This window comes from Hemicordylus capensis, chromosome 3, assembly GCF_027244095.1.
Source record: "Hemicordylus capensis ecotype Gifberg chromosome 3, rHemCap1.1.pri, whole genome shotgun sequence".
NCBI lineage: Eukaryota > Metazoa > Chordata > Lepidosauria > Squamata > Cordylidae > Hemicordylus > Hemicordylus capensis.
Window position 1 is genome coordinate 65,260,125 of NC_069659.1, and position 112,376 is coordinate 65,372,500.

Here is a 112,376-nt window from a genome sequence, read left to right on the forward strand (position 1 = left end):
GGATATACTGCTAACATTTTTACTTTTAGCTACTGTACAATAAACTATCCTGCTTTACTGAACATTCTGTGGATTTAGTGTTTGGAAATTGCTAATTTTGCTGTCCTGAGATCTCTCATGGCAAGTATGCATTTACAGGTCGCAGTTGAAAACTAAGGTATGCTGTTCTCATAGATTACTATTTGTGTCTTGTTACCAGTTTTGCCACATCCATTATGGTGTGTCTAGCACCTGAAAAGGTTTTTGCATTCCTGAATGTGTACAAAAATTGAGTTAAAGCTACTTTGTGTCAGCCAGGGGAGTGACTAAAATTTTGAGCTACCTATCTAGTATCTGTAGAGCCCTGCTACTGAGATTTAAAGTGGAGGGTGTGGCATGTCCACTCAAGTTTCTGGTGACGCCAAGTTTGTACCTTTTGCCACTTGATCAAAAACCTGTCAGGACTGTTCTTGTGTTTTCAACAGCAACTTTATTTGTGGAAATCAGCAAGTGAAGCTTTTCACATTAGAGCACAGACACAAGAGTTGGTTAAAGGTGGCAACCCTAGAGCAAAGTCTGACCCTTAAAGTGAGCATAACAGGGGCCCTGCTGTCTTTGGCCTCTGCTGTCCCTGTGATTCTGGAATAAAGGCAGTTCTATTTAAATATGGGACAGATACTCATTCTATATGTCAAAGAGAATTTTCATATCCATTGCATTTTTCAATGTGGGGCTTCTGACACTGCTTTACTTCAGTTGTGGCTGCAGGAAAAGACTGCTTCTAAGTTCCTTCATAAAAATTAACAAATACTATGATTTACAGTGTTTACTATTAGAGTACTGATAACTGTACCTAATTGCTAACCCATATTCAGTAAGCAGCAGATTGCTGTTCTATGCCAAGCTACATGTTGAGTTAGGTCTCAGATACAGAAGCCCAATTCACATTTCATGTTCAACACTTGTTCATTTTATAGATCTGTAACCATGTACAGTTATTTACATATTACATTGAATGTAGGTACAGCAGTACCTTTTTTTGTACCATATACTGGAGCCACCTGTAACTAGGTGGTTCTTTTAAAAATGAATGTATCTATGGTCATTCACACAAACTTGTATCTAGATGTATCAGATGTATCTAGACTTGTACAACATAATGTCTGGCCATATAGGCCTCTGCAGGGAAAATAACATTATTGAAGCCCCAAGATGATAAAGGTCCACTCAAGTGACCTAGCAACCACCAGTGCTTTCTTTGGTTCCATTATTTTTTTGTATTTAAAATACCATGTCATGTTCAAACTGGTTCTTCAGTCACTTTAGCCCTTGAAGGAGGAATTTATCAGCTGTAAGTCATCAGCATAGCTGGATCAGGCTCAAGGCCTATCTAGTCCAGCATCCTGTTTCACACAGTGGCCCACCAGATGCCTCTGAGAAGCTCACAGGCAGAGGGCATGCCCTCTCACCTGCTGTTGCTCCCCTGCAACTGGTATTTTGCCTCTGAGGTGGAGGTGGCCTATAGCCTCAGACTAGTAGCCATTGCTAGACCTGCCTTCTATGACTTATCTAAACCCCTCTTAATGCCATCTAGGCTGCTGGCAGTCACCATATCCTGTGGCACTGAATTCCATAAGTTGATTGTGCATTGTGTGAAAAAGTACTTCCTTTTGTTGGTCCTTAGTTTCTTGGCAACCAGTTTCATTGGATGACCCCTGGTTCTACAGTAAGCAGATTGGGAGGAAAACCTCTCTCCACGCACACCATGCATGATTTTATAGACCTCTTATCATGTCTCCACTCAGTCATCTTTGTTCTAAACTAAAAAGCCCCAGATATTGTAGCTTTGCCTCATAAGGAAGGTGCTCCAGGCCCCTGATCGTCTTGGTTGCTAAACTAAGTCAATGGTTACTAAACTGCTAGTCATGGCCCACTATCAACCTATCATGGACAAAGACGTTGCTCTAAGAGAGACACATCTGAAGAGGTTCTGAAAGTGCCCTCTTCTTCATCACCATTTGTCATGTTAAATTACAACTCCCATCATCCCCAGCCACAATGGCAGCTATAGTCCAACAACAAGTGGGAGCCCCTGATCTTCCAAATGCCAGGCAACCACAACAGCAGCAGCAGCCGCAGCATCTCCGAGTCACTCATCTGGGATTTCAAAGTAGCTCCACTAAGGAGATCCTAACTAGAATGGAAGTCTGGCCCTATGGCTACATGGGCTGATTTATTGCCCTGGGAGCTCTGTCTGAATTCACAATTCTGTCTGCCTGACACATGCAATACCCTCCATTTAGAAGAACTCTGATATTTGTAGCATGGAGGGAGGTGTCCATTTAAGTCTCCACCTGACACAACCAGCACTCATTCAAACTTAGACGGTTTGAAATCCATGATAACTTTTTAAGCAAGGTTGCATCAGCCCAATGTTAATTTATGAACTACCATCATCCCTAGCCACAAAAAAGTAGTAGGGGATGATGGGAGTTGTAATTCAGCAGCATCTGGAGCACCACAGGTTGGGACCCCCTGCTTTAGAGTACAAGATACTCATCTAAACCCATGCTTTGGGAATCCTTTCTTTCTACTACATTTGCTTCCCTTTAGGCTGAGTTCCTTCTGTCCCAGGAACTCTTGCCCAGATTTCAGACCAAGAGCTTCCCATGAAGGTCTCAGAGGCTTTCCTCTGAGACCACAATGAAAGACATTTTCATACCTTCTTTCTATGCTGCAGAGTGTCTTTTTGCTACCACACCTTTGTGCCTCTCCTCTTCTTTCCCTTTGATTGCTTTCAGGTGGACCTTCACTTTTTCCAGACACCTGGGCAGAGCAGGGGCCTTGTTCTGCCCTTGTTCTGTTTGCTTATCTGAACACCTCTGAGCAGGCCCCACCCTAGTTCTTTCTCCCTTTCCCACCTCCTGCATTATGGGTGGTGTAATGAACCCAAGCCCAGCAACCTGAGAAGAGACTAACTGACAGCGCCCCACCCCCACCCCGAGCCTCGTGGGCTGACTGGGTTATTAATTAATTAAAAAGAATATCCAGTAGATTATATTGCTGCCTCCAAGCATTCCTTAGCTAACAAAGAGTTACCTCAGACTGGAATGGGGACACTAAAACTCCCAGCCCCAACCCTTTACTTTTCTAACAGGCCAATATAAAAATGTGGTTCCACTTATATGTGTTTAAGAGGGGAAGCAGCAGGCTTAGCAATCCTGATTGAGGGCATGCGAACTAGAGGTTTCTCTTCCCCCTCTCCCAGAGCCAGTCAATACTCTGAGAGGGCTTGTAAAAACACAGAAAATAATTTATTAGTTAACTACCAAAAAAAGAAGTCTGTTTTAGGCTTAAGGCATAACTGTTGCAAATAGGATTAGCTTAAGAACTTAAGAACAGCCCTGCTGGATCAGGCCCAAGGCCCATCTAGTCCAGCATCCTGTTTCACACAGTGGTCCACCAGATGCCACTGGAAGCCTTCAGGCTTGATGGTTACAAGAGTTTTTCAGAACACCCAGATGATGGTTTCAGGTGGTGGTTAACTTGTTTATTACTAGACTGAAGTTGAAGAAAGGTAGTTCCAAAAGGAGGTACTTGGGTATACAAAGCAACACACACAAAAGAAAATAACGTCTCACACAAGTCTTACTAAAATACTCTCTCCTATGCCTAAAACTCCAAAGCCATAAGCCTTGACTTCCTCCTTTTGAACCTCACCGGGACTTAGGTGAGACCAATCCCTGACCCCCAAGGACTTCCAGAACTCACCCTGAGAGAATCTGCTAAGTCTCCACTGCTCTCTCACCTTTTCCCATTTCCCATTCTTTCCCCCAGAAGACCCTCAGGAGCCCTTTAGTCCCGCCCAAATAGTTAACCAATTGGGTCATGACCTTGAGGCTACAGACTGTCAATCAAGGAAAACCAGTTAACCCTATAATTCAGGCGTCCCCAAACTGCGGCCCTCCAGATGTTGCTGAACTACAACTCCCAGCATACCCAGCCACAATAAATTGTGGCTAGTGATGCTGGGAGTTGTAGTTCAGCAACATCTGGAGGGCCGCAGTTTGGGGAAGCCTGCTATAATTGCTGGCTGGCTTCCCAATTCAGGTGGGAATACCAGTGACCCTGTCACTATATCAGTGACAAGTTCAAGCGCCTGCCATTTAGCCATCTCTTTAACACAATTTTGGTTTTACTTTATATGAGTACATAATTTCATTTTGTGTTGACAGAAAAGGGCCTCGATGAAATCCCACAGAGAACATCAAATTATCTAGAAAGGTACTTGCAATTATAGGTTGTAAGATAAACAAAATCAATCAATGGTTATTGTTTTGCTGTTCCAAAAATAAATAAATCCAGATGTGATCCTTGAAACCTTTCTAACTCACTAGATGTCTTCCATTGCTATCAAAGTTCAGCTCTGTGAACTGTGATTAGCTACAGCTTTCCATATAACGCAGTGTCAGTCATTGCTTCTTACAATGGAGTCTGACAGACCATTTCAAAATGAAGGCCTGCAACCATAAGTGTTATGTAGTCTTAACATGCTGATATATATAATACTCTCCTAAAAGTGCTCCTTGTTTCTCTGTAGTCTGAAAACCACTGGATTAGGAACATAATGAGCAGGTGACTACATCAAAGCCCTCTATGGGAGCTCTCTCTGTTTCCAGTACCTGTACATTGCCTCTTCTAGGGCATGTGCACACATGGGTGTGTATTTTCCTTGTGTTATTCCTGTCATGTATAAGAGGCACGCAACTACTGGAGATGGGGACATGCTTCAAATGTTAACAATTTGTTCACAGAAACAAGAAGTTAAGTAGTTTTATTTTCTGCTGTGGTTAAAAAAAAATAGAGCCAATAGATCTTTGGTTTACCACTGCAACTTTTTCTGCTCTCCGGGGACTGGTCAACATGCAGAGAGAGGGGTAAGATAATCCCCTTGGAATGCAGCAATTAATATCTATTTGCTCACAATTGCTGCATTTCAAGGAGATTAGCACAGTGGAACCCAATTATAGCAGAGTGAAACTTCACTATAAGTGGCAGACATACATTTTAGAACAGTAAAGCAATTTGAGGACTGTGATTCTGTTAAATTTTCTCAATATAAATCACTGGTTTGTGCGCTGTGGATGGGATTGTTCTCTTTTTCTACAGAACAAATACCCGTGTACCCCGCTGAGGGTTACCAACTTGTTCACCATACAGAATAACTGTGCTTTTTAGCATCCATCATCTTTGTATGAGCATCCCTAAAAGCGGCTTTAAGTATTGGCTTTGATTTCGCTCCCTGGGACTAAAATATGGTCATTTTTGACTACGCATGAGCTGAGCTCTGCAGGAGACTTTTTGAGAGTGCCGCATTTGCCCAGGTCCTACACATCTCCTCCTCCTGCTAACAGGTGATAAAGTTATTCATTTTGCCTGCCGGTCCTGTTTGAATTAAGTGACCTCAGGAGAGGTTGCGCTTAGACAACAGGCTTGTTCTTGGCAGTAGTTTGTGAGTGATTATTATGGATAAGCTGTCTGTGGTAACAATACCTGAGTTATAAATAACTCCAGCTTGGTTCTGACGTAGGTTTGTTTTTAGCTTTCACTTATTTCCTGTTAAGACTTCAAACCCGGTGGTTGGTTTAACTACAGGCAAGTGCACCATGTAAGTGTACATGCTAAATGACGGTCTCTGAGAATGAATTCGCTTTCTTTTACGGATGTGCATGAACTGATTCGTGCACTCCTGGGAGGCAGGCGGAGTCCTCTAAGGGGCAGGGAGAGTGCCCTTACCTGCCCTGCTGCTTCCCTCCAGCTGGCGCTTTCCCCAAAAGCATTGGCGTAGGGCTGCAGCATTCTTCCTCCCAGCAGCCGCTTTCAGGATGGTACTGGAAATGGCCACTTCCGCTACCATGCTGACCGGGGCTGCAGGGAGGTCTGCTGCAGCCCCGCGCCAATGCTTTTGGGGAGAGCGACGGTGGGGAGAAAGTACTTGTATTTGTACCTAATATTGGAATGTACAGGTCCTCCATACCTATTTGGACTGGCAGAATATGCTTAAATGTACAGCTTTTCTAATGAGTGCAATTCTGCAATGCAAAACTTTAATATTTGAAAGGAACAAGTGTATGGCATCTAAATATGAATATTTTTGTTTTCTGGATGATAGGAAACTATATGTTTTTTGAATCTGAAGACCTCAAAGACTATTTAGGGCGTGTAACGTACTCTGTAGAACAGGCTTACTCATTTGACATATTTTGTAGGGTTATACAGTTTTGAAATCAAGGCCAAATTCTACACATCTGTAGAGTCCAACTGAAACCAATGAAATTATATTTCTTGAAGGATGAGTTTACAAAATAAAAAAATCAGCATATTTACTTTTTCTGTGTGGATGTTTTCCCCCAGAATCATGCCATGTGATACTTCTCGCCACACTGTGGAACAATCCTTAAAAAGCAAAAACAAACCACCAACACGATCCAGCTCTTTTGCTCTTGTGTGAATGAGCTGTGGTTGATCCTACTAAGTTGCAGAGATTTATCTGGTTCTACCACAGAGAATGTTGGTTAGCTGTTTTTAAAGGTCTCTGAGTATTTTATTATTGGTGTTCCTTCTTTAAACTGTGCAACTACTATTGGTGGTTCAAACCATGCTATATAGTGACACCTAGTGATGAAAAATAAAGTCTTAAAATAAAACTCTAGTATACAATAGGCAATCCCCTTAAGTGGTGCAGCAGGGCAATGCTTGACTAACAAGCAGAAGGTTGCTGGTTAGAATCCCCGCTGGTACTATACAGCAGTGATATAGGAAGATGCTGAAAGGCATCATCTCATACTGCGGGGGGAGGGAGGCAATGGTAAACCCTTCCTGTATTCTACCAAAAGAAAACCACAGGGCTCCCTGCAACTGAGGATGTTTTTTAAATGATCTGCAACTGGGTAACCATTATTTTTAAAGTGTGGCACTCCAAATACCAGCTGGAGTGCTCTTTGAAAGTATTCTTGCAAGTACTGAGTGTTTATGTTACCTGTAACTAAAAGCTGAAGAGCCTCAAATTGAAGCAGTCTGTAGTATTTTGAATAAAGTTTTTCTCTTTTTGTTATTTGCATTTTACCTGTCTCTGAGTGGCTTTTTAACTCAGGAAAAGAGGTTTTTACTCTGGTGCAAACATGCCTCAATGCTGATTGCTTAGCAACTCACACTACCAAGTTTGCTCTTCACGTGTAGACTGTGTACTTTTCCATTGGTAAAAGAAGAGAGAGTTTCCTTGGAATTACACCCACACCATGGAGGGATTATACTCTGTTAAAAAGTGGGTGTGGTGGCAGCGATTACCAAGAAACAGTTAAGTTTTAAAACAATAGCCTTTGTTGAGCAAACATGGAGGGAATGAATCAGTATTTTTCTTTCCCTACTCAAGGCTTGCCTTGAGACAAAGGCTGGACTTAAATCCGCTATTCGCTACAAGGGGAAATATGTAGTTTGGTCCTGAGGGAGAGGAGGTATTCCATTATATTATTTGCTGTGGAACAGCAGTAGTTTAGTGCTGCAGGGACACAGTCTTGGTACTTTTTCCTCTCCAGGGTCTCAGCAGGATGCAAAGCCTTTGGCTTTCTACCTGGAAATCATGTAAATGGTAAAGAATTACCATTCTTCTTGTCTTAGGAACATAGGAAGCTGCCTTATAGAGTCAGACCCTTGGTTCATCTAGCTCAGTATTGTCTACACTGACTAGCAGTGGCTCTCCGTGATTTCAGGCAGGAATCTCTTCTACCTGGAGATGCTGCCAGGGATTGAACCTGGGACTGTCAGCATGCAAGTCCTACGGTGGACTAGTGTCAGGACATTCTAAAACGAATTACAGGGAATACCCACTGAAATGCATGGGCTCCTCCTAAATGGCCATGGAATGCTGAATTTCTGAACGTCCAACAGCCATTTGGAAATTCCATGCATTGCTATGGCCATTTGGAAAGAACCTATGCATTTCACTGGGCATTCCCTGTCATTCATTCTAGTCCATTCCCCAGAGTCTATATGATCCTTAACTTCTTGTAACAGAAACACACACACACACACCCAAAAATTATTGCATCTATCTGAGCAAGGGGTGTAGCCATTTGGATGGGTGTGACTGTCTGACTGGGTGTGGCTATGGGGGCTGTCAGGGAGAGTGCTTGCATTTCTGAATTTGGGACTACATCACTGTGGAGCAGAGTTTTACAAGTGAAGGTTAACTTAGTTAAAAGGCTGAATAGATTTTTTTTAATTCCTCTTTAAAAAACCTACACTTTGCACCCCATCTTTGGAGAACCTATTGCACCTATAACCTGGTCTGAAGTGGAGCCAGTATTCATGTTATGTTTATGGGCTTCTCTGGGATTTGTAGTGGGAATGAATATTCTTACTTTAACAGAGCTGGTTTGTATACCCTCACTCTCCTACACTGACAGAAAGAGAACAGTGTATGTGTTTTCTTTTGCACAAATAAAAGACAGCAATCCAGAGTCCTGGACAGCTAGAAGCAAACCCCTCCATCTTGGATGAAAAGATGAGTGCTACTATCTTGTGCAGAAGAGAACCAAAATTTGGACAGGATCAGTTCCTCTATTCCACCCTATCACTGTGAAATACTCTGCAGCAGATGCTTCCCAATGATAACTACTTTTGATTATAGCAAAGTAGCTGTCGCTATGAACATCCAGTGAAACTACATCATGGTGTAGCTGTCTGCGGAAGCATAGCCTATAGCAGGAAAATTACATTTCTTAGATGGTTGCTGCCAGCAACAGGTGCACCTTAATTCCTCTGAATGTAGTTAACTCCCACTGTTGGCCAGGCTAAATGCAATTCTAGAAGTTCAGAAGCTGCATGAAATCCATTTTCTTTGGACTAGATACATAATAAGACAGAGCTGTCTGCCGCTGATGATAGCTGACAAGAGAAAATTTGGTAGGTACAACTTCTCTCAGTCATGCAACACTATGACAGGCAAGTTTTCCAGATGTTCTCCATTTTAAAGGCCTCTTCTTTGGCATTTTCTGGTTATTCTTCCAATATCATAGAACATAGTTGTCACTATTGTTGCTAAAATAAGGAACATTGTTGTTTGAAATAAGGAACATTGCCTTATTTCAAACCTTGCTGCACCTGAGTTTTAGCATATTTTGGTTTGGTAGCAGATCTAATTTTGGGAGAAGGTGCTTCTAGTGAATTTATCTCCTCCTATTAAAGAGGATACCATGGACAGCCAGGAAAACAAACAAATGGATCATAGAACAAATCAATCCAGAATTTTCACTCGAGGCACAAATGACCAGACTCAAACTAGCATACTTCGGACACATTATGCGGAAACCCAGCTCCCTTGAGAAGTCCATAATGCTGGGAAAAGTTGAAGAAAAGAGAAGAAGAGGATGACCAACAGCAAGGTGGATGGACTCAATGACGACAGCAATGAATGCACCACTGAGAGACCTAAAAGGCCAAGTTGAAGACAGATCATCCTGGAGAAAATCTATCTATGTGGTTGCTAAGAGTTGACACTGACTTGACAGCACTTAATCAATCAAATTAAAGGCTCAGGAATGCTTCTTAATACAGAATTGTGTAGCCCTACTGCTCTGAACTGGAAATAGGAAATAAGGTTTTGTAAGAGCCTGATCAAGAAGACCAAAACAATAAAATAAAAAAATGCTTGCCTAGTCCTGTAGGGAGAATGACATGTTTGCTGTGTACATCTCAGGCACTAGTTGAGTGTCTGGTTACTGGTGGTAGCTATGGAGCATGCACCTCCATTACTAGTCATTCAAAAGATGGGTCTTGTGGCCTTGCACTTTTTATAGCAATGATACATCAGTGAGTCATGCCCCTATCAACATATCTAATATGAGACACAGCTATTGTGCCTCCTTAATTCTGCATAAAAGAGAATGTGGAATCTGACAATTGTCCAAGTATTTATCAAGAAAGAAAATGTGTGTGTTTCAGGGCAGCTCACACTCTTTAGTTTAAAGGCTAAATGGCTCAAACCTGTCTTTATAAATGGATTCAATAAACATTTATTTTTTAAAAAAGTTGGGGATTCTCTCTTTTTTAAAAGGAACCTTTATTTAAAAAAAGAAGCAAACCAACCCTTCACCACCACTCTTTCCATACTTTGCCGCATTTTTGTCATTTTTCCTTTTAACAACTTTGCTACGTCACCCCACTGATGTGCAACACTTTGTATGAATGATGTCAGAATTCTGTGAAGCCTGGAACATCTTTGTAGTCCTCATCCTTTACTGGGGCTACAATTTACCAAGCAAAAAACAAGAAGACCATTCAAACATAGTGCCAAACAAAATGTTTAAAACTGCATCTATTTTTGCCCTTAACCTAAATGTGAGCAGCTGAAATGAACGCACATTCTTTGCCTGTTCACCCCCATCTCTGTCATCCTCCTTGCCTCTACTGTGTCAATTTTTTAAACTGTATGCTCCTCAGGGCAGGGGTCTATCATTTGCAAATCAAAGAGAGAGTTAACAAGGTTGGAACTTTAGCATACATCCCAGCATGAGCAGCTTCAAGTGCAGACCATATCCCAAGAAATTTTAATGTAATTAAGAGCATTTACTCTATAAGTGTTCTGTGTTGCACTCTCAGAGCATAAAATGAGCTTTGCTGCTTCTCCAGCACAGCCCTGAGTATAGGTATCCACTGCAGTGGTGGTCCAAGACTTTACTTCAGTGAGGTATTAGGTTCTAAATGTTGAGAATTCCTCTGGTAAGAGCTACCCTTATAATATAGCAGAGTGCACAGAGGCACAACACAGCGGACTCTGCCCAGGCATGCGTGTATGCTAAGAGTAAAATAACTTGGAGCCAGTTCATAGTTTCAAATCAATATATGGAATATTTATTAGTGAACTCGATTCTAGATAGTAAAGTGGAGAGATAGGATCTCTAATCTATCTAGTTAGCTGGATGCACATGGATGCATCTCTGCACACATGGTGCAGGGAGAGTGGAGCTTGCATGTTGTAAGGGAGAAGAAAGGAAAGAGGAGGAAGAGGAAGTGGCCAGGCAGGCAGGCAGGAAGTCCCTAAGAATAGCAATCTACATACCAAAGAGATAGTGTCAGAGCAGTAGAGAAGGGAAGACCAATGTCTTGACCTCTCTAGCCCTCTGACTCACTAGTCTGTCCGCCTCTGTCACTGAGGCATGAGACAGAGCAAAGTCCTTCACTAAATACCTCTCCCCGCCATCGCACATGAATCCTCCTCCTCCAAAACATACCAACTCTCCCCTCAAGTCGGTGTGTACACTTGCTTCTTTTGTGATGGCAATAGTCACTGCTGCCCCACAGTACACACACTTTCCTCCCTCTCATGCTGCTGGGTCGGTTATGAAAAGGGAGAAGAAGAGAAAATGAGGAAACATCTCCCATTCTCTTCTGCCTTTTCCTCTTCTGTGCTCTCCTCCTTTTTATAACCAGCCCAGTGGTGAATGAGGGTGGAGGGAAAGGGGATGCCACTGCTGTGAAGAAGGCAGAGGAGGAGGAGAGGATTATCTTGGAGTGGCTCTTCACCAGGCGCAGGCTGTGAACGCGCCTTCGGGGGCGGTGGCGGGTGGCTTCTTTATGTGTAAACGGAGCCAGTGCTCCGTGCCACCCAGCAGCCCCCGTGGTGGGGAATCACCTCCGCCACTCACTTGGCTCCCATGGAGGCGAGCCCCCACCAGCGGCCAGGTGAGTGGTGGAGGCGATTCCCGCCGCAGGGGCTGCTGGGTGGCACGGAGCACTAGCTCCGTTTATACTTAAAGAAGCTGCCCGCCGCCCCCCCTAGAGGTGCATTCACGGCCCGCGCCGGCTCTTCACTGAAGGGTGGTACAACCCCCCACTCCGCAAAGAGCTGCTATGATAGTGGGGGGAGGTAGTGAGGCAGCAGAGTGCATTTTGCCATCCCATCGGTATCCATCCACCACTTGAGGTATCTTCCTGATATCACCTCATGGAAGGTCCACCCCGATGAAATTTGCATTGGGTCAATATACCCAAAGGGTGGTCCCAAATGGTTATTTCTAGTACCTACATCCAGTGTGCCAGTTTGTGTGGTTTCCAATGTGTACTTCCACTGCTGCATAGAGGCTCTGTGGATCCTGCCTTCAGGCTATTCTGATGTTGTCAAGGCCAAAGTCTATTTTGATATCAGTATAATTGATCTCAGTGCTTATTTGTACCTCATCAAGGAACTCAGGTTTCTCAGGGTATGTGGAGACCACACAAGTCTCACGGCAACAAGCAATTCTAGTTAACTACTAAAACAGTACACCTGGAGAGAATTAGCCTTTGCAACCAGTTGGCCATGTTTAAAATAAATTCATTAAATATTCAGAATTTACAAGTGAAGTAGGGTAGGTCTGAACGTTGAGGGTTCAGTTCTGGCTAAACATGAGTAAGACTGAATTTTGAAAGTTTAAAACAACTTTGTTTGAATAAGTTGGTTCTTAGAATTAAAGGTGTATGATTTAAAAGCCTATGCGGCTATTCTTATGAGCAGGCTAACCCAGGCGAGAGCAGCCCAGCTTGGGTTAGGATGCTCGTGTGGAACATTGAGATTGCTCCCAATCCCGGTGCTCCTGCTCTGATTAACCCTACTTCTTACCCCAGCCTTTAGTCAGGGTTAAGGACACGGGCATGCCTGTAACCCTGGCGCCAGGGTTGTGTGTATGCTCGGGCTGCACGCTCCTGGTGTGATGTATTGAGAGATGCTAGAGGATTTCCTCCTCTGGCTCCCTGCTCTGCTGCTCATTGCAGCACTGATCGTGTGACGTGACGAGTGGCAGATTTGTCCAAACACCTGCCATCCCCACCGCCACCAGTCTTGGTCGTGTGCACACCCTCTATATCTTATTAAAAACTGGCATACCACTAACTCCAACCTGCATGTTATTTCTAAGGTGCAGAAGAAGTTGGAGTTGGAAGGCCAAAGGAAATTATAGTTGCCTAGGGGTTAAGCTGTAAGCGAGCACAATGTGGGAAACTGTTGGACATGTTTCCAGCTTATATGGTGCACAACTTAAGGCAGTAGCCTTAACTTACACTTTCTATGTTTTTTGGTGGTTGCCTGTATTTGTAAGCATCTTCTTTTTTTAACAATGGTGTTTGGGGGTGTATGTGTTTAATTATAGTGAATAATGTAAGTCATTGGCAGGAGGAATACAAATCAACTTCACTGGAAGTCTATAATAGTGGATTATAGTGTGATACATCTTTCATGTGTGCAAAATGGTCAATATTTGAAGGTGTGGCCTGTTGTTGACTGAGCAAAGTCACTTTATTTAGATTACACTTATAGGAAAGTTCAAGAAATAATGCCATAGAATTTTTAACTAAGGGAAGTAAAATAACAGTTTTATATTGGTAGGATTGCAACTTCAAACATTATTTATTTAATATGAAATTTATTTAATTATTTCATTTTTACATTTATATCCAGCTCTTCCTCCAAGGGGCCCAGAGTGATATACATTGCTGTGTTTATCCTCACAAAAACCCTGTGAGGTGGGTTAGGCTGAGACATAAGTGACTGGCTCAGAGGCACCCAGTAAATTTCATGGCTGAATGAGGATTTGAATTCGGGTCTCTCCGCCAGTCCTCCTGGTCCAATACTCTAACCACTATACCAAGCATACATAATGAATTTGAATCATAGTAAACTTGAATCTGAGAAAGATAATCTGCTTCTCCTGGGCATGATGTTGTTTTTGAATTATTGATCTGATTATCAAGTGTTTAAAAAAATCTGTTGAGAACAATACCAGTTAAAATTTGATCATTCTGTTCTGCGCCTCTGCTAAAAAAAAATACAATACAGGGCTCTGTGGTCACCAGGAATTGACGACGACTCAACAACACACTTTACCTTTTACCACATGATTAAAAAGGGCATATCTAAGTGCACACCCATTGTGACATCTTTTGTGATGTCCAGATACACTGGGAGGCAGGGTTCTCTTTAATTTTTTTCATCTGTGTGTGGAATGAGTTTTGCTCTGGGTGGCAGTATCAAAGTAATGTGCGCGCATATGCATGCAGAGTGGGGCCTGAGTGGGTCCTGAGCAGGATCTAAAATTAACTGAGGGGACATTAAAAAAAAAGGTTTGTGTGCATGCACATGTGCACGCCTTGGAGGGAACACTGCTGGGAGCATGTCAGGATGTTACAAAAGACATCATAATGAGTACATGCTTGGCACTTCCACCTCTTGATTATGTAGGTTACTTGGGAAGGTATTACCTGAACCAGCCCAGGTGAGTTACAACAACCCTAAAATGCAGCCCACTTTTATTGTTTGTTATAGAATGGTTACGAAGTAAATCCATTAATAAAAGACATGCAGAGAGCACTTGAGGGAATGAATGAAACCACACACAGTATGGATGGTATAGTTAAAGAATTAAGGATACAGGGAACAATATGTACTAGCTTATCCTGTGCATAGCATCTGCACGCTAGTACTTGATTGCTCCCCTCACCCCCTGCCACAGCCCCCCTCACCTCAGAGATCTCTCCACCCTCACCTGAGCCGCACTGCTGCTTCTCCTCCTCCATCCCGTTGCTTCCATCCTCCTCACCCCTCTTGATCATCCCTTTACTCCACCCCCCACCCCTCTTGGTCGTGGTATCTATTGGCCAAGCTGCAGCCCCCTATCCCCATAGACCTCCCCACCTTCAGCCTGCTCCTGCTCTTCCACGCAGCAGCAGCAGTTGCCTGGGCCTTTACTTGCTGTTGCCACTGCCATGGCCGCTCATTCCCCTCAGGCTGCTGACAGGCCCAGGCCTGTCCCTTGCCTGCCTACTTCCTTCCGCCAATGGCCTTAGTAGCCCCAAACAGCAGCAGTGGTTGACTGGACCCTTCCTTGCTGCCACAGCCATGGCCGCTTGTTCCCCTCAGGCCTCTGACAGGCTCAGGCCCATCCCTCACCCTTCCTTCTTTTTCACTTCTCCCTTCTTTCTCTCTCTTTCTCTCTCCTCCACTCTCTCTTCCCCTGTCTTTCTTCCCCTCCCTTCATTTTTCTTTCTTTCTCTCTTTCTTTCTCTCTGCCTTACTGAGTTGACAGATCTTGCTCATCTTGTTTCCTTATCTAATTCACACAACAGCAGCCTGCTTCTCCTGAAGGGGCTCTTTCCTTCCTCATGACCCCTCTCTTCACAGACCCCTGCCCTCTATCTATCTATCTATCTATCTATCTATCTATCTATCTATCTATCTATCTATCTATCTATCTTTTCCTCTCCTCTGCAATCAAGAACATCTTCCGACCAGTAACAGTTGCATTCCAACTGACCTTAACCATCACAGGCTCCTCCTCCCTATATGCATATGGAATCCCCACTGCCCAATTGCCATGGTTCCACAGGCTCCTCCTCCTTATCTGCACATGGAATCCCCACTGCCCAATCACCATGGTGCTTCTGCTCGTGAACTTTCACGAGAGCTGCCACACACGGGATTAGCCATGGATACGCTTTAGAGAATTATATATATAGAGAGAGATTTTACAGATTGGAATATAGACAAAGATGGATGCATGCACCTCCCCCCGCCCTTGCTCTTCACTCATACACGCAGCAACAGGAGGAGCAACGGTCTTCCTTTCCTTCCCAACCCCAAGAAACCAACAAAATATAGCTTTGCCCCAGACCTTCATCTCTTTTGAAAAAGCTTGTGCTTTGAGAGAGGTGGGGCTTGTTATTGTACCCTGGAGGATGTGAGTGCCCAATCAGTGATTTGCTGGATTTTCCAGTACTGGAGCATTACCCATTTTTGGTTTATAATAATGTCCACAATATTGCAGTGCGCTGCCAGCAGAAAAATGGCAACTAAAAACTCTTAACTTCATACATAAAAGATTTTTACAGGACAATGGAGGGGCAAACCTCTGCAACTTGCTTGGATTTCTGACATAAGCTAAACTGGCAAGAAGAGAAAATGAAAGTATGTCATGCTATCAGAACTCGGAATGTAAACAAAGAAGCTACAAATTTAAAGCCAGTTTTCGAAACTACTACTACTAGTCATTTTTCAGAGGATTACTGAAAACTACTAGTCATTTTTCAGTGGATTTGTCTTAAATTTGCCAGATTATACCCAAGTGGATTCTTTATCAGATTATACCCAAGTGGGTTATTTACCAGGAGGAATCCCCAGGTGGATTCCTTATGCAAAATTATATACTAATAGACTCCCCCCCCCAAAAAAAGTATAATAGACTTAGACCGCACAGTGATAGAACATTGGGAAAGAGCTACATAAGAGCCTTGCTGAATCCAGGGCCGGTGCCAGACTATTTTGCACCCTTGGCAAGGCTAAGTACTTGCACCCCCCGCAAAAAAATTTCAACTTCGATTTTCAAAAACAGATGTTTTGTAGAAAAAATGAAAAGAACAAAACTTGAAACTGCTAAATTTATTTTAAATTGCAAAAAATAAGTAATACATCAATTTTTGATTATCTTTCTCAAATACAAAATAAAATATTTTGGCACACAAAACATTTTGATTGATTTGACACACTCTGCACCCCTCTGAGGTCTGCACCCTAGGCAACCTCACTTTGGAGAATGCCCCATTTGAATGCATGAGATTTTCTTCTGACTAAATACCTTAAGTTGTGCAGAGGGGAAATGCTTGACTAACAAGCAGAAGGTTTCCAGTTTGAATCTCCGCTGGTACTATATCAGGCAGCAGCAATATAGGAAGATGCTGAAAGGCCATCATCTCCTACGGTGCGAGAGGAGGCAATATCCCTCCTGTATTCTACCAAAGAAAACCATAGGACTCTGTAGACACCAGAAGTCAAAATCGACTTGACGGCACACTTACTTTACTTAAACACATATATGACCAGACTATAAATCATATAAAACCCTCTTCTCATTCACTGTTTTCTACTTCTGGTGGCTTTTCATGCTCAGCTATTCACCAGTGCCTGAAGCAACCATGTCTAAGAATTAGAATGATGCTCAAGCTTGAAGGCTTTTAATCAAGTAGTGTGGAGGTCAGGGGTGTCTTTGCATGGCTTCGGCTAGTGTGCCAGCTGTGTCCCTTTCTCAAGAAGGCAGATCTGGCAACAGTTACCTATGCCTTAGTCATGTCACGGCTGGATTACTGTAATGCACTATACGTGGGGCTGCCCTTGAACAATATTCGGGAACTGCAGCTAGTGCAAAATGCGGCAGCTAGGGTTTTATCTGAAGCTGACCGCTGGGATCACATCACACCCATTTTGAAAGAGCTACACTGGCTGCCAATTTGTTTCCGGGTCCAATTTAAGGTGCTGTTTTTGACCTTTAAAGCCCTTAATGGTTTGGGCCTTGGATCCCAAGGGTTGCTGCCCGTTTGACAAGGTAATCTGAGGGGGTTCTGCTCAGGGTGCCGACAATGAGGAAGGTTCGGCTGTCATGCACATGGGGCAGGGCCTTCTCTGTTGTTGCCCCCAGACTCTGGAATGCTCTCCCAGTGGCTATTTGCTCCTCTGTCTCCATCACAGTTTTTAGAAAGCGTGTGAAATCTTGACTTTTCACCCAGGCTTTTATATGATTGTCTCTGCTGCTACTCCTTTGTATTTTGCATGGTTATATTGTGCTTGTATTTTAATTATTTTTAAATCAGATATATGTTTTTATATTCTAGTTTAATATTTTAATTGTGTAATTTTTATAGTCGTGTTTTAATTTTTCTGCATGAACTGCCTTGTGATTGTTTTAATGAAACACGGTATACAAATTTAACAATAAAATAAATATACAAATTAAAAATAAAATAATAAATTTAACAATAAAATAAAATTTATAGCTATCGTTATCACTTGGTTGGCTGGCCTGCTGTAATGTTTTACCTTCTGTTTTAATTTAAAACGGCCTCAGTACTAATAAATGGCCAACGTTAAAATAGCTTGCATATAAATCAATTAAAACAAGCATATTAGCAGTGGCCTTTAAGGATGTTAATACACCTTTTGTCCCAGAGCACTAATCTGGCCATATTCCAAAACAAGAACTTTTTTCTATGCAGAAAAGCTACCTTGAGCAAGTACAGTTCTCCCACACTGCAATGGAAGAAATAGCTGGCCAAGTATTTATGTGTTCCTTGGCATTCTTAAAGGGACAAGTGCTGTTACTTTGAGGATATGATCACGTACGTATAAGAGAATGGTGCTTTTGCCCATTTACATAGAAAGATTCAAACTGGATAGGTTTATGCAACCCTGACTGCAATGAGTGATAGGTTTTGGTTTCTCCCCCACCCCACACCCCACCCCGCCTCCCCTTAGCTCAGCACTGAAGTATCACAAGAGGCAGTTTAAAATGTACATATATTTAAATAAATTGCCATGCAAATAAGCAGTGACAGCTTTTTTCCTCACCACAAGAGGTGACAACCTTATTTGCACATGTTAGTTAATTTAAATGCATGCACATTTACAAATATATATATTTGTAACCATATATATATGGTTTAGAATAGCGTTGAACTAAAAGGCAAGGCAATGGTGGGAAGGGAGTTGTTTTAAGTCTAGTTTCTGACAAAATATTGCCTTTTTAATTGTTTAAGCTCTCTCTCTAAATAGTTCGGAGTCCGTGCCTGTTTCATTTTCAAAACTGAGCAGTGTGTACAGTGTGAGGGAAGGGCTTTGGCTACAATCTAAATCAGAGTTAGGCACTCTTTGGAATCAGTAAATTTAAGTGCACCTAACTCTGTTTTTAAAATATTTTGAAACTAAAATGGCTGCTGTGTTTTGTACTCAGAAAAAAAATTGTAGCTAGCTTCAAAGTGTATTTATTTTCAGATAACCAGGCAGTTGCTAGTACCTATGTGCTCCAAAGCTAGCCATCTTTCTTTTAGCTCACCAGTAATGCTGATCAAAGGAGAATTTTTAATTTGCATATATTCAGATAAATTAGCATGACAGCCACTCAGTTGTATGTATTCCCCCCTGTATAATTAAATCAGTTTTTCAAGGTTCAGTGGCAGAGTGCCTGCTTTGCATGCATAAAGCTCAAGTTTCAGTCCTTGGCATCTCTAGGTACAGCTGAAAGACTCTTGCCTGAAGCTTCATATCCAATTATTTGGACAAGACCTGTGAAGTGGTTTGGACACTTAAGAAAAGTGCTAAATAACATCTGATACAATTCATAAGTTTGCAATAAGGCTGTGATATGGTTTCAGGGAAGACCTAAAGAGGTGGATTCAAACAGATGAATCTGTTTACAAAACAGTTTTATTCTGCTACTGCAGACACCTGAAGCATACAGGTACAATAATGTACATCCCAGACTATGGGAAACACCTATACTGTGCAGCAGTGACATAGGAAGATGCTGAAAGGCATAATCTCATACTGCACGGGAGATGGCAATGATAAACCCCTCCTGTATTCTTCCAAAGATAACCACTGGGCACTCTGGTTGCTAGGAGTCGACTTGACACCAACTCAATGGCACTACTTTACTTTACCAGTGATGTACGACATGTATTATATGCTGATCTTGGATTGGAGGTGCCCCAGGAAATTTGGTAGCAAGTAACAGACAGCATTGCCGTACATACAACCTTGGGCTAGAACTGGAAAAAAGAGATAGCTGGTGTTGGAAAGGGAGATAAGTGCAACGTGTCCTCACAGAACCCTATATATCAACCCCCCCCCGAAAAAGATTCCCCTCTGTTCAATTACCTTCAGCTGCCAACAACTGCATGAGGATTTGAAGACCAGTTTAGAGGTTAAGGGCTCCATAACTATTCCTAAAAAGCCACATGGGCTTTTTCTCATTGGGAGAATTGCAAGTTTATACTTGCAAGGAAAAGCTTCATTACCTTTAAAGTAAAGGTGTGCCATCAAGTTGGTGTCGACTACTGGCAGCCACAGAGCCATGTGGTTTTCTTTGGTAAAATATAGGAGGGGTTTACCATTGCCATCTCCCGTGCAGTATGAGATGATTCCTTTCAGCATCTTTCTATATCGCTGCTGCATGATATAGGTGTTCCCCATAGTCTGGGAAACAAACATACCTGTGGGGATTCAAACCAGCAGCCTCTTGCTCCCTAGGCAAGTTACTTCCCCACTGTACCATTATATATGCTGTTTCAAGAAAAAGCATATATCTACATGTTCTTGTACAGTGGAGTGAATGAATGTTTCAGCTAGGTATCTTTACCAGTTGAGCTGCTGTCAACTGAATTTCAAAATCCCCAGACTGAAATAAAAAGGCAAGGCCTTTCTCCCCATCAATATCAGAATATTTTTCTTTTTAAAGTCCAATGCTCTAAATCTTTCTGATTGCAGAGCAAAGGGAGGAGTATGTGTTTCAACTACATTGCCAGCAGGTGGACTCTGAAAGGTCTTGTGAGCTTTGCACTTCCTGCAGAGGTGGTAAGAAGAACAAAGCTGGTGGTGGTGCATTTTCTTTTTGCTGTCCCACTGTCTGCTAAATTGTAGCCTCCCTGGCCCTGCAACCTTGGGAGAAGTAAGATGAAGTGGAAAGGAATAGTTATCTTTGCTATCCTGCAGGCACTGCTCCCAATTACAGGTAAGGCTAGCTTTTCATATGATAGGGAACGATTTTAAAACTATTTTGAAATGGAGGAAATAAAATGCCTGTGTTGAATCTGCCACATTTCTTGTACTGGAAGGGGATCTGTGTGTGAGTTTTGCCATGTGTGTCCTCTTAGTTATAGCTAGTTATGCACTAGTTCAAACGTGGCAGTGCCCAAATGGTTTGTGGTGTTGTTGTTTTTTTTAAAAAACTAAAGCAGTTCTTTGTAGGCTGGTGAGGAACAGCGCTGGGGAGGAAGAAATCTAATGAAGTATATTCTGGGGGACCATGCTTCCGGTCCATAAGTCAAGCTTTTACGTTTGCAGACACTTGCATACAAAGGAGGGCAAAAACAGAGCATCTGTGGAATTGCTGCCCAGCTGTTATATCCTGCTCTGCCCCCCTGGGATCATTTAAAGTGGTGTCCTTCTCCTTGTACTGGCCAAACTCCAAGCGGTCCAGATTGCCATCTTGAAAGGCATAACTGCTGCTGCTCTTCAGATATGAGAAGGTGTAATCCTGTTCTCAATTGTAAGGGCTTCTAAAGAAGCCCATTTTGCTCGCAAGATGAACATTCTCTTCAATTTGCAAGATGCATAACAGAACGATTAATTTATCTCTGGGAAGATATGGAAGCAATACATTTCTGTCTTTCACTTCACAATATAGAATGAACTGGCACCTAACGTCTTATAAATTCAGGCTGCAATCCTGTGCATGTTTACTTTGGAGTAAGTTTTCCATGGGCACTTTGGGACTTACTTCTGATTATGATTATGACATTTATATCCCACTCTTCCTCCAAGGAGCCCAGAGCGGTGTACTACATACTTGAGTTTCTCTTTCACAACAACCCTGTGAAGTACGTTAGGCTGAGAGAGAGAAGTGACTGGCCCAGAGTTACCCAGCTAATTTTATGGCTGAATGGGGATTTGAACTCGGGTCTCCCCGGTCCTAGTCCAGCACTCTAACCACTACACCACACTGGCTCTCTTAAACTTGCATATGATCTGGCTGTGTGTCCCTCATCTTCCTCAGTGGTTTGTTTCTTTTGCAAATACTGATAAACATTTCACATGCTTATTATCTCTAAATTTTCTAGTCATGGTGAGTTAAGCCATAGCAATTGTCATGGCTTGAAATGTAACCTAATTATTGCTTGAAATAGGTCAGTAGTATATTTCAGTTTCCCAAAAGTTATTTTTTGCATCCAACATGTTTTCATTAAATGAGAGTCAGTATATTAAAAACAAAGACCAGACTGCATGGCTCTGTACTCATTTAATCAAAATTTGGGCAATACATTTAAGCAAAACTATGTTTAAGCAAAAATAAAATGTTAAACAAATTGGCAATATTAAAAGTGTTGTTTAACTGAACCTTGAAAGATTCTGCTGGATTTTGTGATTTAAAATGCTGTAAATTGAGAAGCTTCTTATACTACCTGGTTTATTTTCAATTGATTGTATAGGAAGATATATTGCTTTAGCTATCAGAAATCAAGTCTGATAACTTATTTGCTAATGCAGCATTGTTTCAACAGCTATGTGAGATTAGGGTTGCAATCCTAGGCACTTTTACCTGGGAGCAGGTCCCACTGGACTCGCTTCTGAGTAAATATGCACAGAATTGTTCAGTATCAGATATATTCAAGGCTAGGACATATTTCCTATCTTGCAATTTCTTGAGTTTTGATCTTTCCTTACCGTGTACTTCATACATAAACATGTTAAACCTGCTCAGCTTGGCTTGGCAGTTAAGCAGGATGTCTTATGAAAATGATACAGTAGACTGGTATGAAATATTTTGAGTGGAAAGACCTGAATAGGTCTTCCAGAAGTATGCGGAACAGTAATAAACAGAATTTTATGTAAAAGTCAACTAGTGAGCGACTAAAGGCGCTCTTACTCCAGACTTCGGGGCCAAAGTTCAGAGCCTCCACTGCCCTTGGGGACCCCAAATCCTCTTTAGTCTGTCCCGGGTGGTGTGGTCACCTGGCTGAGCATGATGATGCTTAAATTGCAGGGTGGGGGGGCCTCCAAAGGCCTTTAAGTCCAGGTTCCAAAATTACCTAGGTGCACCTCTGTGAGCAACATGGAACATATTCAGAGGCTCTCAGTAGGAAGTATTCATAAGGAAGATATTAATTTTAATTTGTATGTGTAGAGTGAGTGTGATCCTACCACTATGCACGTCCTTTTTAAAAAAAAAAAAGTATTGGGGTCCAGTCTTTCCATACATAGGTGTAGTAAGATCCTCGGAAGATTCACCAGAGTCCTTTCTCCCTCCCCTCATACTTCCTATGAGCACCTGTCTGCATGTGCCAAGAGGAGGGAAGGGAGAAATGGGGCTCTGAGCCCTACAGAGATCCATCTACATTAAATGTAAATGTAAACTGCCTGAATTGAGAAGGATTATATCTATTGCATGTACATCAGATATAAATAAACTATCAAAACATGTCTGATTCAGGATTCCAGCCCCGCTTCCCAGTATTCAAATATTTAGAGGGTTTTTTTAAAGTCAAATTGCTTTGTAATGCACTTATGCAACAGATAAGTACAAAAGTGAAAATGTAAGAAAAATTAATTTAAACATTAAACACAAGAAAGAGATAACAGCTTTCTGAACCTATAATATTGATATCATTCAACCAGTTAATCGAGAATTTGTGTCAATCCATTACTGAAGATATGGAAGGAGCAGATATAACCACTAAAAGAAATACTGTTCATCAGTACATACAAAATAAATCATACATTGTCAGCCTACCAATTTGTGGTTCATTGTCATCCATGTAAGTAACCAGGGGCGTTGGTAGGAGAGAGGGGGCCCATGTTCACCCCTCTCCTTGGCAGCCCCTTAGAATGAGGGAGATAATGAAGACAAAAGGAAGGGGTGGAGTTGGGGGGCCCTCGGGAGCCCGGGGGGGGCAGGTTCTTTGAACCTATTTTCGCTCAATTATAGCTACATCCCTGTAAGTAACAAAAGAGAATATTAAAAAAAAAACACTTCAAGTTTTCTGAAACCTAACACTGCTAGTCTTTGGTAAGTCAATTTCTCCGTAAAAATATATATCCCATGTTTTTTGATAACCAGTGGGCCTCTGTGTATAGATCTTCCATACATCACTTTATAGCGAATAGAGCTTTGATTGCTTTATCTTGATGGTGATCAGCTCTCTTTGGCCCACTGGAATTGTTTTGGTCATAAAAGCAATTCAGTAATAACACCATTGGATGCCTAGAAAGAAAACATAGTCTTTTGTTTTTAAAATGTATTTCAGTGGAAATGTCTCAGTGGTTACAGTGGAGAAAGCAATGTTGTAAAATCTATCCATGTTTGCCACATGCCAGGCTTTAACTTGATCTAATCCAGGAGGCAATCCCCAAAAGTAAATTTAATCTCATCTTTATTAGTAGCCAGTAGGCAAGTTTAAATTAATGTATGCAAAAAGACTTGATGATTTTTATTATCATTTCCATAATTAAAAATGTCATAAAGAATCAACATACAATTTTTTAAAAATAGGACTTAGGAAACATACTGTTGGGTAAAAAAACTAGCCAATTAATTACTTTAGAGAGAAGTGCCAACCCTACATAAACCATAGTCTGTTTTGAAGGAAAAACTATTTAGCAATAGCATACAATGGGCAATTCTTGTCATGCAAACAGATCTGTTCAAAAGAGAAAGCAAGCTGAGCTTTGGAAACAGTGCAATGTTGAAATTAATGGCTCTGTTTATTTCTTATTGAGCATGCCCATTAACAGTCTACTTAGATTTATAAGCTCAGCAACCTTCACCAATAGAATAATTGGACTGTTCCTTAAAAGTAAAGTGTGCCGTCGAGTCGGTGTCGACTCCTGGCGACCGCAGAGCTCTGAGGCTGTCTTTGGTAGAATACAAGAGGGGTTTACCATTGCCTCCTCCCGTGCAGTATGAGATGATGCCTTTCAGCATCTTCCTATATCGCTGCTGCCTGATATAGATGGGAAGCATACTAGCAGGGATTTGAACCGGAAACTCTGGCTTGGTAGTCAAGCCATTTCCCCGCTGCGCCATTAGGTGGCTCAGGCTGTTTCTTGAAGGAATACATATGTTCCATCTAGATGCTTCTATTTAAGCAGAGTGGTGTGAATTAGACTTTCCATCTTGGCCAGTTTGTTGACAATGCATCCTTGTATACCAATTCTGAGTTCGCTTTTAAACACATCTCATGTATTTAGTTGGGTTATCTAATGGATAATTACTTGGTGGTGACAGAACAAATGCTAATCAGTATTGCCAGTTTAGTAAATGGCTAAGCTACAGCACTATTCATATTGTATGTACATTCAGATATACAAACACATGTTTGAATCTGCATGTACATGAATGACTGTACATGCATGCATTTAAAAAGTGAACCTGGGTTCACCCTGTACAGCAGATCCTCTCAAATGAAGGTACAGATAGGAAATGTACCGCTGTATGTGCATTGAACACAACATAACATGTGAATAACTGAAGCCTTCTCTGTAGCCGCTCCTGGACTGTGGAATGCACTCCCTGCAGAAATCCAATTTGAATTCTTTATTAGCCTTCAGGAGAGCCCTTAAAACCTATATGTTTGGCCTGGCCTTCCAGGGTTTTTAAATAGTTGTAATTGGGTTTAATGTTGTAACCTGGTGTTCAGGGTTTTTAGGTGGTTCTGATAGTTTAATTGTTGTTTTATGATGTTTTAATTGTTAGTTGTTGTTTTATGCTGTTTTATAGTTTGTTTTAATTGTTAACTGATTTTAATGGTTTTGTTTTAATTGTAAACTGCCCTGAGCCATTTTGGAAGGGCGGTATAAAAGTTGAATAAATGTATAAATAAAATAAACTGTACAGGTGTACAGTACATAGATTGAACATAATGTGTGAATAGGGTTCTTAGCTCAATCATTTGGAGGCTTCGCTAGCCACTCTCTTCTGCTACGTCATTCCAACAAAGTTGTTGGGCTTGCATATGACACAATGTGGGAAAATTTAGTAATTAAGTTCCAGATAGAATTCCTTGTATAGCAGACAGATACAAAAGCCATACAGACTATCTGTGATTCATGTAAGTAAGTCCACTGTTAATAAACAACTCTATATAATGCTATAGCCACAACTCTCATCATTGTCGCCATTACAACTTGTTTCCCCCAGTGTTCTTTACAGATGTGTTCTTTGAAGATACTCACTACTGATGTATTCGTAACTGTCTCTGTTACAGGTGGCAGTCTCTGCCACCTGTATTTCATGCCACTGTTTCAGAAAAACTTACTGTAAAAACAAACAAACTGCTTTGAACTTTTGTGTTTAGAGTACACTAAGACAAACGCATCAAAGTTCTAAACATTCTGAAAAGCATATTTTTAAGGATGACGCAAGCTGCAATAATTTGATATATACACTTTAATTTTTAAAAATCCTATTAAGTGTGAAATAGAAAAAAGAGCCCTTTCTAGCTCTTGTTGAGAATCGTATCTCATTCCCATTCACTGAAAGGTTGTTTGAAGGGCATTTGGGCGGGAGGAGAGGGGAAAGATATTTTTGCCCTTTACTGAAATAGAGGTAGATCTTCAATCCAAAACAAGGGGTAGATCTTCATATGTGTTTAATGTTCGGTTTCAGTTTTTTGGAGGGAGAGGGAAGCTCAAAAAGGGGGAAATATTGTGGATGTCCCTATTGCCAAGGCAGTTTTGCCAGCATTCCCTGTTTTCTAACACAATACAATGGCCTCGGCAATTCTCTCTTTCCCTACACCAGTTAGGAAAAAGGAGTTCAGCCTGATTGCCTATGTAATGTGGTTTTTTCCTCCCTCCCCATACCAATTTGGAGTGAGGACAAAGCATTGTCCTTAGTGCAGGACTGCTCAACTTCGGCCCTTCTGCAGGAGCTGGCCTACAGTTCCCATAATCCCTGGCTATTGGCCACTGTGGCTGGGGATTTTGGGCGCAGCAGGGAAGTAACTTTCCTAGGGAACAAGAGGTTGCTGGTTCAAATCCCCACTGGTCTGTTTCCCAGACTCTGGGAAACAACTATTTCGGGCAGCAGTGATATAGGAAGATGTTGAAAGGCATCATCTTATACTGCACGGGAGATGGCAATGGTAATCCCTTCCTGTATTCTACTAAAGAAAACCACAGGGCTCTGTGGGCGCCAGTAGTCGACACCAACCCGACAACACAACTTTACCTTTAGTCCAAAAACAGCTGGGGGGCCTAAGTTGAGCAGGTCTGCCTTAGTGACATTGTCATGTAGCCAAATCTGATTGGTTATATGGTGCCATGACATCATCACATTCTCTAAGTGATCCCTGATTGTCTGTAGCCACTTGAAAAAGAAAGCCTGGGGGAAAACATTGCACCAAAAACAGCAGTTGAGAGAGAAACAGAAGCTGCAAATTGCTGGGGGGGAAATGTACTATTGGAGTTTGGGGGAGATATTCTACACACCCTGAAAGCTCCCTTTTTGCTTCAGAAATGGTTGTGGATGAAAACTGGCTACAGCCCTTAACCAAAGCAATCACTTTTTTGGTCATGTGATGTCTGCTTCAGGAAATGTGAACATATTTTTTTATCCTTGCCAAAATGAAAGAACAAATTTTAAAAAATCAACTTTTTGTTCTATTGTGATTTTCCAAAATGAAACATATAAGTTATATCATTTTGAGGATGATATTGTATAACTCTTTTGGTCACTCTCTAATTCTCCTCTTCTTCCAACAATTAGAAATCCTGCATTAAATATCACAGGTGAATTGTAATCTTTGTGCCAATTAAAAGTTAGAAAATTTCCTCATTCAATTCTTCAAATTAAACAAGTCCCTCCCCCTTTTTATTATTCTTTTGGGTTGGAGAAGGGGAAGTCCAACTTCATCACTGGAGTGACTTTGCAATTGATACATGAATTGTCCTCTAAGAGTACACACTAGAATTTGTGTGTATTCTTCTACAGCTTCTGGTTTTCATTTCACTGTTTTCGTGGACAATGGCTAGCACCTGTGCCTCAGCTACCTGGGATTTCAGGTGGTTAGAGTAGCTCTCATGCACAACCACTCATAAATTCTGGGTTGTTCAGCCTCTACCTATTCCCCCCCCACCCAAGAGCAAGATAGAGGGCCCTGTCAGATGAAACATGGGGCCACGGAAAGTTCTAACTAAGCTTCCAAAAACAAGCAGATAATTCCATCTGCAGATGCCCTGACAGCAGCATGATTTGTTTTGCTGTCAGTTGTTGCTTAGGCCCCTCCCTCCACTATTCATTCAGTCCATGTCTGTTTCTCGGCTGTTCGGTGCTGAGCCTCTTGCTAAAAGCAGAGAAAAAGATCCTCGGCTCAGTTTGGATGCAACACGATAGCAAATTCAGCTATGCTTAAAAACAAGCCAATTACACACCTCGGTTTCAAAGCTCAGTTTGTTTGGCCAAACAACCTCAGGTGTATTTGAGAGGTGCATTCAGATGGAAAAGCACTGCAGGGATTTGCAGATTCCACCAAGGATCCGTGTTGCATCTCAAACAGCCCAGAGACTCTTGCCACCCTGCTTGGTCCCACCATTTTGTACTCTCCTGGTAGGCATGCAGACATCCTATCTTACAAATAGATGTACCCATATTGTTCTTCTCCCCATGTCTACTGAATCCTTTGCTTCCTTTTGGGGAAACTACCGAGTATTTTGATTACTTGTCTCTAGAGAACCCAGATAGTGCTTGGCTTACAACACATATGTACGTATATACATATTCAGTCCCATTTTAGGACCCTTACTGTATCATGTTGTTATAGAAGAGGATTAAGCCATAAATATGAAGTAAAGGCAAAGTGTGCCGTCGAGCTGGTGTTGACTCCTGGAAACCACAGAACCCGTTTTTTTTAATAGAATACAGGTAGAATTACCATTGCCTTCTCCCATACAGTATGAGATGATACCTTTCAGCATCTTTCCTATATTGCTGCTGTAGGTGTTTCCCATAACCATATAGGTATTTCCCATAGTCTGGGAAACATACCAGTGCGGATTTGAACCGGCAACCTCTTGATTAGCAAACCAGAGGTTGCCAGTTCGAATCCCTGCTTGTATGTTTCCCAGACTATGAGAAATATCTATATGACTATGGGAGACACCTACAGCAGCAATATAGGAAAGATGCTGAAAGGAATCATCTCATACTGTACGGGAGATGGCAATGGTAATTCTACCTGTATTCTATCAAAAAATTGGTTCTGTGATTGTCAGGAGTCGACACCAACTCGATGGCACACTTTGCCTTTACTTCATTTTTATGGCTTAATCCTCTTCTATAACAACATGAGACTTTAAGGCTCCTAAAATGAGATTGAATGTGTGCATACTGGTAGTCAACATAAGGAGGAACAAAATCCAAAAGCTGAATACTTTTTTTAGGACCAACTAAAATATCACAAATTAGAGAGCATTTGTTGTTGTTGTTGTTCTCCAGGTTTTTGAGTTCTTCAGGCTGCAGAACTCAAAAGCTTATCTGCTATTTTGACATTTTAGTTGGTCCTATTTTGTGACAGTCTTTTTGGTCCTGCTTTTGGCTCTTCCCCCTTAATGGGTCAACACAGCTAACTATAATTATGATTTAAGAAAGTCTATAGATTATGTGTACTCTGGAAATGCTCACAAGTTTTATTCTTCATTGCCAGACACCCTCCTTTTATCATTATCCTTTCCTTATTTCATAAATATGGACACTGACAAAACAATCTAAAGAAACTTAATATTTGGTAGTATTTAGGAATATTTCGGTAGTACACAGTCAGTAACTTGTATCCAAAGAGAATTAGTCATGACTACGCGCCATTTTAAATAAATGAGACGTTAGTTATGACTAATTTAAATCTTTTTACTTTCAGAGAGACTTTTAAAAATATACAGCTCAATGATTTCAGCAATAATTTATAACTTATTCAGAAGCAGAATTTTTAATGTATTGGACATAATGGAGCAAATATTGTATCCCTGTTTAAAGGGTTTCTTGCTAATATTCAGTTGAACTCCTTTCTGTTTGTTTTCTGTTAGTCAGTGTCACCCAGCAAGGATTTTCTATGAATATTTAAGAATTCCTAAGGAATGAAGTAAAGTTGTTCTCCTCAACTTTATTCAAGCCAGAATATGCGTCAATTAATAGATATACAAATGTTAACTGCCGTTTCTATTTGTGTCTGTGACTTGGATGGCCTACATTTAGAAATTTAAAAAAACTTGCATATTTCCATAGTTTAAAATAAACACCATTAGAACAATGAAATGTAAAATTACCAAACAATTATGAATTATGTATGCAGAATTTTAAAAGGCTAAAAGAAACATGAAATATTTCTAGAATATTCCATAGGCTGTTTGCTTTAGAGTGACAGAGCGGAAGGCAGAAAGGAATGATAATTGTCTGACATCCAGTCTAACTTACTCATGAACAGCTTGATTGAAATTAAAAGGACAAGTTAGTCCTGATGAACTTGTCTTGTTAATTTCAATGGGACTACTCTTTAGTAATTTAGTCTGGATGTCAGCTCCTGATAACATTTTGTTTTAAATGTGAACATGCATGCACTGAAAATATTTCACTTTTTATGTGTATGATTTAATTAAGAGCTATGAGCAAGACCCAGACTAAATTATTTAGGACTAAGCCATTGAAATAAATGACGCTGACTGCCTTAAGTCCCGTTCATTTCAATGGGAGTTAGTCATGATTAACCTTTTCTGGATCCTGCCCTATGGTAGAATCTTGCCATTAAACCCCTATAATGGTAACCTTGAACCTTCCATGTCTCTGAGATGTTCAACTTTTACTGTAAGGTTGTTTGAGTTTTCTGGTTTTGTTTTTAAGTCTATATTTCTGATGCTGGTACCTCCATTCTGGAAGTTTAAAAAGTAATAATTGTGTATAAGCAGTAAAGTTTCTATAAGATACAGTTGACTCAAATTCAGAGAGTTAGGTCTATTTGAATCAAATTCAGAGGAGTAGATATATTAGTCTGTTGTAGGAAAAACAACTGAGCCTTGTAGAAATGTGAAGACTAACAAATTTATTTAACTATAAATATTAACAAATTTATTTCCATTTGAAGAGCAAAGGCTAAGAGACTGCTTTACATGTTGCCCAATGCCATGTTGTTAATGTTGTCTCCACTTGCTCATATGCTTCTGTGGTAACACATTAAACCTCCATGATCTGGTTGTACTGAGTACTTACATATAGTCTATATATGCTAATAGTGAACTCAACTGGTTGAGTGCTTGTTGGATTGGAAGCAAAACAGGGCCACTCCAAAATAAGGAACTGGTTTCTACATACTTGGATAACATTTTAGGTATGCAGCAGAAGTAGATACGTTTGTAATTATTATTATTTTTTAAAACGGAAAACCCAAAGCTAGCTTGAAGAGGACTGAAAATGCTTAGTGGTCCTCAAGAGTAGAGATGTGGAATCGATTAGAGTACAAATTAATTTGTACCCAAATCTTGCTGATTCAGGTAATTTGGAGACAGAACAAATCACCCCCATGGACCATTGGCTAGATTTGGGTCCAAATCTAATCATGCCAGATTCGATTCGAATTGCTTTGAGATTCAGATTCCTCTTTTCTTTCCCCCAGATTCCCAGTTTTCATTTTAAAAAAAGCTGAGATCTAGCCCTTTTAGAAGTGGAGCAAAATGTGGAGCAAAAGGTGGCACCCATGGGGACCTACACACCACGCAAATTTGGTCCCCTAGGAACTTTATAAGTGGTCTGATTCAATCCAAATCTGAATCAAAACAAATCCAAATCAAATCTGGGGTGATTCGGGGGGACAGATTCGGACACAAAACAAATCGGGGTAATTCAATTCAGGCACAAATTGAATTTAAATAATTGATTTGTGCACACCCCTACCCAAGGGCTCTAGAATGTTGAAGGAGTCCATCATAAAACAACAGAACATGGGGGCAGGGTGGAAGAAAGGGAATTTCCCTGCTTGAACTTTTAACGTCTTATAGTATCCTGAAGGTTAGCATCATTGTTGGGGGAGAAGGGATGCAAAGTTCTGTTGTAGATCTCACTTTTATGTATGCAATGTCTATCCCATGGTGGTGCAGAGGTGCCGACTTATAGTATGGCTGAAGCATGTGGGTAAAAGCTTTATATGCTGGCAGAGTAGAATCAGCCATGCCATTCAGAGTAACCAGCAAATAGCAATAAATACAGGCAGATGGGAGAAATATCCATCTTACCATTGTGATGTACAAATTTGCTTTTTATCTGTATATTGCAGAAAGCTGACCTAGATTCTCCCCGCTCGCCCCGCTCCACCCCTTTTAAAGATACAGGCATAAAGTCCAGCTCTTCTTAGGGTTTCCCACTCTGTTTCTTGCAGAAATTAGGAATTGCTGGAGGGTTGAGCAATGGAGATCCTACAAAACTGTCACACTGCTGATCAATGCATATATCATGTGGCTGGTGTTTATGTTCTAATGTTAAACATGTTGAGGTTCATGCCTGCTTACTGGAACTCATGCCTTTTCCATTCATCTTTGATGTATGCATACCTGGTCACAGTTGCAAGCTCAATCTACATATGCTCCTTTATGACTAATTTGCATGTTCTAAGGCTGAATTCTGATACTTAAAATCTGTTCTATAGTGGAGGCTTTCTTAAGATTAAGCTGTGACTAGTCTGCGACCAGTGCTTGAATTTGGGATGAAAGGTAGAGGGTTCCTAGTTAATTCCACAAGCCCAGCTCCTTGACCCCTTTAGTTTTAATCAACCATGCCCTCTTTCTTCTAAAAGAGTACCTAAGGGAGCTGGATTCCCTTTGCCTCCATGTAATTAGAGCAGTCTGTGGACCATGCCTCCATTTGACCACCTGGATGTGGTTCACTTCACATTAATGCTTGCTGCTATGGGTTCCCAGCATAGTGGTCCTGGCATAGTAGCAGGTTCTAACATGTATGGAAACATCACAATGTTGAAAAAATGCTATAGGCATTAACATTGGTCTCAAACTGGCAACATTTGTATATTTCTAGAGCTGTGAGGAAAAATTAAGTTATCTTTTCCGATGTACTCGTTATATATTCTGATTCTGTTTGTTTTAAACAGACTTCACATTTTTTTGGCCAACCCCAACATAATTTTACTTTATCCTTTTGCTTGCTTAGATTAAAAGTAAGATCCTGGTGTTTGTGAAGAGACCAAAGATTTGGAACTAGTCACTAAATGGGCACAGGCTAGAACATGTTAAGTATTTCAAATACCTGGAACAGAGAATATGTGAGACAGAGTGTACCCCTGGTTCTAGTGTTATGTGTGTGAGAGAAGAATTTCTCTCTATCTACTTTCTCCACTCCATGCATGATTTTATAGACCTCTATCATGTCTTCCCGCAGTTGTCTTTTTTCTAAACTATTTCCCCCCCTAAACTAAATAGCCTCAGGTCCATTTCCTTTTTGTAGCAGTTCCCGGCAGCAAGCACCCATCTTGGTGATAGAGCACTGTGGATACAGGGGCTCACATCTTTCAGAAGGCACAAAGCTTCTCCTGTTGCACCTGTGCTTGTCTGCTAGTATATCTACTATTATATACCCTCCGTGAAGTTTCTGCCTCCTCCCCATCTATCCATCCATCCATCCATCCAACAACAGCTGTAATTCAGTGAATTACTTTTTTCAAAAAACAAGGAGATTCTAGGATCAAAAACAAGGTGCTTACAATTTCCATGCATTAGTGAATTGGTAGGTTAAGATTTCTACCTTAACTTTTGCATATATATGCAGTATACATGTTCCGCACAGGCTTTCCTATTGTGCTTCATTACAACTTAACTTCACTGCACCCACAGATACCTTGTCTTGCAGCCTCAAGCCTTTTCTTCTGCAGTTTGGAGGCAACACTGAAGCAACATCAGTAGTATGCCAGGCCTTAATAAAATATAGTTTAACATTCTGAAACTCAGAACATAAGAACACCCCTGCTGGATCAGGTCCAAGGCCCATCTAGTCCAGCATCCTGTTTCGCACAGTGCCCCACCAGATGCCGCTGGAAGCCACAGGCAGGAGTTGATGGCATGCCCTCTCTCCTGCTCTTACTCCCCTGCAACTGGTACTCAGAGGCATCCTGCCTTTGAGGCTGGAGGTGGCCCACAGCCTTCTGACTAGTAGCCATTGATAGACCTCTCCTCCATGAAGTTATCCAAACCCTTCTTAAAGCCATCCAGGTCGTTGGCTGTCACCACATCTTGTGGCAGAGAATTCCACAAGTGGATTATGCATTGTGTGAAAAAAGTACTTCCATTTGTTGGTCCTAGATTTCCTGGCAATCAATTTCATGGGATGACCCCTGGTTCTAGTGTAATGGGAGAGGGAGAAGAATTTCTCTCTATCCACGTTTTTCACACCATGCATGATTTTATAGACCTCTATCATGTCTTCCTGCAGTTGTCTTTTTTCTAAACTAAAAAGCCCCAGGTGTTGTAGCCTTGCCTCATAAGAAAGGTGCTCTAGGCTCCTGATAATCTTGGTTGCCCTCTTCTGCACTTTTTCCAGTTCTACAATGTCCTTTTTTAGATGTGGTGACCAGAATTGTATGCAGTACTCCAGGTATGGTCGCACCATAGTTTTGTATAAGGACATTATAATAATAACGTTTTATTTTCAATCCCTTTCCTAATGAATTGGCCTTTTTCACAGCTGCCACTCATTTATTTATTTTGACAACCAACCTCTACCAAAGTGGTACAGTGCAACTTTGTAAATGTATAAGTGAAACGGCAATATAGCTGTTCAAGTGTGATCAGAACAGATTTTCATATTTCCTCTCTTCTGCTTGTACTTTTTAATGATTTAATTAATTTGCTTTAAACAGAGCCAATTTGTTGCAAATCCTAGTCCTAACTATGTTTACTCATAATGAGGGTCTTTCCTTGTTCATTTCCCCCCTGACCTGTGTAATTCAAAACAGATGCTTGCCTCGGTACCCATCTCCCTCAGTCTTCTTCCCCACCACCCTGGGTTTTTATATTTGTATACTCATTTTATGTATTCAGTTCCTTTGTGTATTATGTGCTATATATAGATTTTTTAAAAATTTCTTCTGTTTGTTGATGGAAATAAAGGTTGTTGTTCTTCTCTGCATATTCTGTGTCTCAGTCTTTGCTCCTACTAGAAACAAAAAATAAAAACTAAAATGCCTTTTTAAAAAAGATGGGTCTTTTAAGTGTTTGTTAAAAACCCTGAGGTAGGGGCCATGGCAAAGCTTGTCCAGGACGGTATTCAAAAGCCAAGGGAGGAGCCCATAACTGAAAAGGCCTGGTCTCTTGTCCTCGCCAACCATATCTCAATCAAGCCATATAGGGCTTTAACAGTCAAGAGCAGCCTGTTGACTCAAGCCCAGAAGTAAACTGGTAACTAGAAAAGCGACAGGATAGGTGTAATGCTAGTGAAGTGACTGATGCCCAAGAGCACCCTTGTGGCAACATTCTGAACCAGTTACAGCTTCCAAACTATCTTCAAAGGCAGCCCCACATAGACTGCATTGCAGTAATCCAATCTGAATATCACCAATGCATGAGCAACTGAGGTCAGAGCTGACTTTTCCAAGTAGGGTCATGGCTGGGTTACCAGCCATAGCTGGTAAAAATTGCAATTGCATACTTAAGTGATTTTAATCTGAATGAATTACTATTTAAGATACTATTCAAAATAAATAGAGTTGAAGAGTGGAAAAAGTACTGCAAAACCCTTATAGGAGCATTGGCAAAATCAATCATGGAAGTTAATTACTGTCAGAAGTCACCTCTATGCCCATGGAACACCCATAGTCTTTTCCAGGTCCTAAACCTGAAACTCCTGGTTTTTCAGATACTCTGTTTGCAGTGAATGCCGGGGAAATATTCCTCATAATATTTGCCTGGAGGTTTTTCACACATGGCTCTATGCCTCGGGGTATCTGAAGAGCGAATCTGCTTTGCAGCAGATTTGAGGCATTTTAATTAGAGGGATTAGATGGACCATTCACATAGCCATCAGCACCTCCTTCGCATAGCCATCAACACCTCCATTAACACCTTCGGAGAAAGCAGAAGACCTGGAGTTTTTCCCCACAAAAGCTCCTGGAAATAGAGGATTGTTAAATCTCAGACATAACTTGGGCTAAGCCAGAATTCACAGCCTCCCTTTGGAGAAAAACAATGTCCTGTCTGTCTTGGTAGCCCGCAGGGAGGTCGGGTTAAATCCAGCAAATATGTGGACTGGAATACTCCAGTCAGGAGTGGATTCGGGTGGGAGGGGGAAGCCCTGTCTGTAAAACCTCCTAGCACTCCATTCCTGTCCACACTTACCAATGGACAAACATGAAATACACTTAATCTTAATTACTTAATAGTACTTACAGAATTAGGCTAAGGCTAAGTACTATTTCCTATATTTCTGGATTATTATTATTTTCTAATTAATCTTTATTAGAAGTCTGGAAACAGCTCCCTCCCAGTCCTCATCCTTTCTTTCTGTGCTTGGCCCTTTCTTTTTCCCATTTCTTTCTAAATCAGACTATCTTTTGAAAAAGGAAGTTATGCATTTGTAATATTTCTCTCCCCCCCATTTCCTCTATTGGGTGGGGAAGACCAATGGATAGTTATATGGGCCATCTGTGTTTCTATTTTTGATGACCAATAAAAACTTTAGAAATCATAGTGAGGGAAAGTAAATATCCTACAAAACAGTCAGTTCCCCATTTCTGGGAAGAGGGCAGAAAAATCTGTCAAAGTAAGTTGTGATGCTCAGTAACTATTTGTATTTTAACTCCTCAAAAAGCAAAACAAACAAACCAGAACAAAAATGGGCAAGGCATAGCCAGTGTGTGAGTGAGTACATTAAAGCAAATGTTCCACAGGGACTTAATCTGTGGTTTGTATTTCACAAATTGGATGTTTCAGTAAAAAACGATAAGTCTTTGTTAAAATTTGAACTATTTTTTTTTAACTTAACCCTTGTGCTCCACAGCTTAATTGGTGCAAGGGACTAGTTAGCCCATGACCTACTCTTTTAGAAGTAACTATTTCTTCTGGGTGCTTACATGCAGTTCTCTTAGTCCTAGGGAAATGTTATTTTTAGAAAATGCTGAATACTGCCTCCTTTGAAACTCTCTTTTAAAGGTACAAGGAACTGAGAGGTGGGTTTGCAATATTAAGTTAGGTGGACAATCCATCTGACAAGATGGAGTGCTTTATGTATCCTATTTCTGTGATACACCTAAAAATGGAGGAGACGGCAGAAGACAGACATTTTATGTGGGCTCAATCGATAGAATAACTATAAGAAAAAATATCAGACAACAATTATTAGTTGGTAGTACATAAAAATAGACTTCTCCCTTTGTTTCTCATCTTAAAATTGTATAGTGCAGAATTGTTGTAGTTCTCCTTGATCTGTCAGTGTTCAGTAGGTAAGACAGATCTATTTTGTTTATAAAGATGCGACATCTATCTATCTATCTATCTATCTATCTATCTATCTATCTATCTATCTATCTATCATATTTTTATACTGCCTGCTATGTAAATCTCTAGGCGCTGTACAAATTTTAATATTAAAAATCACAATAAAAACAACATAAATTATTAACAATTATTACAATTTTAATTAAAAGCTTTATAGTTGTATAAAATATCTACTCAGTTTATTATTAGAATACATGCAGCTTGAAATGCAATTGTTTCTTCAGCTGGATGAAAGTGGCCCAACCCATTGTTTAATAAGGCAGTTACGCTCTAAAATGTTAATTCTGTAATACATAATTTTAGCTAATATTGCTATATGTGCATATTATTGCAGGATTTGCTGGAATTTAAAGGTATACAACTGTAATAGGGATACAAACATTATTGCTTACAGCCAAAAGCCATTAGCAAAGAGAGAAAAAGGAAGAAAAAAGGGGGTGGGGAGCAAACAGCCCTGCTGGATCAGGCACAGGGCCCATCTAGTCCAGCATCCTGTTTCACACACTGGCCCACCAGATGCCTCTGGGGAGCCCACAGGCAAGAGGTATGTGCATGCCCTCTCTCCTGCTGTGGCTCTCGTGCAACTGGTATTGAGAGGCATCGTGTCTCTGAGGCTGGAGATGGCCCACAGCCACCAGACTAGTAGCCATTGATTGACCTATCCTCCATGAACCTGTCTAAGCCCCCTTTAAAGTCATCCAAGCTGGTGGCCATCACCACATCCCATGGCAAAGAATTCCATAGATTAATTATGTGCTATGTGAAAAAGTACTTCCTCTTGTCGGTCCGAAATTTCCCGACCTTCAGTTTCATGGGGTGACTGCTGATTCTAGTGTTGTGAGAGAGGAAGAAAAAAATTTCTCTGTCCAACCTCTCCACTCCATGCATAAGTGTATACACCTCAATCATGTCTCCTCTTAGTCGCCTCTTTTCCAAGATAAAGTGCCCCAGATGCTGTAGCCTAGCCTCATATGGAAAGTGCTCCAGTCCCCTGACCATTGTGGTTACCCTCTTCTGCACCTTTTCCAGTTCTACAATATCCTTCTTAAGATATAGTGACCAAAGCTGTACGTAGTACTCCAGGTACATCTGCACCATAGATTTGTATAAGGGCATGATAATATTAGCATTTTTATTTTCAACCCTCTTCCTAGCGATTCCTATCATGGAATTAGCCTTTTTCACAGCTGCCATGCACTGAGTTGACACTCTCAATGAGCTGTCCACCACGACCCCAAGATCTCTCTCCTGGTCAGTCACCGACAGCTCAGATCTCATCAGTGTATATGTGAAGTTGGTGTTTTTGGCCCCAATGTGCATCACTTTACACTTGCTTACACTGAACCGCACTTGCCATTTTGTTGCCTAGTCCCCCAGTTTGGAGAGATCTGTTTGGAGTTCTTCAGAATCCATTGTGGATTTATTTATCCACCCTGCTCTTGAGCATCCAGTACAAAAAAGCTGTAGTGCTACAAGCATGTATCTGGAAGTAAGTGCTTTATTTTATTTTTATTTATGTATTTCTATACTGCCCTTCCATAAATGGCTCAGGGCGGTTTACACAGAGAAATAATAAAAAAATAAGATGTATCGCTGTCCCCAAAGGGCTCACAATCTAAAAAGCAACATCAGATAGACCCCAGCAACAGTCACTGGAGGTACTGTGCTGGGGGTGGATAGGGCCAGTTACTCTCCCCCTGCTAAATAAAGAGAATCACCATGTTAAAAGGTGCCTATTGCCAAGTTATTCAGTGTGCCTTGCTTCTGAGTAGACATGCTTAGGATTTACCTGACACTCTTAAGTTTAAATTAATATTTGTAATAGCTTCTGTTGTATGATGACTTATATACCTAATCATATTTAATTTGATTCAAATGAGCGTTTTTATACATATTACTGTCTTGCGGATGTAAGCTCTGATATTACAAAAATTGTAGCAAATTTTTTTTATATTGCCATTAGGTTAAGGTCTCAATTATGTGCTTAACTGTGGGAGCTGTTTATGCTTTTTAAACAAATTTTGTTATGAATGACTGTATTTTGTTTTATTGTGTTTTAGTATTGTTGTATTGGATATGTTTGTTATTTCTATTTCTGCTGGCCAATGGCTGTAATAAAATTGATGATGAATTTAATTCAAAATATTTTACAATACAAAATTATAACTGCAGGGGAATTTAAGGGTGACATGATAGTGGAGAGGGCATTTTCAACTCCATTAAAGGTTATAAGGGAGACGCAGAAAGCTGGGGGTCAGCTGTTTTCAGTTCAGTTTCAGCCAATAGCAGAAGTACTGGAGTTTCATAATGATGCTAAAGTCAAAAAGAAATGAAGGCAGCAGTTGCAAGTGATTCTTCAAGCTGTCAAATGGGGCTTGGAAAAGACAGGCTGCACGTGAATTACTCTGTTGCAATAAGAGAGTCTTGTAGCAACTTAAAGGCAAATAGATTCATTTTGGCATAAGCTTTTTGTGAACTAGGGGACAGGCATCTGATGAAGGGGAACAAGGCCCATGGAAAGTACACTGAAATACTTGTTGTTTGTTTCCTTTCAAGATTCTATGAGTTTTTTATTCTGTTGTAAAAACAACAGACATGATTACCCCTTTGGAAGTGACTGTGTTATGATGCTTGGGTCTCTAGCCAGTTTGAGAAGATGATCAAACATAGAAAAAGGAAGATAAGTAGTTGGGTAGAGGTGCTGTTCCAATTTTTTGAAAAGATGAAGTGTGCCGTCGAGTTGGGTGTCGACTCCTGGCAACCACAGAGCTCTGTGGTTGTCTTTGGTAGATTACAGGAGGGATATTGCCTCCTCCCACGCAGTATGAGATGATGGTCTTTCAGCATCTTCCTATATTGCTGCTGCCCAATATAGGTGTTTCCCATATTCTGGGAAACATACCAGCGGGGATACAAACCGGCAACCTCTGGCTTGCTAGGCAAGTCATTTCCCCACTGTGTTACAACACCTGTCAAAATGGAGACCAGGCCAGTCTGAAGCTGTGATATTTCTGTTTGTGAAGCAAGCAGCAGGAATAGATTACCAGGCTGCTGCATGGTTTCTTCTCACATAGGGCAAATATTAATTTATTCAGTTTCTCCCAATATTCCATTAATTAGTTAGTCCTAAGAACTTGGAAGGGCTACTCTGTGCATCTTGGCAGTTGTGCATATGGAGTGCAGGGTGTTCCTATGTCCACCCCGTCCCATCCCCCCACCCCAAACATGGTAGCTCAGCTTCCTCATTAACAGTACAGCCCAAACCTCTCTCTTGTGCTTTCTTTGTTTATTTAGGATATAGAAAACAGACACTCAGTGTACAATGGCTGGCATCAGACTAATGAAGCACTGGTGCTAATGGAGAAGCACTGATGTAGAAGTAATGCTTCTGAAGAGAGCCAGACTAATGCTGCACTGGTACTTGCATGAGTGGGATACATAAATTATGAGTGGGATAGATAAATTATGAGTGGATACATAATTTCATCAACCTCCCTCTTCCCCCCACCCCAGAAGCGCTCTGTGCAACCCTCAGGGACATATTTTTGGGTGGCATAGAGTGTTTCTAGGGGAAGGGGAGGTTACCAAAATTTGCCCCTACAGGGTACCAAGCCAGTTAAACTCTTTAGAAAAGCAATGGTGTTTCTCCCATGGCAGGGGTTCTCCATTAATTTGGATGTCAGCCAGGGAGTTGGAGTCCTTGAGTGCTGTCTAAAACTAATAATGGTTCTTTAATGACATTCTCATAATGCTCAATCCTAGGACATGAATGCTTGCTGCCATGAAATATCTTACATGTATTTTCTAGGCAGCTATGCTTTGCTTCTGGTCTTTTACTTTCAATATTGCTTAACTGTAGTTTTAACCAGCAGTTATGTACTTTGGACAGCTAATGAAGCAGGATGTTCTTGTTGTCGAGTGTCAATTCAGTCTTGGTTTTTATATGCTGATATTTCAGGTGATCCAACACGAGAGCCCTAGAAGTATATTTGAAATGCTGCCAGGAATGGGGAAGATTCATATTGGAACTTGTGTTGTCAAGCCCAGGGGTGTATCTAGGATGGGGCAGGCAGGGCACATACCCCGGGCGCCACTTGAAGGGTGTCACTTGAATTTTTTTTTTTAAATTTAAATGGCCAACAAAAACAAAATGGCCACCGTGCATGCTCAAATGGCCTCTGTGAGGCCCTAGGCCAGGCTAGGCCTTGCAGAGGCCATTTGAGCAGGTGCGGCAGCCACCACACATGCTCAAATGGTCCCTACGAGGTCCTAGAGGCAAGTGGGGGAGGGGGGACCTTTGCAGACCCCCCTCTACTGCCTTTAGGAAGCCCCCCGAAGCGGCTACAGGTAATTTTTTTTTAAAAAAAATTTAATATAATATAAGTCACTGTACACATATTCAGTTTGGCACTATGTACAAAGACTCAGGGCTTGTGAATACTGAGCTGAAGCTTATGAGCTAGGATTGTATTCATTTGCTCTTACTTTGCTTCTTGTGATAAGTGAGTTAAATGTGATGTCTTAATAATATGGCTTTTAATGGTGAGTTTGTCTTTGGATCAGTGTGAAATCCTTAGTATTAAGGCCCACTGGGAGTTTCTTGCTCTCTTTCTCTCATTTTAATTGTCTTTCTGAAATACTAGAATATATTCCAAGCAGTGACACAGTTTACTCTGCATATCCTTTAATTATTTTCAGAGTATCTGGGAAAAGTCAAATTCTCTATTTATTTTTAAAACTTATGTAATAGTGATGCTACAATGCATAGTAGAGATTTAGACAGGCACTTCTGTTTAGTCTTCCAAGTATACCTCCACATAGTATTTGGGTATTTCATGAGCCCCAGCATACTGAAATTTGCAGTTTTCCAGCATTTTTGGTCTGGCTACATCCACTGCTAAATAGTTTTTGAAATATTAAAAGATTAACGAGCCTGACTTGTATTTTTCAGCAGATATTATGATAAAGTTATCTGAAAGATGGATGTCAGATGTTTGGACAGGGGGCGCAATTTCAGTGCTTGCCCTAGGCACTATTTTCCCTAGATACGCCTGTGGTCAAGCCTAGTGAAGTCAGATGGCCACTTGACAAGATACCTTGGCAGTGGTGGCTTTGGCATTATTTACAAAATTATTTGCTTTATCATCAAAATTACCACTCCTTGAAAAAAATGGCCAGAGACTTAAAACAATGGATGGAATATGTGAGTGGAAAGATAGCTTATAGTACTGTTCTGAAAATGGTTGCACAAGAACTTGCATAAGGGTTCATGAAGTGCTGTAATAAGTCGGTTCTATAGCACATCCTTGTACTTGTTCTTGCACAAGAGAGCCAGCATGGTATAGTGGTTAGAGTGCTGGACTAGGACTAGGAAGACCCAAGTTCAAATCCCAGTCACTTCTCTCTTAGCTATCCTACTTCACAGGGTTGTTGTGAGGAGAAACTTAAGTATGTAGTACACCGCTCTGGGCCCCTTGGAGGTAGTGCAGGATATAAAATGTAGATATTAATAACAACACCTCTAAGGTTTTCTTTTTTAAAATCAACATACTAGTGCAATGTATAAAACAGCCTTTCCATGAGTGAAAGACATCTTCTACATATGGAAGGCCACATTGGATTCATATTTGGCTCATATGGAAATGTCACAGCAAGAAACTGAGCCATTTGAGGTATCAATTTATTACAATAGGAATATCTTATAAGATTTTGGAAATTAAAACCTATTAAGAGTAATCTCTATAAGGTTATGTGGAAAATAGATAATTTGACTTTTCTCAAGTTCTCTGCTAGCTTTTCTCTGTTATCTGTTGTCGATCAGAATCTAATAGAATATTTCAGGTAGTGGAACATTTTAGGCATGTACAGATATTACGCACAGTGGTCAAGTGCTGGGGAATAAAGTGAAATGAAAGCATGAGTGATATCTGAAACTGTCCAGGATATACAATACTTGCAGATACAGCACTTTGTTAGAGATAAATGCTTATTTAATGAAGCGAGTAGGCCTTTGGTTCTGAACAACTTTTGTATTTCAGTCTTTTGCATGATAAGTAAGATTTGATTTTATAAAACATCTTCTGTAAGGTTACTGTATGCCTCTGTAAGATGCTGGTATTTAGTTTTCCTCTTTTAAATATTTAATGAAATACCATATATATTTAACAATACTATATTTTAATGTCATATATGAAGCAAATTCATTGGACAGATGTTGAAAAAAAGAGAGATTTGATGGATGATTCTTACACACAAAGTGATCTTGCCAAAAATGCAAATATTTTGATATATGCTGTGCAGAAACATTGCAGTAATAGATAGATGAGTTCATTTTACCCAATTTTCTGACCTCTTAAATGTGAATGGCATCTAAAATCTACCACAGAAACATGATGAGCTTATAGTTCACCTTCTCATGGCAGCAAAGACAGTGGAAAATATCAACTGAACATCAGTGTTGTTGTTGTTTAAAGTGTGGACACTGGAGGAACTTACTCATCAGCTTTAAGTGAATGGCCTCAAGACAGAGTCGAGTTGGTTGGGAAACGGCTGATTTAGCTGAAAATGTGCAATTAATTTTAGACAGGATCACACGTCTCTGAAAGATCAGCTATGGAGTCTAGAGGTGCTCCTGGATTTGTTGTTATATCTGGATGCCAATGTGAGATTAGCAGTTAGGAGTGCTTTCTAAGCAGCTTCAGCTGGTTCACCAGGACGCTTTCCAGATTACACCTTGCAATGGGATCACGGCGGATCTCGGAAGGGTGCTTCCACACTTCCTGTGTTATGACACTGCAGTCTCTATGCTGACAGCAGGGTGCCGTTCACATTTCTGATGCCTTGTTTCAAATTTAATTGCTGCGATATAGTGCTATGATGTCATGTATCCGGTGTAAAAAGATTGCTGTTTTTCGGGTTGTTAGTTTCCACATGACTGCTCTCCCTGCTGTTTACATTTAAAAGGTGATTTACCTGAACTGAAGCATCTGGAAAGCGCCTATAACTCAACCTAGAAAGAGTAACCTAGCCTTTGTTAGGTGATACATAATGGTGATGCCCAGGTTATGCACTCTAATACACTCTACATGGAGCTGCCTCTAAAGATCGCTCAGAAACTTCTGTTGGATCAAAATGAGGCCACTAGGATGTTAATGGGGGCTCAGAGGAGGGCAATAAAGGTGGTAGTTGCTCTGGGAAGAACTCCTGTGAGGAACAGTGGAAGGATCTGCATATGTTTAGCCTGAAGAAGCAAAGACTTAGAACGGGGAGATATGATTTCCATCTTCAAATATCTGAAGGGCTATCACATAGGAGAGGTGGACTTGTTCTCTGTTGCTCCTGAAGGCAAGACTAAAACCCGTAGGTTGAAATTACAAGTAAGCAGAATTAGGCTAATCTTCCTGAAAGAGCTGTCTGGCCATGGAAGAGTCTGCCTCTTAAAGTAGTGGGATCCTTTGCTGGAGGTTTTCAGAGCTGAACATGCATTTATCAGGGATTCTGTAGCAGTTCCCTGAATTGGGCAGAGGGTTTGACTAGAAGATCCTGAAGATTCTTTCTTCCAACTAGAATTCTATTATTCTAGACAGTCTGAACACGTTTTGCCAACTTTGTACCATTTGCCCTGACTGCCAGTTTGTTTCTGAACTCAGTTATGTGTTTATTATTATTATTTATTTATTATTATTTATTTATCACATTTCTATACCACCCAAAACGCAAGTTTTCTGGGCGGTTTACAAGACAATAAAAACCAATAAAAAGATTAAACACATTAACATTTAAAATGTTAAAACTATTAAAACACAGTTAAAACAATGTCTGATTAAAAGCCTGGGTGAACAAATGTGTCTTGACTGCCTTTTTAAAAGTTGTAAGAGATGGGGAGGCTCTTATTTCAGCAGGAAGTGTTTTCCAAAGCCTCGGGACAGCAATGGAGAAGGCCCATCCCCTAGTAGCCACCTGGTAGCAACTGCAGACGAACCTCTCCAGATGATCTCAGTGGGCGGTGTGGTTCATAGCAAAGGAGGCATTCTCTTAAATACCCAGGACCCAAGCTGTTTAGGGCTTTATAGATTATAACCAAAACCTTGTACTTTGCCTGGAAACTCGGCAGCCAGTGTAGATCTTTTAAGATGGGAGTGATATGGTCTCTCCACAATGACCCAGAGACCAATGGCTGCCACATTCTGGACTAACTGCAGTTTTTGGACTATGTACAAAGGCAGCCCCACATAGAGCACATTGCAGTAGTCAGGTCTGGAGGTGACCAGCAGATGTACTACTGTTCTGAGGTCATTTATCCCAAGAAATGGACGCAGCTGGCGTATCAGCCAAAGCTGATAAAAGGCACTTCTGGCCACTGCCTCAACCTGGGACACAAAGGAGAGGGTTTTTTGTCCAGAAGCATCCCCAGACTGTGTACCTGTTCCTTCTGGGGAAGTAGGACCCCATCCAGAACAGGCAGATCAAAATCATCTCCCGAGTTCCGACCCCGCACAATAAGTACCTCCATCTTATCTGGATTCAGCCTCAGCTTGTTATCTCTCATCCAGCCCATCACTGCCTCCAGGCAGGCATTTAGTTGGTTATGCCTTCTCCTGATGATGCTGACATGGAGAAATAGATTTGGGTGTCGTCAGCATACTGATATCATCCTGCACCAAATCTCCTGATGATCTCTCCCACCGGTTTCATGTACCTTTGACCTTTGAAATCTCTAAATGGTCTTGGGCTGGTTTGGCCCATATGAGACAGCCCATATCAAAAGATCAGCATTTCAAACCCTGCTCTCTGGCTTGCCATGATCTCAAGGTCAATTGGTGGGACAGGGTTTTCTTGGTGATGGTGCCATGATGGTAGAATTCTCTTCTTGGGAATATCTGTCATGGCCCCACCCTTGGTGTTTCAAATGAACCTAGAAGACTGGGGTTTGGGGAGCGTGCAAGGATTTTAATATTTGATTGGGCTTTTATGTATTTTAATCTGTGGGGTAGGTGCAAATCCTGTTCCACTAGTTATCTTAGAGCATCTTCTTCTGCATGATCCCCACAGCACGTTAAGGTCATCTGAGGAGGTCCGTCTCCAGCTACCACTGGTTTATCTGGTGGCAACTCAGAGGCGAGCCTCTCTGTAGCTGTTCCTGGGCTATGGAATGCACTCCCGGCAGAAATCCATAATTTGAGTTCATTACTGTCTTTCAGGCGAGCCCTTAAAACCTATTGTTTTGGCCTGGTGTTCCAGGGTTTTTAAAGTGCTGAAAAATGTTTTAAAGGTTTGCCCTAGTTTTCCAGGGTTTTTAACTGTTGGAAGAATGAATAATGTGTGTGCATATGCACATGCTTTCTCCAGCTGACTTTATTTGCTATGGAAGCTGGTTTTGGAAGGTAAGTTAAAAATCTATTAAATATTTCAGATTTTAAAAAATGTACCTGGATATCATGTATATGTTACCTCTATGTTTAAAGCCATACATACGACCATGTGTACACAAAAGGTCCTACACATGACCATGAGAGGGGTGGGGAGGGAGGGCAGGGAGGAAGGCAGGGGTAACTTATGAATTTATTTGTACACCTTATTTTTATCTATAAACTGTGAACCAAGAATTCTCTTGCGAACCAAGAGAAGGTTAACCAAGAACCAGACCAATTTATTGTTTTTCACTCAATACTTTGTTTACTGTGACTTCTGATACCCAGGTCTCTGGCTACTTTCCTCAAGGCTTAGCGGAAAGTGTTAGTGCCAGTAATCTCTATGACAGAAAATGGATGACAAACTGCATTGTCATTTCAACTGAAGCCACCCACACTTGTTAGTTTAATCCAGGGTTAACCCATTATTACACATGCCAGTTTGGGCTGCCTGGGAAGCTAGTTTTCTTAACCTTCTATAATAACTGCTGTAATCTGAAGGTGGGGCTGATGTTGACAGTACCTGCTGGGTGAAGTGACAGCTTCATTCTGACAATCTGGGCATCTGCTGAGAGGGGAGGAAATCTACCAACTGGGAAGAGCAATGCTGGGAATTCTGCTCAGTAGACCAGAGTATTCTGCGGAATTAGGCATATAGGCAAATTAGGCAGTTGATAGTGCAATGATTAACCCCCCATCCCATCCAGCACCACTATGCTCTGCCCCTACACTATTTCTGTAATGTACTACTTCTCTTCCCACGCGAAATACTTATTTTTCTGATGAGAGCAATGGTTTTAAAGATGTATTTGAAATGTATTTTTAAGGATACATTAAAACAGCAGCAAGGATACAGCAAAGTTGGAATGGTGGGTCCTGGGACAAGAATAGAAGAGGAGGCCCTTGTTTTCTCCCTGCCCCTCACCACATGTCTACGCCGCAAAAGAGCTATTTGGACACTTTAAAAAACAAATCATTCTCTGCATGCCCTTTCTGTCACTCCTATGCAAATAATAGAACACATTCTGTGCACACATGTGTGCGCACACACACACACACACGCACACACACACACACACACACATGAACACATTCCCCTGGCTCAGAAGTGTGTGTGTGTGTGTGTGTGTGTGTACACACACACACACACACACACACACATATACACACTACAAATCACCTCATATAGATGTCAACAACGAAGAGTGACCTGTCACCCAGCTGGTGCCCCTCTCTTCCTCAGGAACTCTGGGACATTTGTATATTTTCAAATATAATTTGAATTATAGCTATATTTTCAATTATAGCTACACCACTGAACATCAGTGTTTTAATTAAATATGATACAGAAGTAAAATAAGCTTATAAAATTGAGATATGCATTTTATGAAAACAATACAGAGTTATGCTGCTATATTAAGAACACACAATTAGATAAGTTCTTCCTCAAAGCTTTGTACTGTAAATGTGATATTTGATATGCTGGAAATTTGACCAAAACAAGTATGTCCAGTAACTTTTTTAGCCACTCAGGTTTACTTGGTAAAATACTTTTGCAGAGACCAGTTATTCATCCTCTTCCAGAGCCCTCCGCTCCTCCTTTCTTGCCTTTTTGTCCTAATGCTTGCCTGTGGCTACAACCATCCCAGTTCAAGTCTCCAGCTCATGAAGTGACCTTAGGCTAGCTACTGTATTCTTAGTCACTGCCCTGTATCTGCGTTATGGAAATAACAAGACTGGTCCCATCTTATAGGGTTATTGTAAAGTTACTGAGATAATGTATGTAGAGTGCTGTGACGCTTGATGTGTTTCATAAATGCTAAGCAGAATTGTTTTTAATTGGGCTTTACTTGTTGGAAACTGCTTTACTTGTTGGAAACTGCCATGAGTATTTTTATAGGAAAGTGGGTATACATTTTGCAAGCCAATAAAACTAAACAAAACAAGTATTATTTGCCCTGTTTGGGGACTTAATTTTAAGATATTTTAATTGTTCAAAGGAAGTCAAACATCAGTCCTCTCTTAAAGCCAGTCTTCATTTTCTTTTCTCCTCTTGCTGTGTCTTGATGTACCTACTAAAATGATTGCTTTTATTATTCAGAACACCAGCTCTCTAGAGCATAATTTCCCCCTCAGGGGAATATTTCTGTATGTGTCCTCTTTGGTCATGGTGTGATATTATGACTAATTTTGCTTCATGAGATATATCAAAGAGGCCCACGTAATATTTGATGCTATTTACCAAACGTAGCTCTCACAGGTGTCGGTATCTCCTCTCTTCCTCTCAGTTTCCATATTTTTCCTGTCAAGTTTTGGCATGCTTTGACTCTCTTTTCTGAGATGTAGAGATTCTAATGAACTGAGTCTATGTTGTCAGATTGTTGTTGTGGCATCCCTTTGTTCTTTTGCGGTATAAAACAGGAAATTAAACTATTTGAATATCCTGAGCAATGTCAAAAATATTTGGATTGTTGGAAGTTGTGCTCTTTATACCGGACTATATTCACGCAGATGGCAGCAATATGGATAAGGAAGAATTTTGAAAATCAAATGTTTTGACTATAGTTCTAAGCTAAATAGGTTGCATGTTGTCAATTAAGAACATTTCTGGGATTTCTGTTCAACTTATCAAAGCATCTTGTGAACCCTCTGGTGAATGTTACTATCAAAGGGACTTTACTAGTCTACCTACAATTGTGTGAAGATACACATTACTGAAGGAAGGCAAACTGATGACTGAAGCCAGTGGCTTCTTAATGAATATCAATGCAACACCAACTCTCTGTTTGGCTTTCGAATGCTAAAAGAAACCTCTTTTACTTAGTATACTTTGTGAAAAATTATTGTGGAACATTTCACAAATTTAATGATGGTTACTGAATTATAGGACTGAATACCATAACAGAATTAATGACAGACTTAGAATTATTCACTATAGTTAAACACAATACATACAATGGCTGCAAAGTGGTAGAGAGGGAGAGGAATGATTTAAATAGGTCTCTTTCCCTGACTGCTGGAAACAAATTGCTGTAATTTGGTTATTCTGAATAAACACCATTCCCACAGGCTCCTTTGATCTGATGAAGAGTACTTGTAGGTGAAGCATAAAATGACAGTATTCCGATGGTGTGCTTGGTGTGTGTGCAGTGTGCATTCTTTCTCACCTGTAGAATTGCTTATAAATACAGATATTTCCTCCCTATCTACTTCTCTTTCCTTAGGACCAGTGCAAATAGAACTCTTCTGATTCTTTAACCATACTGAAGGAGCTGGGAGCAGGCTGCAGAACGGTGCATTTCTTCCCCTTTGTCTTATTTGCAGGTTTCCCCCTTCCCTACTGCTGTAGTGGGGTCATAGTTCAGTGCTGGGCATGCGCTTTGCACACAGAATGTCTTGGGTTCAGCCCCTGACATCTCCTGTTAAAAGGATCTCAGGGTAGCAGGGCTGGAAAAGACCTCTGTCTGCCTGTGATCTTGAAGAGCAGTTGGGAGTACACAGCACTGGGTTGGATGGACCAAAGGTCTGACTCTTGGTGTAAGTCAGTCATATTTGCTCTCTTATTTTGGGGAGAGGGATGGCAGCTCAGTGGCAGAGCATTTGCTTTGCATGCAGAAAGTGATACAACCAGTACCTGGCATGTCCAGCTAAAGGCTCGGGTAGCAGGTGATAGGAAACAAACCCTTGCCTGAGATTCTGGAGAGCCACTGCCAGCCAAAGCAGCAAATGGGTCAGTGGTCTGATTCACTATACTGTAAGATGGCTTTATATGCTCCAGTGCTTCCCCTGGCCTAACATAAGAAGACCCCAGCTGGATCTATCTATCAAGGCCTATCTAGTCCAACATCTTGTTTCCCATAGTAGTTAACCAGATGCCTCTGCAAAGTGTACAAGCAGGAGATGCATATCCAATCCATCTCCACCGTTGCTCCCCTGCAGCTGCTATTCAGAGGCAAAAAAATAAATAAATAAAAATGCCCCTAAGCCTGGCCTTAACCATGACTAAGAGTTATGTTGGAATCAAGGTTACCTATGGTTATCTCTAACCACCCAAACTTCTCTCTTCTTCTGTGGAACTATCAAGCTTACAGGAGCCTTGTCTTTCTTTGTATCTGGTCATCCAGAAAAAATGCATCTAGAAGAGATATTTTATAAAGGGAAGAGACCATAAATAACTAGAGTAGTGCTACCCCTTGTCAAAAACCAACACCCCCTGCAAAATAAAGGGGGGGGGGTTAACCCAGCAGGTTCATTGCAGATTAGACTTGGTAGCATTAAAACACACGTGAGTATTGTGTCCATATTAAGAACAGTCTAAGGTAGGAGGTTCCTGACCATGGGTCCCTCCCAAGATGTTGTTGGACTATAATTCCCATCATCCTTTTGGCCATTGTGGCTGGGAATGATAGGGGTTGTAGCCCAAAAACATCTGGGGACCCTGGTGTAGGGAAAGCAGGAGCAATGCAATACGAGTTTATTATCTCGGATCCAGGCAGGTTCTTAGTATGGAAGAAACCTTGAGTCTGAATGTCAAGATATCAATACAGTGAGACTTTTCTTAGGGCTGGTTCTGATGAAAGTCTCCATACCTGCAGAGGAGGAGTGAGATCTTGCCTTGCCACGCCATCCACTGGATGCACCTGCCTCATCTTCAGGACCATCTGACATTCACACGTGAACATAAACACATGCATGAAGCCTATGAACATAATGCATGTGGGACTGAATCACACAATAAACATTCTACATATAATCTGGGGATTGGCCACACAGTTTAAAATGGAAGGCTCCGAAGGTGGTAGAAAGGATTATACAAGTTGAGGCTGCAGGCGTGGTGCCACTTAAAAACAAAACAAAACGTAAATAGCACATCTGTGGAAATAGCTTCCTTCAAGAAGAAAGCCATAACGGTAGAAATAGAGCTATGCTAAATTTTTCTCATTGATGTGGTGTAACTAGGGGAGAGGGGCCCTGTGTTTGCCCCTCTTCCCGGCAGCCCCTCAGAGTGAGGGAGATAATGAAGAAAATAGGGAGGGTGGAGTTGGGGGCCACTCAGAAGCTTGGGGTCCCGGGTACTTTGAACCCATCCACTCAATTATATCTACAGCCCTATATCTATATCTACAGATGGTATTCCAGACCTACAATTGAAAGTCATAGTCCATCCTACACTTTGGGATTCTAGCCTACGTGATCAGGTGAGGGCTCCCAGGTGCAATTAGATTTAATGTGCATAAACCCAATGCAAATGTCATGCCCACACATGGATATCGGCACAAGAGTACCCAGTGGATGGGACCTGAGAGTGCTGTTGCATTCCTTCACTGTGCATAAGGAGCAGTACCTTTGGTTTTTTGTGGCTGTTTTTTTAAATCTTCTCTAGATTGTCATGTATGTGTTGGGAATGAATGAACTGTCTTTGCTCTTTCTTCAGTAAAAGGTTAAATTTCAGTTAAGCAGTTTGGAGAGAGTCTTCTTGGCCTTCCTCAGTTCTAGTTAGGAAAGGAACAAGAACAAAACTCTCTTGTATGTATGTGTGTGTGTGTATGTATATTGCAGACATTGTTACTTTCTGTATGCTTTCAGCGTAAAAGTTGCAGTTGAATTTCAGTGGGGTGATCTCTCTCTCTCTCTCTCTCTCTCTCTTAATTAACCTCTGCTGCATGCTGTAGGTGCTGCCAGGCAGATACAAGAGAGCTTATTCTTCAGACCAGTTCCTGCCAAGCACAGGCATGTCCTATTCTTATTCGTAACAGTACCAGGGATCTGAGGAACTCTTGGAATCAGACCTTCTAATGATTTCCTCATTGATGTCCCATTGGATGTCCCAGCTGGATGTAATTTATACTTATCAAAGGAAGAAAACGGGGAAAGCCTTTTTATACCCTAAAAAAAGATGAAAAGCAGACAAAGAGGAGGAGAAAATGTGGAAAAGAAAGTATGTGAATAAAGGTTGGTAGGAGAAATAAATTACGCTGTAAAAGGTTAGGCTACTTGCAGAGGCAGGCACGATGGAACAAAAAAGAGAGAGAAGAAAAAGGAGCCCAGTTAGTGGATCAGAAGAAGAGCAGCAAAGGATTAGATTAAGGGGGAGAACTGTAGACAGGGTAGTTTGGCGAGATGCCTTCATGTTGTTCCCTTCTTGTTAGACATAAGAAGCAAAGCTATAGATCAGGGGAAAGTACAAATCAGTCCAAGCTTTTAATCATGTCATCTGATTTGTGGCAAAATTAGCCTTCCTGGATCGTTTCTGCCAATTTTTTTAAAAAATAAAATCCCATTTTATGTTTTATGAGTTCCTATGTTCTGGGTAAATTCTAGAAATCTGAGGAATTCTGTTCATAGAGAGCTTTTTCAGCTAAGCGGTAGCCTACAAACTGTACTAAATTGAAGCCTCAAACAAACCCCACTTGAAATAAATGGAGGGTGCACAGTAACAGGTCTTGGTGGATCATCCCTTCAGTCTCCCCAGATTATTAGCTGGAACAGAAACTCAGAAAGGAAGACAAACCACATATGCAGCCAGCATATTAAAAAGTCAAAGCTGTGACATACTCTCTGTATGCATACCCACCCACTGTTTTCAAAACAAACCTTTCCCTCCAAATGCTTTCCAGCATGATCTTATGTGTGTTTATTCAGAAATGTCCTACTGAGTTCAAGTTCCAGTTTGCTTGTTCTTGCTGGTTGTTTATGAGCCACCATCATTTCTACCCATTGGCCACCATATTAGAAGGATGATGAAAGCCTTCTGAATTAAAGTGCCACTTCTGCACTTGTCTTTGAGGGCCAATACCCGACAACACTCTATGCATCAATGTGGGGGAGCCATGAGCATCAGAGGAGTTCCTTTGAAGTTTCCACTGCAGCTGCTTACGCTGCTGAAGAGACAACCTGCTTTTTCGAAATTCTAAATAGAGGTCTGTGTTATCTCTTTGGTATGTAGCTGGAAGTTTGGTTGCTCAGCATTGTTTGGTATGGTGCTTGAGTAGGTGGTGACAACCCCAGCTCCAGTTGGGGTTCGTGTGGGTCTGTCTGTCATGACTGAGAAATGACTGAGAGACTGATGACTGAGAAAGCAAGCTGGAATGTCCGGTAGAGTAAGAGTGAATGACAGACGGAGTGGCGAAAATTCAGGATGACTGAAAGAGCTTGGTGTTGAGGAAAGCTGAGGACAAAATAATTCTGGTTATAGTCTAGTTTATCGTTGGCAACATTTATTTATTAACTGACTGACTGCTTGTGGAGTCATGCATCCTGAACAAATCCTTTATTCTTTCAAAGTACTCACTTGTTGTGGCCTGAGTGTATTCTGAGCACAGTATATCTCATCCCACATTCTTGCCTTAACTCTGTTCCAGCAGATAATTACCTCTACTCAGCAGGTGGTGGCAGCTACTTCCTTGGGGGTGGGGGGAGTCTAGACCTGGTAGCCAGTCTTAGTTTACTAGAGCCGAAGGATCTGGGTTTGCAGTCTGAAGGCACTCCTTGATCCAGCTCTGCTTCTGGAAGGCCAGATTGCAGCTGTGTCCAGGAGTTCTTTCTCACAGGCCAGCGGTGGCCCTTTTGAAGAAGGTAGATCATTTTTTATAGTAATGTTTTAAAAAAACATAAACCTTTTGCAGGCAAAAGTTTGGAGAGGAGAGCTGGTCTTATAGTAGCAAGCATTATTTGTCCCATTAGCTAAGCAGGGTCTGCCCTGGTTGCATTTGAATGGGAGACCACATGTGAGCAGTTTAAGATATTCCCGGAGCCGCTCTGGGAAGAGCAGATGATTTAAAGTTCCCTCCCTGGCTTCTCCAAGACAGGGCTGAGAGAGAGAGAGTCCTGCCTACAATCTTGGAGACTGCCAGTCTGTGTAGACAATACTGAGCTAAATGGACCAATGGTCTGACTCAGTATATGGCAGCTTCCTATGTTCCTAAAAGTGACTCTGAGTTAAGCGATTAATAGGAGAGCCCAAACAAATATTTTGGACACAAATTGTCAAGATAAAAGCTGATTTCAACAACAAGGCTGCAACTGAGGCAGATAGCTCACATTCTGATAATAGGAAACATCAGCACCATCTGGAGTTAAACAGACCAGGAACATAGAGCTCAAGAATAAATATTTCCCTTTTAGCTCAAGTGTGGAGACCTGTGCACCATTTCTTTGTCCTGTCACACTGAGTATGTGACTACCTGACCAATACTTGGTAGCACAGTCTAAGTATTAAGCAACAGACAATATAAATACAGTATGCATATGATAGGTTAAATTAGCCAATAATTAAATGAGTGACTTCAATTAACTTTAGTTTTAACTAGTAGCTATCTTATTGGTAAATGCTGGGATAAACGGGCTTTCCCTCCTTTCTTTTTTTCTTTTTTGCCTTTGCAAACTAGGCAAAATATTGTAACAGATGCTTCAAACTGGAAAGTCAAAGGTTGCAGCCCAAAGTATGATGCAAGTTCCATTGATCTCTGTGGGACTTGCTTCTGAATAAACAGGATGAATCTGTAAGCAGTGTTTCATACATGATAAAATGCATGTACAGAAGGTACTTCTGTATAAAGAAGAGCAGGTAACCTAACTGTGTAGATAGCACATCTGAGAATCTCACTCCTGGCATTACTCCCTTAGGATTTCCTGCAGTAAAATTTGTTTGTATTTTAAAATCTTGTTTCTGCTAATGTTTTACTATTATTGAAAGCTGCCATGAATATTCCTGCAGATATTCTGATATATTGCAGATATATATTGAAAGATATAATAGAAATAAATAAGTAAATAAACACTATACTGTGCATATATTGCACACAAAAACAAAACCCTATATTCAGCAATATGTTGAGGCATCAAAAAAGAATCCAGATATATGCATATGTTTTAATATAATTGTAATAAAACTATAGTCTTAGAGAATACTCTCCAGTGCCTCTAAGCAAGCATTTAGGGAGGTTATTCCTTCTCCTGCTGATGCTGACATGGAGAAATAGATATGGGTGTCATCAGCTTACTGATAACACTCTGCACCAAATCACCTGGTGATCTCTCCCAGCGACTTTGTATTGATATTAAAAAGTACTGGAAACAGTATGGAGTCCTGGGGGATGCCATATAAAAGTTCACATTTTGAAGAACAACGGTCTCCCAATGACACCATCTGGAATCTGTGTGAGAGTTAGGAGTGGAACCATAGCAAAGCAGTGCGTCCTATGCCCATTTATGGTTGATAGTATCGAAAGTCGCTGAGTAATCCCAAAGGACCAACAGAGTCACACTCGCTTTGCCAATTCCCCATTGGAACTGGCCAATCAAGGCGGTCTCTACTCCATAGCCTGCCTAAAAACCAGTTTGAAATGGGCCTAGATAATCATTTTTCTCCAAGACTATCTGGAGCTGGGAGGCCACCATCTTCTCAGTTACCTTGCCCAATCAGGGAAGGTTGGAGAAAGGCCTATACTCTGAGGGATACAAGGCAGGCTTCTTCAGAAGAGGTATAATGATTGCCTCCTTGAAACAGGAAGGCATCCTGCCCTCCTTTAGTGAAGCATGTTTAATATCTACCAGGCCCTCTACAACAACCCTGCTGCCTGATAGTATAAGCCATGTTGGACTAGGTTCAAGAGGTTCTTTGCGAATAAGATCTCCTGTATTCGGGCTGACTTGGACTCCACTATTCCTGCGAGGTCTATGGAGGAGGTGTCCAGCAATCCCTCTTGCAGTATTAGATTGGATCAGTTTCAATCTGTGACTCCTGAGGATGTGGGCAAGCTGCTTGGGGCGGTGCGGCCTACCACCTGTTCTATGGATCCTTGCCTGACTTGGCTGCTTCTATCCAGCAGGGAGATTGTTGGAGGTGGCCTAGTTAAAATCATAAATGCATTGCTGAGGGAGGGTAGGGTGCCCCCCTGCCTGAAGGAGGCAATGGTTAGACCACTTTTAAAGAAGCCTTCCCCTTAGCGATGGATAGCTACAGGCCAATCTCCAATCTCCCTTGGTTGGGCAAGGTGATTGAGAGGGTGGTGGCCGACCAGCTCCAGGCAGTCTTGGAGGAAACTGATTATCTAGACCCATTTCAAACTGGCTTTAGAGCTGGCTATGGGGTTGAGACAGCCTTGGTCGGCCTGATAGATTACCTTTACCGGGGAATTGACAGAAGGAGTGTGACTCTGCTGGTTCTTCTGGATCTCTCGGCGGCGTTCGATACCATCGACCATGGTATCCTTCTGGATTACCTGGGGGAGTTGGGGATAGGGGGCACTGCTTTGCAGTGGTTCCGTTCCTATCTCTTGGGTAGATTCCAGATGGTGGAGCTTGGTGACAGTTGCTCCTCAAAACAGGAGCTGTTATATTGAGTTCCTCAGGGCTCCATTCTGTCACCAATGCTTTTTAACATCTACATGAAACCGCTGGGTGAGGTCATCAGGAGGTTTGGTGCTGGGTGTTATCAGTATGCTGATGACACCCAAATCTACTTCTCCTTTTCATCTTCAGGTAATGGCACTCATTCTCTAAATGCCTGCCTGAAGGCAGTAATGGGCTGGATGAGGGATAACAAATTGAAGCTGAATCCAAGCAAGACGGAGGTGCTCATTGTGGGGGCTCAGAATCTGAGGAGTGAGTTAGATCTTCCTGTGCTGGATGGGGTTACACTCCCCCAGAAGGAGCAGGTGCGCAGCTTGGGAGTACTCCTGGACCCAGGCCTCACCCTGGTATCTCAGGTGGAGGCCATGGCCAGGAGTGCTTTCTATCAGCTTCGGCTGATTCGACAGCTGCGCCCATTCCTCGAAGAGGATGACCTCAGAACAGTGGTGCATCAGCTGGTAACCTCCCGGCTTGACTATTGCAATGCGCTCTATGTGGGGCTGCCTTTGTACGTAGTCCGGAAACTTCAGTTAGTTCAGAATGCGGCAGCCAGGTTGGTCTCTGGGGCAACCCGGAGAGACCATATGATGCCTGTTTTGAAACAGCTACACTGGCTGCTGATATGTTTCCGGACAAAATACAAAGTGCTGGTTATTACCTTTAAAGCCCTGAATGGCTTGGGCCCGAGATATCTTAGAGAGCGCCTTCTTTTACATGATCCCCACCGCACGTTAAGGTCATCTGAGGAGGCCCGTATCCAGTTACCACCAGTTCGTCTGGTGGCGACTCAGAGGCGGGCCTTCTCTGTGGCTGCTCCTGGACTGTGGAATGCACTCCCGGCAGAAATTCGTAATCTTAATTCTTTGCTGTCCTTCAAGAGAGCCCTTAAAACCTATCTGTTTGGCCTGGCCTTTCAGGTTTTTTTATTTAGTTTTAACTGTTTTAATCTTAACCTGGTTTTCAGGGTTTTAATTGTTTTGATAGTTTAATTGTTTTTTAAGATGTTTTTAAATTTGATGTTTATATTTGTATTTCTGTTTTAATTGTTTTTAATGATTTCTGTTTTTTAATTGTAAACCGCCCTGAGCCAGCTTGGAAGGGCGGTATAAAAATCGACTAAATAAATAAATAAATAAATAAATAAAATAAGAGAACATGCGGTAGGCTGCACTGCTCCAAGGAGCTTATCCACACCATCAGGTGTCACAAACAGAAACTAACCTAACCACATAAGAGGAGTTGCTGGAAACCTCCGCATTAGACACTGCAATAATTGTGGGGTCTGAGTCTAAGCTGGTCTGAATACAAGATATTTTATCCTCAAAGAACTCATGAAAAACATCACATGGGTAATTGATGGTTCCAAATTCTGGTTCAAGGGAGGAGGGGCATGTACCTAGCCCTCTCTCAACCCTTAACAACTCCGCTGGGTGAGAGCTTGTGGATGCAATTGCTTGTTCTGTTTCCCTCGCACCAAGCCCTTCAGTAAATCTTGCTGTGAAAGTCACATCAGTTCCGTTTGTACTATGTTGAGGAAGTGGCTTTTATGCTTGTGACTTTCAATCCAGCAAACAGAGGGGGATCTGGTGTGGATCCTGTAGGAGGAAACCATTTAGGAGGTCTTAGCACGACTCCCTCATAAGCGCAATTTCAAAGGCGATGTTGCATGGCTTCTCCTGAGCTGCAGCTTTTATGTGCCTTCCTGCTGTGGTACAGTGGTGAGGGGGCTTCTGCATCAGGAAAGAAGGGCAAAGCATTGAGTTTCATTTGCTGTTTCAGTCCTGAATGTGCTGGTCTTGTATACAAATATGAGATAGTGGGTTATACTGAGGTGTACTTACGTATGTCTGTTGTGTGACAGTGGTTTGGATTAGCAAGTAAGGCTCTTCAGATGCCACAAAACTAAGCAATACTTGGCCGAGGCTTAGTGGTAGAGCATGTGCTTTGCATGCAGAAGGCCCTAGGTTCACTCCATGGCATTTGCAGATAAGGCTTGCAGAGAAGGTTTGTCTGAAACCCTGGAGGGCTACTGCTGGTTGGAATAGTCCTTACTGGGCTAGACGGACTGATGATTTATTGCAGCAGAAGGCTGCATCACATGTTCAGCTTCACAGAACTACACGAAAGATGTCTTGTATATGTAAGGAGAGAGGTATCAAATGTCTTGCCAGCTTTGACACTGCTTCACTGAAAACAACAGGGGACTTACGAAGCGGTCCTATGTGGTGTCAGTCCATTGCTCCATCTAGTCTAGTAGCGGAGGCTCTCAGAGATCTGTCCTAACTCTTTTAACTGAAGATGCTGAGATGGGATCTCAAGCTTTCTGCATGCAAGGCATGTACTGTGTCCCTGCGTTATGGAGCTTCCCCCTGCCCCTAACTCTGCAAGGAAATCCTGTAAACATTGCTAGAATTTCAGGGTTCTTGCCTTAACGGCAGTAGAAATGGGGCAGTGATTGGCTGCAGTACAAAGAGAATAGTACATAAGTTGGGCAACTTTGGATAAATGATTGGAGCCCAATCCCAAGCATAAAGGAGCCCAGCTCGGTTTTGCATGCTCATGTGAACCACCAGGATCGTACCTATCCGGGTGACTACACAGCGTCAAACCCGCCTATGTAGCCTCCTTCTAAAATGAGGTTAATGAGGCTGGCACACTCAGGGGGAGGGGAGATCCCAGTAGTGCATCCATGCAGTGCATTATTCGGACTCCTGGGGGTGGAGTGATGTGCGGCCGCATGTCCCGGCACCCCGACCCCTGGATCTGTTGGGCGATCTGCAGGCAATACAAGTTTGTGTATTCCTGAGGACATGTAATACTATCTCTGAGTAAACATTTCATCATCATCATCATCATCATCATCATTTATTTATTTATTATGTTCCATAACCAGTCAGCAGTTATAATAATCAACAGTTACAGGAAATATGACTTAAAATACTCCGATACTAAATAATACTGCATAATACTACCAACCCACCACCAGAATAACACATGTACTTTACATAATGTAAGGGTTCACCATTTGTTTCCTGATATTACAAGTAGTGGCGCAAAATTTGACCGCAAAGTAGGTAATCTCAGCATTGGAGTCAGAAAGGAGAAGATTTACATAAAAGTCATCTGGTTTACCTGGACAGTGTAATAAAATCAGACCAATAAGGAGAGAACATATATCTCTGTAGAATACACAATAAAGTAATACATGCTCCACTGACTTGATCATGCCTGGGTGGCAGGGAGCAAAGCTGTTGGGAATATCTATGGCGGCATCTACTCTCCAAAACAGCCGAAGGTAACACATTTAAATGGGCCAAAGTAAAGGCATGGTGGAACTTAGGGAAAGTAGGTTTGTATTAAGTAAGTAATTAGCAGAGGATAAAATTTGTCTAGGATTTCCTGTAGTTTGTGCTCTGTCCTTTTGAAGTGCAATATTTTTATATTGGGTGGTATATAAATTCAATCAGTAATAAATAAATAAATATCCCAAAGGCACTGATGAATTGATTATTTGGCCTGAAGAAAGCCTATACAAGCCAGATCTGAAAGAGGGAGGCCATTACACTGAAGCTTCTTCTCCGCTGCATTTTCCCATCTAGAGGGAAAGCTATCCATTAAGGTGAGCGTGGCCAAACCTGAAGGGCCATAGATTAATTCGAGCCCATAGTTGAAAATAAGCAACCAAATGCGGTCTTCAGTTGGGATTAACCCGGTTTCAATTCTCAGTAAAGCATTTAATCTATGTACAGATGAATATGGTGTGTGTCAAGTTTGTGCTTGCTGCTTCCACTTTAAATGGTTACGTGGTCAAAAACCTGTCTGCGTCTGTGTAGGGGCCTATGCACATACATATATTCCAATGTGCTCAGGTTCTAGGGTTCTAGGGTGGATGTCTACCCCAGGTTTATTTTAACCTCCCTGCAAAAATTTCTGTGCTGGAGGGGGTTTCCGGAGTTCCAGCGATCCTGCTGTGAACGCCGAGTGGCTCAAATAACTCAGGGGCTGTGAGTAGGCCCCAGTGGGCTTACTCATGTGTAATGTTTGCTGTGTGGTGGCAGGAGGAGCTCATTTGTATGCTGCTGCTGTGCTGGCAATTCTCATCTCTTTTCTCCAGTCAAGTGTTTTTTTGCAGCAGCCTGCCTCTTCGTTTTCTCAGTGACTCATGGTGACTGACCCAGTGGCCCCAAGGAGGGACTTCTTCTTCTGACTGTGTCCTGTGTCTCTGCTGCTCTACAGCAAGCTCCCTCCAGGTCAGGAAAATTTACATGCACCACCCCTATATGCCCCACTGTAGAGGGGAAGCTAGTGAACTGTGGAGAAGGGGTGTGTGTCCCCTCCCCATGAAATTAAAACGCACCATTTGCCCCATGGAATTCTGTGATGCAGAAGTTACTGGTGTTTGAACTGTGTGGAAAGGGTTCAGTGTGGTTGTTTCTCTCCCCCTTGAAAATGAAAAGAAAATGCCCCATTTGCCCCATGGGATTATGTGATCCAGAAGGCTGGTGTTTGAACTGTGGGAAAAGGGGTGTGTGAGTTGTATTTGATTGATTAAGTGCCGTCAAGTCAGTATCGACTCTTAGCGACGACATAGATAGATTCCCTCCAGGATGATCGGGCTTCAACTTAAGGTCTCTCAGTGGTGCATTCATTGCTGTCATAATCGAGTCCATCCACCTTACTGCTGGTCGTCCTCTTCTTCTTCCTTCAACCTTTCCCAGCATTATGAACTTCTCAAGGGAGATGTATTTATTTTCAGATTTTCCTGTTTCTAGCAAAGCATGCATATATTATACCAAATAGCATATATAAATTTTACATGAGTTTTTAAAATGCAAAGTGGAGACTTTCAGAGATTTTTTTGGTGAACAGCACCAATGATTTTCACTTTTTTGGTGACAGATTTTGACTATTTTCACCACTCAAATCTGGCAACCCTAACAGGTTCTGAACATTCTCTGAAGGCTCCACAAAGTTGAACTGACTTTAGCAGGAATATACATATATGCTGATGGATCTAAACTGCAGGGACTGACCAGGAGGTTTTACACACGGGGCTTGTACCTCGAATCTCATTCGGGAGAGTGTGTATGCATTCACACACCAGCCAAACTTACCCTGAACTCCCATCGAGATCCTTGGACCCACTCCACACACAAATTAGGCTTTGTGATGTGATTGTCTTATCTTGATATATGTCTGGTTTCTAAAATGCTGTTTTTAAGCTACTTTCCCTAAAAAAAACACTGGAGCAAAGAGGGAGAGGTGCTGACATAAAATCATTAGCATGATAAAAGCATGGTCTCTTCACAAAATCAGATCAATCTCTGCAGGGAACTCTCCCTCTCCTCTTCCCATTGGCTAGGAAGGAAAACACTGTCATCTGCCATGTGTACTTGTTTCTAGAGTAAACCAAGAGTAGAGAGGAGGGCCTGCTTCCCTCAATGCCGCAAGTGTACTTTGTGGTGGCTTCGATCCACATTTAACCCAAAGCCTGAAGACAAGTCCAAATAATTCCCAGGAGAGAGATCTTGGGTTGTGGTGGTCAGCTCATTGGAAGTGTCGACTCCGTGCTCAGCAGCTGTGAAAAAGGCCAATTCCATACTAGGAATCATTAGGAAGGGGACTGAAAATAAAAATGCTAATATTATAATGCCTTTATACAAATCTATGGTGCTGCCACATCTCGAGTACTGTGTACAGCTTTGGTCACTGTATCTTAAGAAGAATATTATAGAACTGGAAAGGGTTCAGAAGAGGGCAACCAAAATGACGAGGGCCTGGAGCACTTTCCTTATGAGTCTAGGCTACAGCATCTGGGGCTCTTTATCTTGGAAAAGAGGTGACTAAGGGGAGACATGATCAAGGTGTATAAAATTATGCGTGGAGTGGAGAGGGTGGTTGGAGAGAAATTTTTCTCCCTTTCTCACAACACTAGGGGTCACCCCATGAAACTGAAGGTCAGGAAATTTAGGACTGACAAGCGGAAGAACTTTTTCACACAGCACATAATTAATCTGTGGAATTCTTTGCCATGGGATGTGGTGATGGCCACCAGCTTGGATGGCTTTAAAAGGGGCTTAGACAGATTCATGGTGGACTATCAATGGCTACTAGTCTGGTGGCTGTGGGCCACCTCCAGCCTCAGAGGCACAATACCTCTCAATACCAGTTGCAGGGGAGCAACAGCAGGAGATAGGGCACGCACATACCTCTTGCCTATGGGCTCCCCAGAGGCTTCTGATGGGCCACTATGAGTTATCAAGATGCAGGACTAGATGGGCCGTGTGCCTGATCCAGCAGGGCTGTTCTTAGGAATATTTGTGAGAAAGATGCTTCAGAGTTGTGGCCAAAGAACTTTAAAGAGCACCATAGTCTCTTTCGCCATTCTGAATTAGAGGGGGCATTAGCCCCATCCAGACATTACATTGTATATGCATACAGGTGTCTGTATTCACGTACATGCTTTTGTGTGGATAGCAATAGCAATAGCAATAGCACTTACATTTATTTACCGCTCTATAGCTGGAAGCTCTCTAAGCAGTTTACAATGATTTAGCATATTGCCCCCCAACATTCTGGGTACTCATTTTACCGACCTCGGAAGGATGGAAGGCTGAGTCAACCTTGAGCCCCTGGTCAGGATCGAACTTGTAACCTTCTGGTTACAGGGCAGCAGTTTTACCATTGCACCACCAGGGGCTCCTGTACTTGTGTTCATTTTAAAAGTGAACCTGATTGCACGCCCCCTCAAATGCAGGTTACACACAGGAAGCGCACTACTGTACATAGTGGAACAAATGTTTTTTTAAAAAACCCTGTATGGGAGTGTAAATCTGTACCTGTGTATTAGTAAGGATATTTATACACTTCTTTTCAACAAAAGTTTTCAAAGCAGTTTACATAGAAAAAGGAATAAAATCATTCCCTGTCTCAAAAGGGCTCATGATCTAAAAAGAATTGCAAGGTAAATACCAGTGACAGCCATTGGAAAGATGCTGTGCTTTGGACTGGATAAGGACAGTTTTCCTCTTTTCATATACAGAAATGACCACTTTAAAAAGTTCAGTTAATAGGGGCACCCGCTGCATACTTTACACAGATTGTGTGTACGTTGAATGTACTGTGTGAATAGGACCATTGTTTCTTCACCTTTTCACAAAGCCTCATCATGTTGCATTGATAGGTAGCTCTAATGCTCATTTTCTTATGTTCTCAAAAAGCAGTATGAAACTCTGAGGAGCTCCATCCCCAAGTCTTAAGGATGATCTGTGCCCTGTTAGGATTATTCAGTTTTCAACTTGGATGCTATCGTTCTTTGCTATTTTGTGTCTTTCACATAGGTCTCTCAACATGCTAGAAAGCAAGTTTGTCAAAATATATTTGCTGATAAGGTGGAGTCTAGATAAAAATCTGTTTATGAGGAAACCATTGTGACTTACTTGAGGCTTCAAAGTGTGTGTGTGTGTGTGTAAGTAAATGCAAATGTTACATAAAGAGACTGGATGTCAGACCAGGGGTGAATTCACACATGGTGTTCATTGCACAATCACTGCAACATAGGAATGGGACCAGTGGTCCCTCTAATTTTTTTCATGAGTTTTGTTCTGGGCGGCAGTATCAAGGCACTGTGTGCACAGATGCATTCAGAGTGGGGCCTTCCTCATTCAACCTGAGCAGGAATCTAAAATTAACTGAGACGACATCAGAAAATGTGTAAGTGTGCACATGTGTGCACACCTTGGAGGGAACAGTGAATATGGGACCATAAGTCTGTGGCGGAGCATCTGCTTTGCATGCCGGAGGTGCCAGGTTCAGTCCCTGGCATCTCCTGGCAAGGCTGGGAAAGACTCCTGACTGGAGTCTTGGAGAGCTGCTGCCAGTCAGTATAGACAATACTGAGCTAGGTGGACCAGTGCTCTGACTCGGTATAAAGCCGCTTTCTATGTTCCTGTGTAACATCAGATGATGAATCACATTTGCGAAACAACCCCCACCGATCAAATATTGTTTGGACAGAGCTTTCATGTTGCCTGACATGACCTCTATAGTTTTAAGTGAAAATTGTTTACATGTTCAGCTGCAAGTTGTCCAGCAATAAACTGTTGAGTGACAAGATTTTGTGTGATGTACATGTGTATTCAAATCAGTTTTTAGGCTCAGTCAAAATATCACCGTTTGATTTGGTGTTCCATGTGTGAAAAAAGTCTCTGTTGCAGGCTCTGCTTAGCCCAAGCAGATCCACCAAACTGCAAGCCAAACTGCAAACTAAGAGCCACCGAACTGCAAGCCATTTCACCAATTATGTGTATGCTGATCAAGATGAAAAAGTGAATCAAGATGAAAAAGTGAAATTTAAGGGGGCATACATGTTCACTTTTGGAGCACACCATGTTGACTATTCAGTCTCTTCCCCTCACTTTAGCACTTTAGTTCACTTGCTTTGATTTGTGTAGTGTATATATATTTTAAATGTGTGTCTGTATGTTCATGGACACACTTACCTCAAAATCCAGAAAAATTGATGTGGGGAGGGGGGCCATTATATTACAGACTAATAAAAATATAGTCCAGTGTGGCACAGATTCCACAGACACGATCAGCTTTACACCAGAGTACATATTTCGTAGTCCTGGGAGCACCCACTATGCAACCACAGTCCGTCAAGCACTATGGAGCTAGAGAGAATACAAGGTATCAAGGGAGCAACAGAGATGTTGCCTGTACATTTCCCCCCCATACAGCAGCAGTCGGAGACTGTTCAGGCATTGTGGTGCCTACAAAGAAATAATGTGAAGTCCTCATTTCTTTGGGGATGACTCATGCAGTGTATTTTACTACTTAAAATTCTGTTCCTCCTAAATTCTAAAAGTTATCCTACTCCTCCTAAATTTTAATCGTTATCCTAACTTCTGGATAAAAGTAACTCTCTGTCAAGAAAATTATCCGTTTCCATTGCTGGCCTGCCCCAGTGCTCCAGGGAAGAGATTAAAATTGCAACCCAGTGTGTAAACATCTATTAACACCATATTGAAACCCAGTTATGCTAGATTGCCATCCCCTTAGCAGCTTAAAACCCACCCTGAAGTATCAAAGGATACACCTGATAGCTGCATTGCATATTATGTATTTCCAAAACAAAAAGATTCTGCCATTTAGAAATAGCGTGGAACCCATGTCATTCAGAAAAACTCCAGTTAGTTCAAAATGCAGGCACCAGAAGGCTGATGAGGCTAGGTGACCTACACGTATGACACCCATCTTACACCAGCTGTACTGGATTCCAATTAGTTTTTGAGCTCAATTTGAAATGCTGGTTATGACCTTTAAAAGCCTATATAATTCAGGACCAGGTTATCTTGAGAATGGCCTGTGGGTAGAATAAGCCTACCGAACCACTGAGATGTGCATCTCAGGGCCTGCTCTCTCACCCATTCCTTACTCTGATTTATTTGGCAGGTACCAGAGACATGATCTTTTCAGTGGTGGCACCTCTACTGTGGAATTCCTTCCCTTGGGAGATATGTCAGACTTTTTGTCTGGTTTTAAACAAACTTAAAAACCATTTCTCAGTTGTTTTTTAAAGCACCATAAAACATGCAGATGTTAATTTGTTAATTCTTCAAAATAAGTGAAGGCTTAGTGCATTTTGAAAAAATATTACATGAAAAACTGAAAAAACTGTAGTGGATTTTGAAAAATTATTACCTGAAAAACTCTATGGAGACAAGAGTAACTAGACTTTTGTTTCCTCACTGTGGCCAGGTGCTTGACCACAATGGCCAGCTCTGAGAAGCTGAATGCAGGATGTGTGGGCAAATCACCCTCTCTTGCTGGTTCACTCAGCTGGAGAAAGGTTTTATTTTTCATAATTCTTTGTTACCAGTCTTTCATACCAGACCCCCAAAGGCCTAAACATAATTTTCCTTCATGGAATGAGACCAAATTGCTAGCAGTGGTCCCCCTATTTTTTTCCATCGCTGTGTGGAATGCATTTTGTTCTGGGTGGCAGTATCAAGGCAGTGTGTGCACACGTGCATTAAGAATGGGACCTTCCTGATTCCACCTGAGTGGGATCGAAAATGAACTGAGCAGACATCCAAAAACCTATGAGCGCATGCATGTGTGCACACCTTAGAGGGAACAGTGGTTGCTAGGAATCAGGCCTCAACATGTTATGTGAAGTGTAGTAATAGTAGTAATAGTATAGTAATATTGTCTTTGATCTACATGCTTATACCATGGCTGCTGTACAGTTCTATGTATGTCTCCTGTGTAGATTTCTCATTCCCTGCTTGAGAACAGACATAGTAAAGTGAGACACTCACTCTCCATTTAGTGGGTCAGCAGCAGAGGTGACTATAAAAGGCGAAAAGTCTGCTTATAGGCCTTTTTGAGTCTGTTGCCTCAGCATGGGTTGGAGTCCCAGCCCTCTTTGTGCCTGACGCTGAGCTTTCTTTATACAATCACATATGCCTCTACTAAGCTGATACAACTTGTGACTTTCTACCAAGCCAAAGGCAGCCCACCAGCCTTGTATTATAGCCCGCCTGCCAGGTGACTGACTGCCTTCTTGCTTTTAGCCATCCAGGCTAGGCTATGGAGCCCCTGGTGTGTGAAGTTCTAGTGCATTTGTGCATCTGTTTGTACAAGCTGGTGTATATATGGCCAGCTGTACATATTTGAGCCAAAGTTTTAGTTAATGAAGGCTGTCTATACTCACCTCTGCACCTAAAATGGATCAGAAGAGATGTGGCATTTTGTGCAATCTTACATAACTTTACTGTGACTGTGGAGACAAGAATAACTAGACTTTGGTTACCTCACTGTGGCCAGGTGCTTGACCACAGTGGCCGGCTCTGAGAAGCTGAATGCAGGATGTGGAGGCAAATAGCCGGCCTATATATAGGTCCCCAGCTTATGAGTTCCAAACCTGCTGGTTACCTAGATAAAATTCTTATACGTACATTTAGGCGAGCATTGACCCTCGCCCATCTCAACATACTCCCTACCGTGGTTACAGAAGGAAAATATAAGAGAATACCCTATGTAGATCGTCTTTGTCCCTGTGGTCCGAGCGATATAGAGATCACTGCCCATGTAATTTTTTATTGTACCCTTTAAAGGGATAGTTGTACTAAGTATATTCTACCTTTGTTAAAGAAACATCCTGGCCACACAGATCACTTTCTCCTGGAGCTTTTGCTGTCTAAATTTAAAGATACAATTTCTGTCAATGTGGCCAAATTTTGTTTGATCATTTGCAAATTTAGTAATGTTTTTATTGCTCAGCTGAATACTGTAAATTTTTAATTTTGATCTTGCTGGTCTGATCTAGGCAAATAGCCCTCTCTTGCTGTTGCTTTCCAGCAACTGGTATTGTTTTCTGCTTCTGAACCTGGAGGTAACATATAGCCATCATGACTTGTAGTCATTGATAGATTTGTCCTCCTCTCAGGGGCGTAGCAAGGTTGGAGTGGGCCCAGAGACAAGATTTTAACATGCCCCCCCTCACTGAAGCTCAGCTCATGAAGTAAAGAAATCTTAAATGAGGCTGAATGTTTTGTAAATTGTGGACGATGCAAGTCATTTAATGGTACTATAGAAAGACATGCTGTTCTGGTAGCTCCAGGTCTTAACACTCACATCAATTTCAGAGGATGAATACAACCGAAGGAAGCCCGGGCAGGTGCGCGGCTGAGGGAGTCAGTCATGTGACTTGCCTCTGGGGGGCCCCTCAAGGCAGTGGGCCCCCAGACAACTGTCTCCCCTTGCCCTGTTACAGTTATGCCCCTGCTTAAGCTCTCTAGGGTGGTCACTGTCACAATCTCTTGTGGCAGCAAAGTCCATAAAATGATTGTGGAGTAAGACCAGAAAAAAATGATTGTCTATGCTACAGAAAGATTTCAATTTTGATTTTTAAAAAAGAAAAAAGCTTCCACCCAATATCTCTGCTATATATAGTGTGAGCGCCGCTTTACAAACAGCAAGTTAGGCCTTAGTTTTGGTCTTCCCCTTGCATGCCCTCCCCTTAAAAATTGGTTTTTAAGGCAGCACATCCACATGTATGCATACCTATATCTATTCTGCACCCTTCAAAACCAAAAAAGAAAACAAACCTGCTCTGTGGATTGATGTGGTGGCAGGGGCTAAGTGAGAGCGATGTCTGCTTCGTGGAATTTCATCACTGTTAGCAAAGCAGAATGCATGAGAACCAGATCAACCAAAAGGCTGCTTCTTTGGGGTGGTGTCTTTACCATAAGCCAGTTCAGGTCCACCTGCTCCTTCCTCAGCCCCCTTTCTCTTCCCCTTTCCCTAAGGAAACAGGGAACCTAGACTCTTATAAATTACTACGGGCCAAAAGAGAGTTGTGCAGCTACCCATGGATTTCTAATCCTTTCTATTGGGTTTGAATTGTTGTTTTCAATTGTTGAAAACAAATGGCTGTTTTTTTCAGCCATTTTGGCTGAAAAGTAGAACATAAATTTAACAAACAAACTAGAGTGGAGAAAGTATGGGAAAGTAGACCACAATATGGTCTGCCCACCTCTATACGGTACTTGCTGAGAACTCGCAGAAACTTGATTGGCTTACATTTCTTCCTCCTTGGAATGGCATGCTCGTGTACTGTCGTCATGAACTTTGTCAAGTAGCTTCAGGAAACCCCTGACTTCTTGTAATACCAAGACTTGAAAACAGCTGTTCTTTTGTCAGAGTGAGAATGAGTGTATTTGAAACTTCAAGCCAAGCCCCCTCAAGATATGAGTGAGCTGATAAGGGCTGCTGTGTGTTTCAAAGTTCAGTTCTTCCTTTGCTTTCAGGAAAGTGTGATGTCTCACCATCTGTCCTCGGACAACCCAGATGGCTTGAGCTAAAATCTGCCCTCCCTTTCTTCTATTTCTGCAAGTTAGCTGTCTTCCTTTCTCCCCTTTCATGTTCTAGGGATGGTACTTAATTGGAGTGTGCAGAACCGGTTCAAATCAAACCAGGTTGGATTTGAACCAGCTCAGTTCAACCAGTTCAAACTTGAACCGGCTGGGCCTCAAAAAAAGGTGGCTAGTCCAATACAGACCAGGGTTCAACCCAGTTTGAGGGATATGTTTGTGAAGGGAAATCCGGTGAGGATTCCCATTTACAAGCAAAGGGGTGGGGGAATTCCTTAAGTGTTCTAAGGGTGGCAGGATGGAAGCATCCATGAAGGCTGGAACTGGGCTGCCACTGGCCTGCACTGCTGGAGATGGGGAGCACCAGTGAGGCTTAGAGAAGTCACCACCCAAGCTGCTAAGGTGCCCTCTTGCTGACCCCCCTGGCCACCCTTCGACTTTTACAGGATTCGTCCCTTAGACTTTTAAAGGATTAAAAACTTTTAAAGAAGACTTTTAAAGGATTCCCCCACCCATCTGATTGTAAAGGGAATCCTCACTGGATCCCCCTTTACAGCATAGCCCTTGAACTAGTTCAACTCAGTTCGACCGGAACACCAGCTGGTTCGACCAAACTGGCTCACCGATTGGCAGTTCAGTTCAAATTCAAACTGCTCCGCCAAACCCGGTTCTGTGCATACCCCTATTACTTAAGCTATTTTCAGACATTCTGTTGTACAAGTATACAAGTGTCTGTACATATATTTGTGAATGACTGCATCTGCATTCTTTTTAAAAGTGAACCTCTGAAATGTCGGATACAGATAGGAAGTGTACTGCTGTACTTCCGTTCAGCATAACCAGTACTGTAGCTATGGACAGATCTGTACCTGTGTACACTGTACACAGATTATATAAGTGCTGAATAGGAGTAGGGCTTAAGTGTTCCAGTCTTGGTATGTTGTGAAAGTGCTTATGGACGTGCAAGAAGAGGGAAGCAAACTGGACTTACCTCTGTTCTTCTAAATAGTTGTTTCCCCCCCTTGCATTTCTAGAGGTTCACTGATGGTTTATCTGTGGGCTCATAATGTTTGGCCATTAACAAGACTGCTGCAAAAAAGACTTTCCGAGAGTCTGAAGTTTGTACTAGTGGCATAAAACAGAGCTCTGGTACTTGAGAAACCTTGCACTCAGGAAACCTTGCATTCAGGAGACCCAGCTGTCAGCCTGAGTGGAGGGGGCTGAATTTGCTCAGAGTAACCGCACTGTGCACCACAAGCAGTTGAGGGAACTCTTCAGACTGATGTCAGGAACTGAGCTCCATTTTAACTTCAGCACACAGGTTTCCTCTCTTGACTTGCATAGTTATGTCTCAATTCTTGTTTCACAGTAATCTCATTTTAAAATGAAACTGCAGTGGTCTAGTTTAGGTTAGTGGGACATTTATAATGGTTCTATACCAGTATCTTTTATGTATATATTACTTGGATTAAAAGAGTTATTTTCACTAATTGCAGATTTGCATTTAGCACTGTACTCTGAAAGGAGGCTTGGTGCTTATGGCATTGTTGTAAGCCATTGACATGTATATGTCAGTTAAAAAACAACAACTCCAATCTGGCATGTGCTTAAGCCTAACTGCAAATTGTTTGTGGTCTTTGTGTTTTAAGTTGGAGGGTAATGGGGATGAGGCAGCTCAGTGGCAGAGCATCTCCTTTGCATGTACAAGGTCCCAGTTTCAGTCCCTGGTATCTCAGGGCTAGGAAAGCCTCTTCTTCCAAACCCTGGAGACAGATGCTGCTAATCAGAGTAGGCAATATTGAGCTAGAAATATGGTAAAGGCAGCTTCCTATGTACAATTTTTTTCTTTCTATGTTGATTAGATTCAGTTTATTACAATCATAGATCAGCTTCCTATGTGTCTGTCCAAACTACTTTGGCATGGCTAAGCACCACTGAAATCAATAAACGTTAGCCATAACTAAGTCCCTTTCATTTCAGTGGGATTTAGTTTTGACTTACTGAGTCTGGATGTTGCCTGGTATGTTTCAATGGCACCTTGATTGGATTTTATTCCATATGAAGGACCCACTTATATTTTGAATATCTTCACGTAAGTCTTTATTGATATATAGTTTTGTGTTAATGAATGATTCAGTGGCTATTTTTGTAATAAAGATCTTGAATATTGCCTTGGAGGGTTCTGTTAATGCCTTGGTGGATACTTGGAACAGGGAACTTGCCAGGACAGTAGACACAATCACCCCTAAGTGTCCTCTCCATCCTGCTTCAAAATTAGCTTCATGGTATACAGAAGAGTTATGGGAGCTGAGAAGACTGGAGTGCAAGTGGAGGAAGACTTGACTCGAATCCAACAAGACACAACACAAAGCCAATTTGAAGGCTTATACTTTGGCAATATATATAGCAAAGAAACAATTCTATTCTAGATGTATTGCATCTGCAAGTTTGCATCCAGCAGAGTTGCTCAAAATTGTGAGGGGATTGATTTAGGTTCCCTCCTCTCTGGATCCCCTTGTGATATTTCTAATAATATTTTTTTTGCAGATAAAATATTTCACATTTGAACCGATTTGGATTCCACAGTTATGGTGGGATCAATTGCAGGGGTGTCCAGTAATCTCTGATTTGATTAGAATGGATCAGTTTCAATTTGTGACTCCTGAGGATGTGGCAAGCTCCTTGGAGATGTTCAGCCTAGTATCTGTTCTCTGGATCTGTGCCCAACATGGCTTATATCATCTAGTAGGGAAGCTGTTAGAGATGGCCTATTTGGCATCATAAATACCTCACTGAGGGAGGGCAGGATGCCTCCATGTTGGGAGGAGGCAATTGTGAGACCTTTACTTAAGAAGCCTGCCCTAGAGCCCTCACTGATGGATAATTTTAGGCTTGTCTCCAACCTCCCTTGGTTGGGTAAAGTGTAGTTTTGGAAGATACGGATTATCTAGACCCATTTCAGCCTGACTTTAGATCAGGCTTTGGGGTGGAGACAACCTTGGTTGGCCTGATGGATTATCTCTACCAAGGAATTGTCAGAGGGAGTGTGACTGTGTTTGTCCTTTTGGATCTTTCTGCGGTTTTCAGTTTCATCAACCATAGTATCCTTCTGGATCATTTGAGGGATTTGGGAATAGGTGGTACTGCCTTGCTGTGGTTCTATTCCTTTCTCTCAGGTAGATTCCAGATGGTGTCACTCGGGGATAGCTGCTCTGTGAAACAAGAGCTATTGTATGGGTGTCCCTCAGGGCTCCATCCTATCTCCAATGCCCTTTAACATCTACATGAAACTACTGTGTGAGGCCATCAATAGATTTAGAGCAAGGTGTTTTCAATATGCTGATAACCCAAATATATCTCCATGATGTCATCAGGAAATGGTACAGCCCCTTCCCCCCTCCAGTGCCTGCCTACAGGTGATAATGGGCTGAAGGAGGGATAATAAATTGAAGCTGAATCCAAACAAGAAGGAGGTACTTGTGGTAAGGGGTCATATTTGAGGGACATGATAGAACTTCCTGTTCTGGATGAGTTGTATTCCTGCCCCCCCCCCCCACACCCACCAATGGAATAGGTATGTAGTTATGGAGTGCTTCTGGACTCAGGCTTCACCCTGGTGTCTCAATTTTTATCAACTTTGGTTGATATGGCAGCTGCATTCATTCCTTAAAGATAAGATCTCAAAACTGTGGTGCACTCTCTGGTAACCTATAGCCTTGACTACTATAATGGGCTCAACATGGGGCTACCTTTGTATGTAGTTCAGAAACTTCAGTTAGTTCAAAATGCAGCAGCCAGATTGGTCTCTGGGGTTTCTCAGAGAAAACATATTATTCCTCTTTTAAAACAATTGCACTGGCTGCCGATAGGTTTCTGAGCAAAATAGAAGGTGCTGGTAATGACCTTTAAAGCCCTATATGGCTTAGGACTGGGCTACTTGGAAAAGCGCCTTTTTTATCATGATCCCCACTACACAATAAGGTCTTCGAGAGAGGTTGATCTCTGACGGCTGCCAGTTTGTCAGGCGCCGACTGAGAATTAGGCTTTCTCTGTAGGGAATATATACTAGGGAGCACATTCCTGGGCTGTGGAATGTGCTCCCTATGAATACTCAAGGCTTGAAATCATTACCAGCCTTTTAAAAGAGCCTTCAAGACACTTTAGTTTAGCCTGGCTTTTAGTTACTCTTAAATAGTTTTAAATGGTTTTAATTTTTAATGGTTTTTAATGGTGTATCTTATTTTTACTCAAGTGAACTGCCTAGAGCCTCTGAGTTAGGCGATATAGACATATTAATAAATAACTAAATAAATCTATATTGAACTTTCCTTGAAAACCTTCCCCCAATGTACCTTTCTGCTGCTTAAATGATCACACAAATCTTTCTCCTAATTTGAATTAGTCCCTTCAAATCTTTTGGAAAGAGGAGACTAACAGTTGCTCTTCTCAGCTCTAGACTGCCTCTCATTTCCTATTCTCATTTCCTTCTCAGTTAATTGTGGTTAAGACTGTAGCAACACCCATGCCAGCTATTATTAATGTGATTCCACACTGAATCACAGAACGGAAAGATGGTCTTTTCCCAGTCTCATCAAATGGCAGAAATTATTTTGGATTTGTGTTACCATCTATATACTGTACCTTTATAACTTCCTGCAGATGAATATGCTGGATTCCAGAAACTAGCTCAACAAATAATTTCATCTAATAGCTTATCTTATCTTATCTTATCTTATCTTATCTTATCTTATCTTATCTTATCATGTGTGCATGTGTGGACTATATAGATAGGAATGTGCATCTGCATCTGGGCTCCTGTTAATTGCATACAAGTAGGACAGGATCAGGGCCAGAGTTTGTGAGTGACTTTTCAAATATCTACACGTAATTACTCACTGGTGTTAGCAGTACAGATGTCAGTGTAAACACTTCAGTTGTTTCACCAATGGAGCCTGGAGTTGTGGCCCTCAAATAAAATAAAAATAGTGGCCTCATTGGCAACCACTTTGCCTGATAATTCTTATTATTATTGACGTGCAGGACAGGATCACAGTTGCTTGAAAAGGAACCCTGCTCTCTCTAGTACAGAAAAGTGGTTACAAGTTGGTTTGAATTAATAAGTACATAATCAACCCTTTATTACTTTTGTGCAGATGCTGACGCACTAGGACTGACTGATCCAAAACTGTGTTACATTCTGGATGGCATTCTCTTAATTTATGCTATTGTTATCACAGTCTGTTTTGTAAACGCAAAGGTGAGTTATACACTCTTCAAAATTGGGAGTTGCTTGTTCTTTATATATATGCAAATAACCTGTAATTGTGTGTGTGGTGTGTGTGTGTGTGTATGTATATAGATAGAGATAGAGATAGAGACTTGCCTTCACTCTCTGCCCAGCAGAAGATAGCAGAGGATGAGCACTGGCTAGCTGTTGGGTGGGAGCTGGGCAACTGGACTCATTCCAGACAACCCTTTACTACCTCTCACAACTGTCTCTCAGTGGTGGTGAGGAACCTCAGCATTCAAATGGACCACTGCATTCCGCCGATCATCTGACTGCGGAGATGCCCCCTCCTCAGCTTTTCAAGCTGCTGGATGGTGATATGGAAGTCATGTGGTTGTGTGTGTCTTCCTTAGAGATTCATAAAGTTGCTCAGAGCTGAGAAGCATTATGATTTTCTAATGGGAAAGCTACTGCACCACTGTGCATCTTATGGCAAGCTGAAAAGTAGGAAGCAGTTTCCATGTATCAGGTGGGATGTAGTGGTCTCTTTATACATTAAGGATCCTGCCAAGCCCTTTCACCGAGCTTTGGATAGGACAAAGAGGTGGAGTTCCTTGAGAAGTCATTGAAGATGTCTATCACATTTCACTGTGTTGATTTCTTAGCACATAGCTGAATTATTTTCTCAGTGCTGTATAAGCAACAAAGTGCACCTTTGTGTAGATCATCATGTGTGAAATGCATACGTGGGTGATACTTTACACACAGCTTTCATGCCCACACAGGCAGCATTTCCCTGACGTTTAGATTGTAGAGATTCTCTTTGATACAGATGCCGTCTTTCCAAAGCAGAAGTGAGGTTTTTTAACAGGAGGTTACTTGTTGCTTCCAGTACTGTTCTTATGTGTGTTAGAAACTGAAATCTTCATACTCCGCAAGGGATGAGTTCACACCTGTTGAAGAAATATGTGGAAATGGGTTATGGTGGAAAATATAAGGGCAGAGGGGCTGTGGTTCAATTATAAATCCCACCTGCAGCTGAAAAGGGCTGATCTCAAAATTGGGAGTCTTTGTGAGTTTGCTGCCTGAAGGGAAGAAATCACTTACACACACTCCCTGATGTACATTGTGTTTGACTGTGGGAGCCACAGTCCCTGCCTGCTCTCAAGTTGAGACAGTGATCATTAGGGAGGGCATGGTAAGACCCTAGCAAAAGTGCTTCTCAGTTCTTCTCACGGAGATACTGAGAGGGGAGTGAGTAAATTGGCAGCCAGCTGCTTGCTTCCAGTCCAAAACGCCTCTCTACCGGTCAACTAAAAAGCAATGACCCTCCGTTCAGCCTCAAAGTGCAAACCCACATAAAAGATCTGAAGGCTGGTTTAAATGTTGGCAGCAACTGTTTGTGGCCCTCAGGTGCTTCCTTTGTAAACTGAGTTATCCATTTGAAGACCAAATCTCTCCCTCTTTCACTCTATATTAGTGGTTGCCCATGTCTGAATGCAGCCCTATGTGCACACAGATAAAAGCTTCACTTTAAAGACAGGAGGAAGATTCACTTTTTGCCAGCTTTCAGTGCAAAAATTTCCCACCTGGGCACATTCTCGGACTATGAGATCTTATACCGCTCATTACTGCTTCAGAAGGATTTTTTTTTTAAGTGCTGTGATGTGTCTGATGGGAAAGATGGATGCGTGGATCCTTTTCTGTGACCCACAAATGTCTTTATCCTTGTTGCTGTCACAAGGAGGTAGATTAGCTCCAAGTTAGGATAGGATTGTAAGAATGTAGTAGAGAAGGTTCTTGGTACTCAGTGGAGATCCTAAGTGCAGATCTGGAGCTCTGAGATCTTGCTGAGCCCAAATTTAATTTAAGTCCAGAAGGGTTGGGAAAAGGAGTTCTAGAAATTCTATGTTAAATATCTCAAATACTGCATTGTTAATGGGAAATTCATAGGCAGCTTTAAGAAGAAGAGCCTTCCCGGATCAGGCCCAAGGCCTATAGTCCAGCATCCAGTTTCCCACAGTGGCCCACCAGAAGCCTCTAGGAAGCCCACAGGCAATGAAGGCATGCCCCTCTCCTGCTGCTGCAAGGAGATATCCCCTGCAAGTGATATTCAGAGGCATCCTGCCTGTAAAACCTTGAGGTAGCCCATAGCCATCAATACGAATAGCCATTGATAAACCTCTCCTCCATAAATATGTCTAACCAAATGCTTTCATAGACTTATTTTTTTACATACTTATAGAAGGCTGCTCTAAGGAAGAGCTTCAGATCCCCCCCCCTTTTTGCTCCATTATTTTGACAAAGGCTAGCATAGGACACAAAAAGATTGAAATGTTCATGGAATATCTGTATAGTATGGTAACTGGTGAAGACCCAAACCATGTAACCTTGCCACTACATCAGTCGTTGGCAGAAACTGGCTCAGATTAATAGCAACAGTGCAGGACAGAAACTTGCTCTTTTATGAATAAAGCCCCTTACACATGGGTGTACTCACACTATTAAAAGATAACGTTTGTGTTTTCCAGTTAAGCAAAGGCTCTTCTGAACCATCACCCTCTCGGGCCTCAGATGATGTATATAATGTAAGTAGTGAGTTTCTTATATTTCTTGATCTGTAAATGAAGACAAATGATGGGATGGCATCTGAAGGGAGAATTAGGGCACTGAATTTATGGGTTTGTGCCCCTGGATCCATTAGAATCAGGTTCAGACTCCTTCAGCTTCAGGGCTAATCCTAAGCGAATCTGTTTTGACTCATTGATGTTGCCAACACTCCTCAAATGTACCAAAGGCATGGACCAAAGATTGGAGGGCTCCAGGCACTTGTAGCAGTAGTGGGCCTCTGGAACCAGGCTGTAAAAGCTGATGCAGGCATGTACAGCAGCATCTGGGTCTACTGGGCACCACGGGAAATACAATTCCTATAAAAACCAATTATCCCCAGCGACCACCACAAACATGGATGGCAGCATTTTGCTAGGTAATGTGGGAAATGTAATTCTAGATTCTGTCACAATCCCAATGACATCCTCAGGAGCAAGATAGTCCAGTTTTATATTAAATTAATTTTGGGCAGCCGGTAAATGGCTCCTGACTTGGCTCCATTCTGAACTGGCTGGGGGAGCCCTTCCCATCATTAATACAGCTTTTTTTGCTTTATTTCTCCCCACTTTAGAACCTGACGGCTTGCTTTCAAAGAGTTTCTGAATGTGCTACAACCTAAGCTATGAGGTTGGAAAAGTGATTTTCCAGCAGTTAAGGCAGTCACTGAGTTCCTAGTGGCTCAGCTAGCACAGTCATTAACTTAGGAACATAGGAAGCTGCCATATACTGAGTCAGACCATTGGTCTATCCAGAGGTGCACCTAGGTAATTTTGGAGCCTGGACCTAAAGGCCTTTGGAGGCTCCCCTGCCTTGCAAGTTAATTATGCTCCACTGGGCGACCAAAGCACCTGGGACAGACTAAAGAGGATTTGCGAGCCCTCAGGGGCTGAGGAGGCCCTAGATTTCAGGCCCGAAGTCCAGGGGTAAGAGCACCTCTGGATCTATCTAGCTCAGTATTGTCTTCACAGATTGGCAGAAGCTTCTCCAAGGTTGCAGGCAGGAATATCTCTCAGCCCTATCTTGGAGAAGCCAGGGAGGGAACTTGAAACCTTCTGCTCTTCCCAGAGCAGCTCCATCCCCTAAGCGGAATATCTTACAGTGCTCACATTGTAGCAGCCCCTTCTTAGCTAAGGGGAGAGGCCATGCCTGCTACCACAAGACTAGCTCTCCTCTCCTTTCTTTCTGGGAATGATGCTTCCTATAGAAGACAATCCATTGCTCTGCTCTGACAATATGCAAGGTTTTCTGTTAGTACTTCTAAGCTTGTCTATACGGTCATTGTCCCAGCTGTATTATAGCCTTGCATAATAGCACCTGTAAATCTTTTTCATTCCAATAGCACAGAATAAGCAGTTAGCTTGTAGTAGTGAGGGGTGATCAGCTCTAGGGCTATAGCCATCCCCTGCAGTTTCTACCTGAGCAACTAGTATTGATGCATACTGTTTCTGTATATGTTCATATAGCCATCATGGCTAATAGACAAAATCATTGAAGAGAACATCTTCGCCATGAGCCCCACCACCTATTAAGATAATCTGGAGAGGTTCATCTGTGGTTGCCACCAACTTGTCAGGTGGCTACTCGGGAACGGGCCTTCTCTGTTGCTGCTCCTGGACATTGGAATGCGCTCTCTGTTGAAATAAGAGCCTCCCCACCGCTGGCAACTTTTTAAAAGGCACTGAAGAAACATTTATTCACCCAGGCTTTTAATTAGATTTAAAGATTTAATATTTTTAATATTGGGTTTTAAATGCTTTAATGTTTTAAATGATTTTAATTGTAAACCTCCCAGAGATGCAAATTTTGGGTGGTATAGAAATATTTTTAAAGGTGGCTATATATCGCTAACACCCTTTCAAAGCCATCTAACCTAGTGACTTATCACTGCATCCCAGAGCAGTGAATTCTATAAAGGAATCATATATTGTGTGAAGAAGTACTTGCCCTGCCTGTGCGGAATCTCTTGCAATGTAAAAGGTAGTACAGGGAAACCTCGTTATCCGCGGATTCATTATCCATGGTTGGGAAAAAGACACCTAACTTTGGCATATGTGGGGTGGGGGGTGGATGGACACATTGATCTTGCATATCCGCAGGTTGAGGGTGGCCGGAAATGATCGTGTGGGTCATTTCTGGGAGCCATTTTGTTTCTCAGAACCTCAAAATGGCTGTTTAAGGGGAAAAACAAAAATGTGGTGATTTTCAGATGATTTTCAGCTGATTTGGGCACATTCTGGGGCAAAGCATGGTAAGAAGCTCCCCCCATGCTCCCCTATTGTTCGGGAGGGGGTTCCATGAATTTTCTTTAATTTTTTTTAACCTTTAGCCCTTTTGGGGGGCTTCCTCTAGGCCCCCTGCTGGCCTGGGTCATCGCCACCATGCATGCGCAAATGGCCTCTGCAAGGCCTGGCATGGCCCAGGGTCTCACAGAGGCCATTTGCGCATGCACGGAAGCTATCTTTTTAATGGCTGCCGCGCCAAAATACGGAGGCCTGAACAGGCTGAAAAAAGTGGCCGAACGGGCCGCGGTGGTGATGACTGAGGCCGGCGGGGGGAGGGGGAACCTTCGTGGACCCCCCCCCCCGCAGCCTAGAGAAAGCCCCCCAAAGGGGCTAAAGGTTAAAAAAAAATATTTTTTAACCGGGGGTGTGGGTGGGTTGAAGGGGTACCGGACCGAACTGGTCCAGTCAGGTTTGAGTCCGGTCTGGATTCAAACTAAACCAGACCAGCCGGTTCTGTGCACATCCCAAGTATACAATTGTGCCAAATAAATAGATAAAAAGTAAGTACTGCCACCATGGAGGAGCACAGTGGTGGGGGAGAAAGCACAGTAAACTTGTCTGAGCATTAAAAAAACCTTCCAAATGGTCCTTGAAGCTCTCAGTGGACACAACAAGAATTCAGTTCGCTTGTTTCAACAACAGCATCCAATAATGCTTATGCAGCCATGGTCCACACAGCAACTACAACCATAATGAATAGCAATAGCAATAGCACTTACATTTATATACCGCTCTAAAGCTGGAAGCTCTCTAAGCGGTTTACAATGATTTAGCATATTGCCCCCCAATGTTCTGGGTACTCTGGGTAAAATGAATTAAACATTTCCCATGTAGGATATTGCAAACGGAATACTGGAAAATGTACACTATGTACCAGCTAGAAGAGGAACTCCTGGCTTATAACTACAATGTTTAGGCTTAGGTCAATGGACATTACATCAGTATGAACTCTCAGTAATAAAAACTCAGCAGTGCCATTAATTTGATGGCATTAGCCGCATTCAGGACTAAGGGCCAAGTTGTCTCATGATGCTTTTGGAATGACAAGATGTAGATAAATGAACTCATGTTGGGATTGAGTCCATCCTGAAGCCACAGGACTGGCTAGCCCATGAGGAACTCTTCTTACTGTAGCCTGTCATTCTGATGTGCACATGTGTATTTTTTTCCCTTCCAAAAAATACAGAAACTGTCTCATGGACACAGAGATGAATACGATTCGCTAGGAGCTAAAAAGAGAGACCACGACATTGAAATGGGAGGGAAAAACCAGGTAACGCCACACATCCATCCTTTTCCAAATTAATTAATTTCTTCAGCATCCTGTTTAGAAATATGTTGGCATACATTAAATCGCAATTGGAACAGGACTTCTAGTGCTTTAGAAAATGCCACCAAGAGGGTACCTGGAGGACTTTGTGTGCTAAGAGAAGTCTTATTACTAAACCTACTGCCAAGGCAATCTTTGGCTACTGTAAGACTAGAAAATGTCCATAGAAATCCTCACAATATGTCACATATCCATTAAGAAGTCTTCATGTTTGTTCATAAGAATGGTTGGAGAGCTTCTTCTTCTTCTTTGTTTTTCAGCATAGAAGAAAGAAACCTGAGGACAGAGTTTACAGCGTGAGTAAAATCAAGCACTACATGTTACAGAAAAGCACTCTGCTTTGTTGCTGGTCATATTATTTCCTTTAGAAAAAGCAAAAGTGCCTCTCTGCATTATTGACCAGTCATCTTCATATACAATACATCTCATGGGCACCTGAAAGAGCTTCTGTAAACAGGTTCCAAAGCAACACTCAGCACCCACAGCCTGCCTTGGCTGACAATGCTGAATACCCCTATTGACCTCATTCTCTCTCCCAATGTTCATTCATCTGTTTCTTTTAAGAATGTTTTTACTGCACCTGCATGCGACTAGGTTGCTTCATCCCCTTCTCCGAAGCATGAGACCATTTTGTAAACTCTGCAGCAGTGAGGAAACAAATGTTTGGCAATAACCCAACTTACTTTGTATCTTGACTGCGGAGAGTGTAAATGAAGCCACAGTCCAATCATGTGCAAAGCCACATCTTTCTGGTGCTTATCTTCTGAATCCCTGCTCCTGCTGCATACTCTCCATCAAAGCTCCCTCCCGCCTTTGAGCAGTACAGACCCAACAATATAGGTCTGTGCTCAGGTCCTTGGAAGGGCAAATTCAGTGCATAAGTTACAACCTTTTCTGGGGGCAGGGGGGCAGCTTTCTGGTGTTATCTGTGCTTTGATGTTTCCCAAACTGGATTAGTGTATATTTTGGATGTGGGACTACCTGTGAAAACTACTAAGACGTTTGAACTGGCTCAAAATACAGAAGCCAGACTCTTGTCTGTGTTGCGTATAACTTCAGTGGAGAGTAAATGCATTCTGAAGTCACCAGGGCAGCTCTGTCTGCCTGATTATTTCAAAAACGAATATTACTACTAATAAACAAGGAAGAACTGAGAGAGAGTGTTACAGTGGTTAGTGTGCTGGACTAGACTGGAAATCCAAGTTCAGATCCCCATTTAGCCATGAAACACACTGGGTGACTCTGGGATAGTCATTTCTCTCAACATAACCTTCCTCATAGGGCTGTTGGGAGGATAAATGTAACCTTGTGCAACATTGTGGGCTTCTGGGAGGAAGCACAGGCTTTCTGTATACATGCAAAAGTAAATAAATCTAAATAAGCAAAACGGAAAGCAGGGACCAGCTACAAAAGTGGAGAACAAATACATTCTAAAGTTACAAAGGCAGCTCTGCCTGCCCATTTCAAAAATGCATTCATCAATAATAGAAAAAAATCACTCCCCCACCCCCAATTATGCTTGCTGCAGCTATGAACCATCTCCTGTAACTTGGAGGATACCACAGGAAGCCAAGCTGCATGGTGACAACCTCTCCCTACTCCATGCCTGCTGAACAGTTGGGTGCCACTCTCTGCCCACCTTGTGTGCCCACCACTTAGCCTGGGTGTTCATCCTAGCAAGCAACATATGTTTTTAAAATAGAGATCACTTCCTTAATCCTCGCCCAATGAACCATAAGCACCAGTAGACATATTAATGTCACAGATACTGGCTACAAGCCAGACAAAAACCTAGTTAGCTCTCTGCATAGCAAATGGATTTTTAAAATTATTTTCCTTCCAACAGAATCCATTCCTTCTATACATGCACCACACCCACATGGAAAGTCACTTCTGCAATTATTTGTTCGGCCAGCTCTTTAGCCCATTCAGGCCTTCCTCCTCCAGCGTGGTAGCCATTTTGGAGGCTGTGGCCCCTGTCCAATTGGCCTCTGTGTTGCCTGGGTCATGCAGAGGCCAATTGTGCAGGTGCGGCAGCCTCCAAAATGGACACCATGCTGGAGGGGGAAGGCCCGAATGGGCTGAGGAGCTGGCCAGATGGCTGGTGGCACCATAAAGGGAGGCTGGTGGGGGGAAGGAGAACCTCCGTAGACCTCCCCTCCCCCGCTGCTGCCTCCAACAACTCCCCAAAGGAGTATGTGTGTGTATGTGTGTGTATGTGTGTGTGTGTGTGTGTGTGTGTATATATATATATATATATATATTTATTTATTTTCGTGAAACCCGCCCCCCGGACCGAACCCCAAGGGGGCGGGTTTCGAATGGAACTGGCCTGGTCCGGACTCAAACCAGACCGGACCAGTGGGTTCTGTGCACACCCCTACTAGCCATCCTACCTGCTCTCTAACCAAAATGCTGATTGGATTCTTCTAAAAGAAAAAGACTTCCCCATCTTCTGGGCATTCTGACTGGCTGCCTGAGAAGTCAATCAGCCTAGTCCCTTTCTGATTGGTTTATAGGGTGATTGTAGGACTGTCCACTTTGCAAAACAAAAGTGAGCATGTTTATTGGCTCCTACCTTGTTAATATTAATATTGTAAAAGATCTGGGGCTTTTCATTTATTCTCTGAGGTTGGTGCTACTGTCGGCCACCTCACAACTCTTAAAGCAGCAGCAGGCTGCAGGCAAGAGCAGCAGGGAACAACAGAGGGAGACAGTAGGCACACAAAATGGAGGCAGAGACAACATGGCTGACTGAGAAATTTAAGGTGAGCATTGCCCACTTTGCCCATAGATAATTTGTGCCCCTGGCTACAAATCCTAGCTTAAACTAGTATCAGTAATGCATGTGTAGAGGAGCAGTTTGGACACCTCCCCGCCCTCTAAATTAGGGGAAATTGTGCTAGGATGGCTAAGGATGCATGCATGTCCTTATGGATGTAAGGGCTGGCAGATGGGATTATCTGAAGTGCCCCAATGTTTTTTTTAAGCATTCTATTCAGACCATGATGGCTTTCTCATGGCTGCCTAATCTTGAAGATCTTTACCTGCCAGGTGCCTCTGGTGTTGATTTTAGGAATCTTTTAAAAGTTGTCTTTATTCACGCAGATCTTTGGCAGCTTCTGAATTCTTGTTGGCTAGCTTGTTTTTATAAATTGCTTTGATGCTTCTTTATTTGTTTCATATCTTTTTTTAGTATAGTTGCTTTTATGCTATTAGATGGGTAACTTCCCAGATCTCCAACAGGAATATGGATCCTAATCTAAAGGCATTTGAACACTGCAGACTAAAATTGGCTTGATGGTAGTATCTCTTCACACAGCCATCTTGAGAGCCTTTAGTTTCTCAAAAGAAAGAAAACAAAAACGTTTGGATTCAAAAATATATAAAAACATCAAGAATCCAAATAGTATGTGCTAATATAGTATAATAATAGTAATAAAAATGTATGGTTGAAATTAAACATTGGATTAATTATATTTAATGTCTGGATAGCTTTCAACCATACAGTTTTATCACTATTATTATATTAAAACATTAGAACACAGTGTTTGGATTCTTTCTTAATGTTTTTAGTCTTTAGTTTCTCAGCAGGCTTCTAAACTTTGACTTTATAGTGGGCTAGTTCAGATTACCTGCAGCCACTAAGTAGGAAGGAAGCAGTAGTTCTCAGTGAGCATACAGGCCTGCTGGTGCTTTTGCACAATTCTGTGTTGTCTGAACCCATAAATATTAGGTGGAGAATGTCGGGACCCTTCCACTCCCCTGATATATGGTGAGGATCTATAGATAAAAATCTAATAAATAATATAAATGGTCAAGTCAAATTCAAATGTTGGTTACGAATGTTGAGTTGACGGTAGTGGTTGGTTCGAAGGTGTGGGGGATATCTCATATCTTTAAGAATGGGGGATGGTGCTCTTACCCCTCCCACTGCATTTCCCCCACAGGCGCTGCCTTTTTAAATGATCTGGCAGGGCGGCAGTGTACCTCCTTGCCGCCTAGTACCTCCTTGGACTGGGAGTGCCTGGAAGTGCCTGGTGCATGTGCAGTAAGAACACCCTCCCTTGTCCTTAAGGGTAAGAGCACCCTCCCCTGTCCTTAAAGATATCCCCCCCACCTTTGAACCGCAAGATGTTCGAACTGGTTCAGAGGCCTATAAAAGTGCCTCCTAACTGTTTCGTGCACATCCCTAGTTGATGGTGGACTCCTGGCATTCTTCACCTGAGATTGCTGGGTTCAGATGCCATGGAAATGAGCAGCAGTACTGGAGAGCAGTGTTCGCTGTAACAGGGATTCCCAGATGTTGTAGACTACAACTCCCTGAATCCTCAGCCAAAGGCCATTGCAGCAGGGGATTCTGGGAGCTGTAGTGAACAACACCTGTAAATCCCTGTTACAGGGAATACTGCTGGGGAGCAGCAGGAGTGTATGTTTACTAGGAAGCATCATTTCTTTCCTACTTACTTTTTGCAGGTCTTTTGAACCTGCTCAGTGATTCTCAAGAGAAAGATATGGCCAGTAAACCAGGCATGTAAAAAAAAAAAAAAAAAAAAACCCACCAAAAAACCCCTCACTAATCATTCCTTATCACCAGACTAGAATGAGAGAAGCAGGGACGTACTGCTGAAAGGATTCACTGTGAAATTAGCAGTAGTCAAGAAAGGCACTAATGAAAGCAGCATGCATTCCTTTTACTAACACTACTTTCTGACCTTCCATGGCCAGTCTCTACAGAAGGACAAGATGGGTGAAGCATACAGCGAAATTGGAAAGAAAGGAGAGGTGAGTGATACTTTCTGCTACTTTGATATGCATCAGTGTCTTGTATTGTCTATCCTCCTATTACTATTGCAACAGCAGTATTGGTGGTTCTGTGACACTTTTAATTCTTATTTAAAGCATTTTATCCTGTCTGCTTGCTCAAGGTGGCTATTGAGCATTCAGGAGGTGCCTGAGATTGTGCACCTATTTAATAGAGCAAGGGTCTATTGAAAAGACAGGAACTCTCAGTGGAAGGTGTTGTCAAAGACTGGTGGGTGGAGCAACAATTTCCATTGAGGAAGGAAAGAAACAGGCCTTTGGCATGGAAATCATTAATCCTGGGATTCCATTTTTTCAGAGGCGCCGTGGCAGAGGCAATGATGCTGTTTATCAGGTAAGGAATGGTACCAGCAAACTGTCTCCCTTTTAAATTCCAGTGCTTGAATCTAATGCACAAAAACACACCTGTTTCGTCAGGCTTGGTAATTTTAATTTGATTTATATGATTTATAGATTTTAATTGCTGTTTGTTTTACATTGTAAACCACCCTGGAATTTTATATGGGGCAGTATATAAATGCTTTAAATAGATGGGAACAGTCCCACAAATATAATCCTATAGGATTCTCATTCTTTTGATTTGATTCTACACATAAGACGGGTTTCTGGGGAGAGAGGTGCGCTAATGACGATTACCAGTGGATGCTACATTGCACAACTGTGCTTGTGCAAGTTTAAGTTGCAGTAGAACAGGGCTGTTCTGCACCACTGCCAGCAATGGTGGACACATGGAACGGTGTGGATGGTCTTGAACCGCCCGTAGTAAACTCTGTAGAATGTGAGCCTCTGAGCAGAAACGGAGCCATTGGATAGAGTTAAAAATCCTAAGGAGCCCAAGTGCCCCATACCTTCCCTTCATAACCCTACTGCAATGATTTAAGTGCCACTTCTGTGGAACCAGCCAGTCATCATTGTCTTCTCTCTCTATCAGGGACTCAGTGCAGCAACAAAGGACACGTATGATGTCCTTCAAATGCAGCCAGTACCTCCTTACTAGCTGTGGCAGGATTCACCAAGACAGAGGAGTGGAATTATTTCCAAGGAGAACTGGGATCCTGCTCTTCACTCAAGAAAGCTCTTCATCCACTTGGGAAGCTGTTGCCTTTTGCAACTAGTGTCGCCAAGCAGGACATAAAAAAAATGAAACCAACATCAATTTATAGTGTTTAAACTGTACATACCTGTAAAGAGTTTGGCCAACACCTTGCTGCTCCATAAGAGCAAAATTGCTATTCCTTACCTGTCAAGAACTGTTCTTTGAGGAAAAATACACCAAGTATTCCTTGTGCAAAACATGCTTAGAAGCATAGAACCAGGTAGAACATATGCAAGAGAACTACTAACTTCCTTTTTGCTGTAAGTATGGTGTTTTTGTAGGATGTTTTTATTGGTAGAAATGAATGGCTTTTGTAAAAAGATGCATTATGACAGTGTGCCTTTTGTAGTCTATAACAAAGTGTCACAGACTGGGCAGGTATAGACACTCAATATGTGTAACAACAACAGGGTTGGATAGTTTAGGATTTAACTGAAGGTGAGTGCAGTTTGTTTTTTAAAAGAAGGCTGCACAGATGACACAACATTTGCATGTACTGTTTGGTAGAGGCTTTGAACACAACTCCAGTAGATGACCTGAACCTGTTGAATGGCAAAGTAATTAAAAAGTAGGAGGAAGGTCCCTTCATTAGGCGGGACAGTTTTCCATACACTTTCTGCTGTATTATGACTGACTGACTGCCTCCACTATCATGGTTATGTGAAGTCATTGTCTGTTATATGCACAAAAATACTCACTCTTTTCTATTCTGTCCGAATAGAATAACCCAAAATGACTACAATCCTACACATACCTAGGGTAAATTTCCTTGAACTCAGCAAGACCTCTGAATAAACATGCATAGAGTTGCAGTGGACATCATTAAGTAATGGTTGTGATGAAAATGGAAATGTGTTAAAGGAAAAGGTGGATCATGGATTAAACATTTCCTCTCCTCTACCTCTCCCTATCCTCAGATGCGCCTAAGCATTACACTGCCACCCATGGCAACTGTGGTTAATGCTAACCAGCTTTAAACCTAGTGTCAACTTCTGTTCAGCACTAACCATAGTTAAACATTAGTGCCCATCTAATAGTCAATACTGGTTAGCAGCAGTGGAGGAAAAAGGGAGAAGGAATTTGCATGGGAGAGGAGGAAGCAGAACCGGGCTGCACAATTTCGGCCCTCCTGCAGATGTTGGCCAACAGTTCCCATAATCCTTATTGACCACTGTGGCTGGGGATTATGAGGGCTGTAGTCCAAAAATGATGGAGGACCAAGTAACCCTGGGATAGGGTTGCAATCCCACTATTAAGAAATTAAGGGAGGCTATGGCTGCATAGACCTGAAAGCAGCAGCCTAATTATGCTTCTCAACAACTACTGCGAGAATTGTATTCTGTCTTTACTTCTCATTTATTGTCCTTATCCAGTAAGAGTTGCTTGAGATTGCTGGAAGATCTTACCCTTGTCTCTGTGATTTTGTGGATCTAAAATGGATTCTCACATGAGAGGAAGCTTCCCAAAATCCACCACCACACACAAATAGATCTCACCTCTACAGCCTCAGAGAGCAAACTGGAAAATAACTCTCCTGACCAAGATGGTGCTCCTCTTCTTGCTTGTTGGTATTCCAGCTCCTTGTATAGCTAGCTGGGTGTTGTACATATAATGGACCAAGCCATGCTTGAACTAGCAAGAAGAGAGTTGGAGGCTACATGACTGACCTGATGCTTGACTAAATGTGATATTCAAAAGTGTACTTCTGATATCAATTGATGGGTGGTTTTTTCCCCTTAGTTATAATTGCAAATGTTTGTCCTTTTCATTTAAATAAACCACATTGTCAGTGTATTTTAAATAAATGCTTCTTTTACTGTACCCAAAAACTACTTCTGGCATTTGACATAAACTTGAATTGCCTCTTTTGAAAACAAGTTTTCAAACTTGATGAAAGTTGCTGAAATCTGGTCCTGGAAAGTAAAAACATCAGTCGAAAAGGTGTCCGGGGAGAGGCCAGAATTCCAGCAAAGCCTCAGGATGGGCATAGACCAAGGACCTGTAGGACCCATAACACTTTAACAAGGATACCTGGTCCCGTACTCAGCACAATCTTGCCAAGCAAGTTATTGGTGGTATGCATTGCATATGTGTCCTTGGCAGTAATTACAATATTTTGTCAAAGACACAAACATGTAGAGAACGCCAAAGGATTGTAAACAAGCAATTTCACTAACAGAAATTACATTTCATGGAGGTATTTCAAGATAAATAAACCTGGGATCCCACACAAGCAACTCGTGTCATTTCTCATGAATGGTTATAGGCAATCCCTGGCAATGCAAAGCATGTTTGACTGACTCAGTAGTATTTGTTGCACTGTCAGCTTCCTCACTTTCCTGCAGAAGCACAGCATGCTACTATTTAAATCTCGCAAGACTGAAAAAGATGGAAATTGAAAGAACGATTAAGGCAAGAAACATTTCTCACTACAGGAGAAACAGCACCCAAGTCATGCTACAGAAGTTAGGGGTAAGTGAAGGAAGCATCAAGAGCAGCACCTTGGCTCGTCCAGAGCTGGTACTGCAGTGGGTCTGAAATTGGGGATCAGCCTTGGGCACACACTGCAGGCACAATACACCTGAAAAGATATGAAGTTCTGGGGTGGGATAGGAGAGAGGAGCCTGCAGCTCATAAAACCAAGACACTTTCCTCCTAACAGCAGGGAATATAGTATAATCATCCAAACTACTATGCTTACCATGGAAGCAGAAGAAAGGCTGCAAATACAGAGCAATACAGAGCATAGCAGTTCCTCTCTATCCTTAATTCCAGTGTTGGATGAGTACAATTCACACACAGCAGTGATCTGTAGACACCTGAGCTAGGTGCATTCACCAGCCAAAGTGCTGGCAGCTGGAGGGTTATCGGGCTTGGGAGTAGTTTTAAAAGTCTGAGAAACACTGGCTGACATGATTCACAGCCCACCATTGCCATAACATTCTGCTCCAGGGATGCTGAGGATTCCAAACCTACTTCACAGGGTTGTGAGGAGAAACTTAAGTATGCAGTACACCGCTCTGGGCTCCTTGGAGGAAGAGCGGGATATAAAATGTAAATAAATAAAAAATAAACAAACCAACAGTTGAGCAAGCAGAGCTACTGCAGTTTTTCCCATTGCGACAAGTGGGGAAACTGTGGTAGCATTGCTTGTGCAACTACTGGTCCTGAACAGTGTCAGGGCTTATGAGTCTGCAGCAGCCCTGGGACAGAGTGTTACAGCAATGATGGGCTGTGCATCATGTCAGCAACTATTAATGAATCAAGCCAATCTTTTGTGTAAATATGAAGTCAATTTTCCTTTGCTTTAAAGCTCTTAATCATTGCAGAATAATCATAGCAAAGGTTATACATTTCATTTTAATGCAACTCTCCAGTTTGATGGGGAAACAGGCATGATATTTTATTTTACCAGCTGACATGAGGACACTATGGCAAGACACAGACTGGGGCCAAGTTATTTTAAGGACCACCTACTTCCATATGAACCTGCTCAACCGTTAGGGTTAGGTGGCTTCCTCTCTGGCCTTTGATAGATATCTGGTTGGTGGAAACTGGTGAGCAGGGCTTCTCTGTGGCCGCACTAGGCCTACAGAACTTCCTCCCCGGGGAGATCCTCATATGAAGTTGCCTTCTACTGAGTCAGACTATTGGACTATTTTGTTCAGTACTGTCTTCACCAGCTGGTAGTGGCTTCCAAAATTGTAGAGAGCCACCTTTCACAGCCCTATCTGGAGATGTCAGGGACTGAATTGCAAGCCTTCTGCATGAAGTATGGTTACAAGATGTTCTTTTTTATTATTATTATTATTATTATTATTTTATTTATTATTAATTCAATTTCTATACCGCCCTTCCAAAAATGGCTCAGGGCAGTTTACACAGAAAAATAATAAAAAAATAAGATGTATCCCTGTCTCCAAAGGGCTCACAATCTAAAAAGCAACATCAGATAGAACCCAGCAACAGTCACTGGAGGTACTGTGCTGGGGGTGGATAGGGCCAGTTACTCTCCCCCTGCTAAGTAAAGAGAATCACCACGGTAAAAGGTGCCTCTTTGCCCAGTTAGCAGGGGTTCTTGTAAAGCAAAGCCCAAGTGGTAGATGCTGCCTGATGTAAAAATAACTGCAAATCTAAATCATAGTTTGATCAGGAGTGTAGGATGGTCAACCATTCCCTGGTGGCCAATAATTGTCATTTGGTTTCCTCTACATTGCAAATGCAGAAGATATGGTATAAGCAATTGATTAGGAGGAAGAAAGAGGAAGCACAAAAGGAAATTTGGTCGAAACTGATTCAAGCCTCTAGACAGAAAGATTCCATTTCCTTTTGCCATATTGTAGCTGGTGGTCTCCCTAGAGAGTCCACCAAGATTGTTTGCCATATTTCAGCAATAGTATGGGAGTCATTTCTCCTCAATATATGCAGCCAAATTGGTTTCTGTGACATCTACTTCATTTAGCCTGGCTGTCCTGCCTTCCTGGCCTCCAGTTACTATTACAGAAGTTAAAAAGTTCATTTTATTGATTTAACATGCCCCTGGGGCTGATTATATTTCTGCTGTTCTGATCCAAAACAATGTTGATTGGTGGGCTTCACTATTGATTGGTGGGCTTCCTCTTTACTACTATCAACCAGGCAGCGCTATCCTGAAGACTGGGAACAGGCAATCATTGTCCCACTGTGTAAAAAAAAGGAACAGTATCTGAACCCACAAACAACCGGCTGATTAGCCTACTCAGTATAGTAGGGCAGTTATATGCCAAACTTCTATGTTGGAAATTTTGGACTTGATTAGATAGTGAGAATATTCTGGCAGAACAACAGGCAGTCTTCATGATTGGCAGAACAGAACAATGTTTAGTTCTACAACAACTTGCAGAAAAGTATAGTTCTAGATCCTGTGGAAATGTGTTTGCCACATTTATGTATTTTAAATTGGTGTTTGATTCAATCTCCAGGAAAGACTTTGGGCTCCATCAAAATAACCTTTTGTGAGTGAGGTGCAATCTTTAGGGCCATCTACCAGGTCCAGTGATGGTCCAGAGGGGGACCGTAAAACAGGGCTGTATTCTAGCCCCCCTGCTTAACTATTTTGGGGCCTTTACTATTGTTCTGAGGAAAGATTAGAAATCAACTATAAAAAAACCTAAGGTTATGGCATTCATGAAGAAATTTTGCAAGCACAGGTGCCAGATTAAGGGACAAGAAATAGAACAGGTGAACACATATAGCTATCTAGGGGTAGTCTTCCAAATGGTTTTTGGAAGGCTCATGCAGTCTGTTACCCAAGGAGCACACAGAACTGAAACTGCCTTGGTTAGATTCTTCTTTTCGAAGAGGTAAATACTGCAATGGTGAAAGTTTCCCAGGGTAAGGTAATATCTCAATTAATGTATGGTGCTCACATTTGCATACATTCTTATTTTCACTCTTTGGAAGCAGTACAGTCCAAGTTTCTTAGATCAATCCTTGGTGTCCCCACACTGTACATCAAATGCCACACTAAGAATCAAAACAGGGTTAATTTCAAATGAGACTCGAATTTGGCTGCTTATTCTTAATTACTGAATTAAACTAAACTATAGCCCTTTTGGTTTCGCTGCACTTATCCTAACAGATAATTTCTCCTCTGAGTGGAAACATGCAGTCAGTGGAAGATAAATTTTGGAACTATGGTTTTCTGATCTCAGATCTGGTCCATATAGGTCTTTTGAAGGTCAAATAATTAATTCATCAGTGTGTATGGGATATTGCACTCCAAAATGATAGAACCTGAATCACGCACAGTATGGCTGTGGGGAATCCCATATAGATCCTTTCTTTAGCTAATTATCTTTATAATCTTACCCTCCCTAAGCTTCGTTGTGCCTTTAGTCTGGCCCAAATAAATATGCTACTTTTAGCACTTTTGGAGGGAAGATTTCGCCATATACCGCACTCTCAATGACTTTGCCTGTCATTCAGGCATGATTGAATCAGTCAAACGTGTGTTATTTTATTGTCTATTTTATAAAGATAAATGCTCAATTTTATAGGTTCAATTCTGTTACAGTAACCAGGCAGACCAGATGATTTATATGCGAACAAGCCAACCTGCACAGAGCATCTGTGCACTCTTTGGGGCCGGCTGTTCCCGCCTGCCTCCTGCCCCACTCTCCCTCCCCTCCCTCCCTTCTGCCCCATACTCTTGCCCCTCTTCCCCTCCCTCCTGCCCCTCCCTCTCCCTCCCCACTCTCTTGCCCTCCCTCTCCCCCCACCCCTCTCTCTCACCCTCCTGCCCCAGTCTCTCCTGCCCTCCCCCTCTCCCCCTGCCCCAATGTCTCTTGCCCTCCCCATCTCCCCCTGCCCTTCCCCTCTCCCCCTGCCCCTCTCTTGCCCTCCCTCCCCCTCCTCCTTCTCCACTCTCTCTTGCCCCCTCTCCCCCTGCTCTCTCCTGCCCTTCCCCTCTCCCCCTGCCTCTCTCTTGCCCTCCCCACTCTCTTACCTTTCCCCTCCCCTACTCTCTTGCCCTTCCCCTCTCCTCTCCTCTCCCCCTGCCTCTCTCTTGCCCTCCCCACTCTTACCTTTCCCCTCCCCCACTCTCTTGCCCTCCCTCTTCCCCACTCCCTTGCCCTCCCTCTACCCCCGCTCTCTGGCCCTCCCCTCCCCCTCCTCTCTTGCCCCTCCCCCAGCCTGCGCTCTTGCCCTCCCCCTCCCCCTGATCCCTGCTCTCTTGCCCTCCCCCACCCCCGCTCTCTTGCCCTCCCCCACCCCCCGCTCTTGCCCTCCCCTCCCCCTGCTCTCTTGCCCTCCTCCCCCTCCCCCTGCTCTTGCCATCCTCCTCCCCCTTGCCCCCCGCTCTCTTGCCCTCCCCCTCCTCCCCCCTGCTCTTGCCCTCCCCCGACCCCCGCTCTCTTGCCCCTTCCCCGCTCTCTTGCCCTCCTTCCCCTCCCCCCACTCTCTTGCCCCCCTCCACCACTCTCTCCTCCCCCTTCCCTCCTCCCCATTTTATTCTCCTTACCAGGCGGCTGGCAGCCAAAAAGGGCCCCGCCGCCACTCCTCTCAGGCAGCGAACAAGGAAGTCCCGCCGCCCGGTTCCCTCCCACCACAGCCTCCCATGGACACCTGGCCTTGGCGGCCGGTCCCACCAACTGGCCAAGAGCCGCCTCCGTGGCCTGGCCCGCCGCCGGGCTGAGTGCTGTCTCTGCCAATGAGCCCACTGTGCCAAGTGCCACCTCTGCGGCCCGCCGGGCCCGCTGCTGCCACTTGCCAGCCTCTTTGGGGCTGGCTACCTCTCCCCCCACCCCCACCTTCTGCCCCAGCCACCGTGCGGGGATGGGCCCAGGCTGCTGGGCTGAGTGCTGCCTCCGCGTCCGGGCTCGCCGCCTTGCCTCCATGGCCGGGCCGGACCTGCCGCAGCCTGGCCCGCTGCTGACCAATTTCCCAGGGTGCGCCAGCCAATCAGGCGCCTCTGCCGCCCAGCCAATCAGGCTGGGCGCCAGGATGCACATTCGAAGGCACACCCAGGAGAAATAATAATATAGATCTTATTCTCTCCATGTCAATGCCGAGGTTGACTATTGTGTGGCCAAATTTTGCTTTGCAGCCTGTATTACCAGAAAGCAATTGGTTAATGTTCCTATTCATATGTAAGGCATAGGTCGTTGTGGTGCTGGGTTAGTAGAGTATAATAACAGTATTATTTGAACATTTCTAGTTGGTACTGCTGGAACTGTTATCATATGTACTGTTTGGTCTTGGGCCATAATAAAAGAATTCTGAATCTTTTGCATGCAAAGCATGTCCTTTACCATGGAACTATGTATCTTCCCATCTGCTGCTGTCTTTAGGCAGAAACTGAAAACATTTTTTATTTTGCAGTTTTCAAAGCTTTGTTTAGATCTATCATTTGAACGTTATTTTAATTGCACTGTTTTACTGTGTATTTGTTCATTGCCTTGGAGTTCATGTTTGAAGAACAGAAGAATATAAGTTTCTAAAATAAATTAATAGCTTTGACAAAAACAAGGACAACCCTTCAGGCTCAGATTGGCACAGGGTTAAGGTAGTAGAAAGAGAAGGTTCTGCCATTTCTTTTCAGCCACGATTGGCATTTGTTTAAAAACCACAAACAAGTGCATGCATGTTAAAACACTTGGAAAAATGGTTTAATGATGTTTACAACAGAAATGAACTGTACAGTTACAGTAAGTTTTATATATATAAAAATTACAGCAGACAAATGCATCTACACAAAATCTACCATTTCATCCTGATTCACTGTAATCTACATAATCCCTCAATGCCCACAGCCACCTGCAGGCAGCCACTAGGGGAAAAAATAGAAGATATCTTTAAAGAGACAGCATCATTTTCATCTCCATTTTGGAGATGCACCAAGTTTCAAAGCAGAAGCTTACAGTTCTCAGATTCAAAGTTAAGCAAAAATGCATTTCTGAATATATGGATCACAATGAGATAAACTAAGCTGCACTAATGATCATAGAAGTTCTGAGCATGAAAGCAGCTAGCTTGATGGCTGAAGACAATGAAGCTCTACAATCAACATCCAGATCTCAATTTATTTATCAGAGAAAGGAATTTAAGAGCTTACTAATCAATTTCTCCCAATCATTCCTTGGCTGGCAAGATACATATCTTTTTTAAATACAAGAGCACAAATATATAACTTAAGAACATACATGTGTTCTTCTAGAAAATTGTTTCTGATCTCACCTTTGGAAATGAACGAAGTTTTCTGGGAACCAAACCTTTGAGGGAGGGCAAAAGTACAATTCCACCCCTATGAGGGTGCTGTCTCTTTAAAAATAAAGATCTCCCTGTTGGGAATGGCAATCAGAGAAAATGCTTTCTAAATCAACAATCTGGTGGAAATTACAGATTATGTACACTTTTTCTCAATTATGAACATCTAGGCAGTGAAAACTGTTGTGTTAATACATACATAGACACACCCAAAACATACAAAAATACTATTATTTCAAACTACTAAGAATAAGACAATTCAGTTATCTCCATGCTATGACTTTAAGAGCATTACACTGAAACAAACAAGAATTTAAACGACATTTTTTTAATATCCCAGAAATATACCAAAATATACATCTAAGCTTTGGAATTACTGAGGTTAGACTAATGCAAGTGCTGGGTAATCGTACTTAATACACAAGTCTAAGGTTCTGCAGGAAAGAAATTATCTTTGGTATCTGCATCAGGCTAATATTATTAACATTTGGATTTTGCTTTGGGATAGAGCTTGTATGACCCTAGAACCAAACACCCCCTAATCAACTGAGATTTAAAAGTTCCATGTAAAAAGTTCCTTCATTGGCAACCCCCCTCCCCCAAAGTTTAAAAAGTCATAGGCATCTACCTAGCACAAAAGGTTGAGAAATACAATGCATAGTTGCACAGTGGTGCTGCAAAAATAATTAAAACACAAAAAAGAGAAAAAAGAGGAGAAACAAAACATTTTTTCAGAGATTTATCACAACAGGACAGCCTCATCCAAGCAGCGGTGGGGGTGGGGGTGAAAGCTCAGAAGTGCACCTCAGCGTGTATTAATCAATATCACCCAGCTCCCAAAGGGTTAAAAGCACCCATCAGAGCAGCCAATCATGCACCAATGTCTTCAGCTTCACAATCAATCTGTGGAGTCCCAATCACTTTCTCATCCTCTGGATTTGTGGAGCTCAAAATAACTTAGTGTCCCAAACAAGTTAGCACAGAGTGGGATGGAAATTATCTTGTTGGCTGAATACATGTTTTTGTGGACCAAGTCATAAAGAGTCAGGAGGCAGAAACCCAGCTGGGATTCACTTCCTTTATGACCACAATGGCTGATCTCCCAGATATGACTGATGCTGAAGACGCCCCTTTGTCTTTGGTTTGTTTGTTTGTTTTGAGTTTATACAATCATTAGGAAATCTTTGGTTTTGGCTGGAAATTTTAAAATAACAATCCAAAACAAAACAAAGAAACCGCCCCCCTCAGCATATAGCAGTGCGCCGTGACCTAGCAAAGCTTCTCTTTCCGAAGGGGTGGGGAAACTACATTCAAAGTAAAAAGGTGGAAGGACCAGGGATGCAGCTTCTGGTTAGCCTAGAGGGAGGAGGAACAAGATTGTCAAATAATAAAAGGAGGAAATTAACAAAATGAAGTAGTGAGCAACATGCATGCAGCACTGGGCTGAGAGGAGCCCTCAGGGTCCTGCTTTGACCCTGGAGTACTTTATAGCCCTGACATCTCACCAGGGGAAGGGGAAAGGCAGCATATACGTTTCATGCACAGACTGGGGGTAGAGATGGATATTCACAGACTATGAGAGGACCCCTGGTAACCAAAAGAAATATAAGATTGCAATTTGCCCTCAGTTTGCAGTAGCTTTTAAGCAGCGACATTCAGAGGCTTTAGGAGGTCTCTCCCCCGGTTGCAGGTCACGGGATGCTATAAGCCAGAGATCAACGTTAGTTAAGGGAGGGAGGGCAGACTTGGCAACTCTGTAGGGTTTAGAGAAAGTTAAAGCAAGTTACTCAGTTATGAGTCAGAAATGAGGTATACGACAGCTCCCGTACCTGTGGCGGATAAATACCCGACACCTACTCACACCTAGCCTTAGATACTACCACAGAAGAAGGAAATGGAACAGCAACATGGTGGGCCCAGGGGAGTGGTGAAACTGCATGGACAATCAAGCTGGAGTCCCATAGTGCTCTCAAATGGGTTTGAACCCAACCTTTAACCTCCTGGATTTTAAAGAAAGACCCATATCTTGCTCCATGGAGCTTCAAAGGACCTGAACTGACCTATGCATCAGAAAACTGCTATCTGCTGTGGTTTCTCTCTTCAATTCACATACAGAAACTGGACCACAAATGTCAATATGCTAACATGGATTACATGCAACAACGGATGGGATTCCACCCTTCCAAACTGCCTTTTCCCAAAGGCCACGGGAAGGTTGGTTTTGCTTGCTTTATGACAATCTTAATTCTGCATATAGATTTGTACTCTTCAATATTAATCAAGATTCCTGTTGTACGCTTATCAGCAATATTCACCATATACACTCTAAGTCTTCTGGTGGGTTAAATAAATTTCTGCTAGAAATTCTTTGGGAAGGCTCTTATTTTGGTAGGCTCTATACAGTAAAAGTTAGGATAATTTTTGGAGGGAATAAAGAATGTGGTGCTGCATCAGAGTCTATAAATGTCTGGAGGAAGAGTCCACAGCAGATTGTTGTATCAATTTTTTGGCCTGAGCAAGGTGAGAATGAGAAATAAGGCAGAAAAGAGGCAGCGGCATTCCAGCTCCCCTCAGAGCACTCAGGATCTTTCTTCTATGATACCACCGCCTGACTGGTTGTTTCATTTCCTTCCTCAGATTTGTTTTCTTTAAAAGCACACCTTGTTTTTCCATATCTTTTGTTCCAAGTGCTCTTATCTTTGAGAAGTCATTTTCCATTTCCCTATTACCTACCTATAAATCTATCTAGCTCTTAGAAAAGTCACACAATATTAATACCACTTTACATAATGTCAGAACAACAAGTCTATTAGTAAAGCTTTCATGAAGTTCTGCAACCCAGCTGATTTCCAGAGGAAGAGAAGCAGGACAACTAATATATATTTACCCTCTCCCTTTTTTCACATGAGCACATCAGACTTGACTGATACAATTCACCTCAAGCCAACAGCATGCTATGTGACAATGCCCAAGGCTATTCTGGGGAGTAAAGAAAGACCTCTCCCGGGTTTCCAACCACGAGAAGAGAAAGACACTGCACAGGATATTTGAACAGATTTGAAACAGAGGACAGCACAGTTTTTATGTTTAAGAATGGAATTAGATTTTCCCCATTTCCAAGCATTAGCCTGTGATCTAAGATGTTGCACTGAGTGGTCCTTGCCTTCAATATGTCCTCAGTCAAAACAAGTACCCAAACCAACCCTGTGCACAAAGAGGCAGGAAAACCAGCATGAGACAAGATCCACAAAGCAAAGAGCAACCAAATCCAAAACTCTATGAAGGCCCAGGTTTTCCTCTTAGGATATTCTGAAAACAGCAAGCTGACCTAGATTTATCAGTGCCTTTGGTTCCCATCAAAGCCATTGGAATTCTCCCCTCACACTAAAGCTCCAATATTATTTTTTCAGAAATATGCGCGTGCACACACACGCACGCGCGCACACACACACCCACACACACACCCCTACCTTCTATATTTCTCTGTAGACTCAGGACTTTAAAGGATGCTTTAAAGTAGGGATGGAAGCAGCTGAGACTGTCTCCCAAGAATTCCATTCCAAATCCAAACTGTGCGCCCTGAGAGAAAAATGACCCTCCCTCAAAATAAAATAAAATAAAATAAAAACTAAATTAAAAAAAAAATCATCCAACAAAATATCCTCTTTTTTCCTGAAGACTGTTTCACAATATCTTCATGTCTTTTCACATACACTATATTCAGGTGCTAGGAGCAGGTTAGGTTTCAGTTTGGTTTCTCTTCTGTAATTTTTGGTCTAAAGGATTAGCATTGCTAGTAGAAAAAGGAAATATTTTAAAAAGATTTTCCACCTATTAGCAAGCACTACATTCAGTTATAAGACAAGCAGAAAGAAAAAGAACCTGTTTCACCTTGTTCTCCCAGTTTTATTAAGATGCAAATATCCTCCTCCCTCTCCAAAAGGCAAGGTCTCAGCTCAACTGCAGTCCTAGTGCAACTACATGGGCTGACTCAGATTGCTAATTTATCTCCTCCTGTGCACATCTCCAAGCACACAACTGTTGCTCAACATTTACAGCCTACCAAGCCCTTATGCATCAGCAGGGAACAGGGAGGCAGAGCTCATGGACACCTAGGAGGACTGCCAACATAATACAGCAACCCAAATCTGTAGCCTGCAGGGTATTATGTAGTGTGCTGACGCTGAAACCAGACAAGACAGTTGAATAATCCCAAACTGAGGAATAATAGGTTGCTTCCTTTGGCAAGACAGAGACGAGTAAAGGGGGGGGGGGGGAAGGTTGTGAGTAACATTTGCCTTCTAGCACAGCCAACTCTCTTCACTTCCCTCCCCTCATCCACATCAAAACCTATAAAGTTGTAATCTGAACAGAGTTGTAAATACATAAAGCATAATCAGGGTTTTCAATGAAAACAGCTCAACTAAACTCTACAGCTAGAATTATCTCTGCTATTTATAAAGTTTCTCTCTCCAGATTTTCAGTTCTGCAAAACAATACTAAAGCTATGCTGAGGTATTTTAAAAAGGTGCCAGAAATTCAGCTGCTACCAAAAAGCATCGTTCCCACAACTCTGTGGTGTTACCTTATAGGAGAGCACATGAGAAGGGATCAAACGGGGCTCCTCAGGGTCAAAAATTATTGTTTCTTATAACTATTGGACCTAGCAATGTGTATGCCACATGTCTGAATGAAGATTAGAACACATCATGAGAAGAAACTTATCAGTAAAGCAATGCCAGTATAACCTTCTCTCAAGAATAAAATAACTGTACTTTTATTATGATTTAAGGGTCACTTCACACACTGCAATTTGCCTTCACAGATAACCTCTGTGCATGTTCCAGCAGACCAGTCTGTACTTGTAGCACGAATACATTTGCACTGCACATTTGGGTACATGTAGTTTCCTGAATTGAGATTATCTCCGTGTTGTAAAATTGGAATTTGTGAAAGCAGCTCTCATATCCTGGTGTACACTATTCTATGGGGGAAGAATTTGTTGACAGTGAGGCTAAAAATTGTGCAACCCAATTAAAGGTTCACTTGTGATGGGTAGAGACTGGGAAACTCATCAGTGCTAAATCTAAATTCTCTCTAGCAACTGATTTCAATGTTTTTCTCCAGTAGAGCACACAGTATTCCTTTAGCATTACACTGCGAACTTTTGTAAACCAATACAGAAAGTAGGGATGGAACAACCTTTAGATGCAAAATGGCTTTTGATTAAATTTATGTTATCGGTCAAATTCTGAGAGACACATACAAAAAACAAGAGGGGAAGGAGAGGGAAAAACAACAACAGTGAATGTTTTACAAACCAGCTATCCCATAATCCACAGCAAAGTAGGATGAGATGAGTGTAGGTGGAGGCATGAATTGGCACTAGCTCCAGGAGCAATCTTCATATAAACTGTCAATGCAGGACATGGACTCTGCTGATAAGTTCATTCAAGACACTCAGGGATCTGATCCAACTCCCACCATTTAAGCCAAGAGAAAGTTCTCTACTGACAAGTTCTATTTGGCTCATTCACTCCATGAAACTGGAACTATGCAGGTGAGTATCTCAAAGAGCGTATTGCTTTAAACATTAGAATGTAACTTTGTAAAAATTGGCTAACAAGTCCTGAGAAGTTTGGTTAGGGATGAATAACCATGATAGCCAGTTTCTCCTTTGGTAGTGTTTCATTTATAACCATTTATATACATTTATGAACCTCTAGAACCCTTTTGGAATTAATATTTTAAAGTGTGTATGCAGGCACATACAGACTGAGCACAAACATACTCCTAATGTAAGTGATCAAAGATTAGTTGTTCAAGTCAAACAAGGCTGGAGAGAGAGAGAGAGAGAGAGAGAGAGAGAGAGAGAGAGAGAGAGAGAGAGAGAGAGAGAGACCTTATTTCTGTATGGAATATTCTTTCATGGTAATTCTTTAAATTCATCCACAGCAGAAATCTTCTGAAAAGATGCATTTGCCCAACTTGCATTTCCATTATATGACAAATCCAAGCTACTATGGCGTTCTTAAAAACTACAGTTACTAACAGGGACTTTAACAGTTTTGCTTTGCAAATACTGAGTAATCTGTGCGGTTAATGAAATAATTTGTATGGTAAATATAGCTGCTACACTTAATGCGATTCAAAAGCAAGAGGGCCAGATAAAAAGCTTTCATTTCACCAAATGCTAACAAATTGACCATCACAGGGATGTAAAATAAAGTGGCTCTGCACTGATGTGAGGGTCACATTGCTCCACACTGGACACATCACATTTATACTGGGGGAAGGGTGCATGAAAAGACTCCAGTGATATTGTCACAGAGACCCAACACTTAGAGGTGAGAATTAATCTGTGCTTTCTGCTCCCTAATTCTCCTCCCTTCAATGTAATATTTGGTGCTGACAAGATTTTTAAATTGTTAAATGTGGTCTAATAAATAGAGTCAAAGTGAAAGCGCTGCTAAATTCCTACTGGATCCTGCTAAGCAATTTCTCACACAAAAATCATGAGACACCTTACCCACACCCCATCATGTGCCAAATGCAGCCCACTGCATCAGAGTCAGCCTTTGCTTAGGCTGGTGTGCAGCCCAACATTCACTCACTGAAATAAATCTAAAGAATATTTTCCACTGAAAATCAGGAAACATTTCTAAGAGCACACAGAAGTTCAATATTAAGGATATTTGGTAGCAATCTTTTTGCCAATCAATGTAGTAGTGACTGAAATACAGGCTATAGCTTAAAAATGGGCAGTGTACATTTTTCCAGGGTTTTTCCTCCCAGAGTAGTTAGAAAGACAATTTAGAACCTAGTTAAAGAATTATATTACTATATCATCAACTAACCTTTCCCCATATAATAAACAAGTGAAATAGGGAAGATAAGGAGGATAAGGCAACAATGTACTCTTAGGCTTGGTTTCCAGCATCAGAAATTCAACAATGTATCTTCCTGGGTTCTTTCTTATGACCTCAATCATGTAAGCATTTTTACGACGTCAAGTCTACTACATCAAGTCTACTAGACAGTTCAATTAATCATTCAGTCCTTGGACAGACCCTAAAATAAGCTTTGAACCTTTATGAATCTACCCATTTTAGGCAGAAATTTCTTTTGCTTGGCAACTGAAGCATAAAAGCTAAAAAACAAACCAACGAACAGTGTGGATTCAACTATCAGTACTGCTTCATATGCAGCAAATAAATGGATGTCGGCATTTCCACAGTAGGTCATATTAACATTTCTGCAATATCTGAAGCAACCCCTCCATTTACACCAAATTCAATGGTCTTTTCCTAGGCATGTTGTCTTCTACCATATACACATGCTCATCCTGATAACCCACACAGATGCCATGCCATTATAAAACAAGATTTGTGAGCTGGTGCACACATTCCCAAGTCCCCTAAGCAATGGTCAAGGGATTAGAAACCGTCTGTAGAATTGCACTCTTCTCCCTTCTCTGGCACATTTCCCTGTCAGCCTTGTACATGAGTAAAAAGGCTAATTATGCTGGCACTTCCCTCAACTTGAGTAATTCAAACCAGAGGACCATACAACTCACTTTCTTAATTATGGTTAATACACTGGAAGTGTGATGTCAGGAAATGACCACCATGCATGGATGCCTGTGTATGTGTTAAGGGGAAAATGGCAAAACCCATTAAGGTCTGTTAAATCCACTCTTTGCTTGAAGACTATAATCCCTCATTGTTGTCCTACATTAAAACTAACTGCAATGGCATTCTACATGTCACGAATTAATGACACTACATACGTCAGTACTGTCTTCTCTCTTCTGGAACATGCTATTCAGATATGTCTCTAGGTCTTAAGTCTCAAGATCTTCAAAACAAGCTGATACACATTCTTGGCACAGTTACTTGGAAGCAAGTTCCATGGGAAACCAGTAAATCCAACTTTTGACTAACGTAAGTCTGTTTACGTTCAAGGTAGAAGTTATTTTAACATCTACATTTATTTCTTGTTATCAGTGTAATGATGTAATGTTACTTTGAAGAGAATTTTTTCTTCTCTTTTTTGAAGTGGAAGGACTCCTGTGAATTCCTCAAAATTGCCACATAAAACCAAGCAATCTTAAAAACAGGACTGATGGCAGTTCATTCTGGAATAACAGTTTTGAAGTTTCTATCTAGTGTTTAAGATGGTAAAGGTCTCAAATCATAGACTTTGGCCGCATAGTCCAGCCACCTTGCTGAAAAATACAAAGAAGAGCTGACAGAAATGGTGTTCTTGTTTACTATACCCAATGAGTTTTGATTTGAAAAATATTTTTTCACAGGACTGAGAAATCTTAGGCAGCAATTAAATACAACTTTTGATGCAACCTTTGAGCTTGATAAAATAGTGCTGAATTGCTCCCTCAGATTTCTAAATTCTACAAAAAAATATTATCTGAAATAAAAATCAATTGGAAACAATAACCAAGGGCACCAATCCTGCCAGTATTAGTTTGTTTTCAGTTTATGTGCTTCTATAGTTGACCCCATTTTATGCCGGATGCCCAGACACCTTACTCCTTATGCCAATGAAACAGTTTGTAGGCTTGAGAACCCACTCGGATCCTGCTTGATCTTCTATAACTGTTATCTCTGGCCTGGCTCCTCAGTCTGAGCAACCCACTCAAGCAGAGCTGCAACAGATTACCTGGAAGCTCTGTGAACCTGCAATACTGTTGGCCTGCCTACTAGTCCCCAGTCCTGACATAGCTGTGTGTCCGTGAAGTAGCTACAGATATTAATAACTGTTATACATACCCAAAGTGGGCAAACAATAGAGATAAAATTTACATTTAGCAACACCTCCTAAGCATGAGCCTTGCAAAGGAATCAAGAAGTCACAGTAAGTTTGCACATATTTATCCAAGGAACACATATGTCCTATTCCCTAATATAGCAACCAAGGGATTGTTCAGACATTACTTACATAAGATTATTTGTGGAAATATGTAGTGTGAAAATTGGCAGTGCATGGCCAGACTGAAAAGATGTGTGAAATAGCAAGTCTGTTGGAATTCTGTATTTCATGGATCTGTCCACAAGTACAAGTTGAACAGTTCCTGTATTCAGCTGAAGGAACAATTCTCTTACTACAGAAATTATACCCACTGCCCAAATTGCACACAACATATTCCAAACCAATTTGATTTTTTCAACATCTCTGTCAAAAGACTTGTTTGCTCATGATGTCCCGTTTCTATACTTTCCGGGCGGGGGGGGGGGGATGCTCCTAGTCCCCGCCCCCGGGCATATGCCCTCTTTCCAGGTTCTGGAAATCCAGCTTCACTGAAATCATGCAAACTATTCCACTGACCAGAATATAATCTGTATCCTACATGACAGTCAATGTGTCATTTCTGTAAGTAAACTGCAACTGTGTAGACAGCAGATACAAGGACAACCCTACTCCTTTCCCCTTAAGTCCTTAATAAATATGATCTAGTATGGTAGAGGCAACGAAACTTCTCTAGTCAGTCAAGCTAGATTTGAGAGAGCATGTGAAATTATTAGGACGGCTGTTGAACCCATTCACAAAGAGTCAAAAACACAACATTTTTTTTATACAGAATTCTGGAAAACTGGAACAGTTTGCTCAACTGATAAGGACCTGGACATTAGAATCCATTCTTTTTTTTAATCACACACCAAGTGTCATACAGTGTTCTGGATTACAGGAATTGCACTTTGTAGTAACTACTAGAAAGTTGCCACTACTTCTGGAAAGTTCATTCTGCTGCTGCTGCTGTCCAAACAATAAAGATTGGCTAGAACAGATTTCACTCCAATTCTCACGTTCTTGTCTTGGGCAAACTTTCCAAATGCCCAGATCTGAATTTCTGCTGCCACTGCAATTCATTCTTAAGTATTATCACTATATTACAGAAATTGATTATCTGACTCTCTAGAACAGGCAGTAATTTGTATATATCCATTTTTGCATGTACATATTTTTATTAATGTATAAAGCTAAAATATATAGCCAAAATCAACAACTAGTGACTGCCACTAAAGGTCCAGGCATCTCTGTAGTGCTGGGAGGAATCTATAATCAATCAGTCTTGTGAGAGGGCATCAAATGCATTAAGTTTAAGTAACAAGGGGAAATGGAACATGTTGAACAAGATAAATACAATTCGATCAGAAAATTCTAGTTGGCGGTTCTTTGAGTTTCCAGTTTCTGTCAGCAACAACAACAACAACAACTAAAGACTTGCTATGAAATCCTCCCAGGATACTGTAACCATCTCTGGACATGACATGGTGATAACAGGAAAATGGTGCTCACACATAAATTATGTGAATACCACAAAATATTAGTAAAACTTTTATAGCAACTCTCTGAGCTGCATTAGTGTTCCAAGTATCTACTTATCACATCCTCTAACCACAAATGGTGAGAAGAAGAACCTCTAATCAAACCTTCTCTAAACCTGGGAGAGATATTTAATGATAATTTAAAGTCCCATGCTCTCTCTGTTTCTGTACATGGCTGTAGAAGGGCCTCCTCCATTACATCTGAAATCCATAGCTGAAGAAATGCCATGTTCAGACATCACAGTCACCCTCTCTACTATTAAAGTGTGTGTACGTGCATGCGCACACACACACATGTGCAACACACTAAAAGTTATTTAGATCTTATTTCAACAGACCAAAAAACAAAATTCTATGGGATTCATACTTCCTTTGGTAGAAACTAGTCAACACTATGACCTCTAGACCAGCTTAGTGGGTACCTGTCTTTCCTCTGTCATTCTTTCATACATTCAACTGCTCCAAGCTGTTGCTGTGGGCCACTTAAAATCTTAACACACAGTATTATTTGTAGCCCTCCAATTTTACATTAAGACTGAAGTCATGGAGACAGTCAGACCACAGTAATTGAGCCAAACTGCTGAGGAGGATGCAGATCCATTGGATTAGTTACCATCTGCCATTGCCATTCTATTTACATGCCAAACCACGAAAATTAGATAATAATCAAGTTAAGAGTTTGTCTGCCCCAGGATATACAAAAGACCAACCCCTCCCCCAAAAAGATTAAAACAAGCAGCAATTTTTATATTAAAAAAAAAAAACAAATGAAAAAGAAATTGTCAGTAGCATCTATCACCTCTCTGCATCTGAACTGCACTTATACAAACTAGTCCATTAGTACAGCAGCTTGCTAGAAATTGACTTTGGTTCAAGCTTAGTTTTAAAAAAATAAAACATTAAAAAAAATCAAACACACATTAAAGACGGTGGACGGACATTTGCTCATTTCCCTGCTTGCAGTTCACAAGTTTTTATAGTTTTAGGAAGAATTAGTTGTATTTAAATAGCTTGTGAAACAGGAAGTTGGAGATTCAGAGATGAACAAAGAGCAAACAACATGATGGCATGGAGGGAAGAGACCAGGATTTCTGCAGGTGAGCATTAATGCAAGGCCTGCAAATTGGGGTCACCACCCAAAGGAGGCATTGAGAATAACACTGCTGCCTTTCTGATATCAGGAAGTGAAAGGCTGGAGAATTACGTTTTGGGGGGAATGGAACATAACTACACGAGCTTTGGAACTGCTTCCTCCCCCAGCTGCTCAGTATTTCATGAAAAGAAATTCTGGGCAGCTCCACCTCCCTGAAGATATTTTCCAATTTATCTCAAAAGGATAGGAAACTCCAGAGTACACTGCAGTGATCAAGCCTTTTCTTGGTTTAGTCATTTTGGTTCAGAATAGTTCGTTTGTCTTGGTCTCCTCCACCTCTATCTCATCCATTGTCAGCAGCTGTTTGCAAATATCAATTGTTACATCGCTTGGAAACATTTTCCGTTCTCGTAGAAGTGTTTACTGCTGTAAATGATCTAGCTAGCAGCAGCAGCACCCAGAAACAACACGAAATATTGCAAGATACACGCAACATGTCAGGGTTCACCAGAAAGACAGGCGCCGACTCCCACAGCAGGTTGGCTAGTTTCCTGACGATGCCTTACCACCTTTTTCCAGAGCAGCAGACAGTGTCAAAGAACACTCCAAACTGTATAGGATGGAACAGGTATCCAAGGCTGCTTTCTTATGGCTGTGTTGGCATTGAAACAATACTTCTATTCACATGACCCAGTTTCCTTCTGGAGAAAATTGTCTCAGATGAAAATGGTTTCAATACAATCATACTGGAGACACCAGAGGAAAAGAATGTTCTCAGAGACGAGCCAATGAAGCTTTTAGAAATCTGATGCCAGAAAACCAATTGAATGGGTGCATATGAGTTATCACCAATAACAGCAGCCTCCTGAGAAAATAAACAGAAGTATTCCCAAAGTTGTAAAGTGGCAATTTCCATGCAAGAGAAGTTAAGAGCCACCAGCACAGGTGTTGAAGTCAGACCCTTCAGGCCAAATCCTTCCCCCTTGGCATCAACAGGTGCCAAAGACGTGCAAATGAGAGCTAGATTTGGCCCCAGTGTGTAAAGCAGGCTGCTGTCCAAGGAGAACTCCCACCTCACAAGCATGGTCTGCCTTTGCACATTACCCTCTGCATGTTCATTTAGCCATCCACAGAAGTGGCAAAAGCCTTCCCCAACATCTCTGAGAGAATCCAACAAACAGGAGGAGGAAACTTTAAAGAACATTCACAATTCACATGCTCCCTCTCTTTCCTCCATGTGGCATGAGAGCTCACTGAAAATGATCCAGGAGCAAAGACAAATGTGTCCGAACTCTATATATATATATATATAAAAATAATAATAATAATCATAAAGAGATACATCAGTAATACAGGCCTGCCTAAATTGTACCAGTTAAGAAAGGAACCCCCAACACAATTGATAAGATTATAAACACCTTGCATGACATTATGGCCTGTACAACAGACCAATAAATGATAATTAAAAAAAAGATATTTAGATCAAAAAGAAAGAAGAAATCCCATTCCTACGTTTGAGTTGATAACCCACCTTAACTTGTCATTGAGACTGCTGGAAATGGTAAGTAGTCCTTTTTTGTTTTTGTGGTTTTTTTTTTTTTAAACATTTTTGGTTAGAAAGTTCTCCAATCAATGAAGCAATCCTGAAAAGACAGTGTTTATTATAAAATTAGGCAAATGTCTGTCCCAGTTTTAAATCCTTCCTTTCGTTTTTCTGGTGTTTTTGGATTTTTCCTTCTCTCCCTTGTCCCCAGCAACACGGCGAGAGGAAACCAATCACATTTTGCAGTTTATAAACCCAGCTGGCAGCCAATCTCACTGCAGAGTGAAACAGGCTTAGGGCAGCATAGCTCAATCCAACTCACTGTGCCTTGGAGGCAGTAGTGGTGGTGGAGGCGGCAGCCCCGCTGGCCGAGGCCACTGTGAAGAGAGAGTTCTGGATAGACTCTGCTGAGGTGGAGGTGGCGTGAAGGCTGGCGACTGGTCCAGAGGCCCCTGCGGAGGCTGCAGCTGCAGAGACCAAGCTAACTGGGTTGCTGGTGAGCAGTGAAAGGTTCTGAGGGTTCAGGAACAGTGGAGCAGTTACGATGTTGGGTGTACCTCCAGCATTGGCAAATACCAAGTTCCCAGTTGCATCCAGTGATGTTATTGGAAGAGAGCCACTAGATGCAAGAGCTAGAAGGAAGAAGGAGATGATATCAGCATCTGCAGTTCAGCAGAAACACAGTGCTCTGTTAGTTATTCTTTGTATTGGCAATTAGCAGTACAGTGGTCCCTCGACTTACGAACTACTCGACATAAGTATTTTTCGAGTTACAAACGGCAGTTTTAGATCCGGTTTTAGATGCGGTTTTTTTGACTTACAAATTTTTAGATGGGGTTTCCTCGACTTACGAATTTTACATGCGGTTTCCTTGACTTGCCTGCCTGTTTACTGCCTGTTTATTCTTGAAAAGAAATGTTCCTGTGCAGTTTGCAAGCCTTACTGGGGGTCTGGGTCTTTTTTCTAGGCTCCGGAACGCATTAATCCGTTCCCAATGCATTCCTATGGGAAACCGCTTTTCGACTTACGAACTTTTCGACTTACAAATGTGCATTCAGAATGGATTAATTTCGTAAGCAGAGGGACCACTGTACATAACTATACTAAAAAAGCATTCTTTCACAGCCAATGAAAAGCTGGATTTGGAATAAGAATGTACCATTTCTACCATACAGGAACAAGCACATACCGTGAAGACCCATTAAGGTAATACAGATACAATATCAAAAAGTTCAATCATAAAATATATATTAACTAAGATTTCTGACCAGTAAAGAACAGTTAATGAGAGAGTGGGGAAGAAAAACCAGAAAACATTCTATTAACAACTGCATTAATCTACCTTTGAGGCTGAGCATCAATGTGATGTGACAATGCAACCATTCAGGATCTGTTCACTTTGAAGTTGTTCAATTTGTCACTTGGTGATGTTTTTAGGTTTGGCTTGTAAAACCTGACCAGAAAAAACAGACTGCTTACCTGTAACTTATGATCTGGAGGTGATCTGTTGTCTAGTGGTGTGCACGGAACCACGGAGGTGCGGCCCGGCACTGAGGAGGGTCGAACTTTAAGGGCGGGTGGGGTAGTACTTACCCCTCCTGCTGCTCTTCCCCCTCTGGCGCTGTATTTAGAAGTGAAGTTTTGGGGGCGGCAGCGTTCCTCCCTGCCCCCGTCGTTGCCAGGAAGTAGTTTAAATAGCAGCACGCATGTCGCCCATAATCCGGTTGCGTGGGGGCGGCGACGTCGGCTGGTGTCCTGCCGCCCCAATTACTCGTAGAATTACGGGCGCCAAGCGGGAAAGCGGCGGGAGGGGTAAGTAAACCCTCCCGCCGCTCTTAAAGATACCCCCCCACCCGAACCGGACCAGTCTGGAGGCTTTTTAAATGGCCTCCGGACCGGTCCGGGCCCATCCCTACTTACTATCGCCCTCTGGATCAAAACGCTGACAGTGACTGAGAGTTGGAGCACGAAATCAGGGATGCATCAAAGAGAGGCAGGGCTGTAATAATAGGTGACTTCAATTACCCACACATAGACTGCGTAAATTTACAGTCAAATAATGACAGAGAGATCAAGTTTCTAGATATGCTGAATGACTGTACCCTAGAACAGTTGGTCTTGGAACCAACCAGAGAGAAGGCGACCTTGGACTGAATCCTGAGTGGCACCCAGGACCTGGTGAGTGATGTCAGCGTCATCGGTCCTTTAGGGCAGGGATCCTCAACGTTGGGCCCCCAGATGTTCTTGGACTTCAACTCCCATAATCCCCAAGCCCAGTGGCCTTTGGCTGGGGATTATGGGCGTTGAAGTCCAAGAACATCTGGGGACCCAACGTTGAGGATCCCTGCTTTAGGGAACAGTGACCATAGTGCGATCAAATTCAGTATACATGTGGGGAGAGAATCACCAAGGAAGTCTAACACAGACATTTTGAATTTCAGAAGAGGAAACTTCTCCAAAATGAGGATTATGATGAAAAGAAAGCTGAAAGGGAAAATCAGGAGAGTCACTTCACTCCAGAATGCATGGAGCTTACTCAAAACCACAATACTAGAAGCCAAGTTGGATTGTATACCCAAAAGGAAGAAAGGTACCACTAAGTCCAGGAGGACACCAGCATAGCTAACAGGTACCGTCAAGGAAGCCATAAAAGGGAAGAAGACTTCCTTCCAAAATTGGAAGGCCTGTCCAAATGAAGAGGACAGAAAGGAACACAAACTCTGGCAAAAGAAATGCAAAGTGACAATAAGGGAGGCGAAAAAAGAGTTTGAGGAACATTTAGCTAAAACCGTCAAGGGGAATAACAAAAACTTCTTTAAATACATCAAGAGCAGGAAACCTGGCATGGATGAGGTTGGACCATTAGACAATGAGGGAGTGAAAGGGATTATTAAGGAGGATATGGAGGTTGCAGAGAAGCTAAATGAGTTCTTTGCATCTGTCTCCATGGCAGAGGATACTGAGCATATACCTGTTCCTGAAACAGGCTTTTGTGGGATGGAGGGTAAAGAACTGAGTCAGAAAGAAGTGACATGAGATGATGTTCTAAACTGTCTGGAAGAACTGAAATGTAGCAAATCACCAGGGCCAGATGGCATGCATCCAAGAGTCCTCAAAGAACCCAAATGTGAAATTGCCGACCTCCTTGCTAAAATATATAACTTATCCCTGCAATCGGGCTCTGTATGGGAGGACTGGAAAGTAGCCAATGTAACACCGATTTTCAAAAAGGGATACAGGGGTGATCCAGGAAATTACAGGCCGGTTAGTTTAACCTCTGTTACAGACAAATTGATGGAAAGCATCCTCAAGGATAAAATTGTAAAGCACATAGAAAAACAGGCCCTGTTGGGAAAGAACCAGCATGGCTTTTGCAAAGGTAAATCTTGCCTCACAAACTTGCCAACTTGTTGACTCAAAGAACTTTTGGAGTTCTTTGAGAATGTCAAGAAGTATGTGGATCAAGATGATCCAGTTGACATAGTATACCTGGACTTCCAAAAAACTTTCAACAACGTTCCTCATCAAAGACTCCTGAGGAAACTT

The 112,376-nt window shown here is 42.0% G+C and overlaps 2 protein-coding genes across 12 annotated transcripts in view; one reads left to right on the forward strand and one right to left on the reverse strand.

Annotated features, from left to right (window-relative positions):
• Positions 1-20,341: 20,341 nt before the first annotated feature.
• On the forward strand, positions 20,342-88,921 carry CD247 (CD247 molecule). Of its 2 annotated transcripts, XR_008318439.1 has the most exons (9): positions 20,342-20,564; positions 74,885-74,988; positions 77,490-77,546; positions 81,037-81,123; positions 81,441-81,476; positions 83,812-83,948; positions 85,909-85,965; positions 86,303-86,338; positions 86,936-86,980. XR_008318439.1 is itself a non-coding variant. In XM_053304726.1 (8 exons), exons 1-8 carry the CDS (start codon positions 20,507-20,509, stop codon positions 86,999-87,001), a joined length of 501 nt encoding a protein of 166 aa, XP_053160701.1. In that variant the 5' UTR covers positions 20,345-20,506; the 3' UTR covers positions 87,002-88,921. The 2 variants fall into 2 exon arrangements, 1 of the variants encoding a protein (XP_053160701.1); XM_053304726.1 differs by lacking the exon at positions 83,812-83,948 and having other exon boundaries at positions 20,345-20,564; positions 86,936-88,921.
• A 6,301-nt stretch (positions 88,922-95,222) lies between these two features.
• POU2F1 (POU class 2 homeobox 1) overlaps positions 95,223-112,376 on the reverse strand; it is a 212,784-nt gene continuing 195,630 nt past the window's right edge. For 9 of the 10 annotated variants that reach the window (XM_053307316.1, XM_053307311.1, XM_053307320.1 and 6 more), the window contains one exon: positions 95,223-109,462. In XM_053307316.1, coding sequence (XP_053163291.1) covers positions 109,149-109,462 — 314 coding nt within the window. In that variant the 3' untranslated portion in view covers positions 95,223-109,148. The remainder of the gene's footprint in view (positions 109,463-112,376) is intronic. The other variant, XM_053307319.1, reaches the window with a different exon arrangement.

Excerpts from the sequence above, each read along its gene's own strand:
- CD247 (XM_053304726.1), top strand. The coding sequence starts at position 20,507 with ATGAAGTGGAAAGGAATAGTTATCTTTGCTATCCTGCAGGCACTGCTC. Across the intron at positions 20,565-74,884 it reads GGCACTGCTCCCAATTACAG|ATGCTGACGCACTAGGACTG; the intron begins GTAAGGCTAGCT and ends ACTTTTGTGCAG. Across the intron at positions 86,339-86,935 it reads GCAATGATGCTGTTTATCAG|GGACTCAGTGCAGCAACAAA; the intron begins GTAAGGAATGGT and ends TCTCTCTATCAG.